This window comes from Meles meles, chromosome 18, assembly GCF_922984935.1.
Source record: "Meles meles chromosome 18, mMelMel3.1 paternal haplotype, whole genome shotgun sequence".
Lineage (NCBI taxonomy): Eukaryota > Metazoa > Chordata > Mammalia > Carnivora > Mustelidae > Meles > Meles meles.
Genome location: NC_060083.1, coordinates 35,158,889 through 35,303,067, shown reverse-complemented (window position 1 = coordinate 35,303,067; position 144,179 = coordinate 35,158,889). Strand labels below are relative to the sequence as shown.

Genomic DNA, 144,179 nt, shown 5'->3' with positions numbered 1-144,179 from the left:
TTAAGAAGTTTGATTCAGAGGCGCCCGGGTGGCTCAGCTTGTTAAGCGTCTGAGTCTTGGTTTCGACTCAGCTCATGATCTCCCAGTTGTGGCATCAAGTCCCGCGTTGGGCCCTGTACTCAGTGCGGAGTCTGCTTCAGATTCTCTCTCCCTCTCCTTCTTACCCACACTCTGGTACTCTGTCTCTCAAATAAATAAAAATCTTAAATTAAAAAAAAAGTTTGATTCAACTTCCGTCAAAGTGGCAGTTTTAAAAAAAAAAAACTGTGTAGACAAGTTTACAGAGGCATGATTTACATACGTACAATTCATCCTCTTCAGTGTAGACGTCACTGAGCTGTGGCAAACACCTACAGGGTGTAACCACCACCGAAACCAAATGTAAAACAATTTCGTCACTCCTCCTACATGTTCTATCTCCTTTACAGGAAGTCCCCCTTTTGTACCCGTAAATCACTAAACTGTTTTGTGTTCCTACTACTTCTCCTTTAAGGATGTCATATAATAGAATCCTAAGCATTAAGTGGTCTTTTTCCTCAGGTTTCCTTCATTCAGCATAATGTATTTAATATTCAACCATGGTGTTACTCAGATAAGTACTTTGCTCACATTTATTACTGAGAAGTATTCTTTGTGAGGATGTATCCGCCCTTGTTTATCTGTTCAATAGTTGGGGGACATCTGAGTTATTTCCAGTCTTTGGTAATTAAGAATTAAGATGCTATAAATATTTGTGTAAAGGTTTTGGTGTGAACATATGTTTTCATTTCTCTGTGGTAAATACTTATGAATGAGTCATATGATGAGTGCATTTTTAATTTTATAAGGAAGTGAGAAACTATTTTCCATAGTGGTTGTAGCATTTTATGTTCCCACCTTCAGTGTACGAATATCTTGTGATATTGATCCCCATTCTATGTGTTTATTCAATATCCATTTATCTTCATGGTTGAAGTGTCTGTTCAAATCTCTTGCCCATTTTCATTTTTTTTTAAGATTTTAATTTTATTTATTTCACAGAGAGAGACACAGTGAGAGAGGGAAGACAGTGGGAGAGGGAGAAGCAGCCTCTCTGCTGAGCAGGGAGCCCGATGCAGGGGCTTGATCCAGGACCCTGGGATGACAACCTGAACCAAAGGCAGATGCTTAACCACTGAGCTACCCAGGCGCCCTTCTTGCCCATTTTTAAATCAGGTTGTTTGTTTTCTTACTATTGAGTTTTGAGAGGCACTTACATATTCTGGAAATAATCCCTTTGTCAGACATGTGTTTTGCAAATATTTTCTCCTAGTTGTAGCTTGTTTCTTTATTCTCAAAGTACGGTCTTTCAAAGAGCCTATATTTCTAATTTTGATGAGGACAAATTTTTCCTTTTTAATTTTATAGATTTGTTTTTGATCTCATATCTAAGACTTTTCTACCTAACCCAAGGCCATGAAGATTTTCTCCTATGTTTTCTTCTAGCACTTTTTAAGTTTTACATTTAGGTGTAAGATCCATTTTATTTTACTTCCACATATGTCCTGAAGTCTGTTTGTAGATTCATTTTCCCCCCTCTATCTAGATGACCAGTTGTCCCAGGATCACTTGTTGAATGAAATCCTTTTGTTGAATGAGTTAGCTTTACCTTTTTGTTCACGATCAACTGACCAAGCCGTGTAGATCTATATGTAAACTCTTCAATGCCCTTCTTTTGCGAATACCACAATGTCTTAAGGCAACTTTACAGTAATTCTTGGGTCCAGGGAATGTGAGCCCTCAAACTTTTTTCATTATTATTTTTTTAAGATTTTATTTATTTATCTGACAGAGGTACAGCGAGAGAGGGAACACAAGCAGGGGGAGTGGGAGAAGGAGAAGCAGGCTTCCCGTGGAGCAGAGAGCCCAATCTGGGGCTCAATCCCAGGACCCTGGGATCATGACCTGAGCCAAAGGCAAATGCTTAACGACTGAGCCACCCAGGAACCCCCTTTTTTTCATTATTTTCAATATTACTTTGGTTATTCTAGTTCACTTTCTTTTCCATAAGTATATGAAGATCAGCCTGAAGGCAAGGACCAGTGACCATTGATTCAGGTGTGCATGTTAAGGGTTCTGAGGAACCCAAGCCCACTTTGGCATTCACCTTGCAGGGTCCCACTGTACCCTAGCAGATGGAGAGCCTCCTTGGAGGCCCCAGTACGGACTTGGATCCCATGGTGACTGGCCCTTGCCAGCTATTCCAATTTTGAATTTTAGCTATACATAGGTCTTGTCTCCAGAGTCAGTGGTGTTGTTCTTCAAAGTGGACAACAAGGAGCAGTGTGACCCATTCTGTTGGGTGGGTCTTTCTGCACTGAAGCCTGGCTGGCATTTGCAAAGAGGCATATACAGTAAAATAAGCTTCTCAGAGATTAAGAAAAATAGGATCAGTAGAAGTCCTAGGCTTAAAGGAGACTCTGAGCCACCATAATAACAAGAAGCAGAGCCTTCAGTTAGGTGGTTATGTATATTTTAAGACCCAGGTTTGTCATCTTCCTGTAGTTTCCTTTACAAATCAATGAAGAATCAATACTCCCTCTGCCTCTTTAAATAGTTATAGGTCACTTTTTTGGGGGGGTAACTTTGGAAACTGTCACCAAAGTGCTACTGTTTGCCTCAAGGCATGTGGGAGGCAGGTGGAATGACCTGTCTAGACCCTGGGGGTCTATGGTCTTGGTAGATCTGAGAGCTGCCTCACTGGCCAGACTTCTGTTCAAAGCAAAGCCAGCCTGCGGCTTGCATATTGAGCCTGAGCAAGCTTAAGAGGAAAAGACAAGACTCTGTGACTGGGATGGTGCATGCTTACACCAGCACTTTTTCTGTACATGTATCTTCAGTCCAACGAAGTTGCTAATTACACTGAGTAACAGAAGCCACAAAGTGGCTACTGCATTCTGCCCTCTCAGTCACTGGCTCTAGTCTCTTCTGTGCCATTCTCTACACTAGAACTGCTGGGGGCCACAAAGAGCACAATAAATGACATTTCAACTACCAGCAATCAGAAGGTGCAGCCAATCTCGCTGTCACAATAGGATCTTGGGTCCACTGGCACTATCAATGATAGCAAACAATTTCCTGGGAAGGAGGAAATGCCTCTCCACAAATCTGCTTGGGTTTGTGCAAATGGAATTTCAAAGGAGATCCCAGGCATTTAGGGTCCATGAGCAAGAGGGGCCATGCAAAGGTGCATAAATATTTCAGGGGGGCTTTTTCTGTTCGTATCTGATTCAGGTACTTAGGAGCAGGAAACCATGCTTATGCCTAAGGGCAAATGCCGCTGGCATCAATTTCTCTAAATTTTCCTCCTTCTAGGATGTCTTTATTTCACTTTCATTCATGAAGGATATTTTTATTGAACACAGAATTCTGGATTAATGTGTCTCCCCTACCTCTCCAAGGCACATTAATTATGTCATGGCACTTCCTTCTTGTCTCCATGGTTTCTCTTCTGGAAACTGAAGTCAACTGCATTATTGGTTCCCTAAATGTAATATCATTGCTTTCTAGATTTTCTTTTTTCTTAGTTTTTAAGCAGTTTGATTTTCTGAGCTTGAATTTCAATCTTTTCTCCCCCTGCCCCTAGTTGAGTTTCCCTAAGCTTCTTGAATTGGAGGTCTTTGGCCAAATTTGGAAAGTTCTCAGCCATGTGTCTTCAAATATTTTTCAGCACTCACAGTTTTTCTCCTCCTCTTAGGATTTTTTATATTATCCCACAATGTCTAAGGATCTGCCCATATTTTAAAATTATTTATCAGTATACACATAGTGGAATTTCTATAGATAATCTTCAAATTCAGTGATTCTATCTTCTCTCATCTCTATCCCACTCTAGAATATATCCAGTGGAATTTTTTTTTTAATCACATTTTTCAGTTCTGAAATTTGAATTTGGTTCTTTTCTTCTATTTCTTTACTGAAACTTACTTTCTTCCCATTATCTTACAGAGTTTTTGGCCTTACTTGTTGGAGCACTGCTACAATAAGTGTGTGAAGTCTCTGATAATTCTCACATTTCTATCTTCTTGGCTTTGGAGTCTATTGATTGTCATTTCCTGTGCAAATAAGATTTTCATGGTTCTTCATATATCAAGCATTTAAATCATATCCTGGACATTTTATTATGAGAACCTGGGCCTTGTATAAATCTTAGGAGAAACAATGAAATTTTTGTCTTTGAGAGTAATTGTTGTGATTAAGTTCAGGTTCAAATTCTGACTCACTTTCTATGAGTTGTGATCTCTTTAAGTTTAGTTTTCAAACTTTTCAAAGCCTTTGTACTGTTATTTGGATCTATCCCATGAATGTTCCCAGTGGTTCAGTCTGGGACCTGGAAAACAGTCTGTTATTTCAGTTCTCAATGACTTTAGTATGCTTATTAGAAATAGACCCAGGCATGGCAGCTTCAGATGAGTCTAAGAGTTCATAAGCGATTTTATAGGATCACTTTCCCAAATCTCCTCCTCTCTCTGATTTCCTGAGTACTTCCTATTCACCTATGGAACCTTTTCAGTCCTCCAGGGAATTCAGTTACCCTACCTTGCCATAAACATATGTAAATGCAACCATGCCTGTGAAAAAGCAGTGGGAGATACATGAAGGATGATAAGTGTTAGGTGTACCTGCAGTTCATGTGGTACTTTGAATTCTGGTATTCTTCCCCAATCCATCTGCTACTGTTTACTTTTCAAAGTCAACAACAGCTGCCTCATGCCTTCTATCTTAGTTTTATATCTATATTCATTGGTAGAGATAGAGTGGACAGTCCTTACTCAATCTTACTCATAGCCAATACTTGAGTTTAATTTTTAAATAAAATAAGTGTATAATTTCAGAAGGAACATATTTTTTTTAAGATTTTATTTATTTATTTGACAGACAGAGATCACAAGTATGCAGAGCGGCAGGCAGAGAGAGAGAGGAGGAAGCAGGCTCCCTGCTGAGCAGAGAGCCCTAGGCGGGGCTCGATCCCAGGACCCGGGGATCATGACCTTAGCTGAAGGCAGAGGATTTAACCACTGAGCCACCCAGGCGCCCCCAGAAGGAACATATTCATATATGCAATAGAAATGATAGTATAAATTATACTGAACACAACGGAAAACATTTCAGGTAACCAACATGCATCTTACACGGACTGCTCTGGATTCTTTCTCACTCCATCTTCTAAGTATGCCTACCAGCTATGATGACTTAGGGAGAGACGTGCTCTTCATTATTTGCATTACAAAAAGCAAGAGAATTCTTTTCCATTTTCAGAGAGAAAATTGTGTTACAATATTGAATATTCTCTTTCAAGCCACATGCACCCCTCCTTATTCCTAATACTGTCCTATGACCTTTTGACTTTACCTCCCAATCCAGATTTACTTTCCTAACATATACTGACTATAGGCTGGTTACCAGTCGCCTCAGAGTGTTTGTTGGTTGAATATTTGGTATTCTGGGCCAGGTACTAGACAAGTAAAGGCAATTTGAAAATTCGAATGTGCTTCATAGAATCTACTGCAAGTGTAATTTACACAAGAATAATTGAGATCTCCTGTAAGTAAAATCTGAAGAAATACTGAAGGCCTTGAGTAAAGAAAGTTGTCTTTATAAGGTAAGATATTACCCCAAATGGCTACTCTTTCATGTTACACATGGTAGTACTTACCAACCCACCAGTGGAAAATAAGACTGTTCATCAGAGTTTATCTATTCTAAGAATCCATTCTCCTATTCCTATCTATCTTTGCCTGGTGAAGTACTTAGTATCTTTTAAGTTGAAATTGAAGGCTATCTTTGCATTGAAGCCTTCACTGATACCCCTAATCAAAATCACTTGTTTTCTAGCACTTTGCTCCTGCAGCTAACATTTTTCATGCTGCCTTAGAGCTTACTTTATACAGCTTCTTTCCCAGATTAGGTTGTTAGCTTATTGATGGCCAGGACCTAGGACCATTTCATTATTTTATTACCAAAGCCTAACTCAGTTGCTTATAAAATCAAGGTATGTATCTTTTTCAATAAAGGTCCTCAGGTGATTCCAATGCACAACTATTTCAGAGTCTATGTGAGATTAATATTTATTTAATGAAAACTACCTTTTTATGGAAATTGAAAACTTGGACCAATAAACCATATGTAGAGTCAGTATAAGAGAGTGCTCAAGGCATGGAAGTTATCACTATCATTCATTCTTATTTTTTTCTTTCATTATATTTTTGTTATTATTTACCAAATAGTTTTAACCATCAGCAAGATATCCCACTTAGTAGCTGCAGTCTCCTCAGGCTCTCTGGTAACATAAAATGGGGAAGCACCAGTCATATTAACCCAAACATAAGGAGAATGTATTAGTCTGGTGAAGCTTGCCAGCTTCATGGGAGCAATCAATGTAATCTCTCAAGATCAGATTTCTAATCTGAAGTGATCAAGGTAAAAGCACTAAAATGTATTTACTTGGTAATCTGAAATAATTTTTTGAAATGACAAACTATTAGTAATTTCTGAGTAGAAAATAAAGAAATTAATATTTATTGTCCACTAAGGGCCAGTCAATGTGCTTTCAGAACTTGTTCTTCTGCAAAGAATGCTCTTTGTAACTGACTCTACTTTTCTCACCTTCAGGTCAGAAGCATTTCAGTATAGGAGTGCCTGGGTGGTTCAGTCAGATGAGTGTCCAACTCTTGATTTTTGGCTTACATCATGATCTCAGGGTCATGAGATCAAGCCCCACATGGGGCTCTATGCTAGGCATGGAGCCTACTTGGGTCTCTCTCTCTCCCCCTCTGTCCATACTCCCAACCACCGCTTATAAGTACTATTTCTCTATCTCTCTCTGTCTCTCCCCCTCAAAAAGTCTTTCAGTGTATCCCCTTTATGGCTTTGGTGCATCTGAAGTTTCAAAGGCACCAAAACCCCACATTTTTATTTTCTTTTAATGGATATCAGAAAAAAGGCTTTTAGTTTTGGATTTTGACAGTATAACATATCTCAGTATACATCTCTCTTTAAGTTTATCCTACTTCTTAGATCTAGATTCATGTTTTTCATCAAACTTGGGGATTTTTTTTAAGACTTACTTTTTTTTTTTAATTTTGAGAGAGAGAAGAGAGCACAAGTAGGAGGAGGGGGAGGTGGGGGGGAATCCTCAAGCAGACTCCCCACAGAGTGTGGAGTCTGATAAAGGGCTCAATCTGGGAATGGAGAAAACAAGAGTTGGTCGCTTCACTGACTAAGCCTCCCTTAGTGTCCCCAAATTTTGGGAAGGTTTTAGCAATTATTTCTTCAAATATTCCTCCTACTTATTTCTGTCTTTTTCTGAGACTCCCATTATGGGTATGTTGTTCTGTTTGATAGTGTCTGACAGGTTCCTGTAGCTCTGTTTCCTTTTTTTGTTCTTTTTGCTCCTCAGACTGAGTAATTTTAAGTGCTTTATCTTTAACTTTGATGATTCTTTCTTGAGACAGTTTGATTCTGCTACTGCAGAATCTTCATGCTACTGCATCCCTTCATGAATTTTTACTTCAGGTATTCAGGTATTCATTTTCAGCTCCAGAATTACTATTTGGTTCCTTTTTGTTATTTTTTTTTTTTTTTTTTTTCTTTTTGTTATTTTTTTATCTCTTTCTCGATATTCCTTATTTACTCACACACCAGTTTCCTGGTTTCCTTCAGTTCTTTGTTTATGGTTTCCTTCAGCTCTTTGAGCATATTTAAGACAATTAAAGTCTTTGTCTAGTAAGTACAATATCTGAGCTCCTTCAGTTCTGGTTGTGTCAGTTTGTTTTTCTGTGAATGGGTCACACTGTTTCTTTGTACAAATTTTTGCTGAGAACTGGGCATTCTGAATATTATAATCTGAAAAATCTTGAAATCAAGTTCTTCTCCCTCTTCTGAAATTGCTATTGTTGCTTAATAAAGACCCAGTCTTCAACTTGTTTATTAAATTTTTTTCCAAACTATTTGTACAAAGACTATACTCCTTGTCTTATGTGGCCACTGAAGTCTCTGTTCTACTATCTACATAGTCAGTAAGTGAGCTGACAGAGATTTCCTTAAATGCCTGGATGCATTTATAAGAAAAAACAGTATATTGAATCTTTTTACATCTTCTTAATTGATATTACCGGGAATCTGCTTCTGTGTATGAGAATGAAACAACAGTCTGCTCCATACTAGCCCCTCGGCCATCTGCCAGCTGACCAAAATCCTAATTTTTGGAGGACAAGATCTCTTTCACCCACCCTAGTACCAGCAAACAACACCATAAATATGGGTCACCATTCTCACAGCTACCTGCTATCCTTACTGAGACAGGGAACTGAATGTAGTCACTACATCAAATATCAAAATTCACCAAAATCTGTTAACCTTTTTCTTCACCAGGTACCACTGGAAACTACAAATATTCAACCAGTCTTTAGAGTTCTGAAATCATTGATTTGGTAGTTCTTGCCAACTCAATAGTTATTTTTAGTGGAGAGACTGATTCCTGGAGCTTACTTCTCCACCATCTTCATGACTTCACCATGTCTTGAATTTCTAAGCATTTTTATGCTCCACATATTCCCAAAGAAAGAAAGAAGGTAGATGGAAGGACAAAAAGAAGGAAAAGAAGGATTTTTCATTGCTCACTATTGTTTTCAGTGTAAGTGAATTCCTTGGCATAATTTAACCAAGTACTTAATTCAGCATCCAAGTCATTACAGGGTAAACACAGAGTTCTTTGAATGGAACCTCACAAAAATGAGAAGATGTTGATATCCGGCTACAAAATAAAAGACAACTGATCTGGGTTCTTGGGTTACTTTGTTGGAGTTTCTGCCACATGAACATCTGCTCCCCTGTGTTAGTGTCATGTAATTGCTGGAACACTTGTTTTGTTATAATTAAATATCTGTTCATATTTTTTCTCAGATTACTTTGCTCTCCCACTGTAGTTGGTCAGCATAATATAATTTATAGCAGTGGTTTTTCTATCAGTATCATTATGTATTCCAGTCCTTTTGCTTTAAGGACATTTTTTTCTTAGGATGTATGACCATACCAGTCCTGAAGGACTGATGTTGCAATTGCATTCTCCTTTCCGTACCTTCTGCCTTCGTAGTTGATTTTTTTTAAGTCCAAAGAAAAATATCAAACTTCCCAAGCCCTGAATGATTAATACAAAGATCTAATTACTTGATACCTTAAAATATATATTGTATTTGGAGGAAAAAAGGGAGGAAAAAAAAAAAAACTTCCAAAACTGTTCTAAGGAAAACAAATCCAAATTGCATTTTTAAGCAATACACTAAGTCCCAGCAGGAGATTTCTTCCTACAGAGCTGCAGAAACATTTGAGAGATATGGTTAGGCACACTGCAAAATGCACAGGTCTTCAAAGGAAGCTCTGACCTACTTTGTTTCTGCATAGTCCCACACTGGTTCTTGCTGCCTTGGCTTACTGAGTCAGGTAGACACAGCTATTGGAGCATTTTTGGTGGCCAGTTTGCTCACCAAGGCAAAAGGCAGATTTAGAGTACACAAGTTCTGATCGCTTGCCAACAATTAGGAGCATTATTACAAGGCTTTTGTTAGGAGTTTGAGAAGATTTGGGTTGTTTTTTTTTTTAATTATTTTTTATTCCAGTCTTTGCCTCTGCCAGATAAATGACTTTATGTAAGAATGGGGAGCAAGATTTCAAACTATCTAATAGGGACATCGGTTGAAGTACTGAAGATTTCTAAATAGACACCAGAGAGATTTCATAGGAAGGTACATATTAATAAGAACCTCAGGGAACATTTTGAGCACAAGGAGGCTGGCCCCAAATCAGGGACCACATTGTTCCCACACACAATATGCACTGTGCCCCACCCCAAGCTAATTCCACATACAGACTTTCAGCCCACCTAAATTAAGAAGCTAAAATGAAACAGAAAGTCTAAGATTCAACTGCATGATACGAGCTAATTAAAATGACTAGTTTGATTTCATGGACTGTAGAAAGTCCACAAAAACTTTAAACTGTTTTTTGCATTTTGCTTTCTCTCTGACTTAGAACAACTAAAAGCATACCTCCAAACATCTCAGTTCCTACATGGATTCATAGTATTTGCCTTTACTTTAATTTCTTGACAAAAATGAACAACTAAGCCAGAGCTGTTATGATTTTGGCTATACAAATGTCCACTCAATCAAAAAGTTCAAGCATATTATAAGAAAGGACCAAGAGAAAATGAGGCAAGAGAAACAGATGTACAATAATATAGAAATTAGAGTTTTCAAACACAGATGTTAAAATACTCGTGAGTGGTATGTTCAGAGACATAGATGACAAGATAAGAAACTTCCCAGAGAACTGGGATCTATGATAGTCAAATGAGCATGCTAGAACCAAAAAATGCATATAGTGCCAGTAGATTGGTATCCGCTTGGTCATTCTCTTTGAATTACTTCTATACTAAATCTTAATCATGGTTCAGCTTCAGTGAAGGAATACCAAGATCAACATTAAGGAAACCCCTAAACCCCTTGCACATCTTTCTAACTCTTATACTTCTTCAACAGCTTTTAACATCCTCCCTGCACTTTCCTGAGTTCCAAGCTTGAATAAACCAGAATATAAGGATCTTAATTCAAGGTAATTTTTTAAAGTATGATGTCAGAGCACAAATGAATCAGTGAAAGAGAGATAGGCCAAAAATTGAGATTAGCAAGGAAAGAAAATGACCAAAAATATCTGTCAGAAAAAAACCCACCAAAATAAAAATCTTTTGCATAACAAAGTAAACCATCAGCAAAACAAAAAGGCAACCTACTGCTGAATGGGAGGAGATATTTGCAAATGGTATATCCGATAAGGGGTTGATATCCAAAATATATAAAGAATTTATATAATTCAGGGCGCCTGGGTGGCTCAGTGGGTTAAGCCACTGCCTTCGGCTCGGGTCGTGATCTCAGGGTCCTGGGATTGAGTCCCGCATCAGGCTCTCTGCTCGGCAGGGAGCCTGCTTCCCTCTCTCTCTCTCTCTGCCTGCCTCTATTTACTTGTGATCTCTATCAAATAAATAAATAAAATCTTTTTAAACTCGAAATGGATAAAAGACCTCAACGTGAGACAGGAATCTATCAGAATCCTAGAGGAGAACATTGGCAGTAACCTCTTCGATATCAGCCACAGCAACTTTTTTCAAGATAAGTCTCCAAAGGCCAAGGAAACAAAAGCAAAAATGAACTTTTGGGACTTCATCAAGATCAAAAGCTTCTGCACAGCAAAGGAAACAGTCAACAAAACAAAGAGGCAACCCACGGAATGGGAGAAGATATTTGTAAATGACAGTACAGACAAAAGGTTGATATCCAGGATCTACAAAGAACTTCTCAAACTCAACACACACAAAACAGATAATCATATCAAAAAATGGGCAGAAGATATGAATAGACACTTCTCCAACGAAGACATACAAATGGCTATCAGACACATGAAAAAATGTTCATCATCACTAGCCATCAGGGAGATTCAAATTAAAACAACATTGAGATACCACCTAACACCAGTTAGAATGGCCAAAATTAGCAAGACAGGAAACAACATGTGCTGGAGAGGATGTGGAGAAAGGGGAACCCTCTTACACTGTTGGTGGGAATGCAAGTTAGTGCAGCCACTTTGGAGAACAGTGTGGAGATTCCTGAAGAAATTAAAAATAGAGCTTCCCTATGACCCTGCAATTGCACTGCTGGGTATTTACCCCAAAGATACAGATGTAGTGAAAAGAAGGGCCATTTGTACCCCAATGTTTATTGCAGCAATGGCTACGGTCGCCAAACTGTGGAAAGAACCAAGATGCCCTTCAACGGATGAATGGATAAGGAAGATGTGGTCCATATACACAATGGAGTATTATGCCTCCATCAGAAAGGACAAATACCCAACTTTTGTAGCAACATGGACAGGACTGGAAGAAATTATGCTGAGCGAAATAAGTCAAGCAGAGAGAGTCAAGTATCATATGGTCTCACTTATTTGTGGAGCATAACAAATAACATGGAGGACATGGGGAGATGGAGAGGAGAGGGAGTTGAGGGAAAGTGGAAGGGGAGATGAACCATGAGAGACTATGGACTCTGAAAAACAATCAGAGGGTTATGAAGGGGCAGCGGGAGGGGGTAGGGTGGGGTGGGACGTTGAGGAACCAGGTGGTGGGTAATAGGGAGGGCACGTACTGCATGGAGCACTGGGTGTGATGCCAAAACAATGAACACTGTTATACTGTAAATAAGCAAATAAAAATAAATAAATTAATTTAAAAAAATGAAAAAAAAAGAACTTATATAATTCAACACCAAAAAATATCAGATTAAAAAAGTGGGTAGAGAAATGAAATAGACATTTTTCAAAAGAATGTATGCAGGTGACCAATAGACATGTGAAAAGATGTTCAACATCACTAATCATCAAGGAAATGCAAATCAAAACTACAGTGAGATATCACCTTATACCAGTTAGAAGAGCTAAAATTAAAATGACAAGAAATAACAAGTGTTGGTGAGGATGTAGAGAAAAGGAAATTGTCATGCACTGTTCATAGGTATGTAAAATGGCACAGCTACTGTGGAAAACAGTATGCAGTTTTCTCAAAAAATTAAAAATAGAAATGCCATATGATCCAATAATTCCACTGCTGGGTTTTACCTAAACACAATGAAAATACAAATCTGAAAAGACTATATGCACCCCATATGTAATGCAGCATTATTAACAATAACCAGGTATTGCAGCAACCTAAGTGTTCATCAGTAGATGAATGGTTAAGGAAAATGTGGAATATTAATGGAGTTGACGGAATGTTATGCAGCCATAAAAAAGATGATACTGTGCCATTTAAGACAACATGGATGGACCTAGAGGACCTCAGTCAGACTAAGACAAATACCATATGATTCCACCCAAAAGTGGAAACTAAAAAATAAACAAACAAAAAACAAAATCAGACCTATAAATACAGAGAACAAACTGACATTGCCAGAGGGGTAAGGGGTGCTGGGTTGGGCAAAATGGGTGTTGTGGGAGGAAGATACAGTCTTCCAGTGATGGAATGAGTTCGTCATGGCAATAAAAGTTGCAGCATAGGAACACAGTCAATGGTATTGTGATAGTGATGTAAGGGAACAGATAGTAGCTCTACACTTGTGGTGAGTACAGCATCATGGACAAACTTATCAAATTGCTAAATTGCATACCTGCAACTAATGTACATTGTGTGTCAACTATACTCAAATAAAATAAGTAAATAAATAATCAAATAAAGAAAAAAAGAGGGGCCCCTGGGTGGCTCAGTAAAGTAAGCATCCGATGACCTCAGCTCAGGTCTCTATCTCACAGTTGCTGAGTTCAAGCCCCACATGGAGCCTATTTAAATAATTTAAAAAAAAAGAAAAGAAAAGGGTATTAACTTTTTTCACCTTTTCTGGTCATTTAGTCAAATGTTTATATTTGTTTTCTTCTTTCATCTGTTAAGGTGATTTTTAATTTTAATTTTAAGATTCTTAAAATCTGATCTAACATTGAATTCTGAGAGTCGTCATATTTTTCCATTATTTAAATATTCTGCTACGTAAACGTTCTGCATTTAGGTGCATACATGAGATAGGATTATTTTGTTTCCTTATAAATTCTTTTTCTGGTTTTGGTTATCAATATGATGCTAACTGCATAACACTGAATAAAAATCTATTCACCTTTTAAAAATCATTAGTCACTTAGACAAAAGTAAAATTTGATCTTGATGTTTTATATCAAAATAAAAAAAAATCTTAGTTGATTATTTTATAATCTTATTGTAAGGCAAATCTTTCCAAGCATGGAAACAATTTGGATGAAAATGTAAATTTTTCTGAATGATTTCTCTTGGATAGAGAAGCAGAATAAATTCAAACTAGAAAAAATTTTCACAATTTAGTCAGGACACTATCATAATATGTTACTACTGTTTACTATCTAATGAGCAATTATGAAAAAAATACCCAAATACATTAGATATATAGGTAAAACACAGGCACTGGTTATTATCAAAATAGGAAATATAAATCATGCGGTGTTTAGTTTTAACTGAAATTTTTTAAAGTGTCCATTAAATGACAACTTTAACTTTATTCCATCAGTCTGAAATAGATGTCGATATTTACTAACTCCTATTTGAATCATGCTCTCAGGAAATGGTGATGGGACTACAGTTTGGGATCATATTTCTAGAGCATATTCTAAACATGAATCAGAAAACATAATATGAATCATGCAGGAATTCACAGGATGGGTTTTGAAGCAAGACATTTGGGTTTGAATCTTCCAAGTTATATAAACAAGCAAGTCACATCACCTCTCACTATAAAATCTGCTGTGACCAGAAGTTCTCCAAGGTTTGGCTCTCCTGCCAGATAATGACTCAAGCATGTCACGGCTTCACCATCTCCATACTTTTCCTCTAGTGTCTTTGTCACATGGAAAAATGAAACTGGAGGGGTAGAAAGAAGATTTTCACTGGCCAGAATGACATGAACCATTTGCTCACAGTCCACTGGCCGTAATTCATGACATGACCCCATGTACCTGTAAGCAGTCAAGGAAGTATTATCATCTTCGGGCCCAGGAGGAAAAGGAGAAGCAGATAAGCAGAAGTCCTGGGAACCTTGCTCATACACAAAATCATGGAATAAACGTAGCTATTAATATTACTGTATTCCTTTTGACCCAAAATTATACTTCTTAAAATAATCCTAAAAAAATACTTGGGATGTGCTTGGATGGCTCGAGTCAGTTAAGTGTCTGACTCTTGATCTCCCTCAGGTCATGATCTCAAGGTTGTAAGACTGAGCCCCACATTGGGCTCTATGCTGAGCACGGAGACTGTTTGGGATTCTCTCTCTCCCTGTCCCTCTTCACATTTGCACATACTCTCTCTGTCTCTGTCCTAAATAAATAAATAAATAAATAAAATCTTTTTTAAAAAAGTACTTGGAAAAGTGTACAGAGTCGTATGTTCAAAGATTTTATTTACAGTCTTCTTTGTATTACTGAAAACTTCAAGCTTGACTGCCATTTTAAAAAGTTAATAAAGAGCTATAGCTAGAAAAGAGGTTTTTTTATGTGTATTTCTATGCATGTACATAAATATACAGAAAAAAGTGTGTAGGACAGACATCGTAATGACTGTCGCACTTAACACAGGCAAGTCAAAATTGTGGGGTTAACCCTGCAGTGGAAAAATGAAAACACCTTCTCAAAAATGCCTTATCATTTTAAAAGCAAAGGTACATTTTGGATTCCATTCTTATCATTTCATGTTTCTCAAAAGAAAAAAAAAACTACATGCATACACTCATCATAGATATAATGCTACATGTCAACTATCTCTCAATAAAAAAAAATTTTTTTGTTTTAAAAGAGGCTATCACAATAAGAAGAAAAAAAATCCCCATAATTGGATCACTATGTCACTGGCATAAAAATAGATGCAAAGAGGGGTGAAAGAGAATGAAGGAAGAAAGAAGCAGGCACTGGTATATATGAGCATTTCCTATATACTAATACCAGCACTTCACTTTAATGAAAAAATTATTCAGAAAATTAGATAGACTTTATGTAGGAAAAAGTACAGTTGTACCCTAATATTGTGCCATAATGCAAAATAAAATTACACATGAAATAAAGATTTAAATGTTAAATAAAATGTGGGAGACATGTTTAATACTTCGGTGCTGGGTGAAGAGAACCTTCTTGACCAAGACACGAAACCAGAATCTACCAAAAAAAGTTCTACCAATAAATCTGTCATTTCTGCCTATAAAATATATAAATCTTTGTATGGCAAAGGGAGCTAAATTAAAAAAAGGTATAGACAGAAAACTGATTTGGAAAGAAACTGTAATATATTCAATAGGGAAAAAAAGGCATGCTATCTATGAAGTTGAGAAAGGATTTTGCAAAAAATAAATGCCCATGGGGCACCTGGATGGCTCAGTGGGTTAAGCCTTTGCCTTCGGCTCGGGTCAGGATCTCAGGGTCCTGGGATCGAGCCCCGCATCAGCTCTAAGCTCAGCGGGGAGCCTGCTTCCCCATCTCCCTCTGCCTGCCTCTCTGCCTACTTGTCAAATAAATAAATAAAATCTTTAATAAATAAATAAATAAATAAATGCCCACAATCCATACTGAATTTATACTTAACTAGTAAGTCCCAAACAACAAACAACAAAATAGTGTGACCATAAGCTATGTTTATGAGCACAAAACCCATGACTAGTTAGGTAAGATGACATTTATAACTCTAGAACTGGTAAAACCTTAATGTTATTTATTTCCTCTCATTGGTTCACATAAACATTATTTTCCAAAATGCATGTTGCATAGATTGTGTTACCTCTATGTGTACATGTTTTAACATATATAAACTTTTGAACTTCGTATTTTTTCTTTAACAAAATGCAAAGCTCAAATATTGACAAGGAAAAAGTGAACAACCCAATAAAAGGGCAAGGGATACGAGAAAACAAGTATCTCAAAAACAAATCCCAAGGTCAAGAAATAATGTGCTCAAATTCACTGGCAATCAGGCAAATGCAAATTAAATAAAATGGAGATATCACTTCACCACCATTAAATAGCTACACTTTTAAAAAGAGTAATAATGCTTATTGTTAGAGGGGATGCTCATTAAAGATGCCCTCAGGAGGAAACAAAATTAGAATTGTTTCCAGGCTTTCTGGAAAGCGACCAGAAACATTAAAATTAAAAATCAACATACAACTTGAACTATCGATCCCCCCCCCACCTTTGTTTGTTAGGATTTTATTTATTTGACAGAGAGAGACGCAGCAAGAGAGGGAACACAAGCAGGCAGAGTGGGAGAGGAAGGAGCAGGCTTCCTACGGAGCAGGTAGACTGATGTGGGGTTTGATCCCAGGACCCTGGGATCATGACCTGAGCTGAAGGCAGAAACTCAACGACTGAGCCAACCAGGCACCCTCCCAACCCCCTTCTAATATTATAGCTATAGAAATAAAAATGCAAGTATTCAAATATAAATACACACATACTCTATAAGAGTATTGGTCTTAATAGGAATGGGTTTAGAAAAAAAAAAAAGGTATTTCCATACCATGAAATACTATGCAGCAATGGAAACTTATAAGTCAGAATTAAACCTGCTGACTTGAAGGGATTTCCACGAGGTATTCTTTCTTTCTTTTTTTCTTTTTCTTTTTTTTTTTTTTTTTTTTTTAGGATTTATTTATTTAGGGGTGCCTGGGTGTTAAAGCCTCTACCTTTGCCTCAGGTCGTCATGATCCCAGGGTCCTGGGATTGAGCCCTGCATCAGGCTCTCTGCTCAGCAGGGAGCCTGCTTCCTCCTCTCTCTGCCTGCCTCTCTGCCTACCTGTGATCTATGTCTGTCAAATAAATGAATAAAATCTTTATTAAAAGAAAAAAGAAAAGTAAAATAGAAGTAAGATTTTTTTTAAAGATTTATTTACTTTAGAGAGAGTGTGTGCACGAGTAGGGGAATGGACAGAGGGAGAGATCATCCAAGCAGACTCCCTACTGAGCATGGAGCCCACTGTGGGGTTCAATCCCATGAACCTGAGTTGAAACCAAGAGTTAGAAGCTTAACTCACTGAGACACTCAGGCACCCCTCCACAAGGTATCCTTGAGTGTTAAGTAGAATGCAGAACATTTGCATAGAACCTCATATTGTAAGAAAGAATAACCTCTATATATGTGTATATATAAAATTTACATTTGTGTGTTTTTATAGGAATATAAACAAAGATTTGGCAGGACAACTATTACGTTGTTATCATGAGTTCTCCAAGGGTGGTGGTGGGGAAGGTGGGAAGTTTTGAAGAGGGAGTAATGTGGGAGGAAGGAAATAATGGGCAGAGGAGGGGAAAGAAAGGGGGAAAGATGACCAATTTTGTTGGCAGTGATTTTCCATGTGGTTATACATGACTCGGATTAGGAAGATCCAGAAAGTATTGTTTTGGTTCATGCAAAAGAGATTTCATACACCACCACGCAGGAATCTGCATAATGGTGTGATACCAAGTATTTACTTGAGAATCAAAAATCTCAAATGTAAGGTTTGGGGCCCTAGAAAGTTACTTAGTATCTCAGCTTTTTACTTTCCCACGTGTATATTAGGATAATATATAGCAACCAGTAGAGTTGTGAAGATATTAAGGTAAAGTATATAAAATGCTTAGGGAAATATAGGCATATACCATGTACTCAAACATGTGCTCTCCTTTCCATTTCAATCAAATTATGTCTTTTGATTGTTAGAGGCAGTCCCAGAAAATCAGTTCCTGATTGGAAAAGGTCAATAATTCAGGTTAGTTTTCAGAAACTAAGATTTCAAGTAATTTTTAAAAATAAAGATTCAGAGGTTTTATTAGATACCAAAGAATACACAACACTCCTCAGGAATAATTAACTTAGGTCTGTTAATATACTCACTGACAATTTCCAGGCATGGCTTGTTTTAAAGACCCTCACAAATTCTAGTTATCCTGCCAGAGCAGATATTGTTTCATTATTCGGTTGGATGCAGATGGTTGGTTTTCATATCTTTTCACAATTTTTGCCACCAGGCTTACAGAGAGTAAATGAACAAAGTTGATTGGGGAACCAGGACAAGAGAAGAGTCAAATATGTCAGGCAGACATGAACTTAACCCAAGAAATACAGACTTTCCCCTACCCTATCCATAGTCTGCGGTGGGCTATATCTTAGCGAACACAGCAGTGTTTCTGGAACTGACATGCACCCTAATAATAGGAGTTGGAAGGCAGAGGGAAGCCAACAGTTCAGCATGGATTCATAATCATCTCCATGATTTGAGAGATTATAGAATTATCCCTTGGCCATCCCTTATTTAGGACTTAATTAGGAGTGGTTGGAAAAGCAGGAGTTTATATAGCTTTCCCATCATCTTCACTGAAAATATCAGACTGAGTGATAAAGAAATAGATTTCAAATTTCATCTTTTTACATTAATTCACAGGATAATAGGTGAAAAGACAACCCGGAAGTTACAACGAAAAAATTAAAGAAATATAAGGACAGTGATTGAACATATAGAATGATATGGGAAGACAAGAGACTAGGAATTTAAGTTGGACTGGATGACTTCTGGAAATTTAGCAGACAATCCTACAGTCTAAAAAAATTATGTGCTAGAAAATTATACTGCTGCAGATACCTAGAAATTCTGGGACCCTCCATTTAAATGGAAAGTCACAGTTATACAAAAGTAAGGGAAGTTCATATGGAACACTTGGGTCATGATCTTGGGGTCATGGGATCAAACCCCGCATCAGGCTCTGCACTCAGTGGGAAGTCTACTCAGACTTTCCCTCTCCCTCTGCTCCTCTCCCCACTCCTGTGCTTTCTTTCTTAAATAAATGTATTTTTTTTAGCAGAGAAAATTACTAGAGACAGAGAGGAATATTTTATAACAGTAAATTTGTTAATCATCAACGTGGCATAGTAATTCATGTGCACACACCAAACAACAGAGTTGCAAAATAAGTGAAGCAAAAAGTGACAGAACTGAAGAAATAGACAAACCCACAATTACATTTGGGCACTTCAACAAACATCTGTCAACCCTGAACAACCCAACAGAAAATCATCAAGACTACAGAACTCAACAACACCATCAATAAGATCTAGTCTACATTTCTGGAATATTCCACCTACCAATAGTAAAAGACACATTCTTTCCAAGCATCCAGAAAACATGCACTAACACAGACCATATCCTAGGGCATAAAACAAACTTTAGAAGGATTTAAAAGAGTCAAAATTGTATGGAACCTGTTCTCCAGTCGCAACAGAATCAAATTAGAAATTAGTATCATACCACCAACTTTGGCTTTGTTCTTCAATATTCCTTTGGCTATTCGAGGTCTTTTCTGGTTCCATATAAATTTTAGGATTATTTGTTCCATTTCTTTGAAAAAAATGGATGGTATTTTGATAGGGATTGCATTAAATGTGTAGATTGCTTTAGGTAGCATAGACATTTTCACAATATTTATTCTTCCAATCCAGGAGCATGGAACATTTTTCCATTTTTTTGTGTCTTCCTCAATTTCTTTCATGAGTACTTTATAATTTTCTGTGTATAGATTCTTAGTCTCTTTGGTTAGGTTTATTCCTAGGTATCTTATAGTTTTGGGTACAATTGTAAATGGGATTGACTCCTTAATTTCTCTTTCTTCAGTCTTGTTGTTGGTGTACAGAAATGCAACTGATTTCTGTGCATTGATTTTATATCCTGACACTTTACTGAATTCCTGAACAAGTTCTAGCAGTTTTGGAGTGGAGTCTTTTGGGTTTTCCACATATAGTATCATATCATCTGCGAAGAGTGATAGTTTGACTTCTTCTTTACCAATTTGGATGCCTTTAATTTCTTTTTGTTGTCTGATTGCTGAGGCTAGGACTTCTAGTACTATGTTGAATAGCAGTGGTGATAATGGACATCCCTGCCGTGTTCCTGACCTTAACGGAAAAGCTTTCAGTTTTTCTCCATTGAGAATGATATTTGCGGTGGGTTTTTCATAGATGGCTTTGATAATATTGAGGTATGTGCCCTCTATCCCTACACTTTGAAGAGTTTTGATCAGGAAGGGATGCTGTACTTTGTCAAATGCTTTTTCAGCATCTATTGAGAGTATCACATGGTTCTTGTTCTTTCTTTTATTAATGTGTTCTATCACATTGATTGATTTGCGGATGTTGAACCAACCCTGCAGCCCTGGAATAAATCCCACTTGATCGTGGTGAATAATCCTTTTAATGTACTGTTGAATCCTATTGGCTAGTATTTTGGCGAGAATTTTTGCGTCTGTGTTCATCAAGGATATTGGTCTGTAGTTCTCTTTTTTGGTGGGGTCCTTGTCTGGTTTTGGGATCAAGGTGATGCTGGCCTCATAAAATGAGTTTGGAAGTTTTCCTTCCATTTCTATTTTTTGGAACAGTTTCAGGAGAATAGGAATGAGTTCTTCTTTAAATGTTTGGTAGAATTCCCCTGGGAAGCCGTCTGGCCCTGGGCTTTTGTTTGTTTGGAGATTTTTGATGACTGTTTCAATCTCCTTACTGGTTATGGGCCTGTTCAGGTTTTCTATTTCTTCCTGGTTCAGTTGTGGTAGTTTATATGTCTCTAGGAATGCATCCATTTCTTCCAGATTGTCCAATTTGTTGGCGTAAAGTTGCTCATAGTATGTTCTTATAATTGTCTGTATTTCTTTGGTGTTAGTTGTGATCTCTCCTCTTTCATTCATGATTTTATTGATTTGGGTCCTTTCTCTTTTCTTTTTGATGAGTCTGGCCAGGGGTTTATCAATCTTATTGATTCTTTCAAAGAACCAGCTCCTAGTTTCATTGATTTTTTCTATTGTTTTTTTGGTTTCTATTTCATTGATTTCTGCTCTGATCTTTATGATTTCTCTTCTCCTGCTGGGTTTAGGGTTTCTTTCTTGTTCTTTCTCCAGCATTACAATTCCGGACTTCAAGCTCTATTACAAAGCTGTCATCATCAAGACAGCATGGTACTGGCACAAAAACAGACACATAGATCAGTGGAACAGAATAGAGAGCCCAGAAATCGACCCTCAACTCTATGGTCAACTAATCTTCGACAAAGCAGGAAAGAATGTCCAATGGAAAAAAGACAGCCTCTTCAATAAATGGTGCTGGGAAAATTGGACAGCCACATGCAGAAAAATGAAATTGGACCACTTCCTTACACCACACACAAAAATAGACTCCAAATGGTTGAAGGACCTCAATGTGAGAAAGGAATCCATCAAAATCCTTGAGGAGAATGCAGGCAGCAACCTCTTCGACCTCAGCCGTAGCAACATCTTCCTAGGAACAACGGCAAAGGCAAGGGAAGCAAGGGCAAAAATGAACTGTTGGGATTTCATCAAGATCAAAAGCTTTTGCACAGCAAAGGAAACAGTTAACAAAACCAAAAGACAACTGACAGAATGGGAGAAGATATTTGCAAACGACATATCAGATAAAGGGCTAGTATCCAAAATCTATAAGGAACTTAGCAAACTCAACACCCAAAGAACAAACAATCCAATCAAGAAATGGGCAGAGGACATGAACAGACATTTCTGCAAAGAAGACATCCAGATGGCCAACAGACACATGAAAAAGTGCTCCACGTCACTCGCCATCAGGGAAATACAAATCAAAACCACAATGAGATATCACCTCACACCAGTCAGAATGGCTAAAATGAACAAGTCAGGAAATGACAGATGCTGGAGAGGATGTGGAGAAAGGGGAACCCTCCTCCACTGTTGGTGGGAATGCAAGCTGGTGCAACCACTCTGGAAAACAGCATGGAGGTTCCTCAAAATGTTGAAAATAGAACTACCCTATGACCCAGCAATTGCACTACTGGGTATTTACCCTAAAGATACAAACATAGTGATCCGAAGGGGCACGTGTACCCGAATGTTTATAGCAGCAATGTCTACAATAGCCAGACTATGGAAAGAACCTAGATGTCCATCAACAGATGAATGGATCAAGAAGATGTGGTATATATACACAATGGAATACTATGCAGCCATCAAAAGAAATGAAATCTTGCCATTTGCGACGACGTGGATGGAACTAGAGCGTATCATGCTTAGTGAAATAAGTCAATCGGAGAAAGACAACTATCATATGATCTCCCTGATATGAGGACATGGAGAAGCAACATGGGGGGGTAGGAGATAGGAGAAGAATAAATGAAACAAGATGGGATTGGGAGGGAGACAAACCATAAATGACTCTTAATCTCACAAAACAAACTGGGGGTTGCTGCGGGGAGGTGGGATTGGGGGAGGGGGAGCGGGCTATGGACATTGGGGAGGGGAAGCGAACCATAAGAGACTATGGACTCTGAAAAACAACCTGAGGGTTTTGAAGGGTCAGGGGTGGGAGGTTGGGGCAACCTGAGGGTTTTGAAGGGTCAGGGGTGGGTAGTTGGGGGAACAGGTGGTGGGTAATGGAGAGGACACGTTTTGCATGGAGCACTGGGTGTTGTGCAAAAAGAATGAATACTGTTACGCTGAAAAAATAAATAAAATGAGAAAAAAAAAAAAAAAAAAAAAAAAAAAAAAGAAATTAGTATCATAAACTTAACGAAAAATATGTTAATTCTTGCAAACTAAACAATGTAATTTTTTCTTTTTTTTAAACATACTTTCATTTCATAAGTGTGTGAGGAAGTCTTAAGGAAAATTAAAAAATACTTTGAACTAAATGAAAATAAAGGATATTGAAATTTATGGGGTACAGCTAAAACTTTGCTGAGCACTAAATGCATACATTAGTAAAGAAGAAACTCTCAGATCAATAATCTGAGCTCTTCAAGGACCTAGAAAAAGAAAAACAAAATAAAACAAAAGCAAACAGAAGGAGGATATGATAAAAACAAGAGCAAAAATCAATGAAATTGAAAACAGAGAAATAATAGAGAAAAATCAGTGGAACAGCTGATTCTGTGAAAAGATCAGTAAAACTGACAAACCGTTAGAAGGACTGACAAAGAAAAAGTGAAGTCACAAATTCCAGTATGAGGAATGGAACAGGAGCGATCACTGAAGACCCTGCATACATCAAAATGATAACAAAGGAATACTACAAACAACTCTACACTTCTTCACACTTAAATTTGACAATTTGGATGAAGTAGACCAATTCCTCAAAAATCACAGCTGCCACATTTCATCCGTCATGGCATAGAACATTTGAACAGCCCTATGACTATTATGGAAACTGAACTACTTATTTTAAAAACTCACAAAAAAGGAAAACTATGAACCCAGATTGTTTCAGTGGAGAACTTTATCAAATGTTAAAGAAGAATTAACGATTCTCCACAATCTTTTTCAGAAAAAGAAGAAACATTTATTAATTCATTTTATGATGCAAGGGTTCCCCCTGATTCCAAAACTAGACAGAGATTATGCAAAGGAAAAAATTTACAATGAATGTCCTTTATGAATACAGATGCATGCCTGTAACAAAATATTAACGAAAAGAATTCAGCAAAATATAAAAGAATTATACACTATGATCAAGTAAGATTTATTCCAGGCATGCAAATCTGGTTCAACATTCAAGAAAAACAAGAAAAGTCATATGATTGTATCAATTAATGCAAAAGAGCACTTGGCAAAACTCAAAACTTATTCATAATTAAAATTCTGAAAAAAATAGAAAAGGGACATTTCCTCAACTTTATAAAGCACATACACACAAAAAATCTACAGTTAACATTATACTTAGTTGTGAATGCTCAATAGTTTTCCCCTAAGATCGTTATGGAACTGCATTATTTAGTTGCCACAGAGGTTCTTATGTATGTAGTTTAACACGGAAAAGACTTAGAGTTGGAAAGATACAACACACTAAACAATCCTAGGAATTCAATCATATAATGACTTAGTTTCTTCAACTACAAAATGGAAATAAAGTTGTGTCCCACCATGGATTACGAATACTTCAATATTCCATTAAATGTAAAGTATCATATAAACTGTAATTTCTATTACAAAGTATAATAACATGATAACCAAATTTATATAATACATATTCAGCAATTAGATACTTAGGGTATTTAGGAAAATTAAAAAATACTTTGAACTAAATGAAAATGAAAATAAAACATATTGAAATTTATGGGGCACAGCTAAAACTTTGCTGAGCACTAACTGCATACATTAGTAAAGAAGAAACTCTTAGATCAATAATCTGAGCTCTTCAAGGACCTAGAAAAAGAAAAGCGAAATAAAACTAAAGCAAAGAGAAGGGAGGATATGATAAAAACAAGAGCAAAAATCAATGAATTTGATTTAAGAGAGAAATGCGATTTCTAATTTTTCCTGTGTATATGGCCAATGAAAAGATTCCTCAAATTTAGCTTTTAAAATGAAGGGCAGAGTGTTTCATGAGAACATAATGATAAAAGTCGAACACATGAAATTTATTAATTTTAAGTATTCCCAAGTTGATCTATGATCTATCGTAAACACCTAATGACTAATCTTTAGTCCTCATTGAGTCTTCAGAAGTTACAAAATAATATGGTCAAGAAGTCTAAGATCTTTGTATGGAAGTTTTTATAACGCTCCAAACAGGGCTCATAATTAAACTTTGGTTTAGGGGGAATGAATCTACTTCAACAGTTCAACACAAATTAGGTCACAATAAGAAAACTGCAGAAAACTTGAAGAAGCTAGGGAAAACCATTTATGATACCTAATATATGGATGTGTGCTGTAAGGACTCATTTCTGATTTTAATTGGGAGAATTACTTAAAATTGTTTGTTTCTCAACACACCATATACTAGGAAAGGAAGCAAAATGATACCTTTTTCTACTATAAAGTCATGGGAGAATCTGCGTTTTAAAATAATTCTAATGAATGTAATGATGTGGGTGTGTGTGTGTGTGTGTGTGTGTGTGTGTGTGTGTGTCTTTCTCGGGTAGGTATCACTGAAAATGAATGAATAGGGCAAATGTTCTCAAACCAAAAGTATGACAAACCGCTGCCATCTTTAATGCTATTTCTTAGCAAACTGATGTGCCATACATTAACCCATTTATTTATTTTTTTAAAGATTTATTTATTTATTTGACAGACGGAGATCACAAGTAGGCAGAGAGGCAGGCAGAGAGAGAGAAAGGGAAGCAGGCTCCTCGCTGAGCAGAGAGTCTGATGTGGGGGTCTATCCCAGGACCCTGAGATCATGACCTGAGCCAAAGGCAGAGGCCTTAACCCACTGAGCCACCCAGGTGCCCCACATTAACCCATTTCAATAAGAAGAGCCCACAGCTGGTTTTCAGGAATATCACTACCTAGTCTTAGCTGTGCATGTTTTTGTGTAATGTGAAGACTGTCAAAGAGAAATTGCCTTGGGCAAGTTACTTAGGCAAAGAAGAATTTGATTTAAGACTATTGCATTGGGGGTTATGATTATTGCAGTAGGAAGAGAGACTGAACCCAACCCCACTGAAACAAAAGGCAGAATCTCTAACCACTATAGTGACCTAGTGGGAGAAAGTAATGGAAGAGGTTGGTCTCTCTGATTAGGCCATCTGTGTTACTTATGGCTCTGGGGAAAGTTAGATTTCTAAGCTCTCACAGACTGGGAGAGTAGGGACACTTCTTTCTTCATGATTACATTTCAAATGGGTGGCTCACAGGTCCTGGAGAAGGATATTCCTGGGCTGTAAAACTGGCAAGTCTCTGGGAGAAGATTTACATCTCAAAAGGCTTGAGAAAGAATTTACAATTTCAAATTTTCTAAAGTAAGGGCACTAAGAAGAGGGAGGCTGGGGTCCTATCACCTAAAGAAATTTGTCTAAAGTTTAGTCAGCCTGAAGAAAATATTAGACTGTCTTGGTCAAGATGCTATTTATTGGGGCACCTGTGTGGCTCAGTGGGTTAAAGCCTCTGCCTCAGCTCAGGTCATGATCTCCGGGTCCTGGGATCGAGCCCCATGTCTCACTCTCTGCTCAGTGGGGAGCCTGCTTCCTGCTATCTCTCTGCCTGCCTCTCTGCCTACTTGTGATCTCTGTCAAATAAATAAATAAATAAAACTCTTTAAAAAAAAAAAAGATGCTATTTATTATCTCCATGCACTGACTGTATGTATTATTTAGGAAGATGGCGGGGAGGGGTAGGTGAATTCAAATTAGAAAGTGACAAAAGTTCCTCCATTCCCCCCACCACAAAAAAAAGAAAAAAGAAAATTTAGACTCAGTTAACATTGACAAAATAGTATTCTGGGGGAGACAAATCTAACCAAGACCTATGAGATGTTTCATAAAAGATCAGGCCACCCTCAACAAATGTGGTGTTTACTCTAACTTTACTCTAACTTATATCTGTAAGTTACAGATGCTAAGGAGTTCCACAGTTTAAACAAATACAAAACAAAAGCACTGGTTAGCTTTTTCTTAAGCCAGTATTTTTCAAACTGAATACCAAACCTGCAGAACTTGTGCTCCAAGGAACAAAACTGAGTCAGGTAATCCCTCAATTCCCTTTTAGTTTTAAAATTCTACTATGATATCCATATCATGATATGGTTATTCTCTTAGAATATAAGAATTCATTATTGGGTCCTTTTTTTTTTTTGCATTTCTTTTTTCCCAAATTGACTCCTTAACACTTGTTATCCTAGATTTCTGTGTGCTTTCTTTTTGTATTTTATTTTTTTAAGATTTTATTTATTTATTTGACACAGAGAGATCACAAGTAGGTAGAGAGTAGGCAGAGAGAAAGGGGGAAGCAGGCTCCCTGCTGAGCAGAGAGCCCGATGCAGGGCTCGATCCCAGGACTGTGAGATCTTGACCTGAGCCAAAGGCAGAGGCTTAACCCATTAAGCCACCCAGGCACCCCTCTTTTTGTATTTTAGATAGATTTGTCAAAGCTTGTTTCCATTCTTACATACATACCCAGGATTACAGTACATACTGAATGCAGAATCACCAGAGATTTTTAAAATTCTCTGACAGGCTAATACTATGCAAGGTTTTCTAAGAATGGTAGCTACCTGCCAAATCCTAACTTTCATTCTAAAACATGGAAGATTCCAGAGAAGTTCCAAAATAAAAATATAATAATCCATGCTTAAACATAATCCTAAAGACCTTTATTAAGCAATAGTTTTCTGTGTGTAATCCTTTGACAGTGTTTTGAGAACTTTATAAAAGAAAGATCGAAAGAAAGGGAGAGAAGACGGGGAAAAGTGAAAGAAAGCTGTGTACCTGTGCACTTATCTCCAAAGAGTTACTGTATTCGTTATGTAAACAAAACCTATATGCTCCTGCTTATCTTACTCTTTGAAGAATTCTGAGAGTTTAAGCCTTGTAAAATCCCCAAATAGTAACTCTGCTTGGAATGTCTTTTTAACCAATGCAGGGGGAGGGGCTATATACTAGGAGAATCCCCTTTTCCTGGGAAAAATGAATAGAAGAGTCAAATGGCTGAGGTTAGTTGGAAAATTTCTCTCATTGCTAGACCAGACATGCATGAGCTAGCTCCCTGTAGCTGCATCATTGTATTCTGGCCAGTTAGTAAGACAGGCAAACCTCTTAAGAAGCAAACTGATTGGGTTTTCTTTGAAATAACAAAACTGCATTATCTTGTCATACAACAGAAGATATTAATGCACTACTCTTCAAAGAATAAGTTAAGGTGACCAACATAAATGAAACAAACTTCATATAATTATCAGCTCAGGAAATTAGACTAAACATTTTTTAAACTCTCCCAATTATTAAGGTATAATATATTATGACAGTACAGTTAAACATACCTGTTGTTAGGTTATTATGTGCATCTAAATTGGTGTTTCAAACACTAAAGCTAAGCATAACGACTAAAATCCATTCCTCCTAATGCTTACCTCTGAAAAGTTAATGAGGGTACAAGAGAACACCAAATTACATTTTTTACACGAAAATTTACTCAAATTTTAACCCTAAGTAAAAGTTGTATGCTCTAATTACAGGTGTTAGTAGGGTAGACTTAAGTTCTTAACTATGAAAAGTAAATTTTGAGTTCCAAATATGCACTTTAGAAATACGAACATATTTTAATTTTATAGTGGAGACAACTGCCGTGGAAGAGAGTATGATATTTTAGATAAACAGATATGTAAACAAAGTTACACTTAATAAAGGTGCTCATTTTCTTCTAGGTTCACGTATTTGTTCATTTGATATCTTTAGTCCTATAATGGACACAAAACAACATATACTTTTGGGAGAAATTTTGAGGAATAACACAGTGTGCTAAATATTAGAGAATGACCTTCTCTTCTGACAATAAGAATGTATTTTCTAAAACAACCAAGAAAGATAAAAGTTATTTTCTGTAAATCCTTTTGTTTATAATCCATTATTCATTCTAAATCCCTTTTTATTTAATCTATTACTCTACTCTGAGGAAAAAGCTGATTAATAATGTTATGCTACATAAGATGGGATATGCATATTCATGAGCCCTCATGAATTATTTGTGAAACTGAAACAAGGAAACCTTTATCTTATAGGAAAGCAATTAAAAGTACTTGACTCACAAGATGATAAATCAAAATGGAAAATACAGTTCCCCAAGCACACACAATTGGAAACACTGCAATAAGAAGTAACAGATCACACTAGATTAGACTTCCCAGACTAAAAGTAACATTTTAAATATTAAAGTTGCTGTCTTCGGTCATAAAATATCCTGGTGTGTAAACGTATACTACATTTTAAAAAGCTAAGCTGATAGGTGATTTAAGGTACTTTGGGACAAGATATTATCTTTTGACATACCTGCTTCCCAAAAACCTAACAGGTTTTGTATTTTTTATTACAGTGCCTATGTAGCACTGTGAACAAAGAAGATTCCTCAGGCTAGAAGGATTTAAATTTACTCAAGCTGCACAGTAGAAATTAACAAATGATACAGAACATAATATCCTTCTATTGCATGCTCTATGCTAGTATAATAACCAAGTGATATATAAACTTGTCAAAATGCAGTACATTTAAAAAGAAAAAGAAAAAGAATATATAATTGAAGTGAATTAACTGAAAAATACATTCAACAGAATATTCTATGTGGAAAAAGCTCAAAGCTGTGCCCTCAGGTTAATAATTTATATGAAGTAGTTTAGCAAATGATATTCTAATGACTCCTCAACCTGGAAATGTATTTTTTTTTCTTTTTTTTTTCCCTGTTCTCAAGTATGTACAGAGCAAAAAGTAGCTTTTATGGGAGTACTTCCACTGCTTGAAAACTCCAGATCTTCCTGTTCTAATGCCTATGATCTCCTAGTGGTACTGGTCTATAGTGTTAACTGCCACTGTTTAATATTTGGTTTGAAATATTCTCAGGTCTTTCCATGTGTTTGTATCCAAATAGCCATCTTAATTTTAAGATAATTCCAGGGTATAAATAATTTTGCCAATTTCATGCTGCCTCCTTTTCTTTTTCTGACAACCCCTTATCCCGTCAAACCTCTCACCATTTTAAAAACAAAACAAAGCAAAGCCAAGGAAAGCAAACCTGCCTTGTACAGAAGTCTTAATTTATGAAAGCTGATTTATTTTTATTGGCTTCATCAAACAAGCCTTCACTAAATTCTGTATTTCGTGTGAGCACTATAGCCCCCTTGACTTAAGATCTTTTCATTTCATAAAAGGAAAACCTGAGGAATCAACTGAAATTACCCAAACTCAAAAATAACTTGGTAGACTGGGGGGGAAAAAAGTCCTGTAACTGGAATCCGAATCATGGTATAAGTCTTCTTTGAATTTTACCAACAGGTAGGTCTGAGTCACAGATTCTTAAACCTCCGTTCCATCATCTATTAAATGATCTATTGAGGCTTAAATAAGATAATGCATACAGAAAAATTTACACTGTAGAGTGCCGTGAAATGTAGGGAAACATCATTATGAGACAGAATGCATAATTGCTAAATGACAGCTGGGAAATTGGAAGCATCTTATCTGAACGCTAGATGCTGCAGATGTCAACATTGTTTACTCCTAGGGATTCATAGCTAAATGATGGAAGAGTGTTACATTCACAACACGAAAATACCAGTGAGGAGGAATGTAACTTCCAAGGAAGCCCTTAAAGTCTACCTAACTCTGGAACGTTTTTGTGCCACAAAATATCTCTAACCACACAGGATTGGAGAGATCCCATTCTTTCCCCCATTTTGATCCTACCCTTAATGCATGGCTCTAAATCAATCACAAGGGAAATTATGGTCTTGAGCCTGACCTCCACTGACTTTCTCAGTAGCCAAGGTTCTCAATTTTGAATGTGCATGAAGAATCACCTGGAGAACTTGTTAAAGCACAGAAATTCTGGTTTGCTAGGTCTGAGGTGAGCCTCAGATTCGGCATTTTTAACAAGCTCCCAGGTGATATGAAGTTACTCCTCTGGGGACCGTATTTTGAACAGCACAGCTCAATGGCAATAATGTCTGCACATTAGAATTGCCCAGAGTATTTTTGATATCCTTATTTTCTGGGCTCTACTCCCCAGATACTCTTCATTAGTCTAGGTCAGACAATGGCTTTTTTTTCCCCCAAAAAAAACTCCCTGGGTGATTCCAATATGCAGCGATTTTTTTTTTAATGTGTTTTATGGCAAATTGTCCACATCACTAGAGCTAGCAGGCAAATTCGTGTCTGTCTTATGCTTTGTTTTTAAAGGATAATATTTTAACATATTAGCCTGTGATATTTCTCTCTGTAACTTGCCACATTTTATTCCTTCTAGTCAAGGAGACAGAATGCTCAGAGTTCATTGTCTCAGGGATGTGATGAAGAAGAAAGTAGAAACATCCACATCTCATTAGGATTCTAATTTCCCCAAGCCTAAGCTTTTAGGAGAATTTGAGAAATATTCAAGAGGAGATAACAATATTCAGGCAAATGGTGAGAGTGGTTAAATACAATGTAAATCTGCAAAGTTTAGACAAGAAATAGAAGAAGTCTATGAATCTGAGGAGTTGAAATGATATATTTCCTCTTCCTGGAAGTTCTCCAGGTGAGGGATTTTCTGAGTAAAGAGATGCAAATCTGCCTTATGTACCCAGCTGGACCAGACTATAGGCAACATAGCAAATGATTCCTGTGCTTCAAGCTTAGCTCAAAGCAGCAGAACCTCTAGGGAGCTGAAAGATGATGGATACAGTTGACAGGACATCTCAGCCATAATCCTCCTGGGCTATTAATAGCTAGTTTGCATACTTCTCTCATCCTCCCAGGACAAATATGTAAGAGTTCCGCACAATTAGAAAGACCAGAAAGAACTGACAAGCCCAGGAAGAACTTTCTAAAAGCCTAGCTGACTAGAGACTGTCAAAAATCTTGAATTATGAAAATTTAAAGTTACATGTCTTGCATACCTGAATATTTTACTAGCTGCACTATTACGCCATTCTAGTAATCAAAAAATATCTCTTCTGGATTTTGAATGCAACTTATAATCAAGCATATTACTGGCAGGGAATATGATTCTGAATTCCAAGATCATTCGAAGAGAGCAGAACCCAAGATGCTCCTGGCTTTGGATACGGGATCTCCATATATCCAGAAGACTGATGTTACTTCTCCACAGGCCTGTCTCTTTCTGGAAAAAAAATTCACTCAAAGGTTTGTAATACATTAACAGAGTATAAGTTATTTTATCTGTTAGAAGAGAAAAAAACTTGTATCCCAAGTTTGTCAAATACTCTTTCCAGGACAGAGTATTTTTTATTGATATGATGTTAATTAATGTAGTCTGCCTACTATAGCTATTTAGAGATCATTTTATTTTTTTAAGATTTTAGTTTTTTATTTGAGAGAGAGAGAGAGAGACGGCACAAGCAGGGGAAGACAGGCCAAGGAAGAGGGAGAAGGAGAGTCCCCGCTCAGCAGGGAGCCTGATGTGGGGCTGGATCCCAGGACCCTGAGATCAACACCTGAGCTGAAGGCAGATGCTTAACCAACTGAGCCACCCAGGCCCCCCAAAGATCATTTTATTCTACTTAGTTTTCTCACGGCAATTCTCTGACTATGCTTTTAGCATATATTGGTAGGAAACAGTGTGTTAAGCCACATTCTCATACAAGCATATAAAACTTTTTATCATACTTTTAACCATCATGCTTCATGTTCAATATCTAATTTTGCTAAATTTAAGATGTAACTGTAATTTTCCTCTAAGCCATTTGATATTACTTGCAAAAAATTCAAAGTGAGATTTATTGTTATAAGAACTCATGTATTGAGGGCGCCTGGGTGGCTCAGTGGGTTAAGCCTCTGCCTTCGGCCCAGGTCATGATCTCAGGGTCCTGGGATCGAGCCCCACATCGGGCTCTCTGCTCAGCAGGGAGCCTGCTCCCCCTTCTCCCTCTGCCTGCTGCTCTGCTTACTTGTGATCTCTCTCCCTCTGTCACATAAATAAATAGAATATTTAAAAAAAAATACATGAATTTAAAAAAAAAACTCATATATTGAATAATTTGAGCAAAAACCAATCATTTCAGGGCTATTTAATCATGGTGCATTTGCATATGTAAGGATGGGGGATGGGAAACCAGAAAGAAACTGACAATCTCTGCCCACAGTGAGTTGACAGTCCAATGGTTTGGACATTATTTTGATTCAGGAGGAAACTGTGGAAGCTTTTTTTAAAGGAGAAAAGAGAGCAGTTTCAGGCAGATTAGTCTGGCTATGGCTGATATTATTTGGAGAGAAGCGAAATCGAAGGCAGAGGAACATGATGATGATATAGAGAGGTTTTCACAAGGTGACTTTACATCATCTCCTCATTAGGCTCTTTTACTCTCACACATCTCCTCGTATTTTTCCTTCATGACTATGTATTCCTCAGCAAAAGGTAGCTTGGTTTTCATTAAATATTTGTGAGAGCTACCCTTGTTAGTACAGTTCTCATTGATTCATTTTTATTTCTGTACGGTATTGCACTGTAAGATTTTGAATGCATGCACATTATTAAGATGTATTAAATACAGCTAATTTGTTCTCCAAAGTAATGGAGACTTATCCTGACTGGCAACACATGAAGAGTTCTTGTTGCACCATGTCTTTACCAATAATTGGTAAAGTCAAACATTTCATTTTGTCAATAGGATGGGAATCACTGAGGAATCTTCCTCCTTAAGATTTTCTTTTTATAGGGAGAAGTTAGGAAATCACATTTTCTCTTCTTCTGCCCATTTTTCTATTGAGTTTTTCTTTTTTTTTTTTAAGATTTTATTTATTTATTTGACAGGCAGAGATCACAAGTAGGCAGAGAAGCAGGCAGAGAGAGAGAGGAGGAAGCAGGCTCCCCGCGGAGCAGAGAGCCCGATGCCGGGCTTGATCCCAGGACTCTGGGATCATGACCTGAACCGAAGGCAGAGGCTTAATCCACTGAGCCACCCAGGTGCCCCTATTGAGTTTTTCTTAATAAGCTTTAGGATTTATATAGTCTCCATACTTAGGTTTGATGATTATATGCATTACATTTTTTCCAGTTTGACTTATATTTTCACATTATGGTATTCTGTACAAAAATTTTAATTTTTTCAAAACTTGCAGTCTCTTTATATATGATTTATATTCTCTTAGCATTCAGAAATGTTTTCTTAATCTGTCTTAATAAAGTACTTCCTATTTTTTAACAGAATTTGTTTTTTATACAAATATTTTTATACAAATATTTTATATGTGATATGCAATATCAATTTAACTTTGAAATGTTTTTTTTCAGATGATAACAAACTGTCCTAGGACCAGTCTTCAACTGGTACATATTTTCCCACTTTGTAAAATACAGCTGTCTTATGTCAAGTTCCATTATTATCTGGGTCTTTTTCTGGGCTTTCTGTTTTGTTCTCTTTGTCTAATTATCCATTCCTGTGTCACTTATAACACTTTCTTAATTACTACTGATATACAATAATCTTGGTATTTAGCCAGGACAATTTCCTATACATTTTCCTTTTTCACAATTTTCATGACTGTCAAGTTCCACAAAAATCCTATTGGGATTTTGATCAGAATACCAGTAAATTATAGATGATTCTGGTGATGATTGTTATCATCATGATACTGAGGATTCCCATACATGAGCACAGTACCTTCCAATTTATTTAGTTCTTTGTCTTTTTCAGAAATATTTTGTAGTTTTCTCCACCATTCTGAGATCCATTTCTAGGTTTCTTTTTCAAGATTTTCTTATTATGGTTAATGAGAATTTTTTTTAACCATAACACTTTACTAGAATTAGGAACACTTAGTTTTTGTATGTAGATCTCCCGTCTAAAAACCTTGACATTGCTTGTTATAATTTGCCTACAAATTCTCTTGAATGTCTATATAATACAACTTCGTTATTTTCAAAGGAGAGCTGTATGACTTTTCATTATTTCTTTTTTCTTTCTTTTATATATTTCTTGTCTTATTCATTGGTTAAAACTTTTACTACCACACTGAATATTAGAAATAATGGCAGATATATTTGGCTTGTTCCTAATTAAAAGAGACACTTCGCAGTTTCACCACTGAGTTCATATTTGCTATCACTTTTCCTCCTAAGGTTAAAAACTGAAAAGGCTTCTTATTTTCTACTCCCAGTTTAAGAATTTTTATTGAATATTTTTCTGCATCTATTTAGGCAAACAAATTTTCTTGTTTACTTTCAATTGTTAATGTGATATTAATGTGAAAATAGATTTTCTAAGATTCAGTGATCATATTCCTTGGATAAATCTTGTCAGATTTTTTTTTTGTTGACACATAAATTTAATTCACTAACATTGCTTTTAGGAATTTTACATCTACACATTTCATAGATATAACTGGTTTATCTTTTTGTTGCACTCTTTTAATCAATTATGCTATCAAGTTTCTATCAGTTTCATAAAATAAGTTGGGTAATATTCTTTCTTTCTTTATTCCCCGAAATAGTTTGTATATAGGAAGGATTTTTCATTACCTAAGTGTTTGGTAAAATTTCTGGTCCTTTTGGGAACAATTTAGATTAACAATTCAATGATAATGAAATTATTTGGTCTTTCTATGTCCAAAATTGATTTTCTCAATTTTGATCTGTTATCTCTGAATTCTCATATGTATTGTACTGAAGTTGTCTGTGATATTCTCAAGACTTATTAACTATAAAAACCAATTTTCTTTATTGTGTATAGTATTTAATTCTAATTTTTGAAACACTGTTTGTCTGGATTCAAATTCCTAGAGTTTTTACTATTTAATTTATGTTTTCAAGTAAGTAGTCTGGGTTTTGTTGACCATCTGTATAACTGCTGTCGTTCACTTCCTCATTCTTTCCTTTTCCCCAATGGGGTCATAATTTTTATGTTTGTTTCTTTTTCTAAAAAAGAAATCCTTTCTTGGGGTGCCTGGGTAGCTCAGTCAGTTAAGCAGCTGCCTTTGGCTAAGGTCCAGATCTCAGGGTACTGGGATGGAGCCCCACACCATTGGCTCCCTGCTCAGAGGGGAATCTGCTTCTCCCTCTGTGTCCACCCCCTCATGTGTGAGGGTGTAAGTATTACATCTGCTCTTTCAGTTCTACAGGATGATTTTAAAACCTTATACAGTGACTGTAGAACCAAATTCTTATAAAGATTCAATATGAGGGATTGATAGAAAACATGGCAGTCTCCCTTTCTTGGGTGAAAAGCTGTGTAAAGCAAGTATTAAAGCTATCTGGAGCTACTAAACAAGGAAATAAAAACACCCATATAAATGGAAAGGGTTAAACAAGCTCCTTCGTACCATTCATATCTAAATGTCTATAAATCCTCTGGGAAAAAATATTAAAAAGATAGCTGTCAATTATCCAATTAGCCCAACTGTAATCAATGTTGTTTATTATGGGAAAGTTTTACTTATCTAGACCTTAGAAATGAATATTCTGAATATTCTGAGAGCTGCACAGATTATTGATACAGATGAGTCTTGGATGAAAATACTAAATCATGTTCTGCCTTTGTATTTTTGCTCATTCTCATGTCCTCTAGATGGCAATTCTCAAACACTAGCATGCCATCAGAATCACCTAGAGGTGGTTGTTGAACCAAATCCCCAGATATTCTGAGTCAAGAGGTCTGGTATAAAGGTAACTCTGATAACTTGTAGTAAATTCACAGATGGTATTGTTGCTGCTGGTCTGAGGACCACATTTTAGGAGAATCACTGACTTAGAGAAAGTATTCAAGTTGGTTTTTTTGTTTGTTTGTTTGTTTGTTTTTTATATCCAGGCAAGTTCAGTTTCCAATTCAATGTTAATAATACCTGTTTCTATATATGAGAAAGGGGGAGGAAAAAGGAAGAATTTGGCATATTACTGTCATGCGGTAGGTATTTTCAGAGTAAACTGAAACCTGAAATTACTCTGATTTACCTATAGCCAATAGCCTTCAGTGCCCAATCCAAAACTGTAACAAATTTTCTAGCTATCAATTGCTGAAACTCATCTCTCTTGTAGCTTGTAATTAATAGTTTAAGATGGTGTTATCAAGCAGTGAATGTTGACATGTGTGCTTTCCTCCCGGTTAAAATACAGAAAGCAAAACCACTCTTTTGACAACTTAACATTTTGGCTTAGCAAGTTTTGGCATTTCTGTTGTATTTGGATACTGTGATATAACCTCTTTCCTGTGGCATATCAGCTTTTCTGAGTTATCCTTGCTACAACACATTTCCAGGTTTTGATGAAAGATTTGCTTTTGAATCAATTCCTTTCCTTCTTGCCTATTTTCCTCAGGGTGGAAATGCTTATTAAAAAAAATATAAACCATCCAAATTCATCACAATCTGAAAAGGTCAGAGAGAAAGCTGAAGAAAGTGTGTAAGGACTCAGCACACCATTAAGATATCCCCAGTGCAGAAGCCTGTGTATTCTTTTAAGAGGAACTGTTATGGTCAAATTATGCCTGGCCCATTTTTCTTATGCTGAGGGTTGTGGAAACCTAGAAGTTTACACAAGACAGCAAAAATAGTGTTCCTCTGATAAAGTAACCACAAACCAAAAATAAATAAATAAATAAATATGTCATCTGGTTGGTATGATTGCCTGAAATCTCATTAAACATCATACAGCAAAAACATTTCAGATACATAAAAAGCTCTAGTCCCTAACATAGAAAACATTAGTCTAAAATTTTTAATGAAGAATTGCTTAAAACAAGGCCATTTTAAGCAGATTTATCTAGTACCTGTAGCTGCAATCTACCGCAAAAAGGAATTCTTTTTTCTTTGGCCTGAATTTTTTTCTGAATATGTACACATTGTGATCAATACAGAGTACGTGCTCAGTAAATATATATCAAATATATATTATGCATATATATAATGAGGCAAACAGTACCACTAAAAAGTCTCTGAACACTGGCATATATTTTTTTAATATTTTATTTATTTATTGGACAGAGATCACAAGTAGGCAGAGCAGCAGGCAGAGAGAAAGGAGGAAGGAGGCTCCCTGCGGAGCAGAGAGCCCAATGTGGGGCTTGATCCCAGGACCCTGGGATCATGACCTGAGCCGAAGGCAGAGGCTTTAATCCACTGAGCCACCCAGGTGCCCCAACACTGGCATGTATTAGTAAAAATTGAGTTGAATAGGTTATAGACATTTTATTTTTACTTAAACCAAGTTTCCCGAAATAGCTTCCTCTCAGAGGGTTTTGGACTTAGCCTACTGAAAACTTTTGGACTAAAAGTGGACTTCATTTGTATATTTGGCATTTATTCTAGTCAATGAAATATATTAAGTCACTTAAGAGAGTTTATCATTTATTTGGAAAAACAAAACAAAATCCTAGATTCTCCGCCCAAAGCTACACTTGGGACGCTCAGTGCCTTGTCATTCAGTGTAAAGTAGTTACCATGACAACCATCATATCAGCTGGACACAAAGAATCCTGAGTATTTCTTCTAGTGCACAAAAGCAACTTCCTAAAGGAAAAACCCGCATTAATATCATCCTCTCACGATATTAACCATTAAACTGTTGAGTGAAGAGTAACCGATCTCCAAAATTAAAATATATGTGGGATAGCTCAGCTTTTGGAATATTCTTTGGTTTTACTGCAACAACTCAGTGTCTCCTTCTGCTGGGTCTGATCCCTTTGGATCAGCCTCTGGTGGGGAAAGAAAAGTCACTTAGCAGTTTGGGTCCCACGAGAGGACTTTATAAGCAGTCTTCCTGTTTTTAGCCCTAGCCCTATCCACATCCAAGTCTTTAGAAGTATCTGGTACTCCAATTCCTAATTTTTAACTGGGGTACTACAATGTGAATTTCTTATTACTACAAGCATGATTTTTAACCATTTTTTTCTCTTAAGTCATTTATAGTCCTCCAGATAGTTTCAATTTTCAAATATCGTCTTTCAGATTTACAGATGTCTCCTAGTTTCATTAAAGATGGACAGTTTCTGTTTATTACTCTCCTTCTTGCATTTGGATGATTTTTGGGAGAAGCCTGAGGAAATGTCTTTCTTTATTGTCTTGAAATCACAGGTCCTAGAAATTTAAATGAAATAAATGTGGGATTTTTGCCCTATATCCTAGGAAGTTATTCAATTTAATAATATGTTCTCAGGTCGCCTTTAAAATATTATTTTGTTTGCAGAAATTTCCGATTAAAATCAAATAGTGACTCTATAATTCTTCTGCTTCCTTTAAGAAGGTTCTTATTTGGATGTACCTACTATTCCATGCCATCTTCATCTTAACTTTCAAACCTAGCATCAGATCAAACTAGATTTATTGGCCCATTAAGAACAAAAGCAACAACAACAACAAACTCAAGATTCAATCTGCTGTATGTGAAAAATGAGGAAATCGTGGTGGAAATTACAAAAATGAAAGAGATAATGGCACCCCCCCATTATCAAAATTGTATACTTTCAGGCAATATGAAATTACAATTTCTAAAGTTGCAACAACAATGTAAGACGCAGGGAAAAAAAAAGAAAACTGAGTTTTGTACTCAGAATAAAATACAGTCATACAGAATTTCTATGAGAAACAGATTTTGTTCCATTGTGATCTGTTAAAGAGCTCTGGACATTCGTGGGCAAAGCCATCTTGTGAGAAGCAAAGATAAAATAAAAGGAATCCTCCCTTCCTGATATCAGTGTTCTGAATGTGTTTATGGCCAACTTTAATTACAATGGTTTGAGGACTGGAACTGATAAACAGGACAAGAGCAGGATAAGAAACACATCCCAAAGACCCTTATGTGCTGTTGTTTTATTTAATTAACAGCATACAAAAATGTATCTGACTAATCTCTAGGGACTAGCTGTAGCTCCCCCTGCAGGATGACAAATAATCTGTACCCTTAAGAAGACCTCATTTTCACCATACAGGACTTGAGACAAAAAGCACAGAATGCAAACCTGAAAAAAACTAAATAAGTGAGAAAAACAGACAAGCTAATCTGCTCATCAAGCTGAAAAGGCATAATTCTATAGGACTGGGTTGCTTCATACCCAAGGAAAGGAAAGGATCTGAAAGAAATTGTTGACATTCTGACTGCTTAAAGCTTGGCGCCTTGCTAATTGATTTCTGCCGAGAACAGGAATTCCTCTATGTCTAACAGTTCTAAACCAGGATGCAAAGAAGCTCTCTGTGACTCTTCTTGCCTTTTATATCCAAAGACCAATTTAGTAGAAAATAAGGGGCTTCCAGTCATATGACACACCTCTGGAATTTTTATGTCATATGACCCTTTTAAGAGGGATTTTTGGTTTTTTTTAGAAGAGAGGAAATAGAAAAATTCATTGTAATATTTCAAAGTTTACACACAGAATTCAGAAAAGGGCAAATACTTTGGATATTTTTATATGGCATGAAGAGAATGATTATTTCTTTTTTTCCTTTTTTGTAACTTAAATTCAATAAATTAACAAATAATGCATTATTAGTTCTAGAGGTAGAGTACAGTGATTCATCAGTCTTATATAATACCCAGGGTTCATTACATGATGCACTTTCCTTAATGTCCATCACCCAGTTACCCCATTCTACCACCTCTCCCTTTCCAGCAACCCTCAGTTTATTTCCTATGATTAAAAGTCTTACATGGTTTTTCTCCCTCTCTGATTTCATCTTATTTTTCCCTCTGTTCCCTTATGATCCCCTGTTTTGTTTCTTAAATTCCACATATGAGTGAGATCATATGATGATTGTTTTTCTCTGACTGACTTATTTCACTTAGCATAATACCCGCTAGTTCCATCTGTGTCCTTGCAAATGGTAAGATTTCATTTTCTTGGATGGCTGAGAAGTATTCCACTGTATACATATATATACTGCATCTTCTCTATCCATTCATCTGTCAGTGGACATCTGGGCTCTTTCCATAATTAGGCTATTGTGGACATTGCTGCTATAAACACTGGGGTGCAGGTGCCCCTTCAGATTACTACATTTGTTATCTTTGGGGTAAATAACTACTAGTGCAATTGCTTGGCTGTAAGGTAGCTCTATTTTCAACTTTTTGAGGAACCTCCATGCTGTTTTCCAGAGTGGCTGCACCAGCTTGCATTCCCACCAAGAATGTAGGAGGGTTCCCCTTTGTCTGCATTTTCTCCAACATCTGTCACTTCCTGACTGGTTAATTTTAGCCATTCTGATTGGTGTGAGGTGGTATCTCATTGTGGATTTGATCGTACTTCCCTGATGCCGAGTGATGTTGAACATTTTTTATGTGACTGCTGGCCATTTGTAGGTCTTCTTTGGAGAAATATTTCTTCATGTCACCCATTTCTTGACTGGAGTATTTGTTCTTTGGGTGTTGAGTTTGAAAGTTCTTTATAGATTTTGGATACGAGTCCATTTATCTGATAAGACATTTGCAAATATCTTCTCCCATTCTGTTGGTTGTGTTTGGTTTTGTTGATTTTTTCCTTTGCTGTGCAAAAGCTTTTTATCTTGACTAAGTCCCAATAGTTTATTTTTGCCTTTGTTTCCCATGCCTTTGGAGATGTGTGCTGCCGCCAAGGTCACAGAGGTTGCTGCCTCTGTTCTTCTCTAGGATTTTGATGTAGCCCTGTCTTTCACCCATTTGGAGTCTATTTTTGTGTCTATGGTATAAGGAAATGGTCCACATTCATTCCACTGCATGTGGCTGTCCAATACTCCCAACACCATTTGTTGAAGAGACTTTTTTTCCATTGGGCATTCTTTCCTGCTTGGTCAAATATTAGTTGCCCAGAGAGCTGAGGGTCCATTTCTGGGTTCTCCTGATCTGTGTGTCTGCTTTTGTGCCATACTGTCTTGATGATTATAGCTCTGTAACAGAGCTGGAAGTCAGGAATTGTAATGCCACCAGCTTGGTTTTCTTTTTCAAAGTTCCTTTGGCTATTTGGGGTCTTTTCTGGTTCTATACAAATTTTAGGATTATTTGTTCCATTTCTTTGAAAAAAGTTGACGATATTTTGACAGTGATTGCATTAGAATGCATAAGTTGCTTTAGGCAGCACAGACTTCATATATATATGTTATACACACACACATATGCATACACACAAATATATACACACATACATATATGTGTGTGTGCATATATATATGTATATATATATATATATATATATATATAATTTTCCACTAGCGCTGGAGTTTTGCAGTTCTGTGTGAGAGGTAAACTTGGTCTTAGGGGCATGTTCTTGCTGATCTTCTGGGGGACGAGCCTGCTGCACTGATTCTCAGGTGTCTGTGCCCTGGGGGAGTTGCACTGCCCTTGCCAGGCATCCAAATTCAGGGTTACGTAGCCCTGGATTGCTCTATGTGGGTTTTGTTCCCTAAGGGCTTTCCAAGCTACGTTAGAGGATGAGAATGAAAATAGCATCCTCTAAAAGGGATTTTTTAAAAAAGACAGTTTGGACAGTTTGGAGCCATTGCCATTATTTTGTGTTGTAAGACGCACTTATAACACTTGCTTTCAGCTCTGAGTTCCCTTCTCTCCCGTGAAATGTGGAAGTTAGTAAACATTTTAATTGAACTAAGATCTGATTTGCAGTCAGAAGTGAAAAAAAAAGTGACCTAGCTCATAAAAAGCTTATAAAGTTGGGAAAAGCAAAATTTTAATGTTTTAGATGTATTTATTAAAAAAATAATTTTATTTAAGTTACTATCCATTTTCACATGGTATCTATTTATTTTGGTTTTTTTTTTCCTTCACTTTTCTATTGTACCTGCATCCAAATGAGTCCTCATTAACTGGTGGTATTAGGGAGCATGGCATAGATTAAAATACCTATCCTGAGGTCCTCAAGCATTACCTCAGTTGTAACATAATAACACTTGCAGGTATTGGGAGAAAGAACTAATACATTTTGATAATTTTATGTTATGAATATTACATACTTCAAGCAATAGTACTTGACTCACTCTGTGTACAAAGGTCTATAATGAACCACAATCCATTATCACGTATCTCCTATCTGTACCTCACTTAGAGCACCCACCCACCAATGTTTCTTAGTTTCATATACATAGCTCAACCTCAACATTCACCCCCAGAAAGAATCCTTGCCTGTTTTTTCTTGGTGGTTATTAATATCCTACCATTGTGGCCAGCACCTCGTATTCATTCAGGAGTGTTTATGTAATGCATGAATGACTTTCATCTAAGTTCTTTTATTTGCAAAGTACTTTTCTAAAAATAGACAAAATAACAAACATTCACGTTATCAGAGAAATTGCCTGTCCAAGTAAGCACATGACTATAGGAAACTCTCATTTCATTGCATCTCTCATTCCTTGTTTTTGGTACCTTCTTGACAGAAAACATAGGCTTGCTTTCTCAAATTGCTTTCTACTTGCTGAACTAAAATCCTTTAAAAATAATTTTCTGCCTGGAGCATTGTCATTGCCTCCAACAGGTTTGTGTGTATTTACGCATCGTTAATGAGGGAAGGAATATTGTGCTGCCATGCTACCTGATTCTGAGTTGTCACAGATAAATTTATTCCTGAATCACCTAGGATTTCTGGAATAGAAGATTTTGGCAGGCCATATCCCACATCTTCCCAGGAAGAGTACATGCAAAAGCACCAAGTGACGTCTCCCCCTACCTTCTTTCTCCAGGGCCCCCCCAGCTTTTCAGTTCAATCTCTTCCCTGCCAGAGTTAATGGAAACTTCTGGAATTTTCCCTGCAATTTCTATTCCTATCCCATCCCTTACAGTGATTCAACACAACAACGTAGGTGATCCATTTATATACAAATACAAAAACATCTACCACTTATCCAAAATTCTTCAAGAGCTCCCTATACATTTCTCACCACCTCAATCCCACCCTTTCCAATGTATATTTTGGAAATAGACTGACTTTACCATTTTTGGTATCATGAAAAAAAATTCAGAAATGAATGAAAATGTAACATACCCCTAGGCTAAATTCTATCATTTTTATATTCTTTAATATGACTTATAATATCTACCAAGGTATATCAATTATTTTATTATTACAGACCAGTAAAATTGAGCATCGATACTCTGGAGGACTTGCCAATCTAGATGACGATAAAAGACTGTGAGTTCCTTTCTCTACACCATCACCTCTTTTCCTGAGCAAACAGATCCTGTGTGTTCTTACTCCTCAAGGATAACATTCTTAAACTCCCCTGGGTGGTCTCTATCACTAAACTCCACTTCTACGTTCTTATATTCCAGAGCCAATCATTTCTACAGAGGAAGGGCCCCCAAGACCATAGGAAATCCACTCACTATCCCACAGGAGATGAAAAATAAGTCCCATAAGCTCTTTTGTTTTGTTTTGTTTTGTTTTTTACCTTCAAATTTGACATATTTTTAAAGATACAGGCCAATCCACTGTGTGAAACTAGTCCCTGCCTGGCTCTCCACTGAAATAAAATATAATGTCATGTGTTTGAAGAAATCTCTCTTGGATTGTTTCTTGGGACTGCTCACTAAGTAATAAATGTTAGTCTCTCAAACTGAAGTTAGTAGCCAAATGTTTATTATAAATGTTACTTATTATTAATTATATTATAATTATATATAATATAATTATATATATTATATTATAATTATATTAATTTAAAATGCTACTTATTTTCATTATAGCAATCTTTTGAAATAGCATGTACAGTATTGTAAGCAGGTTTGAGCATAGTTAAGTTCATTAAGAACAGGTAAGAACTGATTTATTAAATATTTATTAAACTCAAATTCTATAGTAATTCACATGATATTAAACACGAAGTAACCATCCATGGAGAATGCAGGATAACTGCCACGAGAAAAGCATACATAGTTTTTAGCAGCGTACAGCCATTCCAGAGGGTTTTATGCAAAACAGAACAAGTATTCACATACTACCTAATAGGAAAACAAAGTCTCTGCTAGGAATCAATCTTTGGGAGACAACTCTTTTTGAGTCTCTGAATTTGTATATGTCTAATGAGGAGGGGCACTAACTGCCCTTTGGATCTGAACTATCTTGCCAAGGAAATTTGCCATAGAAAGCAGACTTGTAAGTTAGAGATAGTGTCTCTCTCTGGAAACAGGGGCTGGTTTGCCTACTGTTCAATAAAATAGTTTCTTCTTCCAGAACAAACATCAGGCAGGTTTGCTTACTGTCCACTATAAAAGATGCAAGTTCCCTAAGTTCAGGGTTTTTCAGCTGTGAAATAAAACTTCCTACATATTGCACCACCCCCTGGGACTTGGGGAAGAATCTCATACTGTCTTCTATGTTGTAATAAAGTCCTTTGTCTGTCACCAAGGAATCTCAGGTCTTCTGTTAGCATTGGCAAGTTTATCAGCTTGCAAATAGGGTAAAAATCATAGATCCTTAGCAAGTGTTGACATTAATTGGTAAATATCCAATATTTACAGTTTTAACAACCACCCCTAGAAAAAAAGGAGGATGAGGATGCTGTCCTGTTTTATGAAGAAAACAGTCCCTTTGTTCCCTAACTCTTGAGAGGGGACTCAGGAATCACAGTCCTTGGAAGCTATAAGGAAACTTGCTGTGTACTGACAGAAGAGGAAAATCAGTGTGCCATGCCCCACTGTGGAGTCTGAATTTATACTACTTACATTTATATAGTTATACTTTTTCATGTGAAGTGAATTTCTAACTGACTACCTAAAAAGACTGGCTGGATTACCTAAAGGAGATAATGGAGAGAATGGGCAAGATGCAATAAATAGTTAATAGCTGAGCATTTTCTGTAATTCTAGAAAAATAAGAAACTGGAAATGAGGGAAGCATGTTATACCTTAGCTTCATTTGAGGTTCCTTATCCACTTTACTCACACCGGTCACTTTTCAGTTCCTTAAATACGCTGAGCCCTTTTGCACTCCCAGGAACACCACACAAGCTGTACTCTGCCTAGAATGTTAATATCCTTTCTCTCTGCTGTGGTAGGCTTTTTCCTCATCCTTCAACCTAAGTGGCACCTCCTCTGAAAATTCTTCTCTAGCCAGTTTTGTTTTGTTTTGTTTTGTTTCCTAAAAGAGTTCCATTTCCCTTATTCTTCAGAAAGCATTTTGTTTAGTTCCATGGACTATGATTAGTTTATTGAGTTATGCCTCTGCTTGTTTCTTACAGTCTCTCATGGTGAGGGCTGAGATCATATCTTCATGGTCTCCATTGTATCCTGTCTTGGGTAGTTGGGACGTCTGTAACAATTACCACAGGCAGGGTAGCTTATAAACAGTAGAAATTTATCATAGTTCTGGAGGCTGGAATTCCAAGATGAGAATGCTAGCATGGTCGGGTTCCAGTAAGGGCCTCCTTCTGGAATGCAGAATTTGTGTGTGTTTTTACATTACAGAAGGGGTGAGAGAGCTCTCTTGGGTTCTTTTTATGAGGACATTAATACCATTCTTGCGAAGCTCCCTATCATAATCTAACTACTTCCCCAAAGCCCTACCTCCTGATACTATGGGGTTAAGACTTTAATATATGAATTTGGAAGGGGAGGATATAGTCCATTGCATTTACCCACTGCTCAGCACAATGCCTAGAACATGGAAAGCTCTCCAAAAGTATCAGTTGATTGAATAAATATATTACTAAATAAAGCACTTAATCCATTTGAACATAAGATTAAATAAACATGTAGTTACAAAACTGTTATGTATTTTTATATAAAACTATAGAGTGACTGAAAAGAAAGTACCCTTGTAATGGACTTGGACCAAATAAAGAATAATAATAACAACAACAACAATAACAACAACAACTCCAACAAAGCCCATGAGTAACAGGAAGCTATTGAAAGAAAGAGTTTCAGGGGGAAATTTTCAACAGAAAGTTTTCTTTCTGAGTTATAAACTGGAAAATGTAACTGTGAGCATATTAGTGAAAATTTAAAAGTTATAACCCACACAGAATGCAAAACAGACTATGTCCTCTCCAAATTACTAAAATGAGCCTAAGGAATTGATAAAATTGACCATGCCCTAAAAACTAAGAAAGCTGCTTCTTTAAAGAATACCAAACCAAGACAAATTCAAAGATGAATTCTTTAAAATCTTTGCTGAATAACTCATTTCTATGGTGTTTAAACTTTTCCAAAGCACTAAGAGAAATCACTCATAAATGTTGATAAGATCCTATATAATTTAGAATCAAGCAATGTGCACAAATAATAATACACCATAAAGGAGGTTCATTCTGATTTAACTAAGAAGGTCATATAATTTGCCAAAATTAGAATCTTTCTGAAAGTAAAAGAGGATGCTATTAATAATTACTCTCTATTACCCAACATTCAGTCTATATGATATTGCTGTTGGCTCCATACCCAAAATAAAGAATTCAACCACTCTTTCCGATATATTCTCATTTCAACTCCGTCTGAACCATATTAATCTCTCTCCTTGTTTTCTGCAAGAGTCCTAATCTGGTTTTCCCACTTTTGCTGGTGTCCCTTATGGTTTTTGTTACTATCTTTTCAATAGACCAACTGGAAGAATCCTTTCAAGATGTACATCCTTTCTGCTCAGAACTTTCTGATGTCACCCCATATCACTCAGAGTAAAAGCCATAGTCCATATGGTCAATAAGGTTTAATATGATTTAACCCTCTCCTCCCTATTCCCTATCCATCGCTCTCCATCTGGCTAACTCCACTAATAATTCTGCTGTTCTTTGAACTTACCAATTAATTTCCTGTTTTAGGACCTTATCACTGGCTCTTCTCTCTGCCGTGGACTGCTCTCCCCAGAACAATCAGCCTGGCTTATCTCTTTCAAGGTGTTGTTAAAATGTTACCTTTTAAATGAGGCTTAGCAACTCTATTTAAATAGTATCCACTTACCCCAGCCACACCATCACCACCTGAAATGTCTTATCTATTTATTTTCTCCTATACTTATAATATTCTGTTCATTTATTATATGTATTGCTTATTTTCTCTCTACCTTCTAGAATATAACTGCCATAAGGGAAAAATTTCTTTACATTTTGTTGAATTAATGAATGGGTTAATTATTTTCTCTTAAATTTCACTAGAACTTCAATTTGACATACATATGTGTGTGTGTGTGTGTGTGTGTGTGTGTATCTCCATCCCCTCCCAGTTCTCCTGAACATATTCAGTTTTCTCAAGACCATGTCTGATAACTCTAGTATCTGAATCTCCTGTGGGTCTGTTTCTACTGTCTGTTATTTCAGATATTCCTCTCCTTTCTTCATATGACTTGTTATTTCTTATCTACTATATCACTTTTTTAATGAAGAAAAATTGCAGAGGTAATTTGAAGCACTGGGTGATGTTATCTTCTTCCAGAAAGCATCGACTTTTGCCTTTGGCAGGCAGTAAGAGGTACGTCATAGTAATTCATTTAGGGATTGAACTGATTTGAAGATGAGTTTCAGTTTTTGAGGGCTGGTCTAATCTGGATAGTCAACAGGTAATGACAGGCAAGAGGCAGGTCACAGTAATTCATTTAGGGATTGAACTGATTCAATGCTGGGTTTCAGTCTTTGAAACTAATCTGGATTGTCATTACTCATAGGTATAGTTCTTTAAGATCCTAACTTTCCGTGGCATCTCTTGGTGTCCATCCTCCTTGGCAGGTCCTTAAATCCAATTTAAAACCATGAGATTGCCAAAAGTTCTACTCAGTTATTCAGTCTCTCAACCTTGCTGGAAAGAAGGTTGGATGATATAAACTAGTTACTACACAGGAAGTAGATGTCCCAATATTTACAGGCTGTCTCCTACAGATCTTTGCATATAAACATCTTTATACATTTTAAATAATGCATGATTAAATGCAGATGCAGCTTTCATCAACAAATTCTTTATAAATCTACAAATTTAAGTAAGTCTCTAAACACTAAATCAAGATATGTTTCATACAAAGGATAACTTACTTAACTATAATGCTAAAATTATTTTTCCTAATTTGGAAAAATAAACAGTCATTATCTGTCGTGAAAGAATTTTGTTACAAACCAATAAAGGAATTTTTTTTTACGATTTTATTTATTTATTGATAGACAGAGATCACAAGTAGGCAGAGAGGCAGGCGGGGGGTGGGGGTGGGAAGCAGGCTCCCTGCTGAGCAGAGAACCCAATGCAGGGCTCAGTCCCAGGACCCTGAGATCATGACCTGAGTGGAAGGCAGAGGCTTTAACCCACTGAGCCACCCAGGTGCCCTCAAACCAATAAAGAAATCTTTATGTCTGGATGTGACATATGCCATGTTCATAATACTAGACCACTAGAATTGCATTTTTTAATGGATGTTTTCTCTTAGGAGGTATCTTATCCCTCCATCGCATAGAATATACTTTATGTTCAAATATGCCTACAGATTCCTACATACATGTCTCCAGCATGAGGATATAGAATATGTTAGCATTTGAAATGTTCTTAAGTGTTATTCAGTAAGGACTTTTCTTTTTTTAATCCAAGGTCTTCCTACTTTAAGATCATAACTTTTTTTTTTTTTCATTTTATACCTATTTGTATCCCAAGACAATGGTTTTTCCATGTGCCATACATTAATTAATTCTATTCTGCAGGAAACTGAAAAATACAAAGTTTCTACCTTCCAGGGATTTTTAATCAGTTAGAAATAAAAATATGTTCACATTAAGTTAAACTGGAATATACAATTAATCTCACTTTATAAGAAACCTCCACAAAAGAAGTCATAAGAAATCATGATTAAGGATAAAACTGATTACCCAGTCCTTTGTGATCAAATGATCCATGGTACCAGAAGACCAAAACCTATGCCAGGGTTTAATGTAATTAGCATTATGAATTTGCAACAACGAATGTAAAGTGTCTGAGGTCTAAACTACAGAAGAACGAGCTTTGAAAATTCCAGTGCTGAAACAATGTTATTTGCCAACCCAGTAAAGGTCACACTATTTTTTTATTTATTAACTTAGAAAGTTTAGGGTGCTCCCTGCAATCCTGGTGCAATAAAACTGAAAGCCATTAAAATAACCTCTGCTTCCCAGGGTAACAAGCCCTGGACATTATGGGGTATTCCAGAATAACACACAAGAGGTTTTTTGTTTTTTTTTTTTTTTTTTCTTGTATATATTTCTCATTAACTTTTTAAAGCCTCCTGACTTTGTGGAATCACTGCAGTAAGTTCTAAATGATGTATGAAATGGAAAAGAAAATACAGGCTGTCCTTCCTTCCGCCTAGGCAAAAGGCAATAGCATGCCTGGGTATTTTTGGTTTTTGTTGTATGTGGGTTGTTTTGTTTTGGGCTTTGGCCAAATTACTGTCAGGATTGTCATCCCCTTCTATATAAAGCTTTTAAAGAAACTCGGCACAGCCACACAAACATGCACTGGAGGGACACATAAAATCAAGACTTCAGAATCCATTCATATCATAGAATATTTCACCTGTGCTGACCTGCTACTCTTAGCTCTTATTATCTGTGGTGTTGTAGTGGTCCTTCTCGGTCTTCCTCCTCCCTCCCCCTCCCCAGTCTCTCCCCCTTTTTCTCTGACCTCTTTTCTAACTGAACCTTCTGCTAAGGAGCAGGACTGGAAAAGAGCAGGCATAGAAACCGTATGGTTAATTTTCCTCATGCTAATAATGAGGAGTCTACAGATAGGCAAATCAGGGTTGGTTGAGAGGCTTGGCAATACTGGTCATCAGGAATCCATGTCATTTCTTCTACCTTGAACTCACAGTCGCAAATGGCTCCAGTAGAACAGTAACATCTTCAAAGGACAACATTCAAAAGTGGGGATGAGGGGCACCGGTTTCTTTTCCACAAACTCACTCTATTCCAGGAGAAATAAGTCTTTCCTGAGTGTCTGCAATAAACTGCTTTTCTGCCTCACTGGTCAGCACTGTATCACTTGCCTGTACCCCAGCTACAAAGAAGATTAGGAAAACAAGTATCCAATATTTTAACCTCCATAATGCTGGATGGACTCTGCCAGCAAGGAAGAACAGCATCAACGTCAAGCATCTAACAGTATCTACCATGGAAAGAGGCGAAGGAACTGGGGTTTTGTTGTTGCTGTTTTTCTTTGTATGGATCATTTAGGTCTATTTGGGCAACTATGCACTGTCCAATTTAATTTTTATTTGACATTAGACCTATTTTTGTCTTGGTTCCATTACATCAAGAAAAATCTTCTTGTTGAAAATAGAGGTACCCTACAACCCAGCAATCGCACTACGGGGTATTTACCCTAAAGATATAAATGTAGAGATCTGAAGGGACACATGCACCCTGATGTTTATAGCAGCAATGTCCACAATAGCCCAACTATAGAAAGAACCTAGATGTCCATCAACAGATGAATAGATAAAGAAGATGTGAGATATATATATATATATATGAAATATATATATATATAATGGAATACTATGCAGCCATCAAAAGAAATGAAATCTTGCCCTTTGCAATGATGTGGATGGAAGTAGAAGGTATCATGCTAAGTGAAATAAGTTTCAATCAGAGAAAGACAATTACCATATGATCTCTCTGATATGAGGAATTTGAGAGGCAACATGGGGGGTTTGGTGAGTAGGGAAGGAAAAAATGAAACAAGATGGGATCAGGAGAGAGACAAACCACAAGAGATTCTTAATCTCAGGAAACAAACTGAGGGTCGCTGGGGCAGGGCGGGTATGGAGAGGGTGGTTGGGTTATGGACATTGGGGAGGGTATGTGCTATGGTGAGTGCTGTGAAATGTACAAGCCTGATGATTCACAGACCTGTACCCCTGGGACAAATAATACATTATATGTTAATTTTAAAAAAAGAAAAATCTTCTGGATTAAAAAAACGTGTTTTGCTTTCCCACTTTATATAAATATGAACCTTTCATATTATTTTTCTTGAATGAGTTTTTGGTTGGCTTTCAAGCCCATGTAGCATAAATCAAAGAAAGTGAAAATCCAAATTACCCCTAAGGTCTAAACAACAAATTGCTGGAAATTTAAGGAAAGCCAATATCTGATTGTGATCAGATTCTCAAAGTGTCATAACCCCCTAAAAGTTTAGAAACACTAATAACAATGACTGATTATAATAATTCTGGGCATTCATAAGAGTTGTTTAAAAAAAATGTTCATCTGCATTTTGGAAATAGCACTAATGGAATAAGTCTTGTTATATTTAGAGACATAATTTCATAAAAGTATTTTCATACTTAATCACCATAATATTTATTGTATATCCACTTTATTGAACAACAGAGAGATTAACAACATTCTTTATGCCTGAATCTAGAAAAAGTCAATTGACAGTGAAAACCAAGAGGGTGTTTCCAAAGCAAAATGTCGGTGGGATCCTCTTATTTTTGCCTTTGTACTTCCTCTTTCAGCTATTTCAGTAAAAAGTTACTGAGTTCTTGCAGTGTGTGACTGGTTTATTTCAATTGTTTCATGCAACTTAGCAGATAAACATAAAGCTCTGGTAAGTTTGGTTCAAAGTCACATAGCTAATATCTGCTAGAGATTCAAAGCCAGGATACAAAATACTGAGTTCAACATTCTTTTTACTCTGTAACAACTGGCTTTCTTTCCTAGAGCTATTTAGAGTATAATTTATGTACCTAACCTGGGAGAAAATTTAAAAAAAAATCTATTCTGATTATTCTATATGGTTAGTTGATGTATAGAAGCAATTCACAGCATTTAAGAAAAAAATGCTCAAAATGTGCATTTTCAATGACAACATATGTTTACTCATATATTCCTTGAAGACTATGGTTCTAAGTCTAGAAGGTGAGGTAAACCCTCTTTGATTTGTGATTCTAGTTATGTGAGTACATGTCATATAATATATATTCAGAAAAACAATTAAAATATTAAAATTCCCTTTTGATCTGTAAGAATGAAATTAGTAGCCAATCCTTTTTAAGTTTCTATTTTAATCATTGTGAGTAATACATTCAATTAAATGTAATTGTTTTCCTCAATTTCGTGCTATGGATAATTTAAATCTTCATTTAAATGTTAATTGCTAATAACATCAGGGAAAATCTTTTATAATTCAATTTTATTCTGCCTTAATTTTATAAAATCCAGGATATTTGTTTTGTTATGAAGTATGATGGAACATAGTGATTATGAGAAGGTGAAAATGTATATAAATTTCTGTAGGAGTCTCCAAACAATTTTGCATTGTGATTCCAAGAGTCAAATACACTGTTTTCATGTAGTTTCAGCAAATGGAGCTTGAAATTCACAGACAGTTGCAGTCAAGCTGCAAAATTCTTCTTCATTCAAAAGAGGAAATGATTACCTTCTGGTCTTTTCATTAGTTATCAGCAAGTTGCTACAATTAGATTAGGAATGGCTGAAAACCTTATTTTCCATTTCATTCTGTGTTACATTATCTATGCATTGCATATTGTGTATTTAATAGAAGTTTAGGGGAAAAAAGGTTAAATAGATTTATAATTTTGATGGTCTCAGTAAGAAACAACGCCACAGTTGCCTGGTCAGACTGAAAATCAATTTAGGAGTATTAAAATGCAAACTGTGTTCATTTTCAAGCTGAACTATTGTAAGACCCTTCCCTGGGGAGGCACTGGCCTACCCTTTTCACAGATGCCTCCAGGATGCCTTAAAAAATATTCCTAGAATATGAACAGTTCTAAGAATCTCCTGGAGAACCAACCAGTTCTTTCAGCATTAGTAAAAAGGTCTGACTGATTTAATATTGTGCCAAAGAGACATGGGTTCAAGTATTTAGTTAAGGGCTAGTCATCAGTAGTAACCATCATATGAATTAGGTGTGGCATATTGATTACATTGGTAATGCTTTCAATCTTTCCTGTACCCACACCCTTTGTCATGTGACTTGGCACTTTCTCCCTGTCTATTGATTTTAGTTGGCTATGTGACTGGTACTGATAAAGAGATGTTAACAGATGACACATAAACAGAGATTTTTTTTAAAAGTCCTCACATATTTCCACTTGTACTGTCATACCTTTATCACAGTCACGAGAACATGCCCAAGAAATCCTGCTGGAACATGAGAAATGCACGGCCTAGTGATTCCTATCATCCCAGCCAACAGTCAGTGAATGCCAGACAGACGCCCGATCCAACTGAGACCAAAAGAATTGCCCAGGCAATTTCAGCCTTAATCACCAGCCTGCCAACCTGTGAACTAAGTAAATCTTATTGTTTTAAGCCATTATATTTGGGATGCTTGATTATGCAATACTGTTGTGGCAGTAGGTAACTTCCATGCTATAAAAAGTACCATTCACACTAGGTGATAATAATACAGTTCAACATTATTGAACCATAATGTTAGTGCCTTTCTTGGCTGGTGGAGGAGTAACAGAAAGAAGGAGAAGAAAATAGGGAAATTTATTTGTTGTACCTATAAAAATGAGTATTTATTCTCCTTTACTGGGTACAGAATAAGAATAGCTCTGTTGGGTCGTACTTCTGCAGTACAGGAAAACATAGCCACTACAAGCCCTCAGTGCTAAGACTGGATGAGCTGAGGGATGCCTGGATGGCTCAGTCGGTTAACTGTCTGCCTTGGGCTCAGGTCATGATCCAAGGGTCCTAAGACTGAGCCCCACACCAGGCTTCCTGCTTAGCAGGGAGTCTGCTTCTCCCTCTGCCTGCTACTCCCCCTGCTTGTGTGCTCTCTCTCGCTTGCTCTCACTCTGATTAAAAAAAAAAAAAAAAAAAAAAGACTGGATGAGCTGAGGCTGAATCAGGGCTGAGGTAAAGGTCAAGAGTTGAGAAGATAAGTAAAAGAGGGATACGCTACCTCTCACCTAACAATCCTATAGGCAGATCTGGTTATTTTCTATTAAATGAGAGAGTTAGGGAGGAGTCAAGATGGCGGAGAAGTAGCAGGCTGAGACTACATCAGGTAGCAGGAGATCAGCTCCATAGCTTATCTAAACATTGCAAACACCTACAAATCCAAAGGGAGATCGAAGAGAAGAAAAACAGCAATTCTAGAAACAGAAAATCAACCAGTTTCTGAAAGGTAGGACTGGTGGAGAAGTGAATCCAAAGCGACGGGAAGATAGACCGCGGGGGGAGGGGCCGGTTCCCGGCAAGCGGCGGAGCAACGGAGCACAAAATCAGGACTTTTAAAAGTCTGTTCCACTGAGGACATTGCTCCAGAGGCTAAACCGGGGTGAAGCCCACTTGGGGTCAGCGTGGCCCCAGGTCCCGCAGGGTCACAGAAGGATCGGGGGTGTCGGAGTGTCGCAGAGCTCGCAGGTGTTAGAACGGAGCCAGCTACAGAGACAGAGCCGCGGACTGAACTCTCAGCTCGGGGTTACCTTGAACGGGTCGCAGGCTGGGTGAGCTCGGAGCGTGGCTGGAGGCTGGGGATACAGGAGTGATTGGGTGCTGTCCTCTGGGGGTGCACTGAGGAGTGGGGCCCCGGGCTCTCGGCTCCTCCGGGCCGGAGACTAGGAGGCCGCCATTTTCATTCCCGTCCTCCGGAACTCTACGGAAAGCGTTCAGGGAACAGAAGCTCCCAAAAGCTAACCCGAGCCGATTACTTAGTCCGGCCCCGGTAAGGGCGGTGCAATTCCGCCTCGGGCAAAGACACTTGAGAGTCACTACAACAGGCCCCTCCTCCAGAAGATCAACAAAATATCCAGCCAGGACGAAGTTCATCTATCAAGGAAAGCAGGTTCAATACCTAAGACAGCAGCGGATTCCAGAGGAGGAGAAAGCAAAGCACGGAACTCATGGCTTTCTTCCCATGATTCTTTAGTCTTGCGGCTAATTCAATTTTTTTTCAATTTTTTTTCTTCATTTTTTTCTTCTTCTGCTAAATTTTTAAAAACTTTTACCCTTTTCTTTTTCAACGTTTTTTTTGACTAGTTTATCTAAAATATATATTTGTTCTTTCTTTTTTTATATTTTTTCTTGATTTGTTTTATTCTTTAAATTTTTTTCTTTTTTTTTCTGAACCTCTTTTTATCCCCTTTCTCCCTCCCATAATTTGGGGTCTCTTCTGATTTGGTTCCAGCGCATTTTTCTGGGGTCTTTGCCACCCTTTTAGTATTTTATTTGATCCTTCATGTCCTCTTATCTGGACAAAATGACAAGGCAGAAAAAATCACCACAAACAAAAGAACAAGAGACAGTACCGAAGGCTAGGGACCTAATCAACACAGACATTGGTAATATGTCAGATCAAGAGTTCAGAATGACGATTCTGAATGTTCTAGCTGGGCTCGAAAAAGGCATGGAAGATAATAGAGAAACCCTCTCTGGAGATAGAAAAGCCCTTTCTGGAGAAATTAAAGAACTAAAATCTAACCAAGTTGAAATCAAAAAAGCTATTAATGAGGTGCAATCAAAAATGGAGGCTCTCACTGCTAGGATCAATGAGGCAAAAGAAAGAATTAGTGATATAGAAGACCAAATGACAGAGAATAAAGAAGCCGAGCAAAAGAGGGACAAACAGCTACTGGACCACGAGGGGAGAATTCGAGAGATAAGTGACACCATAAGATGAAACAACATTAGAATAATTGGGATTCCAGAAGAAGAAGAGGGGAGCAGAAGGTCTACTGGAGAGAATTATGGGAGAGAATTTCCCTAATATGGCAAAGGGAACAAGCATCAAAATCCAGGAGATGCAGAGAACCCCCCTCAAAGTCAACAAGAATAGGTCCACACCCCGTCACCTAATAGTAAAATTTACAAGTCTTAGTGACAAAGAGAAAATCCTGAAAGCAGCCCAGGAAAAGAAGTCTGTAACATACAATGGTAAAAATATTAGATTGGCAGCAGACTTATCCACAGAGATCTGGCAGGCCAGAAAGAGCTGGCATGATATATTCAGAGCACTAAACGAGAAAAATATGCAGCCAAGAATACTCTATCCGGCTAGGCTATCACTGAAAATAGCAGGAGAAATAAAAAGCTTCCAGGACAAACAAAAACTGAAACAATTTGCAAACACCAAACAAGCTCTCCAGGAAATATTGAAAGGGGTCCTCTAAGCAAAGAGAGAGCCTAAAAGTAGTAGATCAGAAAGGTACAGAGACAATATACAGTAACAGTCACCTTACAGGCTAATAATGGCACTAAATTCATATCTCTCAATAGTTACCCTGAATGTTAATGGGCTAAATGCCCCAATCAAAAGACACAGGGTATCGGAATGGATAAAAAAACAAAACACATCAGTATGTTGCCTACAAGAAACTCATTTTAGACACGAAGACACCTCCAGATTTAAAGTGAGAGGGTGGAAAACAATTTACCATGCTAATGGGCATCAGAAGAAAGCTGGGGTGTCAATCCTTATATCAGATCAATTAGATTTTAAGCCAAAGACTATAATAAGAGATGAGGAAGGACACTATATCCTACTCAAAGGGTCTGTCCAACAAGAAGATCTAACAATTTTAAATATCTATGCCCCTAACGTGGGAGCAGCCAACTATATCAACCAATTAATAACAAAATCAAAGAAACACATCAATAATAATACAATAATAGTAGGGGACTTGAACACTCCCCTCACTGAAATGGACAGATCATCCAAGCAAAAGATCAACAAGGCCTTAAATGACACACTGGACCAGATGGACATCACAGATATATTCAGAACATTTCATCCCAAAGCAACAGAATACACATTCTTCTCTAGTGCACATGGAACATTCTCCAGAATAGATCACATCCTGGATCACAAATCAGGTCTCAACCAGTATCAAAAGATTAGGATCATTCCCTGCATATTTTCAGACCACAATGCTCTGAAGCTAGAACTCAATCACAAGAGGAAAGCTGGAAAGAACCCAAATACATGGAGACTAAACAGCATCCTTCTAAAGAATGAATGGGTCAACCAGGAAATTAAAGAAGAATTGAAAAAATTCATGGAAAGAAATGATAATGAAAACACAACGGTTCAAAATCTGTGGGACACAGCAAAGGCAGTCCTGAGAGGAAAATATATAGCAGTACAAGCCTTTCTCAAGAAACAAGAAAGGTCTCAAGTACACAACCTAACCCTATACGTAAAGGAGCTGGAGAAAGAACAAGAAAGAAACCCTAAACCCAGCAGGAGAAGAGAAATCATAAAGATCAGAGCAGAAATCAATGAAATAGAAACCAAAAAAACAGTAGAAAAAATCAATGAAACTAGGAGCTAGTTCTTTGAAAGAATCAATAAGATTGATAAACCTCTGGCCAGACTTATCAAAAAGAAAAGAGAAAGGACCCAAATAAATAAAATCATGAATGAAAGAGGAGAGATCACAACTAACACCAAAGAAATACAGACAATTATAAGAACATACTATGAGCAACTCTACGTCAACAAATTTGACAATCTGGAAGAAATGGATGCATTTCTAGAGACATATAAACGACCACAACTAAACCCGGAAGAAATAGAAAACCTGAACAGGCCCATAACCAGTAAGGAGATTGAAACAGTCATCAAAACTCTCCAAACAAACAAAAGCCCAGGGCCAGACGGCTTCCCAGGGGAATTCTACTAAACATTTAAAGAAGAACTAATTCCTATTCTCCTGAAACTGTTCCAAAAAATAGAAATGGAAGGAAAACTTCCAAACTCATTTTATGAGGCCAGCATCACCTTGATCCCAAAACCAGACAAGGATCCCACCAAAAAAGAGAACTACAGACCAATATCCTTGATGAACACAGATGTAAAAAATTCTCACCAAAATACTAGCCAGTAGGATTCAACAGTACATTAAAAGGATTATTCACCACGATCAAGTGGGATTTATTCCAGGGCTGCAGGGTTGGTTCAACATCCGCAAATCAATCAATGTGATAGAACACATTAATAAAAGAAAGAACAAGAACCATATGATACTCTCAATAGATGCTGAAAAAGCATTTGACAAAGTACAGCATCCCTTCCTGATCAAAACTCTTCAAAGTGTAGGGATAGAGGGCACATACCTCAATATTATCAAAGCCATCTATGAAAAACCCACTGAAAATATCATTCTCAATGGAGAAAAACTGAAAGCTTTTCCATTAAGGTCAGGAACACGGCAGGGATGCCCATTATCACCACTGCTATTCAACATAGTACTAGAAGTCCTAGTCTCAGCAATCAGACAACAAAAAGAAATAAAAGGCATCCAAATCGGCAAAGAAGAAGTCAAACTATCACTCTTCGCAGATGATATGATACTATATGTGGAAAACCCAAAAGACTCCACTCCAAAACGGCTAGAACTTGTACAGGAATTCAGTAAAGTGTCAGGATATAAAATCAATGCACAGAAATCAGTTGCATTTCTGTACACCAACAACAAGACTGAAGAAAGAGAAATTAAGAAGTCAATCCCATTTACAATTGCAACCAAAACTATAAGATACCTAGGAATAAACCTAACCAAAGAGGCTAAGAATCTATATGCAGAAAACTATAAAGTACTCATGAAAGAAATTGAGGAAGACACAAAGAAATGGAAAAATGTTTCATGCTCCTGGATTGGAAGAATAAATATTGTGAAAATGTCTATGCTACCTAAAGCAATCTACACATTTAATGCAATCCCTATCAAAATACCATCCATTTTTTTCAAAGAAATGGAACAAATAATCCTAAAATTTATATGGAACCAGAAAAGACCTCGAATAGCCAAAGGAATATTGAAAAAGAAGCCAAAGTTGGCAGCATCACAATTCCGGACTTCAAGCTCTATTACAAAGCTGTCATCATCAAGACAGCATGGTACTGGCACAAAAACAGACACATAGATCAGTGGAACAGAATAGAGAGCCCAGAAATAGACCCTCAACTCTATGGTTAACTAATCTTCGACAAAGCAGGAAAGAATGTCCAATGGAAAGAAGACAGCCTCTTCAATAAATGGTGCTGGGAAAATTGGACAGCCACATGCAGAAAAATGAAATTGGACCACTTCCTTACACCACACATGAAAATAGACTCCAAATGGATGAAGGACCTCAATGTGAGAAAGGAATCCATCAAAATCCTTGAGGAGAACGCAGGCAGCAACCTCTTCGACCCCAGCTGCAGCAACTTCTTCCTAGGAACATTGCCAAAGGCAAGGGAAGCAAGGGCAAAATGAACTATTGGGATTTCATCAAGATCAAAAGCTTTTGCACAGCAAAGGAAACAGTTAACAAAACCAAAAGACAACTGACAGAATGGGAGAAGATATTTGCAAATGACATATCAGATAAAGAGCTAGTATCCAAATTCTATAAGGAACTTAGCAAACTCAACACCCAAAGAACAAACAATCCAATCAAGAAATGGGCAGAGGACATGAACAGACATTTCTGCAAAGAAGACATCCAGATGGCCAGCAGACACATGAAAAAGTGCTCCACATCACTCGGCATCAGGGAAATACAGATCAAAACCACAATGAGATATCACCTCACACCAGTCAGAATGGCTAAAATGAACAAGTCAGGAAATGACAGATGCTGGCGAGGACGTGGAGAAAGGGGAAACCTCCTCCACTGTTGGTGGGAATGCAAGCTGGTGCAACCACTCTGGAAAACAGCATGGAGGTTCCTCAAAATGTTAAAAATAGAACTACCCTATGACCCAGCAATTGCACTACTGGGTATTTACCCTAAAGATACAAACATAGTGATCTGAAGGGGCAAGTGTACCCGAATGTTTATAGCAGCAATGCCTACAATAGCCAAACTATGGAAAGAACCTAGATGTCCATCAACAGATGAATGGATAAAGAAGATGTGGTATATATACACAATGGAATACTATGCAGCCATCAAAAGAAATGAAATCTTGCCATTTGCAACGACATGGATGGAACTAGAGGGTATCATGCTTAGTGAAATAAGTCAATCGGATAAAGACAACTATCATATGATCTCCCTGATATGAGGACGTGGAGATGCAACATGGGGGGTTAGGGGGATAGGAGAATAAATGAAACAAGATGGGATTGGGAGGGAGACAAACCATAAATGACTCTTAATCTCACAAAACAAACTGTGGGTTGCTGGGGGGACGTGGGGTTGGGAGAGGGGGAGGGGGTTATGGACATTGGGGAGGGTATGTGTTATCGTGAGTGCTATGAAGTGTGTAAACCTGGTGATTCACAGACCTGTATCCCTGGGGATAAAAATACATTATATGTTTATTAAAAAAAAAAAAGAAAGGATGAATACCCAACTTTTGTAGCAACATGGATGGGACTGGAAGTGATTATGCTGAGTGAAGTAAGTCAAGCAGAGAGAGTCAAGTATCATATGGTTTCACTTATTTGTGGAGCATAACAAATGACATGGAGGACATTGGGAGATGGAGAGGAGAAGGAAGTTGAGGGAATTGGAAGGGAAGGCAAACCATAAGAGAATATGGACTCTGAAAAACAACCTGAGGGTTTTGAAGGGGCAGGGGTGGGAGGTTGGAGGAACCAGGTAGTGGGTAATAGGGAGGGCACGTATTGCATGGAGCACTGGGTGTTGTGCAGAAACAATGAATACTGTTACGCTGAAAAAATAAATTAATTAATTAAAAAAAAAAGCATCTATATGTACTCCCCTTCCTGGGTATAACACAGGTCAGTAGGGAAAGGAACCCACCGAATATATCAACTCCTACAGAGTTATTAGTGGAACCTGAAAACATCAGGAAAAGGATGAATGGACTCAGTTTAGAGGTGCATCATTAAGGGGAGGGAACTTCTATTAAGAAGTTCCATGCACTCCATGGTGCCTTCTCAAATGTGGGGGCAACAAAAAAAGAATACGTGCAAGAGTTACATCTGAAGATCTTCTGTTTCCTCATGGTCTTCAGGAGGCATCTAAAAGCCCAGAAATTCCCCTTTGTCTCAGCGAGGAGGAACAGATGTAGGACAATGGCTTGAGTAGGTGATAAAGAAGCCACACTGTACCTTATAGCAGAGGCAAAAAGACTGGACTCAGTCAGAAGTGGGGGCTGAAAAACAGTTCAGAAGGCAAAGCAGGACCTGTCACACCTCAGCAGCACTAGTCCCACAAGATAAGTCATCCATGGCAAAAGCCACTGGTGATCTGAGGAGGCTGTCTCCAAGGGTTCTACCAATATTCCACAAAACTCTTCCCGTCATACACCAGTCGAGGAGGCTGGACAACAGAAGAGATTAAATCATGCAAAACTGAGGGTTTAAATGGAAAATAGAGTTGGCAGCTTGCAGGACACGCACACAAGAAGAATATTAAAAATTCATTAGGTTATAGGAATTAAGATTTTATTTATATAATTCAGTCTAATTTTGTATAAATGTGGGATCCAATAACAAATACATTCAAGTGTTGTATTGAATTAGAGTCTATTTCCATGGAAGAGTGGACCATTTATGAACGTTCAAAATAAGTATTCACAAAACGAATATCCTTCAGGTATTCTTTTGAAACTGTACTCTATAGCAACTTTATAGATAAAATGATTCTAGAAATTTCTCAGTGGAAGAACATTTGTCTTTAAACAACAAGTGTAGGGGACGATGTGGAGGGGAAAGAGCACTTATTCACATTTGATGAGAATGTAAACTGGTGTAGCCACGAGAAAAACAGTATGGGGTTTCCTCAAAACATTAAAAATAGAATTACCACACGATCCAGTAATTCTCCTACTGGGTATTTACCCAAAGAATAGGAAAACACTAATTTGAAACACACACACTCCTACATTTATGGGGCAGCATTATTTACAAGTCAAATTGCAGAAGAAGCCCAAGGGTCCACCAGTAGATAAAGGGATTAAGATGATGTGTATATATACATAATGGAATATTACTCAGTCATAAAAAGAATGGAATCTTGCCATTTCCAACAACATGGATGGATCTAAAGAGTATAATGCTAAGTAGGTCAAAGGCAAATGTGTTATGATTTCACTCTTATGTAGAATTTAAGAAACAAAACAAATGAAGGGGGAAAAAGCAAACCAAAAAAGAGACTCTTTTTTATTTAATTATTTTTTAAGATTTTTTAAAAATTTATTTATTTGACAGAGAGAGAGATCGCAAGCAGACAGAGAGACAGGCAGAGAGGGAGGGAGAAGCAGGCTTCCCGCTGAGCAGAGAGCCCAATGCAGGGCTCGATTCCAGGACCCCGAGATCATGACCGAAGCCGAAGGCAGAGGCTTAACCCACTGAGCCACCCAGGTGCCCCCAAAAAAGAGACTCTTAACAACAAGAAACAAACTGATAGTTACCAGGGGAAAGGGAGGTGGGGGGATGGATGAAACAGGGGATGGGGATTAAGAGTACACTTACTGTGATGAGCACTGAGTAATGTACAAAATTGACCAATCACTATGTTGTACACCTGAAACTAACACTGTGTTAATATACTAGAATTAAGAATTTTTTAAAGAAATTCAAAAAGGGAATAATCATTTGTTTTTATTTCTCTAAAAGTGGAGAGAATTCTTTAATGGCATCCTGTATGCTTATCATCCATATTCAATAATTATCAGTATTTTACAAAAAAAAAAAAAAAATGAGAGCGTTAGGCCAAACATATGCCAGATTTAGCAAATAAAAATATAGGGTGCTCAGTTAAATTTGAATTTCAGATAAACAACAAATAACCTTCTATTGTAAGTTATGTCCCATACATCAGGCATGCTTTGTATTCTCCATGTAGTGAGACTTCCATGGAAAGGATCTGAAGAATCAAGAACTCATTTAGTTTTTTGGTTTGTTTTTGTGGTTGTTTTTTCCACTTAGTTGGGTTTTTTTTTTTTTTTTTGAAGATTTATTTATCTGAGAGAGACAGAGAGAAGAGAGATAGTGTGTGTGGCAGGGGAGGGCAGAGAGAAACAGACTCTTGCTGAGCACAGAGCCCAAAACTGGGCTTGATCCCACAACCCTGAGATCTGAAACCAAGAGTTGGACACACTTAACTGACTCACCCACCTCGGAACCCCTCCATTTAGTTTTAAAAAGAGCTTTACCTGTCTCTTTCTGGTATTTATTTTCTGGTTAGTGGTCTAAGGAATAACTTTCTTTGCCATGTTCTACAAAACAAGTGATCTGCTGTTACTAAGTGTAAAGATAGAATTCAATACAGAAATGCGGATCTGATAGAGAAAACTTTTTACTTTTTACTTTCTACTAAGAGCCAAGTTAATTTTACACATGGCCCATTCATAAATAAATTACATACTTAACTGTTTCTTTTGCAAAATTATATTGTCTTTGTTTTTATAATCATAAAATATGATCACTGTAAGATAATCAGAACACAATGAAAATGGAAAGTTGAAAACTGAAAATAACACAAATTTCTACCCCCTGAGGTAATAGCTTCTAATATTCAAGCAAGAATCCCTTAACTTTTCTATGTATACAGATAAAGATAGAGATAGATATATAGATAGATATGGTGTTTTTCCTCTCACAAAAATAGAACTATATTATACAAGCTGCTTGATAATCTGTTAGTCTTACTGAATATATTATGGATTTGTTTCATTGTCAATAAATAGACATCAACATCCTTATTTTAATGGCTACAGTCAGAAGTCAACAATATTATTGAGTTCCTACTAAATACAAGACATACCGTATTTCATTGCACATATATCCCATGATAGATTTAACCAATTCCCTATAGTAAGGCATTTCATGTTATTTGTAATTATTCACTACTATAATAAAATCTACAATGAATATCCTTATAAGCCTACAACTCAACTGATAGAAGCAGAAGTGTCCAGACACACTAAAGAAGAGACAACATCTTTGGAAATATTCTGATTGTACTGGGGCAAAGTGCACACACATTCCCAATGCTTACGCATACCCTTAGATATCTGACCAATAGTCTATAATCAGTTGGTGAGTCACTCAGCTCTCTCCTTTTCATTACTCCTGTCACTTTTTTGCCTTTGGTGTATTATAGGTATAATTACACTGCCATGAGAAAGCAAGCAAGAGGGAGGGAGAAAAAGTCATTAAAACCAGTCTCAGATAGGGCACCTGGGTAGCTCAATTGGTTGTCCATGTGGGCTCAGGTCAAGATCCCAGGAAAGGAAACAGTCAACAAAACAAAGAGGCAACCCATGGAATGGGAGAAGATATTTGCAAATGACAGTACATACAAAAGGTTGATATCCAGGATCTATAAAGAACTCCTCAAACTCAACACATAAAAACAGATAATCATGTCAAAAAATGGGCAGAAGATATGCACAGACACTTCTCCAATGAAGACATACAAATGGCTATCAGACACATGAAAAAAGGCTCATCATCACTAGCTATCAGGGAGATTCAAATTAAAACCACACTGAGATACCACCTTACACCAGTCAGAATGGCCAAAATTAGCAAGACAGGAAACAACATGTGTTGGAGAGGATGTGGAGAAAGGGGAGCCCTCTTACACTGTTGGTGGGAATGCAAGTTGGTGCAGCCACTTTGGAGAACAGTGTGGAGATGCCTCAAGAAATTAAGAACAGAGCTTCCCTATGACCCTGCAATTGTACTACTGGGCATTTACCTTAAAGACACAGATGTAGTGAAAAGAAGAGCCATCTGTACTCCAATGTTTATAGCAGCAATGGCCACGGTCGCCAAACTGTGGAAAGAACCAAGATGCCCTTCAACGGATGAATGGATAAGGAAGATGTGGTCCATATACATGATGGAGTATTATGCCTCCATCAGAAAGGATGAATACCCAACTTTTGTAGCAACATGGACGGGACTGGAAGAGATTATGCTGAGTGAAATAAGTCAAGCAGAGAGAGTTAATTATCATATGGTTTCACTTATTTGTGGAGCATAACAAATAACATGGAGGACATGGGGAGATGGAGAGGAGAAGGGAGTTGAGGGAAAGTGGAAGGGGAGATGAACCATGAGAGACTATGGACTCTGAAAAACAACCTGAGGGTTTTGAAGGGGCGGGGGGGTGAGAGGTTGGGGGAACCAGGTGGTGGGTAATAGGGAGGGCACATATTGCATGGAGCACTGGGTGTTGTGCAAAAACAATGAATACTGTTATGCTGAAAAGAAATTTAAAAAATAAAAAATAAATAAAAATAAATAAATACCACCCCCCCCAGAAAAATCCCAGGATTCTGGGACTGAGTCCTGCATCAGGCTCTCTGCTCTGCAGAGAGCCTGCTTCTCCCTCTGCCTGCAGCTCCCCCTGCTTGTGCATACTCTCTGTGAAATGGATAAATAAAATCTTAAAACAAACAGACAAAAAAAAAAAAAAAACAGTGTTAGAGGGCTGTATCCACACCAGCACTTAGGCATGCATATACATTGTTTCATTTGTTAAATATTTACTGAAAGCCAAATATGTGCCAAGCCATATTCTAGGTATAGCGTATAATCAGGACAGAATGCTCCTTCCACATAACTGACGGTATGACCAGAGGGCACTTTGCTTACCACTTCCAAAAAGTGCATACTTCAACTATTAGAGTAGATGAAGGCTGCCCCTTTCCTCACACTTTAATGCCAGGTGTGCATTTTTTTTTTAAAGATTTTATTTATTTATTTGACAGAGAGAGAGATCACAGGTAGGCAGAGAGAGAGGAGGAAGCAGGCTCCCTGCTGAGCAGAGAGCCCGATGCGGGGCTCGATCCCAGGACCCTGAGATCATGACCTGAGCTGAAGGCAGCGGCCCAATCCACTGAGCCACCCAGGCGCCCTGCCAGGTGTGCATTTTTAACACAGTAATATCCTCATATAATGCTACAGTGACTAGCAGTTGTTGGTTAACTTAAAAAGTTGATATAAAACAAGGAATCATAAACATAATACGTGAGTCTCTTAAACCTTTATGTTTATTTAAAATATACTAAGGTGCACTGATTCCCAGTATTTCGATGTAGAGTCAAAGCTTTTTCTGTCTGGGGCATATGTCTGTTCAAGCACACTTCTCAGTGAATTGCAAACACATTTCAAAGTACTGCTTTGTTCTTGCTGCAAAATAAGTAGTGCCAAATAATATCAGCTCAAATATTTATTTAGGGGTAAATAGTGGGAGTAAAGGGATGCTAGAAAAACATTCTAGACAAAGCATTAAAAAGTTGGGGCGCCTAAGTGGCTCAGTGGGTTAAGAATCTGCCTTCGGCTCAGGTCATAATCTCAGGGTCCTGGGATCAAGACCCACATTGGGCTCTCTGCTCAGCAAGCAGCCTGCTTTCCCCTCTCCCTCTGCATGCCTCTCTGCCTACTTGTGATCTCTTTCTCCTGTCAAATAAATAAATAAATAATCCTTAAAAAAATAAATAAAAAGTAATGTCATGGCTCCTCTGTGACTCAGTTGGTTAAGCATCTGACTCTTGATTTCAACTCAGGTCATGATCTCAGGGTTGTGAGACTGAGCTCTGCACAGGGACCTGCACTCAGCACAGAGTCTGCTTGTCCTTCTCTCTCCCCCTACTTGTGCATACTCTCTCTCTCTCAAATCAATAAATAAAATCTCTTTAAAAAGTAATGTCTATCTGAAAGTTACGACCAGTCTTAAAATTGGTTAAAAGCTGGAGGAGTCTGCATTTTGTTGCAATAATAATGTGAAACAACACACACTCAGTGGCTTCAACAATATACTGTCAACTCCCTCTCATCACAGCTTCTGTGAGTTAGCTGCAATTCAGCCTCCACTTAGCCCACCTTAGCTAGACACATCACCCGAGTCCAGGCTGCTGGTCAGACTCAAGTTTTCCTCCTGTCTCTCATTTTAAGATTCAGGCTGAAGGAGCACTTTAATCCTGGGGTGTGATCTTCTTGTGGTGGATGTCAGAGGCTCAGGAGGGCTCCCAGAAATTAGCCGAGCCTCAAAAAGCCTTAGCTAAGAACTGTTGCATAGTCACTTCTATCGACTTTCTACTGGCTAAAAGAAGTCACATGGACAAGCCCAGTGTCAGTGGGGAGGAGAAATACACTCTTCTACAGAAGGGAAGAGGTATGGCAAGCAGTTGCTGAACACAACACAATCAGTCACACTCATTATCAACTATGCAAATTAAAAACCAACATCAAAGATGGACCAGTTAATAAGACATACTGCAAATTAGTACAGACATCAAACGACAAAGTGCTGCTTCAAACCGGCTAGACATAAACTGCTGAAGTATGTTATCAGGAGTACTAGATGGCATGATTTTGACTTCTATGAAAATTAGAAACTTTTTTTTTTCCTTTTTCGGTTATATGATTGGATTTTCTCACACAAACCACCCCTATAAACCATTTTCTACTCCATTAAGTACAGAGAAAATCTAAAGTACTCTGAATGCACAGTCTTCCAGATGCTCACTGCTTCCTTTTCTCTTACAGCTATCTAGCCTATAACAATAACATTTTTTTCTCATTTTTAGTGAGAATTTTTTAAAAGATTTTATTTATTTGACAGACAGATCACAAGTAGGCAGAGAGGCAGGCAGAGAGAGAGAGGAGGAAGAAGGCTCCCTGCTGAGCAGAGAGCCTGATGCAGGGCCTGATCCCAGGACCCCGGGATCATGACCTGAGCCAAAGGCAGAGGCTTTAACCCACTGAGCCACCCAGGCGCCCCTGAGAATTTTTTTTAAGTGAGACTTTCTAAAGCACTCAACTTGGCTTTCACAGAAGTCACATGTTCTTCCTTAGTTGTACATAATTGATGGACATAATTAAGTCATGGCTATAATGACGACTATTGCTATGGTTTGAGAACAAAACTGAGTCATAGTAAGCATGGGCCTCAACTGGTAATAGCAGAAGTACATTGCCATTTTCTGTAATGTTCAGTTGTCCTTCCTACTAATTAATCACTGTGTCTTAAAACAGAAATGGAGGGAGTTAATCAGCTGAGTCAATTCCGTGGAGAATGTCTACTGTTGATGTAATTTTCACGTCTGATCAAATATTTTTTCCAAATATGTATTACCCACATATATTTTCCCAGGGAATTCGTTCTTTTACTTATAAGAACATACCTTTTATAATTAAGGAATTCATAGCAATATTACATACCAAGCTAAGGGAATGAATTTAATGAGCTTCAAAGGCAAGAAGTATATTAGAAAGATAATATTTATAATTCAATCATCATCAATATACCAGTTACAAAGGATAGTGTTTTGTACCTAAACATATATTCAGATGGAGTGGCAGACTTCCTGATTTGCATATGTTATTTTTGGATTTAATAAAGCTTTTACATAAACTTCTGCTCACTTCAATTAACATCAATATCTAATTAAGCATTTGGTGAAGAAAAAAATAATACTTATCAACAGGAATGTTTTTTTTAAGAAATCCCCAACTCCTTTAGTTGCTTGGTTCTTTCCCTCTCTCTGAATAAGTTATTCTTCCCTTTTTCTCTAAAGAACAACTGTTGGAGTGAAGACTTCTCTCATTTTGTTGGAGCTATGTTAAAAATAAAGATCAAGGGCACCTGGGTGGCTCAGCTGGTTGAGTGACTGCCTTCAGCTCAGGTCATGATCCTGGAATCCTAGGATCGAGTCCTGCATCAGGCTCCCAGCTCCATGGGGAGTCTGCTTCTTCCTCTGACCTGCTCTCTCACTCTGTCTCTCTCTATTTCTCTCTCTGAAATAAATAAAATATTTAAAAAAAAAAAGATCAAGAAGAAGCATGGAGATAGGCTTGAATCAAGAATCCATACACAAGACTACCCTGAAAGGCAGTATCTACTTCCCTCCAAAAGGGAAACAAATGGCAGATGTGGAAATCTTGCCAAGTTAGGTTATTTCTTCTGAGCTCCATCTAACTTTTCTTAGTGGTATGGAGCAAAATTAAGCTTCCAATTCAACATAAATTTCTCTGGGATAAGAACCAGAAAAGATGAGCTATAGTGTCAAGCTATTTATGATGATCAGATTTGATAGGTTCAGGTCAGCCTAAATACATTTCTATCTCACCTCTCATAGATTATGTTGCCCACGACATTACTGAAAGCTGAGACACTAACAGCCCTTGTATTTAAATGGGCCCAACAAGGTTCAGGATCCATAAAAAAAGAGGTCTGCAGTTTTGAGAGAGGTTCTCTATCTTTACATAGAGTGGAAAAGGTAGTTAATAACAGATCGAATTGAGAAATAAAATTTTTGTTGCTGAAGAAATATGTATGACAAACTGACTGTTTTTCGTCTTTGTATTTACCACAGACAATTGAGCCTGGTGAATGAAAGGAAATTAAGGAGAAAAAACTGGCTCCAAGTAAAGCTTAGGAAGCAATTTCTACCCATGAAGTAATTAAGGAGTGAAATGAGTTTCTACATTAGCTCTTGACACAGAGTCATTTTAATAAGAAGTCCTCTTGGGAAAAGTATTCAAAGTAATCTGACTCAATGGTCAAGCAGTAACTGATTTTTAAGTTATAGAAATATAGTCCTTTGTGGGCAAGGTGTCTTCTTGTTCCACAAGGTATAAAACAAGGTCGTTTCTTTCATTTCAATGACCACAACCATTCCAGAAGAATATAGAAGGAGGATATTAAGGGATTTTCAAATTGCTTTGGTGATCTTTTATGTTTTTGCTTTAACTACAAAGTACTGCATGGGTGCTATATTAAAAAATAATTAAACAAACAGAAGTGTAAAAAAGAAAAGAGTGAGAGCGATTCAGCAAACATGTCCATGCTTGGGTGCACCCCACACATCTCTCTCAGGGATAATCACTGTTCTCTCAGAAGGAAGTTCTTCAATTTATTGAAACTCAAAGTGTTCTATTGTTAGGGAAGTCACACTCCTTCTCCTATCCTCCTCCAGGTTTATTTCCTGAAGAGACCACCCTGGATGCTTTAGGAAAGCCAGCCATCAAGCTAAAGAATCTCTTGACCCAGGCTAAATGTTTAAATAACAGCATCTAAAAGAGAGAGGTTTTCCTTTCAGTGTCCTCTGTGGAAGTTAATGATATGTGACTTTGTTATCACTGCACTGCAATAAAAATCAAATCAGTGTCCAATGTTGCCTAGCAGTAAAGAAATTTCGAGCAATAATCCTTTACTAAAAAATTTACTTTTCTTTCTCTTTGTCTTCTTCAGTTTGTGTTAATTACATCTGTCTTGATGGTCTGGTTGGCATCTACTTGCATTCTAGAATAAATCTCTTTCAGTATATTTTGAGTTTTTTTCCCTGCAAATAATCTGCCAACTATCATCTCTTCATACTGTCAGTTCAGAATTTTGTGAAAATATTATGCTGTAGGTGACTTATTTAGGTCTCCGCTTTCATTACTTGTACTCTCTGTTACACCCAATCTCTGGTATATTTTTTTTTCCTGGATTGGGGTCTTTAGACCCTTAGGTGACCAAAGACCTATGCTATGAGTTAGGAAAATCTCTAGAAGAATTAAGGATGTGTTGTTCACTTTGATGGTGATATTTTTAAATTTTAAATATAAGCAGAGTCTAGGTTGTCTATATGACAACTTTAGAATCAAGTAAAGATCCACAATTTAGGTGTCCATGTTTCCCTTTATATTTATGATTAGCCCAAAGGAGCAGGTTCTAGCTTGCCCTCCACTGAGTTAGTAAACATTTGGTTCATGTTAAGAAGACATGAACTAGTGTCAAAATAGCAATAATCAACCTACATCCATCTTTGTCTTCACATTGACTTTTTAAGCAGGAACAGTCATCAAGCATTCTTTGCAAAAATAATTCATAATTAGAAGACATTTTTAGAGTTATTTAATAAATTAAGACTAATTTGCCATCATAAAAATGACATCAGGAAACAATAACAGCTTATGATTTGGGCTATAATGGATCGAGGAGGGGCATCTTACCTAACTGAAAAGGAAGGAATGGTCACAGAAGACCACTGGAGTTTAGGCATGAGGAGCCATTAGGAGTTGGCACATGTAGCTATGTTGGGGTGAAGCCTATGCAAAGGAAACACCCATACAAAGATACAGATGCAGGAGAGCATCTCATTGTATAATAGGTTGTGCATGTTATTTTATTAACAGCTTATACATTTAAAAAAGAACTTAAATGATTCATCGGCATACTATCCAACAAACATGTGATGCAGGTAGTAAGTTTGCTACTATCCTTTCTTATGTGGAGAAATTGCTATGCAGAGAAATTAAATGACTTAACTTGGGTCACATATCTAAGAAGTAGCAGAAAGCATGAGACCTGAAAGCATGAGACTGCCATTTTACTGAAGAATTTTAGTAAACCACGATTTTCTACTCCAGTACTTAAGATGGCTTGAAGAACAGTCTGTTTCCCTAGTTCATCTCTGTCCTGGTTACTATCCAACTATGAAATGGGCACTATTAGGTAAGAAATTACACAAACCCAGATGTTTTGTGAGTTAAAAACCTGTTGAAAAGTTAATGATGAGTTAAATACAAAAGACCAATATATATCTAGTGTCTGTTCTGTTCAAGCAACTTTAGGAAGGATGAGCTGGCCAATGCAGATGCACTGAGTCCTGTTTCCAGGATAAACTTAGATCAGCTCCATGTCATCTGTTCCAATGTGCTTGGTGACTTAACAACTCTTTGTCTGTGTTTGTTCATTGTTCTCTCTTCCAGTCCCTCCAATTTAGATCTGTTTTGTACTCACTTTCCATCTTGAACCTGATGTTCTTTCTTTCTTACATTCTGGTATGTATTAGTTTCTAAGGCCTTTTGTACAATGGCTCCAGGAAGCTAAATGGCTTAGTTTACTCCCTGCTAGGAGTGAATCATCAAAGATGTTATTTATATAATCAAATAAAAAATAAGAGGGACCTACACATGCTTAACCTACACAACTCTTTTGGGAAGCACAAATAACTGCTTGGCTAGTTGGTTTTGAGTCTTGCCCAAAAGACTGTTCTTCTCATTTTTTATCACTCTTGGTGTCACTCATCTGAGTGGATTTCTAACAAATCAGCCTGAGTTCTCACCCTGTATCAACATTAAAAACATACCCAGCACTTTGTAAACCATACTCTCCAATAAAAAAAAAAAAAAAAAGTCAATACCAGCTTCATTTCCACACAACTTTAGTGTTACAGTTATTCTGTAAAATTTATGGAGAGAAATGGAAGATTCAAAGATAAGCTTATAAAGAGAGAAAGAGAGAGAAATTTCTGTTAAATACACTTACTGCTTCCCAGAGTTCCAATCTGGTGGCCAGCCATCTATTCAGGTCCTCTTCTTTCTCTTTTTCCCTTTTCCCTATGGCCTTTCAAATCCCTTCTATTGCCCAGAGACTTATTAGACAGTAGCAATCATGAATCTGGAGACTTTGTGTTCCTGTATGTTTCCCTCCAAACTGATTTTCAGAACAAATCTATTGTAGTATATCGTCTCATAGGCATGGCAACAGTGGCGGTGGGGTTCACTTTCTAAGAGACAGCATAATGTTCCTCATTCTCACATTGATAAGGGGGCAAAAGAACTGCATTTTCAGGTTTTATGCCTGCCTTTGGGTCATATAGAAAAAAATCTTTTCAATATTTTAATTAACTCATACTAGGATATTATATAAAAGCACTCAGATTTAATAATAGCAAATTATCGGGGCGCCTGGGTGGCTCAGTTGGTTAAAGCCTCTGCCTTCAGCTCAGGTCATGATCTCAGGGTCCTGGGATCGAGCCCCGCATCAGGCTCTCTGCTCAGCGGGGAGGCTGCTTCCCTTCCTCACTCTCTGGATGCCTCTCTGCCTACCTGCGATCTCTGTCTGTCAAATAAATAAAAATCTTTAAAAAAAAAAAAAAAGAAAAAAAAACAGCAAATTATCCATTGCCTAGTCAACACAACAGAACACAGATGGAAATAAGATCACATATCAGGAACTAAAGACTTTGCTAGTAAGAATCCTTCACACATTCAGAGTGTTTTTACATACATTGGGGAATTTGGTTTTCAAAATAAGCCTTGAGGTAGGGAGAGCGAGAGCTATTTTATTGTGGAGAAAGTCAAAGTTCACTAAGGTTCCAAAACTAGTGTGTGGTAAAGCAGGAAGGCTCAAAGCCATAAGATCTATGGGTGTGACAATCTGGGAGAGTCATTAATATTGATGACCAAATATTACTGGACTTCCTACTTCTGGACACAATAGGTCTGTACTTCCCCATCCCATCTGAGGATAGCTGTGTGACATGTTTCGGCCTGTGCCACTCTAAGGAAAACACTTTGAGAGCCCCTTTGTGGACTCTCTTCATCCCTGTCATTCCATGGTTATGGAGAAAGTATGTGTTTAAATGGAGCCCTTCTTCATCTCATCCCCCAGTATCTACAACGAGACAGGCACCATCATCAACTCACACTGGACATGCAATTTAGAAGTCTCATGACATATTTTTTGAGGTTAAGCTACTGTGATCTGGGAGTTGCATGTTGCCTCTGAATAAACAGACTATCCTGAACTACATACTTTTGACTTCCATTCTCCCTCTTCTCCTGCAAACTCGTCACATAGTATGATTAAACAGTTGAAAATGGAAATTGGAAAATGGATCTGGATCAGAGTCTACTGTCTTGATGTTGTTGTACTGATTATTACTGGTAGCTCAGGCTAATAAAGAGAATGATAGTCTTTATAGTAATTAATTCTCTCCTACAAAAAAAAAAAAAAAAGAACTCTTACTGTCTACACCTATTGAGGAGGAATACAATGTAACACAAAGTAACTGAAGATCATCCATGAATCACCACTATAGAGAGTTACATCCCAAGTTTGCACCAAAGCATTCCCAGATTACTTCCTGGGTGGTGAGGGTAACAAGGAGCAAGAAAAGGGTGGAAAAGGTGGTGTTACTGTAAAAAAAAAAAAAAAAAAAGAGAGAGAGAGGGAAAGATGAATCATGGTGGTTGAATAGAAAAGCATTTTCTCTAGTGGTCCACACAAAAAATGAAATAGCAACAGTTGAAAGATTAATAGGACACCTCTAGGAAGAAGTAGGCAGATGATGATGATGACAGAAGTGTGGATGTGACTCAGGTGACCAGCAATTTCTTGTCTCTTCTCCTAAGTAAAAATAGAGACAGTGAGAAAGCCAATAAAAATTGGCAGTTTGTGAAATGTCTAAGCTTGTTCTATTTGCGAACAGATTCCATGCTGGTTATAAACTGTTTTTCCTATGAGTTCTACCAAGAATAGTGAGTATTCCAAGACAAAGTGGGTAGTGGCAATTCTAAGTAAAGTAAGAAGCCTAAAAAAATGTGATTTGGGGCTTCATGATGTAATTTTGTCTTCGCCATATTTTTCCAATGCTAACTTGGGGTACAGACACATTGAGCGGTCACTTGGTTTTTGGATATGTGCTACCAAAGTGAGCACAAGCGCTTGGTTTCTGTAATTTGATAGGGTAACTAAAGGCCTGTCTGCTTTCTGAAATATAAAATGGTTTGTCCTTTTCTCCCATTATTTCTACTTTTTACAAATAAGCTTCTTAAAAACCCATTCTACACTGAATATTGCAACTAATAAGATCTCTTCTGTCAGCATTGTTCAGCAACAGACATTTTTACCCATGGGTAAAGTTAAAAGAAAAAAAAGAAAAGCACAGATTTTCCTAGATTATTGTTTCTTAATCCTAATATTTATATGATCACCAGGGGATCTTGTTAAAAATCCTACAGGTACTAATTCTGTAGGTGTGGGATGGGGCTTGAGATTCCACATTTTGTTAGAAATGTCTCCCAGGTAATGTTGATGCTCTTGGTCAAGGTTAACTTATTAAGTGACAAGGTTCAGATGAGGATATCAAGTCTCAGATGGGTTAAATAACTTGTACAGAACCATACTTAGTAAGTGGTAAAACCCTGACTGGAAGGCAAGTCTAACTTAATAACCTGTGTTCTTGGTCAATAATTTAATCCTTCCCTACACAGAGAGTCACAGACAGACCATTCTCTGAGAAGAAAGATGTTAGCAGGAGGACAATGGGTTGCTAAGCCAGGGGGAAGAAAGACAAGCCAGCTATGACTTATCTTGAGAAGTATGTATTTTTAAGTTCAGGAACCTTAACATCAGATCATTTCAGCCTTACAGAATACTGGCCTTTTTCATGGCTTCAATCATAAAGTTCCACCATTGCACCATTGCCCCACTGATGAGAGAAAATAAGAGACATTAAACACCTGGCATCACCATTGGATGCCAACACAGCACTGTCTCTATGACAAAGTCCCAGGGCAGGGAAAGCCTAAGACAAATTTAATGCACCTTTTGACCTGGGAATTAAGGTCAAAATTCCCTGTCAGGTGCTACCCTGGGAGTCTCTTACAGGAAATAGCTTCTATGGTACACCAACATATTGAAGCTTGGGTGAAAGACCATTTGGAAATCTCCATGACTCATTTTGTGTTTGAGTACAAGTACATTAGGTAGAAAACAGGAGCAATTGTTAAAATGACTACAATAGTGACAGAAAAAAATCTCAACAAACACCAAGCCTACCCAAGATAATAGCACCCCAGGGTGGGAAACAGAGACTACAAAGGAGGAATCAAAGATTACCATTTCTGCTTAATAAGTGGCCTACGGCGGGGGCACCTGGGTGGCTCAGCTGGTTAAGCAACGGCCTTCAGCTCGGGTCATGATCCTGGAGTCCTGGGATCCAGTCCCACATCGGGCTCCCTGCTCAGCAGGAAGTCTGCTTCTCCCGCTGACCTCTCTTCTCTCATGCTCTCTCTCTTTATTGTCTCTCTCTGCCTCTCAAATAAATAAATAAAATATTAAAAAAAAATAATTGGCCTAAGGCAGAACCTTAACTTGTGTCTTAATTAAGAGGTTTATCTGCTTAGCAGCTCTAGTATGTTATTCCTTGGACCTGTCCATACTTGTGTCACCCAAAATCCCACCACTTCTTCCCATACCAACCCATATCACTTCTCATTCCTTTGCCAGGTCTTGTTCTCATTCTTCCACTGAAAGTAAAAATCTTACTTTTTTCTTCAAGGCCCAGCAGAAAGCCATGAAACCCTTTCTGATTTCATTTCTCTCCACTGCTTCCACCTGGTCTAAGCTGTCAACATCTCTCCCACTGGATAATGGCACTAACCTTTTAATATTTTCCCTGCTTTAACACTTGCCCTTTGTGTGATCACTCCTGCACATAGCAATGATATTTTTTAAATGTAAATTAGATCATGCCAATCCCCCTTCTTAAAACTCTGCTGCAGTCTTCATCACACTTCTCCCATCCCATGTTGTAGCATCTCAGACCCGTGTGCACTTAAGAATGTTCTGTAGATGGGGCGCCTGGGTGGCTCAGTGGGTTAAGCCTCTGTCTTCGGTTCAGGTCATGATCTCAGGGTCCTGGGATCAAGCCCTGTGTCGGGCTCTCTGCCTGCCTCTCTGCTTACTTGTGATCTCTGTCTGTCAAGTAAATAAATAAAAATCTTAATTAAAAAAAAAAAAGAATGTTCTGTAGAGCTTTTGCAGAGCAAATCCCGGGCCCCATACCAACACCAATTATGTAGGATGTGCCACTGGCCTGGTGATTCTCAGTCCAGTTGGGTTTGCAAGTCTTCATTCTATGCGCTCTGCCCCGTGCCCCTCTGGGTTCTACAGTACTCAATCCTTCTGAGTTTTCATTGCTCTCTCCATGTCATCATTTAGCCTCAACCAAAATGCAACCCGCTCAGAAGGCTGTCTCTGATGATCCTTCCCAGGCCCTCTCTATTATAGCATCCCCAAACTCTGTTCTCTCTGCTTAAATTTACCTGGTTTACTGACGCTGTGACCTGCACTATCCTACCTGAAAATAAGTTCTCATTCACTGTGCCTGGCCCAAGGTAGACAACTCATTCAACCAACATTCGTGAATAAGTACTGAATGAATTCCCTAGGCAGAACTAATCACTTCCTCTTCTATATCCTCTGAGCACTTCAGAGATTTCTTCATTAAAATACATGCCCCATATTTTATCTGGCTGCATCTGCGCCTGCTTCCTCTCTAGACTAAGAGCTCCTTGAGTGTGGGAGCTATGTCTTATTCATCTTTCTATTTCTGTTCCTAGCATTGCATTAAATATATGATAGGTGCTTGATAAAGCTAAGATATTACCTTTCATTATTAAAATCAGCTATATCTGAGTAGTGGCATACCAAGGATGGTACAGTCCATTCTGGCTCACCAGGAACCTCAGCGATTATTTAGAAATTAAACTTTTTTTTTGGAGAGAACTGTAACAAAGGCATTATTGAGAACTGCAGGCACAAGGTGATGACAAAAAGCAGGTGGACTCTTCATGATGTTTATTATTGATTTTTAATTGTCTAGAATGTATCTCCTCCCACCCCAACCCCCTCCCCCCCCCACCTGGCACCGGCCCCGCAGGCTGACCACGATCCCAATCTCACTTTAAGTGTGCCACTATTTATGAGAAGTACAAAAACTCCAATACGTGACCAATGTCCTCTCCTTTCAAGCTTCAAATAATTAAGAGCTAAGCTCTGCAAACAATCACACATTTCATGTGAACCTGAGACTCTGGTAAACCACAATGAAGCTAATTACCTATCTGCTATAAGCTTGCAGATACTGGTATCAGAAGATGCAAAGAAGCCCAACTGTGCAAGAGTAAAATAATATAATTAGCTATATTACATTTAAAGAAATAGCCGAGAGTCATTTATATGCATGTGATTGCATTTATTTTACTAGGTATTCTTTTGGTTGTTCTCAGAGAAGCAATGCAATGCTTGTTGTCACAAGGCAATAAGATGAAGATATTAAAAAAAATTAACAATCTCTTCCTTACCCCTCCAGTGTAACTCCAATACCCCAAAGCAACTTATGTTAATTTGCAATATGGCACATATCCTCTGTATCTTGTTCTGTGCTTTTAGAAATACAGATAGAAACATAGATAGGAAGGACACATGCATACATATTTATATATAAATATACATATTTCATGCCTTTAAAAAAATTGGGTCATCTCATACACTTTTCTGCAAAACTTGCTTTCTGTCAATGGTATAACCTATTCTTCCTTCTGGCTTAGTACAGACAGATATAACATTCTTTAAAATTGTATATTCACTCATTCATCATATATTTATTGTAGCTGCACATACTTGCTTTAGACACTCAGGTGAACAAAACAAAGGATATTCTTGGTTTTGTGGAATTTGCATTCTAATGGGGGAGACATAATAAGCACATAAAGAAGTGACATAAAGCATGTCCCAAAGTACTGAGTGCTGTGGAGAACAAAAACAGGGGACTCTAGAGAAATGGTGAAGTGGGTGGGGGAGGGGTGGGCTTGCTGGTTTTCACAAGAGGTCATGGGAAGGTGTAGAATCCAAGAACGGCAGTTAGTGAGTGAGATATGCATCTGTCTCAGGCAAGACTTTTCCGGGCAGGGAGGACACCAAGTACACACAACACTGCCCAAAATATTTGAATATAAATGTTCTTATGTATTAAGGCTTCTTGAATCACTGGTCAAAAGAAATACACATAAAACGTAACACACGGGGCGCCTGGGTGGCTCAGTGGGTTAAGCCTCTGCCTTCGGCTCAGGTCATAATCTCAGGGTCCTGGGATCGAGCCCCACATCGGGCTCTCAGCTGAGAGAGCCTGCTTCCCCCTCTCTCTCTGCCTGCCTCTCTGCCTACTTGTGATCTCTCTGTCAATTAAAAAAAAAAAAATTTTTTTAAAAAAGTAACACAGTTCCGATCACTTTTGCGGCAATTTCCTGTCAGCAACACATAAGGATAAAGGATGTCTCTTTCACCACACACTGATCAGCACGAGATAGGACCAGTCTTTTTTTAAATTTTGCTAAATTACTGTTTGGAATTTCATTTCTCTGATTACTGGTGATTTTAGGAAGCTTCTCATATGTTTCTGGATAATGACGGATTCTGATTATGAGGTCTTTAAAATATTTGTGTTAAGCCTGGGTCCCTGGCATAGAGCAAAGCAGGAAAGCACCACCCATGTGATAAAGTTGTGTGTAAGAGAGGACTTTCCCAGAGCAGTGGAAGTCCAGCTTTCTAAGATATCCATGCAGATTCGGACCAAACAGGAAGACAAGCTATTCAGTCTAGAGATAGTGCTGCCTAACTTTCTGGGTGGAACTGGTTTTGAAGATGGATAAGGCAACTTAAGGGCAGATGGATGCTTTATATGAAATTTTATTTAGAGGGAATAAAGAGGACAGGGGACAATATCCTTCAGGTCTGATGAGTCTATAGTCTGGTACTAACCCCCTACAAATAAGGATGCTCTTAGACTAATCACATCAGCACACAGGTACAATCATTAGCCCATCTATTACACACCCACCCATAAAATACCAAAGAATTGTCCTTTCCAATATTCAGTTTCTGAATTGAATTACATAATGCAGAAATCTTAATGTACTCAAATTCATGTTTTGGCAAATAACCTAGAATAAAAGATTTAAGTCCATAGATTAGCCCAGGCTAAGTGGGGTGAGATCTGGAAATAGGCATGCCAACTAAAACTTACCGGAATCAAGCTACACTCCTAAACTGGCTTCCATGGTGACTTTGAAAACACAAGAGTCTGGTCAAAAACACATGTGTACTGCTGCATATCCAACACCCCCATCTTTGGTATTCCCAATGCCTATTTGCATTTTAGAGACAGGTGTAGTTCCCACAAAGATACTTGTTCAACTTCATTAAATGATTTTTCAAGATTATTTATGCGGTGAACATGCTTTTGTCTTAATGTTCTGCTTTTAAATTAGGAAGTACCACAACACAGAGTATGAATTCCAGAACATGCCGATAATTTTGTATTCTGTATTGTCACAGAGGTCCTGATAAGCTGAATACAAGAACAATTTTGTTTCTGTATTAAGAGAGAGCATACTGATTTTTAAATGTGTGTGTAAACTTTTAACTCATTTGGCTCCAAGGACTTCAGTATGACTTATATTAAAATAATGCCAGTGCTTTCGGTGAAGAGTGCTTCCTATGATCCTGTGTTATGCTAAATTAATTACACATTATACCATTTAATCCTTGGGCTGAGCTTAGGAAGTAAGTACTAGCATTCCCTTTTGACAGATGTTAAAGTTGAGGTTTAGAGAAGTTAAGTGCATTGCCTAAATTTCCAGAGCTAATGTGTTTAGGGTCACACGTTTTTACCCCAGTGGTCCAACTACAGAGTTTTAAATGCTATAAATACCGTCTTCTAGGTACTAGGATTCAGCAGCCTATTTTAACGATCACTTAGAAAACAGCAGTGACTATAGCTGTCATCGGCATTAAAGTGCTTCGGTGGAAAGGAAAACTATTTCTTAATTTAAAAAGCATGTGGACCATGCCTATTGGGAACCCAAAAGCGTGTAATATTCAGGAAGTGGACTGGTAGAAAAGTTAGAATTTAGCATCAGGGAAACAGAAAAGAACATAATCTCAAAATGAACGTCCACTTTTCAAATTTAATAAAATTAGTCTTGGCAAAACTTTTCTAAATACGGTTCTTTTTCCAACAATCAGTAACAAGGTCCTTATGGTTTAAGATAGTAAATATGACTCACAAGGATAAGACAAGCAATTAATGGCTAGAAGTAAGACATCAGTAGCACTTGGTACAAAGAATAATAAGGTACCAATCACCAAAAGCAAACCTGCAGATCCAATGAGGCCTGACCAGGGCCAAATCTTGTCTAATGCTAATAAACATTCGCTTGGCCTCTTTTTTAAGTTTTACTCTACCCCCACCCCACTCAATGACAACAGTAGCAATAGTAACACCTGCATGTCAGAGGAATTGATCCCAGTGTAGAGATCAAGTGATCAATTCAAATGACAATCAATTGCTGGGGAAAAAAAAAAAGGCTAATTCTCCTATGCTTTCTTATTTATCTGAACCCCTTTCAGAATATCTCTGAGCCTCTGGGAAATGTTCCATGCTTCCTGATTTCCAATACCAGCACATTTCTTCTTGTTTAGGCTTATCTAGTAAGTGTAGTCACCACACTCCTTTTCTGCATGACTAATGTCTGATTCCAAGGTGACTTAGCTAGCCCTGGGTCAGAGAATCTGAGTCGTCATCCCAAAAGGTTAGAATGAACTTTTCCACGGTGAACTGGCAGAGGTTGCTTGTCATCTCAAGCCGACTCCAACACTTTATAGCTCTATGGCCTTGGACATGTTATTTAACTTCACCGTGCCTCAATTTTTTATTTATAAAGTGGGCAAACACAGCAACTGTCCATTAGGTTTCTTATTGGGATTTCCATGAAAAAATCCATGTAACGTAGGTAGCACAGAATCTGACACAGAGTAAATAATAAAAACAATTGTTAAGTTAGCTGTTGCTGTTTGTGTTACATATTGTAACAGTGGTAAAGATGAGCTCCTAAGGGGCGCCTGGGTGGCTCAGTGGGTTAAGCCGCTGCCTTCAGCTCAGGTCATGATCTCGGGGGTCCTGGGATCGAGTCCCACATTGGGCTCTCTGCTCCGCGGAGAGCCTGCTTCCCTTCCTCTCTCTCTGCCTGCCTCTCTTGTGATTTCTCTCTGTCAAATAAATAAATCTTTAAAAAAAAAAAAAAAAAAAAAAAAAAGATGAGCTCCTAAGCCTGGAATTTCAGTCCAGCCCATGCACTGAGTTGCACAGAGAGGCCTTAATTTTGCTCATCAGGTTGGTGATTGATGCTTGTTTGCTAACACTGAAAATGTTGGCAAAGGCGGGAAGGAGGGCTGGCGTAGTAGCTGTACTAATTACCGAAGGTGCAAATTCAACATGTAGCACACTTACAAGACATAATGAGCCTTTGCTGAGGTGAAACAGGAGGTTTGTTACATACATTAGAATTAGATGCTGTAATTGCTTAGCATTCCAAATGTGAAAGATTTCTTAAGAAACAGAAGAAAACAATCCACCCACCTCTGCATGACAGCAAAAGCCTCCCCTTCCGCGGGCAGATAAACAAGGAACCAGGACCTGAGGGTAATTTGGTCAAACAACAGTTGATTAGAATGCTGCTAACCATTCTCAACCACCACAGGGAGAAACAGAAGAATGTGATGAAGGAACAGTGTCCTTCATCAAGCAGAACCTGTAGCATTTCTTCACTATTTAATGAGGGGGGTCGCCCACGGGTCACCTCTTAAAAGCGTGGGGGCTGAACCAGCTAAACAGGCGGCAGCCATGAGAGGAATTAAAACATATTTTAGTGCTTACCTTTAAAGAATATTACACATTCTCCAGAGCAGCCTCAAATAAATTACAGTCAGGGTTTTAAAAATCTAAGACAAATTTAATGATGCTGAGAGAATATACGTATTTATTTAACTTAGCAATTAAGTCACTTAACAAATTGTTCAACAGTGCCACCTGTAGGCAAACATATGCCTCTCTAACGGAGCGATGGGAAGGGTGTCAGGAGAGAATCTCTACCACTCACAAATTTCGTAAGGGCTTTCAGATTAAAGTTTTCATCCTAACTCTAGCTTTATTAACTACATGGACTTGGGTAAGTTTCTCAACCTTTCTGAGTTACTCAATACTTGTTTTTGCACCTCCAGTGACAGAAAACACATATTAAACAGAAGCAGGCTATCCCATTTTTAGACACTGACACAGTAGGATGTTCTTTATGGAGCCATCTCGGTATAATTTTATTCATTAGTTCAATTTCCTTCTCTTGGGGGTCTCCAAAATAAGCTTCATCTTTCATCCACATAGTTCATAGAATATAGGGAAGACAGATATCAGGTTCCTTTCTAATTTCTCTTCTCCAGGGTAGTTATTATTAGTTGCCTTGAGGACTATCCTTAGACAAAACAAAAACAAATACTTATCTGTAGTAATGCATAATACTACATGCATTACAAGCATTTTCTCAGAACCCTGTGAGGTATTTCTATTATTCCTTTTGTGTAGTTGTTAGAACAGCGTGTCAAGTAAGTGGATTGCTGATGATCATACAGCTACTGCTATCTCCTTAAACAATTATCAGACTTAAACCATATACTTCGAGGTGGTATCCCTTTGAAATTCAGTGAATTTCAATGTCTTCCCAAATTCATGTAAGTTCAAAACCCCACACATGATGTTAAACACCCCTCAAATTCTATCCTTGGTCTCATGTCCTCAGCAAACTTACCTGGACCTTGTTTAAAACTCCTATTTTAAAGGCATTAAAGAGAAAGCACCCAAATCTTATCCTCTTTTCCATAATTCCATGTCCCATTCTTTCTTAGCAAATATCCTAACACCACGAACTCCAATAAAGGAAATAAACCCCTTGGTTTTGTTGACTTAGTGAACAGGCTGCTATTGTGTTTTCACACCAGCAAATAAAACTCAACGCTAAAAAGTCAGAAAGCTACTCTGCAATTTTCAGGTTGCACCATTCTTTGGTCAGGGATACTGTGGAGATTTCAAATCTAGCCACAGGTGTGCAGTAAGCAGCCTCCCCCCCCCCCCCCCCCGGGCCTCGCTTCCAGGAAGAGTCAGCACTATCCACAAAAGAAAGAAAACATCCTTGTCTGGCAAGAAGATAGAAAGCTCAGGGTCAAGAAGGCAGCAGATGTGTGAATCTAAAGTTTTCAGAGTAGAGAAGGAAAGACTGCCTTTGGAGCTGTAATTTTTAGCTCCGTGAAAGCACCACAACCACACATCATCACTATGCAGCCATTGTATTTCAGGCATTGATTTTTGCAATGAAGTCCAGGGAATAGGCAAACACTGAATTTTCATTAGCTCCTTGGGGAAAGTGAGCATCCTCCCCAAACCAAACTGTCCAGGACATATTAAGGGTTAATTTATAAAAGCTGGCTCAGGGAAACTTAAACAAGCAGCAGCAATAGCAATAAAGCATTTCTAGGTGAGTTGCTAATTCAAACTAGATCACGTCCATGTTAAAGAGCTACCCATTCAAAGCACTCCTCTTTCCTTTACTCAAACCTTTAATGGGAAAACTGATGTTTTCTTTTTTTTTTTTAAGATTTTATTTATTTATTTATTTGACACAGAAAGAGCACAAGGAGGGGAGTGGCAGGCAGAGGGAGAGGGAGAAGCAGACTCCCTGATGAGCAGGGAGCCCCATGCGGGGCTCGATCCCAGGACCCTGGCATCATGACCTGAGCTGAAGGCAGATGCTCAACTGACTGAGCCACCCAGGTGCCCCCTTTTTCTTCATTTGTATGTATTTTAGACAAGAGGGGACCATGACAAACCTGAGGGTTAAGAGATAATGTGGGGTTGCCAATATCTGTGGGAAGGGGAGAGGATGATATTAAAAATCAAAGTCTGGGGCACCTGGGTGGCTCAGTGGGTTAAGTCTCTGCCTTCAGCTCAGGTCGTGATCTCGGGGTCCTGGGATCAAGCCCCGCATAGGGCTCTCTGCTCAGCGGGGAGCCTGCTTTCCCCCCTCTCTCTCTCTGCCTACTTGTGATCTCTCTCTCTGTCAAATAAATAAATAAAATCTTAAAAAAAAAAAAGCCCTCCTTTCTTCTTAAAAAAAAAAAAAGTCCTAGTTACTGGTACCACATTATGTGCTCAGACATCTGAGGAAGCCTGGGGACACAGACTGAGTGGTTCATAGCCAGCTCTGTGCCATTTATCAAGCCCTACTTGGCACTACACTACTTCCTTTATTTTCTTCAAAAATCTATCCTTTTCCTGAGGTCAGAGATGCTCTCTTACTCACTATAGCATCTCTATGCTATATGGGTTTTACCTTTTCCCCTTTTTTTGGCCCCAATACATCAAGGTTTCTGTACAGTGTAAGTTTACATGAACCCTAATAATTATGATATTTTTTCCAAAATTAAAATTTTGTTAATAGCACAAAATAAGAAAATGCTTTGTAGAAAAGTATTACATTCTGTGACTTGTTAAAATTCAATGAAATAAGTGGTCCTGAAAAATCCTGACACATTCTAATTCAAAGCTAGAGAATATAAAGACACAGTGAGCAGATAAACTATCACAAAGACCCTACCTTCCCTATTTCTTATGACTGAAGCAATAAAAATGATATCGAATTCTAAGTGTTTGTAGTTCCTAAAATAGTAATTTTGTAAGATACTGAAAATAAAAACTACAAATATTATTCTGGACATTTTGGCAAATAAAATCTCAGAATTTCATATTTCTAGTAGGATTTTGGCAAAGGAACTCTAAGTTGGGAAAACTTAGAGTTCAATACTGCATGATTTCAGGAGGTTTTAGTTGATACAAATAATGAACAAATTTGAATCTTTAAAAAATTTCTAAGTATCTGAACAAGCTGGTAGAAACTAAATCAGAAACTTTGCTGCTCTGCTAAACTTGCGCCTCTGAAATTGTTTCTGTGCACATAGTGACTTAATTATTTTCTAAATCTACATTACCTAATAGGTGTATTTTCTTCTTCTACCTGACAAGGCAATAGCATTGGCTGAGATCATTAGGGTCACTGATATGCAGCTACATTTAGGAGGATCATTTCCAAACACTGCTTTCACTTATTTAAATTGACTTTATTGATCTATAACATAAAAAATAAAATGCACCCTGTTAGTGTACATATTCAGTGAATTTCGATAAATAGATGCAATCACATAAACATGACTACCATCAAGATACATCTGCCCAACACCTCAAAAAGACTCCCCAGGTCCCTCTGACATCATCTTCACCCTCAGGAACTACAGATCTGCTTCCTGTCACTACAGACGAATTTTATTCCCTCTTGAATTTCACATGTAGAATCACACAGCATGTACTCTTGTTCAGCATTGTGTTTTGTCCCCCAGTATATAATGTATATAATGTTTTTGTTGTTTTTTTTTCCCCCTGGCGGCGTTAGAGCTGCTAGCTTGGGTTGTCAGAAGTTTAATTATAATGTGCCTAGACACAGTTTTGTTTCTATCTATCCTGTTTGGAGTCTTTTAGCTTTCTGAATCTATAAATCTATGTCCTTGTCCAATCTGGGAATTAGGGGAACGTTATGCCTTCATGTATTTTTCTGCCCATTTTTTTCTTCCTTCTTGAAATCAAATTTCACATATGGTAAAACAAATTTTATGTCTTTAAATCTCTCTGTTTTTCCATTTTTTTCCTCCACCTTCAGACAGAATATCCTTTCCTATTCTATCATAAAGTTTACCAGCCATTTTCTTTGTCATCTATATTTTACTTTTAAGCCCATCCCTTAAGATTTTTTTTAAACTTCTGATATTGTATTTCCCACTTCAAAAAAATAGCATGTTGAATATTTTTTTTTTATTTCTCAAATGAAACATTCTATTTTTTTCATTCATTGCAACTGTATTTTCCTTTATATCACTGAGCATAACTATATCAACTGCTTTCAAATTTTTGTCTGATAATCTCAACATCTAGATCATTTCAGGATCAGTTTTTTCCAACTGCTCCTTTCTCCTAAAATGATGATTTGCATCTTGTTTATTCCTATGTTGGGTAATTCTGGATTGTTTCCTAGGCATACAGATTTAAGGCTGAAGAGATTCTGGATTCTCTTACATTGCCACATGTAGTGTTGATTTGCTTGTCTTAGCAGGCTGCTTTGGTTAAATTCACACTGCATACTCTCTCAGTTCAGTTCTGGTCTGAATTCTTTCCTTTTAGCTTTGTTGTGCTATTTGAAGTCTACCACACCCAGCTGTGGTTCAAGGGTCAGGCAGATATTGGGGAAGAGTTCATATACTAATTATTGGACTTTCCCTCTATGGCTGGCTCCCCAGGATCCCCATCTTGTTTTCCCATAACTGTGGTTGCCCTCATTTCCACTGAGGTTTCTTCAGGCCAAACTGACAGCAGATTTTCTTTCAAAGTTTTAATATCCCACATGTGCTGACTGGGGCCTCTCCTCAGCGGGGAGAAAAAAAATATATATATATATACACACACACACACACACATACATATATATTTTATAAATATTAAAATATTTTATGAGCTATTATGTATAAGTATATAATTACATATATTTTTTCCAGATTTCATATTTGTTATCTGAGAGAGGGTCCATATGATAGGATCTTCCGAGCTTCCACCAGAAGTGGAACCCACATTCATTTTTTAATAATCAAATTATGGTAGCTTGAGATGCCCCTGGTATACCTCATGGAAATAAATTCACCACATGATATCTTTTGGCTATTTTAGAAGTCCTAAAAGTGGTGCATACGCATGTGTACAAACTAGTGTGTCAGTCACCTTCGCCATGCAGTTTCTACCCTTTCCCAGGGTATATGCTCATCGACTGCAAAGTTATTGTGAAGCCTCGCCGTTGCTGCAGCCTGCCGGGGCACTCCTAAACAAATTCTGAACAGAGGCAGAGAGATGGTCTTTTCTAGCTTCCTACCTAGAATCTAGTGTTCCACTTGGGTCTAGAGCCTCAGAAAAGATCTCATTCAGTCAGTTAGGCCAATTTCCAGCATTATGTCTCTGCCCAGATCTCAACTTTATTTCCTTTTTTTTTTTTTTTTAAGATTGTATTTATTTATTTGACAGAGAGAGTGAGAGAGCACAAGCTGGGAGAGCAGCAGAAGGAGAGGGGGAAGCAGGCTCTCCACTGAGCAGAAAGCCCAGCCCCAAGCAGGGCTCAATCCCAGGACGCTGGAATCATGACCTGAGCCGAAGGCAGACGGTTAACCATCTGAGTCACCCTGGTGCCCCTCATCTTTATTTCTAAAATACGGTAAGCTCAGTATCTGAGCAATGCAAAATGTAATATTCACTATAATAACAACAACTATAAATTATTTAATGATTTACTGTGTGCTAGGACTTGATATAGTTAGGGAGTAATACTTCAAAACTTCATCTCTGAAGCCAGGTTGCTTGGGTTAATTCTACTACTTTGAGTAAACTGCTGAATCTCTTTGTGCTTCAGTTTCTCATCTGGAAAAAAACGGAGGCAATCAAACCAACTTTGTAGCAAATTAGGAGGATGAGGTAAGAAGATACACTCCATGTGCTTAGAACTGTGCCAGGTACACAGTGATCACTCAATACATATTAGCTATTACTGTAACTGTTACTATCAGAACAACACTATGAGATCAATTTTTTTAATTTTATAAATGAGAAAACTGAAGCAATAAGTTTGAGTTACTTGCTCCAGTTTACTTAGCTCTGATGAAGCAAAAGTAAAATTGTACGTCAGGCATTCTGACTCCAGAGCCAACATATTTAGCTATGCTCCTGCTTTAAATGCAGTCCAGGTAGCTGGTGGGAAGTTAGACATCATGCAGTTCTCCTGGATCTTCCTACAGCCCCAAAGTTTGCATGTTATTAACTGATATGAACAGATACAGGGGAACGGGGTAAAGGAGATTTTTATCAGGCTTTTGCTCAGCCAACCAAAATAATCTCCTATGATTAATTGTACTAAAATATCTACTGTACTTTTTAAAGACTTGAGGTTTGTTCTAAATCTTCAACATTTGGGATTTTTCTTGGGATCTCAGAAAAGGCACAGGTTTTGAATCCCACAAATAAATAGATAAATACCACCTGGTGAGACTGATCTTGCAATATAATATCGTTTTCATAACAGCACTACTCAGGTACTAAACTCCACTAATACTTGATTACTGTATTTTAGAAATATATGTCTCTACAAATACATGTCACAAATAAGAACAAGTAAATATATTACATATGACTTCCAGGAAGGGTAAAAATGAAAATACATTTTATTCACTTTGCTCCCACAAAATTTACCCTTTTATTAAATGACTCAAGTTGCTCTTATATTATAGAATAGAAAGAGTATACAACAGAAAAGCACTTAAAGGTTTCTAGTTCTATCATCCATTAAATTTTGCACAGGAATCCTTTCTGTAATATCATAGTCATATAATCATCAAGCCATCATTTTAGATCACTCTACTGTTAGAAAGCTTTGATTTTTAGAACATTCTTTCTATATTGAGCTAAACACTCCCTTTCTATAACTGTCACTTTTTAGCCTTAAGTCTAGTTGTAAGAAAACATGAAAATGAAGTCTTCCTTTTGTGGTATAGTTTTTTAAATATTTAAAAATACTTATCCTTTCTACCCAAAATTTCTTGGACTAAACATTCTATATCTAAAGTTATTTTCAAATCTTTCTTAACACATAATAACTCTAAAACTCATGCTCATTTATCCTTTTAAAAATGTTGCGATTAGAACTTAATGCAATATGATATGTGTGATCACACTGTGGAATTCGCTATGTTTATCTCCTCTCTTCATCTGGAAACTAATTGAATTAATGAAGTTTCTGATAGATTTTTTTTAACTTATGCCTCTAATCTGGCTGACTCACAGAATATTATTAAAGTTGTTTTATTGCTTTAGATATTATTGAAATATTACATCAATCTATAAAAATATACTACCACTTTCTGCAAACAAATCGACTTAAAGCAACACATATATTACAGGTGTTTTACACATATACTTACGTACACATATGTCATGAGAACTTATACTATCAGTAAAGAGTGAATAACAGATATCTAATCTGAGTTTATTTTTATCATAATTGTTGGCCATACCACAATCTTTGTGATACTTTTATGTTTGGCTCTGCTAATATAAATGTCAGTGTCTCAGGTCCTATTTTTCCCCATGCCTACCTTCCAAGAGAATGTTCTAATATAGTGGAAACCAGTTACAGTGTGTTCTTATCAATGTTCTGCCATGGAACTTGATTAAAGATTAACTTTCCTCCAAGAGAGGATAATACCAGGCAAAGTAACTGAACTATACCAAATCATATCCTAGTTGGATTATTTTCCTAATGTGTTGGCAGTCATGTGATGAGTTCCATCTCAGGATGTTAGATGAAGCATCACCATAAAGTCTAATCATTTTTGCCAGACATTTGAGAATAGCTGCCCCTCTCCATTCTACATATTTTTTTGTTTTTTTACCTTCTGCAGTTCCTTAATGTCAACTTGGTATCTAGGCTGAGATCCTTGAATTGTGATTATCCCTCACCACACACACACATATGCATCACACAATCCCAACAAACAATCACCCAGGCCCCCTCCAAGATCCTTCTCATGTTATATGCCTTATCTGGAATGTCTCCCCATCTTATCTCTTCCATGCAAATTCTGTCTATCCTCTGCCCCTCCTTCACGTGTTTCACTCCTTTTGGAAAGACTCGCCTGACAACGCCAACATGAGTTTCCCAAAAGCTGGGGGAGCTAGTTCTCCTGGAATAAAGGTCAAGTAAAAGAGCAGTTATTAGAAGAAATAGTGCAAATAGTGCTCTGTATCCCTGCTACTATTCCCTCTAACTTACAAGAAATGGAAAGGTGAGCAGTTAAAAAGGCCATTCCACAGGAGAATGAGGGTGTGAGACATCCTAACTATCCTATCACGGCAACCGATACCACATTAGCAGAACCAAACACATGATAACCAGACAGGAGTATCTAATTAACACTTTGGAAATAGATCTTTAGGAAAATGGGTGACATGGAAGTTGGCAGTGTGGATTTCCTAACTGCATTACCCACCTGAACAATAGGGAAGGTTTCAACAAAGGTGGTTAAGGGCAATTCAACTAGAATGAGCATAGCAATTGAAGAACTAATCCATCTACAAAATTACATAACACCCCAAAGGGATAGGCAGGCCTATATTACCCAGAGGAAACACCCGCTCAACTGTTTTCCATGCCTTGAAATTTTCTATCATGTTACCAATTCTGAATGCTTTATAACTAGGAATTTTTTGAACAGGGAATGGAAGCATCAAAGGGGTCTAGAGAGACGATCTTTTAATGTACCAAACAGGAACTGAACTTTTTTACATGTCATCCTGAAAGCTGAAGGATAGGGACCAGAAGTCGTTGGGAGAAAGATTTTGATTCACTATGAAGGGGGACTTTGCAAAACAAAGTAATTTCCAGTGGGAATATTCTGGACAGTTCTTAAAGAGAGATAATAGTATGGATTAGTGAGATGATCTATAAGGTACATTTTATTTTTGAGATTGTGTGATTTGTGACACAACGAAACTTCCTGCTGGTGAGAAGGAAATAGAGGCCCTCCCTCCCCTCTTAGCTAGAGTGTGATTTGGACCACAACTGTCACAGTCAACTTAAGTGGTTATTTAAAATGCAGATTTCTGAGCTCAAGTCAAGGAATGCTACTGAGACTCTCTTGAGAAGAAACCTTAGAATCAGAATTTAAACAAATCCCAAGCAATTCTAATGACATTACGACATTAATGTTTCAGAACGTTCCATTGAGCGTTCACCAGTTTAAGTAAGCCTCAGGAATCATTGCCTGGTTCTAGCAGGGCTTTATCCATCCTTAGTTTCAGACATCACTCCTTGGCGCTTTAGGTTCCCTAGCCTTTTTTGTACTTCAAAGGCCTCTGTTTAACAGAAAGAGAAAAAAGTGCAAACATCTCAGGGCTTCAGAGGTAAGAGAGTTTCTACTGGATGTCATTCATTTTCTTCTGTTTCCCATGAATATAAAAAATAAGTGGCAAACAATAGTGCCACACAGAAAACACTTTTTGCTAAAATGACATATTATGTAAGCATCCCAATGCTATTAATATCCGTGGCTATCTTATGAAATATTCACAGTGTCTATAACTCTGAATAGCAAGTGCATAAAAACATCAAAAAGAGCCTTCACCATAATACCCAAGCAAAAATATAGTTGACAGTCTAACTCTCGATATTTTAACAAGGAATCCAGAGATCCCTATAAAAAATCACTGGATGTGGGCTCAAGTCAAATTTAAAACTCCTTCAAGCTTCTACTGAGACCTGCTACTGCTACTTTTCTTCCTAACACCCTATTTGAATCAAGAATCCCATTATTAAGTCTTAGCTACCTAGAAATGATGCCATCCTGTATATTCAGACCTCCATCCCTATGCTTACGAATAGAGCAGTTCATGCAAGACACAATCAACCTTTGTTTTAAGCCACTTCCTAGTGGCCCTGTTTCCTTATCCCTTAGAGCCATCATGAGATGGGCTTTCATGTAGAAGTGAATCCATGCTATGAAATGCCTCAAGGACATCAACCCTTCCCTCTTATACTTACAGGAAAGGTATCAAATGCTATGAACCAGTGGAACCTCAAAGTGCACCAAGTCAACAACCACAAACCCAGTATACAGATAAAGCCCAACCTCCCAGGAGAAATATCTTCTTGGCCATGAGATTCTGCCATGGTGAATTCCAGAGAGAGGCAGTGCGACTCATAGAAAAAGCAGTGAATTGAGTGACAGGAAATGGATGTTAGACTGACTCTGCCACAGATTCACGGAGAAACCTAGGACAGGTCTCTTCCTTTCTCTTGGGTTCACTGCCTCTATCATTAAAATGAGACAGAGTTCAACGATCTCTATAATCCCTCCCAGCCCTAAGCTTTTATAGAGTTTGCCTCACCCTTCCATGATAACTTCTCTAGGATTAACGTATTTTCTTTTGAAGCAAAAAGGCCCAGGTGCACATCACATAAGTGAAAACCCTCTTGGTTCCTAATTAGGATGTCTAAAAAGAGTCAAATGGCGATGTCGACTTCATGATTATATTTTTATAAATTTACACTTTTTCATACTTTTCATAAATTTAAACTTTTTATACTTTTTTATACTTTTATATAAATTTATAATAGTTTGTATTTTTAATAAAGTAGGTATTCAGCCACCCATCCACAATGCTTTAGCACTGAATAATGGTAGAATTACGGTCCACGATGGAGCGGCTTGTACGAGCGTTCTCTAGAGAAACAGAACCAATAGGATATACAGAGATATACAGAAAGCAATTCATTATGAGGGACTGACTCACACAATTATGGGGGCTGAGAAGTCCCACAGTCTGCAGTCTGTCAACTGGAAGCCCAGGAAGCCAGTGGTGTAGTTCTAGTCCAGACCCTACGGCCTGAGAACCAGGGGAACCAATGGTGTAAGCCATGTTCCAAGTCTAAAGCAAGACCCCTGGTGTCTTCAGGCAGGAGAGGATGGATGTCCCAGCTCAAGCAAAGAACTAGTCTACCCTTCTTCCAATAGACTCTTAACAAAATGGACGATGCCTAACCCCATTAGGTTAGGGTGATCTTATTTAGTAAGTCAATGGATTCAAATACTAATCTCTTCCTAAAACATCTCACAGACACAACCCAGAAATAATTTTTAGCAGCTATATGAGGATTCAGCCCTAGTCCAGTTGACATATAAAATTAACAATCATATTACTCTCATTATCTCACTTTCTAGATATGGTATCCCAGAAGGGACCCTAAAACTTCCTAAGTTCCTAGCTCATCTGTAAAACAAAGCTAAGAGTGATGCTGAAATTTGGTTCTTGTGGGGATTAATAAGACAATGCTTTATAACGTTGAACTGAAATCTGTAAAATGTTCAGACCAGCATCAGCTGGGTACTCAATTTATTACATATGAATTGCCAATACTAGCTTCATTAGGCAGAAAAAAAAACCAATGACTTTGTGATCAGAAATCTTATGTTATTTTGAAATATAGAGAAAGTTGTTCCATTTTCTCCAAACCAATTATAAATTGAATGACATATTGATTTTTAGGAGGATAGATTTTTAACTAGTCAAAATAATTCCAACTTTTATGTGGAAAAATAAATATTCCAAGAATAAAAGAAAAATTTTAAACTGAAGTATAAAAGGGGGGAATAATCAGATGTTAAACAATGTACAAATACTAGTGTAAATAGCTTGGTACTGACACATGTACAAACAACTCCATGGAGAATACTCAAAGTGAGCATATGATGAAGGTAAAATTTCAGATTCGTAAATAAGCATATCAATGACTTCAATGAGTTACACTGGAACAGGTTGCTAACCATTTGGGGGAAAAATGTCAGATACTTCTTTCCCTAACACCAAATAAATCCCAGATTGGTCAAAGATTTGAATATAAGGAAAAAAAAAATTAAGTCATAAAAACATTAGTAAAAGCCACAAAAAAAAGTACTCCAAATCCAAGTGTTTGGAAGGCCTTTCCAAAGAAAATACAAAACCCAGAATTATAAAATAAATTATTCATTAGATAAAGAAAAGATTGACCACATAAATGCTAAAAAAGTTTGTAAAAAAAGAAACTGAAAAGAAAATGTCATATGGGGAAAATCACGACAATGATTTTGAACTAATGACAATGAACTAATGTCCTAAATTATAAAGAAATACTGTAAATCAAATAAATGATAAATTAAAAAGGCATACATAGGTAGCATAAAGAAAAGGAAATAAAAATGGCTTTTAGACATCTAAAGATGTTCAAATTTACTTTAAAGAAGCATGTATTAAATTATTAATACAGGATCATTTTAATCTATTGAATTGTCAAAAGTAAAAATTTCAAAATACATTTTGCTGGCCAAGGTATGAGTAGTCATTCTCTTTCATTTTTTGGGAAACTATAATTTAGTATACTCTCTTCACAGAGTAATGTGATAATATGTATCAACATCTAAAATTCACAAAGCCTTTGATGAAGCAGTTCCTCTTCTAGGAATTTATCCTGCACATACACTTGACATGGATAAGCAATGCCTATAACAGCAAGGTACTAGAAACAGCCTAAAAGTGTATTCCTAAGGGTTCATTATAAATTATGCTACACCCACATAATGGAATACCATATAACCCCTAAAAATGACAGATACAAAAATACATATTGGATAGATATAGGTATAAAACGAATGCTGTTTTAATCTATGAATAATCAGGAAAACATCAACTATCTCTAGATAGTTCAGCCAGAGAAGATGTGGATAGGGCTAAAGGGGGTAGAAGGATGAAGAAGGTATATCCCAAATATTTGGAAATAGTTAGGTTTTAGAAGGACTAGAGTAACAAAGGGAACAAAGGAGCATTGCCCAATGATCAGAAATCTGTTACCACCTTTGGGCAGGAGCCCATGGACCTTCACTGGGCACTGAAATGCTGAGGGTACTTTGAGCATAACTGAGCAGAAGGAGCCTGTTACCACTGCTCCCAGCCTCACCAGAGTCATTGTCATGGAGGCGGCTGGAACTCCTGCCATTGAAAACCCACTTTGGAATCACCAACATTTCTTGAGCCCACAGAAATCCGCAGTTACTTGCTGCAGCCTGCCATTGCCACCTTCCAATGCCACTAACAGAATCATATGAAGAAAAAAAAAACCTTCCTTCTTCCATTAGCCTCCTAATCTCTTTCCTCCTCTTTGAGGACTATAAAAAAAAAAAAAAAACCTTCCCTCTTCCAATAGCCTCCTAATCTCCTTCCTCCTCTTTGAGGACTATAACTAGAAACCAGCTAAGAAGGGTACACATGGAGTGTAGTTGTGGGGCTTCAAGTCCTGTGTGATCAAGAGGACAACAGGCAGCATTTGGTACAATTTCCAAAAGACAATGTAAAATAAAAAGATCAAAGTAGAAACTCCATACTGTTTTCCATAGTGGTGTACCACTTTATGTTTCTACCAGCAATGCTTAAGAGTTCTCCTTTCTCCTAATTCCTCTCAACATGCATCTCTTGTTGTTTTAGTAATGGCCACTCCAACAGGAGCAGTGTAACATTTCTTTGTGGTTTTGATTTGCATTTTCCTGATGATTACTGATGATTTCATTTACTTGTTGGCCATTTGTAGGTTTTCTTTGGAAAAATGTCTATTCAGGTAATTTGTCCATTTTATAATGAAATTTAATTTATTTTTGCTATTAATGTGCATGAATTACTTATATATTAGAATATCATTCCATTATCAAATATGTTTGCAAATGTTTCCCAATCATAAGATGTCTTCTCAGTTAGTTGACGATTTCTCTTCTCTACAGAACAAAGATTCTTCAAAAAATTAAAAATGAATTATCATATGATCCATCCAATCCTACATCTGAGTATATATCCACAAGAAATGAAATTGCTATCTCAAAGAGATATATGTAACCCCCCCATACTCACTGCAGCATTATTTATAATAGCCAAAACATGGAAAGAAACCAGGTATCCATTGGTGGACAAATGGGTAAAGAAAATGTGGTATATATGAATAACAGAATATTTACCCCCCCCAAAAAAGAAAAAACAACCTGCTGCTCCTTGTAACAACATAGATGGACCTTGAGGGCATTATGCTAAGTGGAATAAGTCAGTGACAGGCAAATACTATATGATCTCACTTAAATGTGGTATCTAAAAAAGTCAAACTCAGAGAAGCAGGGAGTAAGTAGAACTCTGGTTCCTAATCACTGGGGAGTTGGGGAAATGAGGAGATGTTGGTCAAAGAGTACAAACTTCCAGTTATAAGAGGAACATGCTCTGGGCATGTCCTGTGCAGTGTGATGGCTACAGTTAATAACACTATATTGTGAAAGGAGGTAAGATGGCAGAGGATAACAGACTCAAATGACATCAAGTTGCAGGAGTTCAGCTAGTTATCAAGCCATCCTGAATGCCCACAAACTCAACAGGAGACCAAGAAGAAGAAGATCAGCAATTCTAGAAACAGAAAACTGACCATTCTCTGAAAGGTAGGACATACAGAGAAGTGAATCTGAAGCGACAGGAAGATAGAACATGGTAGGACGGGCTGGCCCCCAGCAAGCCATGGAGCAGTAGAGCACAAAATCAGAACTATTAGAAGTCTGCTCCACTGAGGGACATCACTCCAGAGGCTAAGTGGGGGTGGAGCCCTTGCAGGGACAGTGCGGTCTTGGGACCCGCGGGGTCACTGGAACAGCGGGGGTGTCTGAATGTGGCAGAGCTCCTAGGTATTGGAGCGGGGAAGCCAACTACAGAGACAGAACGGAGGAGTGAGCTTTCAGCTCAGAGTTAGCTTAAACCATGATCCATAGCACAGTCAGACCACTGCTCTTTGAGCAAAAACCCCACAGGTGGCAGATCCAGGGAGACTCACCTTCCTCCTATGGAGGCAGGAAACTGCTGACTTTGGAGACTACAAACAAGGCTGTGTGCCAGAGAAGAAATGCTTGGTCACAGGCCAGGTGAGCCCAGAGCAAGGCCAGAGACCTGGGAGACGGGAGTGACTGAGCGCTTTTCTCCAAGGCTGCACTGAGGAGTGAGGCCCCGAGCTCTTGGCTCCTCCAGGCTGGAGATTGGGAGGTGGCCATTTTCATTCCCCGTCCTCCAGAGCTCTACAGAAAGCATTCAGGGAAAAAAAAAACTGCTGAGAGTGAACTCCAGCAGATTTCTTAGCCCAGCCCCTGGCAAGGCCTGTGCAATTCTTCCTCGGGCAAAAACATTTCAGAATCACTACAACAGGCCCTTTCCCCAGAAGATCAGCAAGAACATCCAGACAAGGCCTAGTTCACAAATCAAGAAGAGCAGAATTCCAGAGATAGGGGAAAGCAATGCATGGAATTCATGGATTTCTCCCCTTTAGTCTTGCAAAATTAAATTAAATTGTTTTAATTTTATTTTTTTCTTATTCTGTTTTTTTGACTTTTCATCTTTCCTCTTTTAACATTTTTTAACTAGTTTATCTTAACAATACCTTTCTTAAAAAAATCTCTTTAAACCTTCATTATTATAGTCATATTTTTATCCCTCATTGTATTTAACCTTATTTTTTGTATACATATAGGGTTTTTGTGTTTTTTTTTTTGTAAAAAATTTTGGGATACAATTTCTTCTAATAGATCAAAATAAACCCTACATCTACACAGGGCTTTGTTTTAGTCTCGAGCCTGAGCACATTCTCTCCCTTTTCTTTTTTTCCTTCATTCTTTTTCCAACCAACTTATCAGTTCCTTTTTAGAAAATTTTTAAAATTTTCATCATTACAATCATAATCCATCCCTTCATCTTATTTACCCTTATTTTTGTAAATACATGTAAATTTTTCTTTCTTTAAAATTTTGGGAGGTAGTCTCCTCTAAGACACCAAAATACACTCAAAATCAAGTGGGTGGCTCTGTTCTATTCACCAGTCTAACATATATACGAAGAAAGGGGATAAAGGAAATTAAAATATATATATATATATATTCTTTTTATTATTATATATAATATATATTTTTAATTTCTTTTTATTATTATATATAAGAATTGGCAAACACCCAAGCAGTGATATAGGAAATATTGAAAGGGATCCTCTAAGCAAAGAGAGAGCCTAAACATTGTTGACCAGGAAGGAACAGAGACAATATTCAGTTATAGTCATCTTACAGGCAATACAATGGCACTAAATTAATATTTTTCAATAGTTACCCTGAATGTAAATGGGCTAAATGCCCCAATCAAAAGACAAGGGTATCAGAATGGATAAAAAAACAAAACCCATAGATATGCTGTCTACAAGAAACTCATTTTAGACCCAAAGCAACCTCCAGATTTAAAGTGAGGAGGTGGAGAACAATTTACCATGCTAATGGACATCAAAAGAAAGCTGGAGTGGCAATCCTTATATCAGATAAATTAGATTTTAAGCCAAAGACTATAACAAGAGATGAGGAAGGACACTATATCATACTCAAAGGCTCCGTCCAAAAAGAAGATCTAACAATATCAAATACCTATGCCCCTAACATGGGAGCAGCCAACTATATAAACCAATTAATCACAAAATCAAAGAAACACATCGATAATAATACAATAATAGTAGGGGACTTTAACACTCCCCTCACTGAAATGGACAGATCATATAAGCAAAAGATCAATGAGAAAATAAAGGTCTTAAATGACACACTGGACCAGATGGACATCACAGATATATTTAGAACATTCCATCCCAAAGCAACAGAATACACATTCTTCTCTAGTGCACATGGAACGTTCTCCAGAATAGATCACATCCTGGGTCCTAAATTAGGTCTCCAACAGTACCAAAAGATTGGGATCATTCCCTGCATATTTTCAGACCACAGTGCTCTGAAGCTAGAACTCAATCACAAGAGGAAAGTTGGAAAGAACCCAAATACATGGAGACTAAACAGCATCTTACTAAAGAATGAATGGGTCAACCAGGAAAGTAAAGAATTGAAAAAATTCATGGGAACAAATGAAAATGAAAAAACAACAATTCAAAAACTGTGGGACACAGCAAAGGTGGTCCTGAGAGGAAAATATATAGCGATACAAGCCTTTCTCAAGAAACAAGGAAGTTCTCAGTACACAACCTAACCCTACACCTAAAAGAGCTGGAGAAAGAACAACAAAGAAAGCCTAAACCCACCAGAATAAGAGAAATCATAAAGATCAGAGCAGAAATCAATGAAATAGAAACCAGAAAACCAGTAGAACAAATCAACAAAACTAGGAGCTAGTTCTTTGAAAGAATTAAAAAGATTGATAAACCCCTGGCCAGACTTATCAAAAAGAAAAGAGAAAGGACCCAAATAAATAAAATCATAAATGAAAGAGGAGAGATCACAACCAACACCAAAGAAATACAAACAATTGTAAGGACATGTTATGAGCAGCTATACGCCAGCAAACGGGACAATCTGGAAGAAATGGATGCATTCCTACAGACATACACACCACCAAAACTGAACCAGGAAGATGTAGAAAACCTGAACAGACACATAGACAGTAAGGAGATTGAAGCAGTCATCAAAAATCTCCCAAAAAACAAGACCCCAGTACCAGACGGCTTCCCAGGGGAATTTTACCAAACATTTAAAGAAGACTAAACTATTATAAATTGTTTTCTCCTCAAACTGTTCCAAAAAATAGAAATGGAAGGAAAACTTCCAAACTCATTTTATGAGGCCAGCACTACCTTGATCCCAAAACCAGACAAAGACCCCATCAAAAAAGAGAATTACAGACCAATAACCTTTATGAACACAGAAGCAAAAATTCTCACCAAAATACTAGCCAGTAGGATCCAACAGTACATTAAAAGGATTATTCACCACAACCAAGTAAGATATACTCCTGGGCTACACGGTTGGTTCAACATCTGCAAATCAACCCATGTGATACAATACATTAATAAAAGAAAGAACAAGAACCATAGGATCTTCTCAATAGATGCTGAAAAAGCATTTGACACAGTACAGCATCCTTTCTTGATCAAGACTCTTCAAAGTGTAGGGATAGAGGGCTCACTCCTCAATATCATCAAAGCCATCTATGAAAAACCCACAGCAAATATCATCCTCAAAGGAGAAAAACTTGAGAGCTTCTCCACTAAGGTCAGGAACATGGCAGGGAGGTCCACTATCACCACTGCTATTCAACATAGTACTGGAAAACCTAGCCTCAGCAATCATACAACAAAAAGAAATTAAAGGCATCCAAATCGGCAAAGAAGAAGTCAAACTCTCACTCTTTGCAGACGATATGATACTTTATGTGGAAAACCCAAAAGACTCCATTCCAAATCTGCTAGAACCTGTACAGTAATTCAGTAAAGTGTCAGGATATAAAATCAACAGAGAGAAATCAGTTGCATTTCTATACACCAAGAACAAGAGAGAAGAAAGAGAAATTAAGGAGTCAATCCCATTTATAATTGCATTGAAAACCATAAGATACTTAAGGGAAAACCTAACCAAAGAGGCAAAGAATCTGTATTCAGAAAACTATAAAGTACTCATGAAAGAAATGAGGAAGACACAAAGAAATGGAAAAGCATCCCATGCTCATGGATTGAAGAACAAATACTGTAAAAATGTTCAGGCAACTTAAAGCAATCTACACATTTAATGCAATCCCTATCAAAATACCATCAACTTTTTCAAAGAAATGGAACACATAATCATAAAATTTATATGGAACCAGAAAAGACCCCAAATACCCAGAGGAATGTTGAAAAAGAAAACCAAAGTTGGTGGCATCCCAATTCCAGACTTTAAGCTCTATTACAAAGCTGTCATCATCAAGACAGTATGGTACTGGCACAAAACAGACACGTAGATCAATGGAACAGAATAGAGAGCCCAGAAATAGACCCTCAACTCTATGGTCAACTAATCTTTGACAAAGCAGAAAAGAATGTCCAATGGAAAAAAGACAGTCTCATCAACAAATGGTGTTGGAAAAATTGGACAGCCACGGGCAGAAGAATGAAACTGGACCATTTCCTTACACCACACACAAAAATAGACTCAAAATGGAGGAAAGACCTATATGTGAGAAAGGAATCCATCAAAATACTTGAGGAGAACACAGGCAGCAACCTCTTCATCCTCAGCCACAGCAACTTCTTCCTAGAAACATCCACCAAAGGCAAGGGAAGCAAGGGCAAAAATGAACTACTGGGACTTCATCAAGATCAAAAGCTTTTGCACAGCAAAGGAAACAGTCAATACAACCAAAAGAAAACTGACAGAATGGGAGAACATATTTGCAAAATAGCCTATCAGATAAAGGGCTAGTACCCAAAATCTAAAAAGAGTTTAGCAAACTCAACACCCAAAGAACAAACAATCCAATCAAGAAATGGGCAGAGGACATGAACAGACATTTCTGCAAAGAAGACATCCAGGTGGCCAACAGACACATGAGAAAATGCTCCACATCACTCGGCATCAGGGAAATACAAATCAAAACCACAATGAGATACCACCTCACACCACTCAGAATGGCTAAAATTAACAAGTCAGGAAATGACAGATGCTGGCGGGAATGCAGAGAAAGGGGAACCCTCCTACACTGTTGGTGGGAATGCAAGCTGGTGCAACCACTCTGGAAAACAGCATGGAGGTTCCTCAAAAAGTTGAAAATAGAGCTACCCGATGACCCTGCAATCACACTACTGGGTATTTACCCTAAAGATACAAATGTAGTGACCTGAAGAGGCACATGCACCCAAATGTTTATTGCAGCAATGTCCACAATAGCCAAACTATGGAAAGAACCTAGATGTCCATCCACAAATGAATGCATAAAGAGGATGTGGTGCATAAATATAATGGAATAACATGCAGCCATCAAAAGAAATGAAATCTTGCCATTTGCAACAAAGTGGATGGAACCAAAGGGTATTATACTGAGCAAATTAAGTCAATCAGAGAAAGATGATTATCATATGGTGTCCCTGATATGAGGAATTTGAGAGGCAGAGTGAGGGGTTTGTGGGGGGAGGGAAGGAATAAATGAAACAAGATGGGATCGGGAGGGAGACAAACCATAAGAGACTCTTAATCTCACAAAACAAACTGAGGGTTGCTGTGGGGAGGGGAGTATGGAGAGGGTGGTTGGGTTATGGACATTGGGGAGGGTATGTGCTATGGTGAGTGCTGTGAAATGTGCACACCTGATTATTCACAGACCTGTACCCCTAGGGCAAATAATACATTACATGTTAATAAAAATAATCAATAAAAAGTGGAAAATTTAGTATGTTGTACACTTGAAAGTTGCTATGAGTAGATATTAAATGTTCTCACAAAAACAACAACAAAGTGGTAACTGTGGGAGGTGAAAGATGCATTAACTAATCTTAACTATGTTCAACATTTCAAAATAATTACACTGTATACATTAAACTTATGTTGTATGACAATTACATAGCTGGATCCCCCCGCCCTTTTTTTTAAAGTCTGTATGTGTGAAGTGAGTGAGTGTATGTTTCTATATAAAGAGAACAAAACAGGGGTGCCTAGGTCGTTCAGTTGGTTGAGCAACTAACTGCCTTCAGCTCAGGTCATGATCCTGGGGTCCCAAATGGAGTCCCGCACCGGGCTCCCCACTCCGTGGGGCAGTCTGCTTCTCCCTCTGACCTTCTACCCTCTCATGCTCTCTCTCGCCCTCTTTCTCAAATAAATAAATAAGATCTTTAAAAAATATATTTAAGGGCTCCTGGGTGGCTCAGTGGATTAAGCCTCTGCCTTCGGCTCAGGTCATGATCTCAGGGTCCTGGGATCAAGTCCCGCGTCGGGCTCTCTGCTTGGCAGGCAGCCTGCTTCTTCCTCTCTCTCTCTCTGCCTGCCTCTCTGCCTACTTGTGATCTCTCTCTGTCAAATAAATAAATAAAATCTTAAAAAAATAAAATAAAAAATATATTTAAAAGGAGAGAGAGAGAGAACGAAACATGAGAATCTCAAAACAGGAGTTTTTTCCTAATTGGAATCGAAATTGAGGAACCAAAGTTAGAAGTGAGACAAAGACTTTTCTTTCGATTCACTACTTATTCTTTTGTACCCTGTACATGAATTCCTTAAAAGAGAGAACTATGTCTCCCAAAAACCAACGACTGCCATGACAAATCATAAAATACACTCTCTCCCTACAGATTTTTTTCACTTAAAAATATTGCCTTTTCATTTAGGATTTCTAAAAACAAACAAACAAACAAACAAACAAAAGAAACATAACAAAACAAAACTTAAACCAAAGAACTTCTTCACCCTTCTCAAAAAAAAAAAAAAAAAAAAAGTCATGGGATAAAATGCAACAAAACATGTGTTGTTGCCCTTCCAAATTACGGAATGTGTTATCTTCCTTGTGTAGGGAAGAAAATTTTCCCTTCTTTCCTTCTAGGTTCTTTGGCTGCCTAATAAAATAAAATGACACAAAACAGATTAACAGGAGAAAAACAAATTTAATTTTGTACATTTGGAAGCCTCCAAAATATGAGGCTCAAAGAATTGAGCCAAGCAGCTTTTATACCTTTTAGGCAAAGAAACAATAAATTTGTGAAGAACTGACAAGACCAAGAGTTCGGGCTTGGGGTAGTACATTAGTGAGAAAGTAACAAGGTTTGTTTATACAGCCTTCTCAGCCTTGAATTCCCTATCTCTGGTGTTAAGGATGCCTTCCAATCTCCTGGTATAGGGAGAATACCTTCACAGCTGTGGGATTTACTTCCTGCTTTCACGGGAATAAGGGAGGATCAGAGTGTCCTTCCTGCATTAGTTTTTTCTCAAGTAACTTTAATTCAAAATCATCATTATGCCAAAGTGGCACATTCTGGGGTGGCATCTGCTGCTCCCCTTCAGGAAGGAAGGACTAGATTTGAAAAAGGGAGCTTTTAAAGCAGTTTGCATTTATTATTTTTATTTTGTCTTTTTTTTTTTTACCTTTTTTTTTTTTTTTTTTTGAGAGCCAGTGAACATGGGGAAAGGGAGGGGATAGGCAGAGGGAAAGGAAGAGAGAGAATCTTAAGCAGGCTCCACACTCAACTCAGAGCCCAATTCAGGGCTCGATTTCACAACCCTGAGATCACCACCTGAGCCAAAATCAAGAGTCAGATGCGTAACCTGACAGAGACACCCTGATGCCCCAGCAGTTTGTATCTTAACAAACCATGAGAGACTGTGGACTCTGAGAAACACACTGAGGGTTTTGGAGGAGGGTGGGGTAGGGGGTTGGGTGAGCCTGGTGGGGTATTGTGGAGGGCACATATTGCATGGAGCACTGGATGTGGTACATAAACAGTGAATTCTAGAACACTGAAAAACAATTAAATTTTTTTTAAAGCCTCTTTCCCCCTTTTTTTCTTTCAGTCTCAGGCAAGTATGGGCAGAGTTTTAGTTACACTGCAGACTGTTTACATTTCAAAGACATGGTAAAATCGGCATCTTCAAGAAACAGAGAAAGATGCAAGTTTTCCTTGGAGTTTTGAGGTGTTTTTCTTTTTCTATTATCAATAGTCTGGACAAATTAGCATTTAAATGTTTCCCTCTTTTTCTTAAGTGCAGGACAATTGTACTTCCAACATCCAGATTTTTACAATAGTTATAAATGTATGGAGGCAAATAGGAAAGGGTTTGCGTGGACTTTGTGTTGCTCTCAGAGTTATGCTTTTGTTTCTCCAAAGATTCAAGTTGCAAATCAAGAATTGTTGATTTTAACTTTTTTCCTCTTGCATTCCTGGTAAGCTCTCATTAAAAAAAAGAAAAAGAAAAAGAAAATTGTTTGCAGCTTTCATTAGAATGCTGAGAGGTTGACTAGCTCGCCCACCTACACTATTTTGAATTTGCCTTTTTCTATCAGGGAAAATTTTTTCTGCTAAGGAGGAAATTTAAAGATTTCTATGTTCCGGAGCTTCAGGGTTTACTGCAGTTTGCCTTTATAAAATCTGTATAAAGCATTCAAAAAAGGTCCTAGGATGCTCTCCTTTCCTAGTGCACAATTCAACCTTAAACCAATCTGTTTATTTTATTTATTTATTTGTCTATCTATTTATTTTTAGAGAGAGTGCACGTGTGCAGATATGCAAGGAGGTGGGGAGCACAGGGAGAGTGGGCCTCCTAAGCAGGCTCTATACCCAGCACAGAGTCCGACATGGGACTCTATCTCACAACCCCAACATCATGACCTGAGTCAAAATCAGGAGTTGGGTGCTCAACCAACCAAGCCACCCAGGTGCCCTGACGAATTCACTTTATAGGGAAAGACACGACTATTGCTTCTATCAACCCCTGAACACTGTCCTATAGCTGATCTGTACCCCAAATAATTTGTAGGAGGGCCATTTGTTTCCTGTGTGTAGGGAAGAAGGTTATGAATGGCCCCTAATATTTTAAATTCCTTCCTCAATTTGGTAGCATCTTCTGAAAGTAGAGGTAAAGGGCTTTAAATTTTTAAAAATCTGTTGCTGTCTTGGGCACAGGAATTCTTTTCAGGGGTGGGGGTTGCGGGGCAGTGAGGATACATCTGAAAAGGACATTGCCTGGGAAGGTCTGAAGCTGGCAGAGCCTGATTACAGAGCCCTGGAAAGCAGAAACAGTGAAGTGGACCACACTGTCCAGCCCTTGTGATTCTGTTAATTCACTTCCTGGCTGTCAGTATGTACACGAATAACCTGTAGACCCTATGCCCAGAGATAAGGACGGACTAAAGATAAGGATGGAGTGCTCTCTGTAAGTTGTATAGGGAAAGGAAAGTTAAAACAGGTAGGGTGCTTGAAAAAAGCAGGGTGTTTAAGGGATTTTCTGAGAAAGGTAGAAGAGTTTGGGAGCTACAAGACTCTGGTGAGGAGATGGATCTGGATTTTAAGAAAGAGACATTATATCAGATGTGGACTTTAGGTTTTGTTCTATGTCTAATTTCAGATCTTCCGTCTTATTAAATAGGTTCTTTAAGGCTAGCCATTATATCCCTTTGTGTCTTCTTTTCAATTTGATCTTCCATAGGTACCAATAAGGCAATTCTTTAAGATGAAGAGTCTCTAAAAAAATTTCATTCAAATATACCAATCAAAGCATCCCCCATTTGACTATTAATAAGTAGGATCTTAACATTAATCTCAGCAGTGACTCAAACCAAAAACTTTTTATGACTTAATCATAGACACAAGGGGTGTCCCAAAGGAGCATGCAAAAGATGTAGCCCTCAGAAGATCCAGAAAGTTCACTCCCAGAGTTAGCCTAAGAGAGTGAAGATCTTTGTTGTCACAGGCTATAACAATGGTATAATGTAAAGCATGTCTCTGGTCTCCCATGGGAATGTGAGATGCCTCCACTCACATACTTGCTAATCTGAGACACTGAGTAGGCAAATGGGACTTCTCCAGGACCAACAAGACAACGGAGGTTGAGATGACAAAGAACTGCTATAGACCGGGACCCCTTACAACAAATTCCCCTGAAAGCTGGCAAGATTGGGCAAAAGCTGGCTGCTTGTGATTTCATGTCTCAGAACTTAGTCTATTCAACTGGCTACCATATGCATCTTCTGGCTGGCGGAGACCAGAGACAACATTCTCACTGGTCACGAAGCCCAGCTCTAAGCACATAGCAAAATGAAGACACAAAGAAAAACTATGACCTCTCAGGAGGAAAGGAATCAATAGAAAACAATAGTACCCATAACAAATCTTTACCAGAGTCACTATACCCAAGGGACTAATGCACACTAATATTTTCTCCTGGTAATCTAAATTTAGAGCAGGAAAAGGACTCTCCCTGCTCTCACTTCCACCAGATCCAGTAGGCAGAGATCCCAAGGCTGATGTGGTAAGAATTCTCTCCTTGCAGCAGCTCTTGTCAGAGGTCCCAACATCACTCAGCTGTGGCTGCCCCAGAGCAAGCAATGTGCAGAGCCCCACTTTGGGTGCCAGAACTGCAGAAAAGGAAATCTTTTCCCTTCTTCCCTTCTAGGTTCCTTGGCTGGTCTAATAATTAAATTGACATAAGAAAGATTAACAGGAAAAATATTTAATTTCTACACATCAGTCCCAAAGATAGGAGGCTCAGAGAAATGACCAGAGCAGGCAGCTTTTAGACCCTTTCGACAAAATCTGTGAAGAATTGACAAGACTAAGAGTTTGAGCTTAGAGTAAATAAATGAGGAAGTCAGTAGATTTGTTTAGACAACCTTCTCAGCCTTGAATTCCCCATCTCTGGTATTAAGGATACCTTCCAACCTCCTGGTATAAGGAGGAAACCTTCACATATGGGAGATTTATTTCCCACCATCAGGAACAGAAAGGAGGGTCAGAGTATCCTTGTCTGGGCTATTTCTCAAGTAACTTTATTTGAAATAATCAGTATGCCAAAGTGGCATGATATGGTGGGATATTCTGTTTACTTTACTTGAACTCCGCAGTAGAAATATAAACTATTTTTTTTTCACATGTATAAAATGAAAGGCAGGGAAATTAACAGACTTGCCTCAAGTGACTCAGCCAATACTTTGTAGATTTGGAGTCTGAACACGGGTTGTCCATTCCAAAGCCTCTACAATGTTCAGTTTATTAAACTGCCTTTTTTTCATTCTGTCCAAATCCTTTCACTGGCTTGGATTTTGCAATACCAAATACTGTCTGAAATAGGAGTGCCACTGTTTAGAGCTTAACAACATCATAGTTGGAAGAAGACTTTTACCTTAGACTTGTATTTGTATGGCCTTGCTTGACTACATACTAGTAAAAATAATCACGATCATATCAGAAGTGAAAGGACTTCTCACCACCACCTCTCACTCATGACTGAGTCCTAATTATGTGCTGGGAATCATGCTAGACACTCTAGACATATCATCTTCTTTAAGTAGAGCATTATAGTAGTCCCATTGGCCTTGGTGTTATAGACTGATCAGTGCCCCCCCGCCAACTCAGATAATGAAGTCTAAACCCCTAATACTATAGAATGTGACTATATTTGGAGATAAAGCCTTTATAGGAATAATTAAGACTAAATGGGATCCTATGAGTGTCAAGTGACTTGGTGACAACAATTTCCTTTTCTCTTTTTTTGTTAACTGTTTATTTTCCAACAACTTTATTTCCGTTTTGTTTGCATTTGGGGAAGAGCAGCTTAAGACCACTCAGTGGGGGGCACCTGGGTGGCTCAGTTGGTTAAGCATCTGACTTGATGTCAGCTCAGGTTAAGATCTCAGTGTTGTGGGATCAAGCCCCATGTCGCGCTCTGTGCTCATCAGAGAGTCTGCTTCTCTCCCTCTCTCCCTCTGTCCCTACCGCTGTTCCAGCTCTGTCTCTAAAATAAAGAAATAAATCTTTAAAAAAATAAAAAAATGAAAAAATAAAAAAAGACCACTCAGTGGTTGCTGCGACCCACTGAGTGGCGTGAGCGGTGGGAGCTGCTGACCAGACTTCGGTGGCTAGCTGAGTGTTCCAGTCTTCAGCAGGAAACTGCTGAACAGGCACCAAGGGCACCTGCACGCCTTCAGACCAGTCTGCAACTTTAGCCATGAACTCAGGAGCGGATGCCGTCCATACACCCTGAAATTCCTCCTTCTTGGTCACAGCCTTTCCAGCAGTGGCCTGCTCTTCTTTTCAATCTCTTCGGGATCTCTGTAGAAGCAGAGATCAGGCGTGACCTCCTATGGGCGCTCACAGGAAATGGTGCCATGCATGCGCAGAACTTCCCTGACCCGCATCTACAACAGACCCACTGAGTGAGCTCCCTTGTTGTTGCAATGGATGGCAATGTCCACAGAGCACAGAGGAGAGTCTGTGTTACACAGAGCTATGGTAGGCAGGTTAACATGACATGCCTCTGTGAGAGGCTGGTGGTCAGCCCTGGGATCAGTAACCACCAGTAGTCTGGGCTCCCAGAAGGCTGCCTGGATGCGGTTAGTGAACATTCCAGGAGTGAAGCAGCCAGCAACATCAGTGGTTCCAGTAGCCGCAGCAAATTTCAGCACAGCTTGCTGGCCAGGATTCCTAGATGATATGACACCTACATCAGCTGGGTTATCAATGGCAACAATGGCATGAGCTGCCAACAGAAGCTTCTCCCAGGTTCTCTTCAAATTTATGTTATAGATACCATGACTGTTCCATTTAGAAGTCAAGGTTGGTGCCACCTAAATGGGTTCGCGCTGCAAGGAATTTGAGGACATCCTCCTCCTTCATTTGCAGGATATCAAGGGCTCTGGACACTGTGAAAGTTTCCCCTCAAGTTACAAGGGGAATGCAAAACAATGCCAGATGGACCCTTCCCTGGGTAGCGTGGATAAAGTATTTTTTCTTCTTTTTTTCATTGCAGATATTTATTTTAGTTTTGTTAATTTCAAATATTCATTGACCTCTTGGTGTCACTTGGTGTCAATATAACTGATGTCCTTATAAGAAGTGACAGAAAGGGGCGCCTGGGTGGCTCAGTGGTTTAAGCCTCTGCCTTCAACTCAGGTCATGATCTCAGGGTCCTGGGATCGAGCCCCGCATCGGGCTCTCTGCTCAGCAGGGAGCCTGCTTCCCCCTCTCTCTCTGCCTGCCTCTCTGCCTACTTGTGATCTCTCTCTCTGTCAAATAAATAAGTTCTTTAAAAAAAAAAAAAAAAGAAGAAGTGACAGACAGGGGCACCTGGGTGGCTCAGTGGGTTAAAGCCTCTGCCTTCAGCTCAGGTCATGATCCCAGCGTCCTGGGATCGAGCCCCGCATCAGGCTCTCTGCTCAGCAGGGAGCCTGCTTCCTCCTCTCTCTCTGTCTGCCTCTCTGCCTGCTTGTGATCTCTGTCTGTCAAATAAATAAATAAAATCTTAAAAAAAAAAAAAGAAGAAGAAGTTACAGACAGCAGGGATGCAGGCACACAGAGAAAAGGCCATGTGGGGGCTCAGTGAGAAGGGGACAATCTGCAAGCCAAGGAAAGAGGCCTTAGCAAAAACCGAACCTGCTGACACTTTGATCTCCGATTTCTAGCTCTCCCAAGTATGAGAAAATAAATTTCTGTTGTTTAAACCACCCTATCTTTGGCATTTTGTTAAGGCCACTGTAGCAAACTAAAACACATGTAAGACATGATAAATTTCAGTAAGATTTCTGTACTCCTGAAACAGATTTAAAGCAAGAAAAACTAACACAACTGAAAAATCAGTCATGCAATTCTAGTGCTACCAATCCTCCTGCTTTTTGGCAATGGCTATGGGATCGAGGGGTGTTCTTTTTCCACCTGGGACATACAGAGCTAATAACTGTGCTTCAGTCCAAGACAATGACATTGACTAGGAGCCCGTTGTCAATCAAGATCAGTATATTATTAGAAAGGCCTAACAAGTAAAATGGAAAACAGGAACCTTCAGAGAAGGCATGCATGTTGTATGAATGTGAGAATAGGTCAGAGTGGTACAGGTGTTCTCTAACATTCTCACAGAAAAGTCCATTCTCCACATGTGAATGATGAAATAAATCCTCAAAGGGGTCAAACAGAAGATAGTTCTTTCAGTAAAGATACTCAATAAAAAACCTCATGCAAAACAATAATTATTAAAGGCCAAGCAGAAACCACGACATTTGGCAAAGAGGCTGGCCTTACCTAAAAGATCACAACTGGGGACGGCACAGACAGAGTGTTAAAAAGAGAGCCTATCAGGGACCTTTTGTGGGGATGTCATGAAAACCAAGCCCAAAGATTATTTTCCACAGATAAACTGCTGAGGCCAACAGAGGAGGGGTTGTGGATAAAGGAAGTATATTTTAGGTGAACTCGATCTGAAATAGCCAGTTCTCTAGAGACATTTTACATATAAACAATGTTTTTATTCAGACGTCTTAGAAACAGAAGCTGAGGACCCTACTCATCAAGTCCGGTAACATGAAACAGAAACAATGTAACGTTATTTTCTGAACTATTAAGTTAAAAGTCTGTCTACATTTCTGAGCATGCCTGGGTCTCTGCAGTTCATCGTACACTGGGTTAGTCAGGATAGATATTTGAGGTTGGCAAAATAACCATCATTTCTGTCCAAACAACCCTCAACAAACAGAGCCGAGGGCTTTGGTTCTAAATCAGAGAAAGTCTCTCTCCCATGCTAAAACAATTAGAGAACAAAATAAATAGATAAAAAACAAAAAATAAATAAAACAGAGAACAGCAAATATTAACTGAGAGCCACTTAGATCTGTGTCAGATTTTACACCAAAGAAAACAAGCATGAATAAAAAACAGTTCTGGGTCACTTGGGTGGCTCAGTCAGTTAAGCATCTGGCTTCTGTCATGATCTCGCTGTCCTGGGATGGAGCCCTTGAGTTGGGCTCTGCACTCAGTGGGGACTCTGCTTGTCCCTCTGCCCCTCCCCCTGCTCCTGCTCATGTGCCCTCTCTTTCTCAAGTAGTTCTTTTAAAAAAAAGCAGGTCTGTGCTTAAGGCAATATATATCCAAAATAAGGGAAAGACGAACACTGAATTAATCTTAATTCGAGGTAGAATATGAGATGTCACAGGAAAGGTACAAATAATGTGCAGTGGGAATCAGAAAAGGGATAGGTGCCTCTAACTGCATGATGGAAGCAAATTGGGAAAGGTTTATAGAGGAGATAAGCTTTGAAATATATCTTAAGGAATCAGCAGGTTTCCATAGATGAAGATGAGAGGAAGTCCATTCTCAGGGTGAGCAAAGAGCAGAAGAAATTTGGTGATGCAAATGTGCAGTCTCAGTTTTAGAAGATATAAATAATCTAGATTGACAGAGTTAAATACAATTATATAATTTTGTGGGGTTTCACTAAGACATACAACACAGAAGCCAGAAAAGATAGACAGATTTAACTACAAAAAGAGTAAATTCTTTATATTATGAAACATACCATACACAAAGGTAAAAGACAAGTGCCTGAAAATGAAAACCTTTGCAATAACATGTGACCAGATAGCATGCCACAAGGCAAATATCCAAATATCCCCTGGTGTAGAAATTTTCTAGGAAGTATCAGCTGATCACACTCTAATTAAAAAGAGAAACTGATCACAGATGAGGATGGAATTATGAACATTATTACAAACAAGATTTCTTACAAAATATTTACAAAACAATAATGATAATTACATGTCACATTGCAAGGGATGATCCAAACCTATTTCCAAATAATTCATGTCATATGCTTTTATTACTAAAAAAATATTTATAGATTCAGACATATATTCAACAATGTAAGTTAGAGAAAACAATGACCTGGCTGGCTCAGTCGGTAGAGCAAGGGGTTTGTGATCTCAGGTGGAGCCCTACCTTAGGCGTGGAGCCTACTAAAACACAAACAAACAAATCCAAAACTAAACAAAAACAGAAAGAACATAACAAAAGAATAAAAAGAAAGCAGAATGAAACTATGAATGTAAGAATGAAGAGTTGTTTGTTTGTTTTAAAGAAAAGAAGTAGATCCAGTTTCACTGTTCTGCATGTGGCTGTCCAATTTTCCCACCACCATTTATTGAGGAGGCTGTCTTTTTCCCATTGGATATTTTCTCCTGCTTTGTCAAAGATCAGTTGATCCTAAAGTTGAGGATCCATTTCTGGGCTCTCTATTCTGTTCCATTGATCTATGTGTCTGTTTTTGTGCCAGTACCATGTTGTCCTGATGATCACAGCTTTGTAATAGAGCTTGAAGTCAGGCTTTGGGGTGCCCCCAGCTCTTTTCTTTTTCAACATTCCCCTGGCTATTAAGGGTCTTTTTTGTTTTCATACAAATTTTAGGATTATTTGTTCCAGCTCTGTGAAAAATGTCAATGGTATTTTAATAAGGATTACACTGAATGTGTAGATTGCTCTGGGCAGCACAGACATTTTAACAATGTTTAAATCTTCCAATCCATGAGCATGGAACCAGTTAGAATGGCTAAAATGAACAAGACACAAAGTAACAAATGTTGGCAAGGATGTGAAGAAAGGGAAAACCTCTTACACTGTTGGTGGGAATGCAAGCTGGTGCAGCCACTCTGGAAAACAGTATGGAGGTTCCTCAAGAAGTTAAAAAGAGAGCTACCCTAAAACCCAACAATTGCACTACTGGGTATTTATCCCAAAGATACAGATGTAGTGAAAAGGAGGGGCACACATACCCCAATGTTCATAGCAGCAATGTCCACAATAGCCAAACTGCGGAAGGAGCTGAGATGTCCTTCGACAGATGAATGGATGAAGAAGATATGGTTTATATGCACAGAGGAGTATTATTCAGCCATCAGAAAGGATGGATACCTACCATTTGAATCAACATGGATGGAACTAGAGGGTATTATGCTAAGTGAAATAAATCAATCAGAGAAAGACAATTATTATATGTTTTCACTCATATTTGGAATATAAGAAACAGTGCAGAGGATCATAGGTGAACGGAGAATGGGAAGAAATCAGAGAGGGAGACAAACCATGAGAGACTCTTGACTCTGGGAAACAAACTGAGGATCATTGCAGAAGGGGAGATGGGTGAGGGAATGGGGTAACCAGGTGATGGGAATTAAGGAGGGCACATGATGTGATGAGCACTGGGTGTTATACACAACTAATCAATCATTGGGCACTACATCTGAAGATGATGTACTATATGCTGGTTCACTGAATTAAAAAAAAAAAGCAGAAAAAGAAAAAAAGTTGTGAAACCAAAATGTGACTCTTTAAAAATTTAATGTAAACATTAAGACAAAAAGTGAATAAAAGCAATACTGAAGAGACTTAAAATTATTATCTGTAGTCTTCCCAATGTCCTTAACCAATATTGCAGTTCTAATCCGATTTGAAAGAAAAGTTTAGGCAGTTCAAATAAAGATCCTTACACCCTTGGATAATAGCAAGCCTGGCAGAAGCTGGAAAAATGAAAATCATGAAGGAGATCCTGTATTTTCAGATATGAATATAAACTACAGTGTAAGAGGAATTGAAACAGACTGGAATTAGCAACAGAATATATACTCAGTTTAGTGCACCTGAACTGAAAGTTTGGAAGTAGAATAAAAATATTCATATATTTAGAGAAAAATACTGCTGGTATTTCAAATGAGAGAGAAAATATAGGGAAAAAAACTACATAAAAATGGTCTTTTGGGGGCACCTTGGTGGCTCAGTGGGTTAAGCCTCTGCCTTCGATTCAGGTCATGATCTCAGGATCCTGGGATGAAGCCCCGCATCAGGCTCTCTGCTCAGCAGGGAGCCACTTCCCCCTCTCACTCTCTACCTGCTGCTCTGCCTCCTTGGGATCTCTGTCAAATAAATAAAATATTTTTTTTAATTTTTTTTCTTTTTTTTTTTTACAGAGAGAGAGAGAGAGAGAGAGAGATTACAAGTAGGCAGAGCAGCAGCCAGAGAGGGGAGGAAGCAGGCTCCCTGCCAAGCAGAGAGCCCGATACGGGGCTCGATCCCAGGACCCTGAGATCATGACCCGAGCTGAAGGCAGAGGCTTAACCCACTGAGCCACCCAGGCGCCCCAAATAAAATATTTTTTAAAAAATAGTCTTTTTTTAAACCACAAAAAATGCCTATGAATGCCATAAAAATATACATACTCTGAATAAAAAAACATGCCATAAGCTAAATGACAAGATTTTTTAAAAAATATACCATTGTTGACTTATCAAATCAGTAAAGATAAAAAGAGTGAGAATCCTCGGTAAAGTTATAAGCATTTCCCTTAAACTGCTGATTCTAACAGAATTGGTGCAGTCTTTCTGGGAGATAATTAGATGACAGAACTAAGGGCAGAAGCAAAAGATCAGACCAGGGAATAGAGTCATGATTGTAGCTGAAGACTTTTGAATTGTGTGTTTTTTTATATAGGCGTGTGGATATTCATACTTGTAAATTTGGAGTATTATTCAGAGTTTGGTATGGTAAGCAAAAGTGGACAGGAAAGGATTTCATAAAGAGGGTTGGGACTTATCAAACCACTGAAAGAGTTAAAGGGTTACAGGTCAGGAAAAACAGGCATGGGCTTTCAAGAAGTGAGGAGGCTACTATCTAGATTCTAGAAGAGATGAGTCATAGGAGAATGCCCAGGAAGGCGCACACACCTCATGTCTGCTCTGTCCCTACCAGTTGGCCCAGTACAGCTGAGGAAGGAGAATAAAGGTTTCTATTTTGTCCCCCAGATCTTGCTTGACTGTTTTTTATTTGTAGATTCTAACCTAGACTTTACTGTGAAAGGGATACAGAAAGAATTTAGAAGGGAGTGCAAATGATGCTGAAGACACACATTTATTCTGAATTTTCTATTTCTGTGTGTGTGCATGTGTGTTAGAGACAGTAATTCATTCAATATTCAATAGATATTTACAGAGCATCTAACATATGTCAGGTCTTATATTAAGCAACAGAGATACAGCAGTCAGGGAGTGTAGGGTCTAGAGGAGAGAGATGTAATAAATGGGACAAAAGTAACATATAGTAATCTACACAGCAATTAATGTTAGGGAGAAAAATAAGGGAATGGGGGTATAAGAGGGTCACAATTTAGATACTGTGGTATGGAAACCTTCACTGAGAAAGGCACATCTAAGTAGATACCTAAAGCTTGGGAAGAAGAAAACCATCAGGATATCTTGAGAAGGTATTCTAGGTAGAGGGATGAGCAAGTGACCAGGTCCTGGCGTGCTCCTGAAATAGCAAGGAGGCCAGTGTGGCTGAAGAAGGGCAGAGGGGAGAGTGAGCTATAGGAAAAAATCTCAGAGAAATAAGTGGGGTGATGTAAGTAGGGCATTAGGTATCACTGTAAGAATTTTGAATTATGTCCCCAATGAGATGGAAGCCACTGGAAGGTTTTAAAAAAGGAGTTAACATAATCAGGCTTATGCTCACAAAGGCTTCTAAATGAAAGGGACGGGGACAAAATCAGAAGCAGGGAGGCCACTTGACCTATTTTAATAATCAATATGTGGGGCAGCAGAGATGGTGAGAAATTGTGGGTTTCTGGATGCTTTTTAAAAGGAGACCACAGGGGGCGCCCGGGTGGCTCTGTGGGTTAAAGCCTCTGCTTTTGGCTCAGGTCGTGATCCCAGAGTCCCATGTCAGGCTCTCTACTTCAGCAGGGAACCTGCTTCCTTCCCCCACTCTCTCTCTCTCTGCCTGCCTCTCTGCCTACTTGTGATCTGTGATCTCTGTCTGTTAAATAAATAAATGAAATCTTAAAAAAAAAAAAAAAAAAAAAAAGGAGACCATGGGGCACCTGAGTGGCTCAGTGGGTTAAAGCCTCTGCCTTCGGTTAGGGTCGTGATCCCACGGTCCTGGGATCGAGCCCCACATCAAGCTCTCTGCTCATTGGGGAGCCTGCTTCCTCTTCTCTCTCTGCCTGCCTCTCTGCCTACTTGTGATCTCTGTCAAATAAATAAAATTTAAAAAAAAAAAGTATTTAAAAGGAGACCAGGATGACACTAAGATTTTAATGAGATTTATCATTACTAAGGCTGGGAGTCTACAGAAGGAATGGTTTTGCAGAGGACAACTTGGAGGAGATCAGTTTGGACGTGTTGTTTTAGATGTCAGTGAGGCATTCAACAGTAATGCTGAGACACAGTCACAGTTACAGGGTAGCCAACCCAGTCCTAAAGTTTCCCTCAGCTTGACTCAGTTTAAGACCAGTTTCTTCCTGATTAGAGGCTCCTTTTCTCAGCTGCATTTACTTCAGAAAACCTGGAACTGCCAATTCTTTCCCTGCCCCTTTGAGCCGTCAATCTCCTCCCACCTCTTGTGATATTTACAACCCATAAATGTCTTTCTCCAGGACCTGGTCACCATCCTTTTGAAATGTAATCATCAAGAAAGACAGTGACCCCTTCTCCCAGTCTCTGTGGGAGGGCAGGAGCCTAAACTTGACAAGTGTAAGTTAGCAAACACAGCTGGCCTGTAGCAAGAGTCTTGAATAGTCTTCCCTGCCCTGGTTTAACAGTCCAGTGCAATTTTTCTTTGAGAGGACAGGGCAGATGCTAAAGATCAATTTGGAAGGCATCACTGTATCTATTTAAAGATTATTCTTTCAACATAAATTTCCTACAAGTAACATAAGCATATTGACCTATTTTGCTTCTACTACAAATACAAATGTATTGATTTATTTAGCCGCTATAACACTGTAATTACTAAAGATAACCAACATAAATTGCCTCAAATTCTAAATAATTCTTCTTTGTCCCTGGAACCCAAACACTGGGTATTTCCAACTTTACTGTAAGTACTGGAGCAACGCAAAACCCTTCTCAGGGGTCTAGAGTTGTAAAGGTGATTGATTTGTTTATGGGAAATATAAAAGCTTTGCATCTTTAGGCTCTCTTAGAATTCTTCCCTATTTCTTCTCTTCCCACCTTGCCTTACTTTCTGTCTTCACTCTCAAGGTGTCTTATCTTTTCAGATTCATGGCCTTCATAGGTTGTCCCCACAGAGGGAGGGAGGGAGGAAGAGAGAGAGAGAGAGGAAGACACCCACCCTAAGAGCTAGAGTGAAACCCAACAGGAGATAAAGATAAAGATAGCTCAGGACTGATGCTGTAGGCTTTTTTTTTCCCCTGATTTTTGCTCCTCAGATGGTTTTCCTTTGGTTTTCTATATAAGACTTGAGAATAGAGAATATGCACCTTGAGTAAACATTCCCAAGAAGCCAATATGCCAACTTTTTGCTTCAGGCAACTTGAGTTTCTATTCTAGGAAAAGATGAATTTAAAAAAAATCTAGCACATGGTTTAGCCTAAGCCATGACGATGAGCAGAGGTTGCAAACACGGGTTTTGGGTCTAAATGAGAGCTGATAATAAATTAAAGAAAATGTATAAATAAAAGAATACCATCCCAAGTTGCAAAAGCAGAAAAAATGGCATAAATGTTCGAAAGAAGGCCAGAAGCAGTGACAAAATGTGTTTTCATAAGCACTCACTTGGTAAGGCACAGTTACTATTAGGGTCAGCCAAATTACATATTTCGGCCTCAGGCCTGTGAGCTTATGTTAATTTGAACAGCTGTTCCGAAGATGTTCAGTGCTATTTGTTTGACAGATGGAGAAGATGGTACTCACTAATGGCCTCAGTTGCTTTGACACAAACCGATTTCCCCATCGTTAAAACTTTCTTGCAATATCAGTTGCAAATAGCTTTGACAATCTGAACCCATTCTTCAGTGCTGACATCCTAAAGAAGAACTTTTCAAAATCTGAGATCCTCACTTGAAAGAAGATGATTGTTATTATAACCAACTTCCCTTTATTTTCTTCCAAAGAAGAATTGAGGAATGGGGAACTGTGGGTCATACATATATCCCCATTGTTTGAAGTAGATTGTCAGTCACCTCTGTTTCTGATTGTCATTATTTGGAGCTGATCTCCCCTACCTTCGGAAATAAAGAGGATGATTACATTTTATTCACAAGAAGGGATTTATAAGACACGTAGTGTTAGAAGAAACAGCTGCTTCTCTTTACTATGGCATTTTCTTTCTTTTCATTGCATAGGAAGTCAGCTGGGAGATGCTACTAAATGTTGAATTGAATGAAACGCCAAGTTAGTGTTTGTTACGATTTAGAAATAATATTTTCCTAATTGTTTTTATAGAAGAGAGGAAAACACCCTGAAAATAATGTCTCATCAGGACAAATAAGACAGAAGACACAATCAAAGCAAAGACCATTCAGTTGGAAAATGTAGATAAGATGTATGAGAATTAATAACACAATTGAAAGAGCTGTGTTTCTGTAGTAGGCTTTAGGGAAGCTCACAAATGGGTCTGGGGAGTAAATCTCTTTCACTTCCTTTCAAAATTACAGTTCAAGGTATTTAGGAGCCTCAATCTGCTTAGATAGCCTGTTCTAATAATCAGTTTTATTCAAATTAATGGGATCTAGGGACAGAGATTTGGTTTTGCAACCTTCTAGTGTATGGAGTTCAGGGGTAGAGTATTTTCTCATTATTGCCAGATTAGAAAAACAAAACAAAACAAAACAAACAAACAAACAACAAAAACTGTGATTTACCTCTCACTTTCTTTAGTCAAGAAATGTTTTGTCTGTATCAAACCCTGTGTCTTCCCTTTTCATTGTCATTAGTCCATTGGTATTAGCCTGGGAGGCCACATTCTTCTCTAATTCTTTGTCCATCATCCTTCATTTTCCCTATTTATAATACCTAAGTGCTAAAAAACACTGTAACTAAGGTACAGTTACACAAACTTAGTTATGTAACTAAGAGAAACAATGTTAACTTTTCCTGCATTTCTAATATTTTAATGGCCCTCCATACTCACAATTAGCATACCTAAAGGAAAAGAAAACTAAAATTATGAAAAATACACTTTCACAAATGCATTAAATGACAAACTCCTCGGTGGCAGGAGTTGTGTCATACGTATAGGCACACCCTGGTGCTTAGCTTGCAGCCTCTATTAGTCAACGGTCTCCAGAGAAACAGAATGATGGGATGGATATTCTATATAATCTCATAAGGAGAGACGGAGAAGTGGGGGCACCTGGGTGGCTCATGGGTTAAGCCTCTGCCTTCGGCTCAGGTCATGATCTAAGGGTCCTGGGATCGAGCACTGCATCAGACTCTAGTCAGCAGGGAGCCTGCTTCCCCCTCTCTCTGCCTGCCTCTCTGCCTACTTGTGATCTCTCTCTGTGTGTCAAATAAATAAATAAAATCTTAAAAAAAAAAAAAGGGAGACATAGAAGGATTACGTGATTATGCAAACAGATAATTCCCAAGATTTGCAGAGTGAGTCAGCAAACTGGAGACCCAGAACATCCAATGGTTTAGGGCCAGTCTGAGTCCAAAGGCCTGAGGACCAGGAGGGCCAATGGTATAGGTCCTGTCCAAAAGCTGGCAGGTTCAAGATCCAAGAGGAGTGAATGTTTTAGTTAAATTAACCATCACATGGCTTAATGTGTGGTCACTGCCTAATAAATATGTGTGAATTAGTCAGCTTTTCCATTTATTCTTTAGAACAGTTCTGAAAAATATTTTTTTCTTCATTTTAAGGAAGAAATGTGTGCTCAAATACTTGGTGCTATTTTTCCAGGCTAGGTGGATCAAGGCTTGAATCCCATGTCAATTTAGGTCAACAGGAGTTGACTTAAAACAATAGTGTCCTAATTCTCTCATCTTCTTAGAATGGGTTCAACTAAAAAAAAAAAAAAAAAAAAAAAAAAAAAAAAAAAAATTCTGAGAAACATGAGTAGGGCCACAGAATGGATAATGAGCTACATGGATTTAGACAATGTAGTAAATGTTATGATGAGACTATTTCTTAGTCTAATTACTAACCTAGGGTTTTTTTTTTTTCTTTTTATCAGGGTTTACCAAATGGAGGTTTTGCCACACATTTCAAAAAGCTCTTTATTAGGGTATTAGGGCTGATGAGACATTTGATCCTAATCACTTGGAAAAAAGAATTTTAAATACTGAATAAATTATGTTTTTAAAATATTCTTAAAAGCATACAGTAACTAGTAATAAATAAGTAATTTATCACACCAAAATTCACATCATAGTAAAAACTGAGAGAACCTATAAAAGAGAGCGACTTTTACCCTAAAGACATTTGTGAAAATCTGAGGAACATGATCATAACTTTCAAGGTTAATAGGGGGCAGGCAGCAGAAGACAAAGCCCAAGTCTAAAGGAGAACTTTCCTCTATAAAAATAAGATTCCAACGGGCTATTCTCTTTGTGAAACCAGAGAAAATGCCTTGATACCTAGCAGAGGGCATTATCCTTGGGCAAGTTATATGCACAGGTCAGCACTCCTGGAGATTTCCAGCCAAATTCACTTTACTCGTGTGGCTCAAAACACTTCAAACCATACACATGGTAAAGAACTGTCTACAAGGGTAATGTTCCAAGCACGTAGCTAAGGCAAAAGCAAATCCTTTCTGAGAGATTTACCTTAAACTGAGATTTCAAAATATTCCCAGGAAACAGCTTATTTCCTAAAGAAAATGAGCCACTGAGATTAAAAAACAATCACTGAGCATACAAGGAAACAAAATACCATGTGTAAGAATCAGAATTTAAAAGTCCCGAAACGGGTACACTGAGAATTTAGATACCAGAATTCACAGATAAGACTACTAAGTAATCTTGTTTCGTATGTTCAAGGCAAATTAAAACCAAGCTTGAAAACCTGCAGAAAACAGCAAATTACGAATGGTTACCAAGCAGATTTGGAAAAGGACCAAACATAATTTCTAGGACTTAAAAATATAATTATTTGATAGGCTTCCAGCGAGGATGAAATAGCAGGTGACGGAACAATGCTCCAATTACGAATGAATGGATATATCCAGATAAAACACGAACATCTGTATAAAGGCACTGGGGAGTTGCTGATGTTGCCAGGATGCGAGAAGACAAGCTTTCAGAGAGGAGAGAACTACAAAGAAAAGATCTGGCAGCTGTTTTTCTCCTGGAGCCATTTGTTGATGTGGATGGGAAGGAGGAAGCTAAGAACTAGAGGAAGGGAGGGGTGTTGCTGGCAGAAAACCAGGCATTTTGGCAATCTCGTTGGGTTGACGAGACAAAATATAATGCTTGAGGAGCCAAATTCCCTCAAACGAGGAGAGTCAGAACTGAACCTAACATACAGTGTTTTCTTCAGGAAGCCTGTAGAATCCTGATGCTCCACAAAATGGCAGACAGAGTTAATTTTGTTTGGGTTTTCCCCAAAGGCAGACAGACACCGATAGAAAGTTTTGAGTGTGAAAATAGTTTATTTAGGAAACATTAGCAAAGTAGAGGGAGGAAAAAAAGGACGGAGGTGGGCAATAAAGGATGATGCATTTTTCAAGTAATTCTGCACTATGGATAACTGGAGTCTAACACAACCAGTGAATTTTGGGATATGGTATAAAACATGCACCTTAGAGTTACCCTACCCAAGGGATGAGGGAACTGGAATGTTTATGTATCAACTCCTGCCAGTCATTAGCTAACAAATTCTCCCAAAGGATATTAGTTTCATGTCACGCTGGCCTATTGTATGCATCAATAAAGCAGAACTTGGTAGCCAGAGAAGACCTTTAGGAGAAGACACGCAGGCACTGGCATCCCGAGGTCGGATGAGGGTAGGCTGAAACGGTCAGGGCTGGCACAACACAAACAGAGCACTACAACTTCTGCTACAGACAATGTCTGCACTGCTTAGATCCACAGATGCCCTATGTAAGGTTCACTCATTCCTGTGACCAAGACTTTAAGACAGTGGCCCATTATAATTTCTAAAAAGGAAGGTTTGTATTAAGAGAATGGATGAGCTACAGTCCCTACTGCTACAGTTAGTCTTTAGGCAGCACTGGTAACTACTGCTTCTCTCAATCTCCTGCCCTTTAGAGACTTCCTACACCCCTGGCCAGCTCATGTGCTGGTTTAGGTTACCTGTCCGGGAGGAGGGGGTGCCATAGATTTTTTTTATTCTTGATAGGTCTTGGTATGCTTACTGTGCACTTGTTAAACTATGTTTACTTACTGGTCATGGGTATCAATGGGCATTGAACTATCAAGAGTCAGGTAAGTAAATCTCCTGTGTTCTAGTCATATTCCTCTCTGTGGTTACTATGAGGCATCAACCTTACCTTATAATCAGGTCACTTACTCCTATTGATAAAGTAATTCCAATATTTTACTGATAAGCTGCTGGACTAAAAAACCCCAGGTGACCAGATAGCAAGTGGATTGTTAGGTCTAATGACATCTTTACTGTGGCCGTAGTAGAATGTCATCCAGGAACCATGACCTCTAGGACCTATAATAGTGAGGAGAGGATGCACAATTTGTTCAAGAGAGTTCCTGAAAGTAATACTGAGAGGGGCCACTCCTACTTCCAACCCTGAGGTCTCTACCTCTTAGGACCCTGCAGCATATAACAGCTGTTGATTCAAAGTAAATATTGCATCTTGAAGGAAAGCACTCCAGCCCCAGGCAGGTGTGCCTTTAAGAGTTCTTTCCAAGTTTCTCAGGCTGAAAGCTTCAGGTTGCTGAAGTCTGTGTCAGGACTAGCAGATCCCATGGTCATATTCCCACTGCAATGCCTTCGTTGCTATAAAATGGGTTAAAATTGCTATATAATGGAGACATTACATGAGATCCCATGTCAGTAAAACAGACATTCTCTGAATCCTCCAATAGTAGGCTGAAGCACTGCTAATGGGAACTGAAAACTTGTCCCCAGAATATCTATCAATTTCAGTAAGGATGAATTGGTGTCACTTCCAGTTTGGAAGTATTTCCCTGTAATCAAGTTAAAAACAAATACATGTTTGGTCTCTCTTCAACGGATGGTATAATATTATGAGCTCAGAGTCAATCAGCTCAATTCATGTCTGTGTGAGGGAGAAGCTGCTGGGCCTAGAAAACATGGTTACTACATTCAAAGACTCATAATTCAATCACTGGGATAACCAGCTGGTTTACCCACCCAGTTGTTAAATGTTATACTCTCAAGGTACATCTTCTCTGGTAGGTGTTTGCGGAAGACACATGGATTCAGTTGGGGTTCTTTTTGTATAGGTTCACATACATGCTTCTTCCCCAGACTCCTCTATTTCTGGCATCCAAACATGTTCCTTCTAAGGCAGCCCCCAAACACCCAAGCCACTTGCCAGTGCCAGGAAGTCCACACATATACTCACTTCTGTCCACTATTCTCTACATGAAGCTGATGCCCAGGTCTATTTCTTGAAGTTCTGCCCACTGGGAGGATTTCTCTCACCCCTTGGTCAGTCTGCAGTAAAGCAACAGTCCATTCCCAATCCACACCAACAAATGTGCTGCTAAATCCAAAGAGAAAGAAAAAGAAGGAGGAGGAAGAGAAGAAGGAGAAAAAGCAGCAGCAGCATGATCCAATAAACAAGAAAAGGAAACAAATAAATGAACAAAAAATTATAAGCCTGATTCCAAAGAGAAAGGAAAAAAACAAAAGGTGGGGGGAGGGAAGCCTGGTCCTGTTTCTACCAGAACTGAAGCTGATGCTTTGGAACACTCTATGATCAGCAGACTTGGTACATGCGGGGGCCTGTGTTGGTCCTCTGGGTGAGAGGCCCAGAGGGCTGGCTCACAGTCAGATCTGCCTTAGTAAATATGTCCCTCCCGGACACAGTGGGATGAGGTTCTGTGTTAACTCACTGAAGTCTGACTCTGCTAGGGAGTGAGGAGAGTGTTAGATGGCCTCGCCCTACCTTCTCATCGCGAGGAGGGGAGCTCCCACTTACCGCTGCTGATGAAGCCCTTCTAGAAAAGAGAACAGTCTCCCTTCCTGTGGCCCAGGCTTCTGTGAGATCCCTGCCCTCAATCTGTCTGTGCCTGGCTATGGGCATGCCAAGCACCAGTTCTCCTGCGTTTTATCTCTGGTGCCAGGTTGGGATTCCAAATTCCAACTCTTAAAGGACCCATTCCCCTCCCCTTTTCTGAGACCCTTCTGTCTCAGAAAAGCAGTGGCACAGCTGCACAGGTGCTTAGAATCTATGATGAAGGGCGCCTGGGTGGCTCAGTGGGTTAAAGCCTCTGCCTTCGGCTCAGGTCGTGATCCTGGGGTCCTGGGATCGAGTCCCGCATCGGGCTCTCTGCTTCGACAGGGAGTCTGCATCCCTCTCTCTCTCTGCCTGCCTCTCTGCCTACTGGTGCTCTCTGTCTGTCAAATTAAAAAAAAAAAATTTTTTTTAATCTTTAAAAAAATTTAAAAAAAAGAATCTATGGTGAAGCTTAGCACCAGAGCTGCAAACATGTTAGCTGCCCTCTGCACATGCCTCTGTTCCCTGTTGAAAGGCCATTCAGTGGTGCTTGCTGGGTCCCTTGTCCCTGGGGAGGCAATAAACCCTCTTCCAAATGTACTCCAGGAAGGGGAACGTTCTCTCCCAGTGCGGCCCAGGAGATCTCCACACCACTCTGTTCACCATCTGCTCTTAGCCCCCCGCCTCTGTCCTCCCTCCTTCCCCAGGAGCAATGCTACCTGCCCTAGCATGAACTTCTAAAACCTCAGAATTTGAACTCCACTGTTTGCAAAAAAAAACTTGCCATAGTCCATTCCTCTTGATTCCCCAGTCACTGGTCTTGGAGGAGTGTTTATCTGACAGGGACCCAACGCACTTCCCTCTCTTCCCCTCTTTCCCTCTCTCCATGAAAAGGGCTTGTGCTGCTAAATCCATAAACAAGGCCTGAGGTTCTCCTTCTCCATAAAGATCAGGTGGTCTGTGAAGACTGGAGAAATAAAGGGGGGAGATTATATCAATAATGATTGAAAAATCCCCCAAGCTGGTGAAAAACAGCAACCTACAAATCCAAGCTCAGTGAAACCCAAGCAGATAACTATAAAGAGAACCGCATCTAGGCAATTATTGGATTGCTGAAAATGAAAGATTAAGTCTTAAACTAGAACAGAGCGGGGGAAGCAGACAAAAATTACATACAGTGAATAATAATAATCATGATGTCTGACTTCTCATCAGAAACAACGGTGGCCAGGAAACAGTGAAAAGATATGTTAAGAGCAGTGCGAAGAATGTTGTGATATTCTTTGTCATCCTCTTCGAGGAGAGATGGAATTTATTTATATTCCCCTTGGAGGTGTGCTGGCTCTGCCCCTGCTCAGCCAATGGAAAAAAGCTAAAGTGACACCGTGCCAGTTCTAAGTCTAACCCTTAAGAGAGCTGGAAGCTTGTGTTTCCTCTTTCTTGGAATATTCACTCCCCCTCTGAACCCAGCTGCCATGCAGTGAGAGGTCCAAGCCAATGGGGAGGTCATGTGGAAGCACACCAGTCAACAGCCTAGCTGAGCTACCAGCCAAGGGCATCAACCTCAAGCCATGCAAGTGAGTTATCTTGGACTTCTTAACTCATTTGAGCACCCAGATTGGTGCCTCTCTGGCTGACTTTACATGGAGAAAAACCATGCAGATGATCTCAGTGAACCCATGGTATCATGAGAGATAACTAAATGCTTTTTCAAAAAGGCCCTAAATATTGTGGTTGTTACACAATGTCAAGTAAGAAAACAAAATAACAAAACAAATCCGAACTTAATAAGGAGAGACTATGTTCAAAACGAGAAGAGGAAGGGACAACTGAAATGTAAACAGCATTTTGACGGTAAGATCTGCAAGCATCTTGAGGATCAGGTAAAGAGGATTTTTCTTCTGTAGAAAGGAACAAACAAGGCTATTTTGGGATAGCCTTGTGTTGGAAGACTGGCATGATCAGACTGTGGGTCAGAAAATGTTGTACCCTGAAGCCAACCTACTTTCTGACACTCTTAAGAAGGACTATACATGGCGGGGGGGGGGGGGGGGCACTTGGTGGCTCAGTCAGTTAAGCGGCTGATTTTTTTTTTTTTTAATATTTTATTTATTTGACAGAGAGAAGTCACAGTAGGCAGAGAGGCAGGCGGAGAGAGAGGGAGAAACAGGCTCCCCACTGAGCAGAGAGCCCGATATGGGGCTTGATCCCATGACCCTGAGATCATGACCTGAGCCGAAGGCAGAGGCTTAAACCACTGAGCCACCCAGGCGCCCCAAGCGGCTGATTCTTGATTTCAGCTAGGATCATGATCTCAGGGTCCTGGGATCGAGCATAAGTCAAGCTGTGCGCTCCGCAGAAAGTCTGCTTCATGAATCTCTCTCCCTCTGCCTCTCCCCTCTTTCTCTACAATAAATACATAAAAAAGAAAAAAAAGAGCAGATTGTACATGGGCACAGGTGGCATCATTCAAGAGACCAGGGGCGGGGTGACTATACAAGTCTGGTGAACAAGCGTTTTGTTATGACTGATCAGTTGATCAGTGGACACAAGCAGTTCAGTTAATAACTAGCAAAGCAGAGAATGGGAATTTCGAGGGTCTATGTCTGGCTCTGCCACAGATGAAAAAGGAGGACATCCAGGAGTCTTATCCAGGTTATATGGGAAAGGGTGGTTCTTGCAGTAAGCTGTCTTCCTGAACACAAAAGCGTGGAAGATTTCTTGAGCCACTATTTCCCAGGAGCAGAGGACTAGGCAAAATTCAACCCTGTCAGTGTTTATAATGAAAACAACTGCCAACCCGGAAGTTTATTATCAGTAAAAATGTCCTTCAAGAATGAGGGTGAAATATAGACATTTTAAAGAAAAAAGACAGTGAGGATTTATTGCAGTAGGCCTACAGTATTAAAAAAAAAAAAAAATGTTAGGGAAGCCTGAGTGGCTCAGTGAGTTAAACAACTGACTCCTGATCTCGGCTCAGGTCATGATCTCAGGGTTGTGAGAGTGAGCCCTGCTTCCAGATCCATGCCGGGCATAGTCTGCTTAAGATTTTCTCTCCCCCTGCCCTCTGCTTCTTCCCCTGCTTGTGTGCTCTCTCTCTCAAAATAAATAAATATAAAAACCAAATTTTAAAAAGTCATGAGACTGAAGAAAAAAAAAAACTAGATGAAAACTGTGATCTATAAGAAGGAATGAAGAGCTCAGGAAATAGCAAGTAAAAATATTATATTAAATAAAAGAAGCCTATGGGGATGGTGGTTGTCTAAAGGGGACAAGAAGAAAATTTCTAGATGGTGGAAATGTTATAAATTCTTGTTTGGTGTGTTGCTTACATGGGCATATGGCATTTCTAAAAATGTATTGAATTGTACAAGTAATCACATTTGTGCATTTCACTGAGAGTAGACTTTAACTTAATGTCAAGAAGTAAAATAAAATCCAACTTTACTTCATATATAAAAATTAATAAATAGAAGACAAAATTACAGAGTTTTAGAAGATATTTTCATGGCCTTAGGGTAGGAAAGGATTTATTAATCAAGACAAAAAGCAGTAACCATAAAGAGAGAAATAATAAATTTGTTTGTTTTTTTTTTAATTAAAATTTTCTAGTCAAGAGACCATAAAGAGAAGACAAGCCATAGGGTTTCCAATATCTGTGAAGTACGAATACATCAACATTAAAAACAAACAAACAAAAAAAACCATCTCAGGGTGCCTGGGTGACTCAGTCAGTTAAGCGTCCAACTCATGATTTCGGATCAGGTCATGATGTCAAGGTCAGGAGATTGAGCCCCACATGAAGCTCTACACTCAGCATGGAGTCTGCTGGAGAGTCTCTCCCTCTGCTTCTCCCCCAACACATGAGTTATCTCCCCCACTCCCTCTAAAATAAATAAATCTTTAAAAAAAAAAAAAAAAGATCTCACTATGCTAACAACCAGGACAGGGAATTTCATAAATAAATTCAGAAAAACTTATACATATATAAAACTGTGCTCCTCTGCATTAATAATCAGGCAAGTAATTATAATATAAATCACATTACATCAGTACAAATTCACCAGATGGGTAAAAAGAGAAAAAAAAAATCTGACAAAAGTAGGTATTGGCAAAGAGAAAGTAAGAAAGAGATCACAGACCAGTACAACCACTTTGGAATTATCCAATAAAGTTACAGGCATAATTGTGCATTTCTATTCTTTAGGTATATATTCCAATGAAACTCTTATATGAGGACATATGTAAGAGAACAACATAACATACTATTAATATTGTCCAATAATGTCCATCAAAAGAATACGTAAATAATGGCCTATTCGTACAACGGGCTATTTCACAACAAAGACAATGTATGAAAACAGCTCACCTAGCAATATAAAGGAGCCTCACAAACAATGTGGAGTGAAAGAAGAATCAAACGAAGAAGTATTCCACTTATATAGTTTGAAAAATAACAAACTAAAAAATATTTTTAGGTACATATACGTAGATGATAAAAACTGAAGAAAAACAGGGAAATGACTGTAGCGAATGCTAGGACACTCTCACCTCTGGGAGTGGGAGGGGTGTTATATTCTTGATACATGGAGATGTACCATTTTACACTATAGATAGGTCTTTTATGAATACATCTGTATACATGATATATTTCAAAATTTTAAAAAAGTGAACATGCGTGGTGTATTATATTAGCCAGGATCATGACTTTGGCTATTGTTTCAGAGCAAATAGTTTTATTTTACTGCAGACTTACTGGGAATTGGTTAACGTCTTTATGTTAGTAATATAGGAGAACAGTCTTTCAAACAGAAATAACATTTGGAGACCATCTTTGTAATCACAGCTCAAAAAAACAAAACAAAGCAAACAAACCAACCAAAAACACACGAATCCAGGTTTGTTAAATGACTTCCCCAAATAAATTAGACTGCAATTGATTGGGACAATGAGATGAGTCATTCATTGATATTAATCATGAGAAAAATCTCTAACATCAACTATCATATCTTGTGTCTACTATGATGGCCTCTCAGCACTTGGAAACAGAATATTGTATGTCCTTTAACCCTGGTTGCTTGTCCATGACATAGATCCTCAGATGCAGTATGTCAACCCACCCAAATAAATGCTATACATTTATAGTTTTCTAGGTAACCAAATAATTTTTACCCAAAGAGAATATAATTAGAAAAATAAACATATTGCTCAGCATTTCATTTACTCAGATGAGCAAATCTTTATTTTTATTACCTTCCCCCATCAGAGGGACATGATTTTTTTCTCCTAATCCTTAGTTTGATTTTTTTCTTAACTCATTGGTTCTCAATTGTTGTTTTTGGCCTCACTGGCATTAGAATTATTTGGACCTTGAGACACATTAAAAATGTAGTTCCCTAACCTTAAGCCCAGGTACATAGCATAGTCTAACATAATCTTTGAGGATGAAGCCCCCAAAATTTCATAACCAGGCTCTCTAGATGATTTTTATGCCCAATGAGTAGAAGAATTTTACTCAAGCTTATTTTCGAGGACTTCATGATTTATCTTAATCGTATATATTTTATTATTTAATGCCTTTTGTGATGAAGCAGCATTGACTTGAGAGGTAACTTGAAAGATTATATTTAATGCATATGGTACTTAAAAAAAGAAAGAAAATTGGATCTTATGCAATCTTACAACTGAGTTGCCTTTTTTAAAAATTTCTAGTGTCCTAGCTGCAAAGAGGCATAATTTGTCACAGTTGCAGGAAACATTAAGAATCCGTTAACCCAGCCTCCTCATTGAGTGAGAAAACCTAAGCCCAGAGACAGGCACATACCTGCTAATGTCACACAAAGAGTTAGTATGCAAGCCTATACCAGGACTTGACTATCTTGGCCTAAGGCCAATTTTTTTTTTTTTAAGTGTGAATGTATACAAAATCTAGAAGGTACTATGCAATGGTGAAAATAAGATTTTTGTTGAGCTTTTATAAGAAGACTATGATTTATTTATAAGTTATTTATAAAAAGTTATTTAACTTTTATTCATTAATTCCGTTACATGACTTTCTCAGTAGAAAGTTGTACAATATTTCCCTTGGCCAATGTACTATAATAAAATGTATTTTCTCTATGTTTTAATTCTATCTCAACTGATTCTAAAAAGAAGTTGAGTAATTACAGAAAAAATACATATATATATATATGTATACACACACACACACACACACACACACACACACCAAGATTAAAAGTCGGTGAGATAATTGTACCTTATTTTCCTTTGCCATGTCATCAGGAGAAGAGATGTGGAGGGTACAAAAACAATGTTCAGGCTTCCGACTTTAGTATAGTCTTCAGTCAAACATTCTGGAGAAGGGGACAAAAAGAGGGTAACAAGCTTACATCAGAAAGCTGGCTTTATCTTTCATTATTTCTTAAAGATTGAGGGAAAAAAAAAAAAAGTAAAGTATCCGGGTATATCATTCCTTCATACCATACTCCAGTCAGGCTTTTGTACTTAGTACTCAGACACTGTTCTTATCTAGGACAATAACAACCTATCAGATATCAAATCTAACAGGCAAGCTTTCTTACCATACTTAAATTCTTAGCAGTAGTCAATATTTTGGCTACACTCTTTTCAAATATCTTCTTTTCTGGGTTTCCAAGGTAATACGCCATGATGGTTAATTTTGTATGTCAACTTGGCCAAGTGACAGTATCCTGATATTTATTTGGTCAGACAAGTCTAGATGTTTCTGTGAAGACATTTTTTAAATGACATTCATATTCAAATCAATAGATTTTGAGTAAAGCAGTTTACTTTCCATAATGTAGGTGGGTCTCATCCAATCATTGAAGGCCTCAGGAGAAAAAAGACTTAGGAAACCCTAAGAGGGAATTATGCTGCCAGAACTAACTTTGGACTAGAATTGCAACATCAGTTCTTCCCTGGGTCTCCAACTTGCTGGTCTACCTCACATATTTTAACTTGCTCTCATGTCTTTTTCACTCTCTTTCTCTCAGCGTTGTGTATATTGTGGTCCTCTTCTGTAGAGCCTTGAGTAATGCACACCCTTTCCTACACTGTTGCCACAACCATTCAGTTTCTTTGTGGGCTCCTCCTTCTCTGCCTGGCTTCCACATATTACTGTGCCTAGGACTTTGTCCTGCTACCCACTTCTCTGTCCAAACATGCTCTCCAAGAGATCGTTTCCTGTTCAGGGTTTTAAACACTTCATAAACACTAAAGAATCTTGTATCTTCAACCTTGACCTCTTTCTAGAACTTCATGGGACAAGTCCATCCACTCACCCAAATCTTCATTTCTTCCTCTACACCTGCTTCTTGCCCAGTACTTTTTTCTCCCAGTAAATGGAACCACCACTCACTCATTGCCTTCCATCATTCCTAACATCCAGGCCATGAGCAAGTTCTGTCAACTCTACATAAAAAATATTTCATATGCTTTCACTTTTTTGCAAACCACTGTCATCTCTTGCCTGGAGTGTTCCATACCCTTCTAACTTACTGTCCCACCTTCCAATTATCCATTCTACATACAGAGCAAGCTGAATAACCATGTTCGATGATAAATCAAATCATGTTCCTCCCTTACTTAAAAGACTCCAATAGCTTCCAACTTCATGTGAAATAAAAACCAAGTTCTTCATCATAGAGTAATGAACCTCTTCCCAACTCTTGACATTTTTCCTACCAGTGTGTACATTATCTGGTACCTCCCAGCCTTCCAGAACCTCCTTTCTCTATTTTGAACATGACAGGCTTGCTCCCCTCCTAGTCCTTTGTTAGAGCTGTTTCCTTTGCTCAGAATGCTTTTGTGCCATATCTTCACATCCCTGAGTTTCCATGTAGTTGAGAGCTTAAATGTTAGATCAAAAGAGAGGCTTTGCTGGATGACCCAACTTTAATCACTCTGTCTCTGCCATGTTGCTCTGTTATTTTTTTAATTTTTTATTTTTTTTAAAGATTTTATTTATTTGAGAGAGATCATGAGAGGGGAGAAGGTCAGAGGAGAAGCAGGCTCCCCGTGGAGCTGGGAGCCCAATGTGGGACTTGATCCTAGTACTCCGGGATCATGACCCGAGCTGAAGGTAGTTGCCCAACCAAGTGAGCCACCCAGGCGCCCCTGTTATTTTATTTTTTTTTTAATGTGCATCTTACATTTCCATGGCTCCCACCTAAATGGAAGTGTACAAGCAAAGACCCTGTTCATCTTTTTATTGTAATATCCAGGTATCCAGGATATCACCAAGCATGGCTCACATACTCAGTAAAGAAGAAAGGAGTACAAAGACTACAAGCACATGCGGTACAATGTTATCAGTTGTTAATTCAGCGTGATGAAAATACAGGCATTTGTTACATTAGCTTTTTCACTTCTCTATATTTTTAGAGTATTTCAACACTGTACATAGACAGACAGATAGAAGTATAATTTGAGGATTCATTTGGAAGAAGCAGCTTATCGTATTGCCAGAACTTGTCAACCTGAACTGGAATATCAACTCACTGAAAAAAAGCACTGCTTTTGGATGTTCATGATGCTGCATGAAATCTGTGACTGAAAACTACGAGCCGGGGCTTGCAGTTTCTATCTAAGATAGGTGGTACACTTCCTCAGTCCTTCCCAGATTGAGAGGGGTCAGCCACCCTGCTTTCTGCACCAAGTTAATAAATACCCAGGGTACTTGGTAGAGTGATCTAATTCAGTGTGTAGATGTTTTATTAGAGAAACAGCCTGACCCCGTGGAGATAGCAATGTCCTTAGGCCAGGAGATCTATCCTCTTCCACTAGCTTGTTGGGAGTGAGACATGGTGAGGGATTTGAAAAAGCATTCTAACTGTGTGTGTGTGTGTGTGTGTGTGTGTGTGTGTGTGTGTGTGTGTGTTTAGTTTCCTTGTACATAAAAATGAAGGAGTTAAATAAAACAATCTTTTTTCTAGATAATTTGTTTCAGTGTCTACTGCCCCAATGTTTTTAGAAATTGTTTAAGAATATTTGGTACTGGGGCACCTGGGTGGCTCAGTGGGGTAAGTCTCTGCCTTCAGCTCAGGTCCTGGGATGAAGTCCCACACTGGGCTTTCTGCTCAGTGGGAGCCTGCTTTCCCCTCTCTCTCTGCCTGCCTCTCTGTCTACTTATGATCTCTCTCTCTCTCTCTCAAATAAATAAATTAAAATCTTTATAAAAAAATAATATTTGGTACTTCACCTTAGCCCCAGGAATCAGACAACAGAAAGAAATAAAAGGCATCCGAATCAGCAAGGAAGAAGTCAGACTTTCACTATCTGCGGATGACATGATACTCTATGGAAAACCCCAAAGACTCCACCCAAAAATTGCTAGAATACATGCGTTCAGCAAAATCACAGGATATAAAATCAACATATAGAAATCTGTTGCATTTCTATACACCAATAGTGAAGCAGCAGAAAAAGAGATCAAGGAACCAATCCCATTTATAATTATACCAAAAAAACATAAGATAACCTAGGAATAAACCTAACCAAAGAGATAAAAGACTTATATTCTGAGAACTACAGAACATTTATGAAGGAAATTAGAGAGGATACAAGAAATGGAGAAGCATTCCATTCTCATGGATTAAACACTGTTAAAATGTCTACACTACCCAAAGCAATCTACACATTTAATGCAATCCCTATCAAAATACCACCAGCATTTTTCACAGACTTACAACAATCCTAAAATTTATATGGAACCATCAAAGACCTTGAATAGCCAAGCAATCCTGAAAAAGAAAAGCAAAACTGGAGGCATCATGATTCTGGATTTCAAGCTCTAGTACAAAGCTGTAAACATCAAGACAGCATGGTTCTGGCACAAAAACAGACACACAGATCAGTGGAACAGAGTATTAGGCCCACAACTCTTTGGTCAACTAAACTTCGACAAAGCAGAAAAGAATATCCACTGGAAAAAAGACATTCTCTTTAAAAAACGGAGTTGGGAAAACTGGATAGTAACATGAAAAAGAATGAAACAGGACCAATTTTGGGGCACCTGGATGCCTCAGTCAGTTAAATGTCTGACTCTTGGTTTCAGCTCAGGTCAGATCTCAGTTTCATGGGATCAAGCCCCACATGGAGCTCTGAACTCAGTGGGGAGTCTGCTTGAGATTCTTTCCCTGTCTCTCTCTCTCTAAAATAAAAGATTCTCTTCCCTGCTCTCTCTAAAATAAATAATCTTTTAAAAAAAACTGGACCATTTTCTTATACCATATATAAAAATAAATTCAAAATGAGCGAAATAACTAAATGTGAGACAGGAAACCATCAAAATCCTAGAGGAGAATACAGGTGGCAACCTTTATGAACCTGGCTGGAGCAACTTCTAACTTGACATGTTGCCAGAGGCAAAGGAAACAATGGCAAAAATGAACTACTGTGACTTCATCAAGATAAAAAGCTTCTGCACAGTGAAGGGAACAAGCAACAAAACTAAAAGCCTACAGAATAGAAGATATTTGCAAATGACACATCTGATAATGGGTTAGTGCTCAAAATCTATAAAGAACTTATCAAACTCAACATCCAAAAAAACAATTCAGTTAAGAAGTGGGAAAGAGACATGAATGGACATTTTTCTAAAGAAGACATTCAGATGACTAACAGACACTTGGAAAGATGCTCAGTATCACTCATCATCAGGGAAATGCAAACCAAAACCATGATAAGATAACACCTTGTTCCTGTTAGAATGGCTAAAATTAATGACATAAGAAACAACAGGTGTTGGCAAGGGTGCAGAGAAAGGAGAACTCTCTTGCATTGTTGGTGGGAATGCAAACTGGTGCAGTCACTCTGGAAAACAGTATGGAGGTTCCTCAAAAAGGAACTACCCTACAACCCAGCAATTGCACTACTAGGTATTTATATAAAGGATACAAAAATACAGATTCAAAGGGATACATGGACCCTGATGTTTACAGCAGCAGTATCAACAACAGCCAAACTATGGAAAGAGCCCAAATGTCCATTGACCGATGAATGGATAAAGATGTGGTATATGTAAGAAACAAAACAGATGAACATATGCGTTGGTGGGAAGAGGGGAAAGAGAGAGAGAGAGAGAGAGAGAGAGAAACAAACAAACCATAAGAGAATCATCTTAAAGAACAAACTCAGGGTTAATGGAGGAAAGTGGGTGGGGATGGGCTAGATGGGTGATGGGTATGAAGGAGGGCACTTGTCATGATGAGCACTGGGTGTGATATGCACGTGATGAATCACTGAATTCTCCTGAAACCAATATTATTGCACTGTTAGCTAAATAGAATGTAAATAAAATTCTGAAAAGAAAAAAAAAATAATCTTTTATTTCAGCCCAAATTTTCAAACCCCAGAAATTGGTATTTTCTGTAATTGTAAGGCACTCACCATTCAAAATGTGGTCTGTGGACCAAGAACGCTGTCACAAGATGGGAACTTTTCAGCGATACCCCGGAACTACTGAATCTGAGTCTGCAGTTTAACAAGACCCCAGGTGATTCCTATGCACATTAAGAGATTAAAAGTACCTTACTATAGTATGGTTCATTATTTTCTTCACTGTGCAGTTTTATTTTTTTTTTGTTTATTTTCATCATAACAGTATTCATTGTTTTTGCACCACACCCAGTGCTCCATGCAATACGTGCCCTCCCTATTACCCACCACCTACTTCCCCAACCTCCCACCCCCCACCCCTTCAAAACCCTCAGGTTGTTTTTCAGAGTCCATAGTCTCTCATGGTTCATCTCCCCTTCCACTTTCCCTCAACTCCCTCAACTCCTCTCCATCTCCCCATGTCCTCCATGTTCTTTGTTATGCTCCACAAATAAGTGAAACCATATGATACTTGACTCTCTCTGCTTGACTTAATTCACTCAGCATAATCTCTTCCAGTCCCGTCCATGTTGCTACAAAAGTTGGGTATTCATCCTTTCTGATGGAGGCATAATGCTCCATTGTGTATATGGACCACATCTTCCTTATCCATTCATCCGTTGAAGGGCATCTTGGTTCTTTCCACAGTTTGGCGACCGTAGCCATTGCTGCAATAAACATTGGGGTACAGATGGCCCTTCTTTTCACTACATCTGTATCTTTGGGGTAAATACCCAGCAGTGCAATTGCAGGGTCATAGGGAAGCTCTAGTTTTAATTTCTTGAGGAATCTCCACACTGTTCTCCAAAGTGGCTGCACCAACTTGCATTCCCACAAACAGTGTAAGAGGGTTCCCCTTTCTCCACAAACTCTCCAACACATGTTGTTTCCTGTCTTGCTAATTTTGGCCATTCTAACTGGTGAAAGGTGATATCTCAATGTGGTTTTAATTTGAATCTCCCTGATGGCTAGTGCAGTTTTTATTTTGATGTAACCCACAGTTTATGTATGCTTTTTATTTCCCTTGCCCCAGGAGACATATCTGAGAAAATGCTGCCGCATGATTTCATTCATATGTGGAATTTAAGAAACAAAATAAACAAGTCAAAGAAAAAAGAGAGAGAGACAGAGACAAGACAAGAAACAAGACTTTTAATCTTAGAGAACTGATGGTGACCAGAGGTGAGGGAGGTAGGGGGACAGGTGAAATCGGTGATGGGGATTAAGGAGCACACTTGCCGTGATGAGCACTGGGTGCTGCATGGAAGTGCTGAGTCACTCTATTGTACACCTGAAAATAATACAACACTGTATGTTAACTATACTGGAATTAGAGTAAAAAATTAAAAAGAAGAAGAAGAGGAAGAAGGAGAAGGAGAAGAAAAGAGGGATGCCTGGGTGGCTCAGTCTGTTAAGCATCTGTCTTCAGCTCCGTTCATGGCATCCAGCCCCACATGAGGCACCCTGCTCAGCAGGGAGTGTGCTTCTCCCTCTCCCTCTGCTGCTCCCCCTGCTTGTGTGCTCTCTCTCTAGAATAAGCGAAGAGTTTGGGGAAAAAATAAAAAAGAAAGAAAACGAAATGTACTATACTATAGCATCTAGTCTGCAATAGCAGACTATGCTAGTCACACCCACTTAGCAAACACCTGGTGACTTTAGGATAATGAAATTCACATTTGTACCACATTTTAGAAGGGTTTTTTTTTTTTTTTTTTTATCATTTTACTTATTTGACAGAGAGAAATCACAACTAGGCAGAGAGGTGGGCAGAGAGAGAGGAGGAAGCAGGCTCCCCGTGGAGCAGAGAGCCCGATGTGGGGCTCGATCCCAGGACCCTGAGATCATGACCTGAGCCAAAGGCAGAGGCTTTAACCCACTGAGCCCTAGTACCAGGCGCCCTAGTACCACATTTTAAAAATTTCTTTTATATACACTGTTTTGCTAAATCTTCACAACAATCCTACTGAGTGGTCAAATAGCTCTTATTGTCCCCAATTTATAGATGAGAAAACTGATACAAAGGTGGAAGGATGTGTCCCAACCATACAGCTAACGGTGACAGAACCTATGCATTTCCGAGTGCACGTTGTCACCAATGCCCCTGTTAGGATGGGAGACTTCTTAGCAACATTTCCTCCCTTCCCAACCCATGCAAGTTTATATCATGTCAGTGAGGCCCCGCTGGGGTTGCTGCTCAATATAGAATTTTAACACTCCCGTAGGTCCTGAAAAATAAATCACATTCTCCAAGTCATTCCGCGTTGAGCTAAAAATCCAATTATCACCTCACTAGCTGACATCGTAAATCTTGACCAATTCTCAGCAACTAAAGAGATAACCTCAAAAGCACTGACTCCACTGAGCTCATGACCTTCTCCTTCTGAAGCTTCTCAGTACATCCCCTCAGAGTTGGGACAAGGGTTAGGATGTGAAGCCACAGACCTGGATTCAAATTCTGACCCTGACTCTCTTTTATTAGATGTGACACAAGGCAAACTATTGAGCCCATTTCAGCCTTTGAGTCTACTTCTATGAGCTGAAGATTGTTTATCTATTTACAACGGTGTTCAAACGAAAAGAGATAATGAACGCACAGTGCTAAACAAAATCTTAAGCTCCCAGGAAGTAGACCACAATGGTGGTTATCATCACTCACCTAAGGAAGTTTTCTCATCCATCAAACTGAAGGAAGTGAACAGAACAATCTCTAAAGTCCCTCTGTTTGAGAAGTTTAATTCATGTTAATACTTCTTGCTCTAACTCTTTATCCAGGATACAGAATTTGCCTTCATTACAAAAAAAAAAAAAAAAAAAAAAAAAAAAAAGGTAGATTTGCATGATTGAAATATGAGACTGTTTTCTGATTGAATGAGATTTCCAAGAACACATGAGGGACACAGATGGGAGAAGTTGTTATATTTTTATTTGAATTTTATAAATTTAATGAGATGGGTCATGCCAAAAAATATATTTATGGCCTTTAAGTCATGAGAGTTTTAAAATTGCTTTTTCTAAATTGACAGAGTAAGTACTGATAGACATTAGCCTTACCCCAAAAGTTCACAAAAATGAAAAGACCTACAGTAGCAAGGTATGTATTATATTCTGCAACATGTATTATATTCTTTGTTCTCCCAAAGAACAGGGCAACCAACTGAAGGGAGGTGATTCCCAACTGGACTGGTCATGTGCTAATTCCACAAGAAAAAGGGAGTCTCTTTTTACCTTCTTACTTAGATATTGCCTGCTCCTGAAGGCATATAAATATTCTGCTCTTAAAGAAATAGAAAAAATGAAAAACCTACATGCATGCTTAATCACCCAATGCCCCTTTACTGCAAGAGCAGTACTACTCTCTACTGAGCATAACTTTCTGCAAAAACACTTTTTTTTTTTTTAAAGATTTTTAAAGATTTTATTTATTTGACAGAGAGAAATCACAAGAGAGGCAGGCAGAGAGAGAGGAAGGGAAGCAGGCTCTCCGCTGAGCAGAGAGCCCGATGCGGGACTCAATCCCAGGACCCTGAGATCATGACCTGAGCCGAAGGCAGCGGCTTAACCCACTGAGCCACCCAGGCGCCCCTCTGCAAAAACACTTCTATACAGGTCCTTAAAAAATCTGTATTTTCTCTTTTTGGATCACTGTTGTTATTACTGTGACCCAACTGACATTACAAGATTCATTTATTTATTAGAGAGAAAAAGAGAGAGCGAGCATACACACGGCAGTGGCGGGGTGGGGGAGCAGTGCTACCAGGGGAGGGGCGGGGGAGAGAAATCCTCAAACAGACTCCCCACTGAGCACAGAGCCCAACAATACAGGGCTCAATCTCACAACCCTGAGATCATGACCAGAGCAGAAATGAAGAGTCAACACTTAACTGACTGAGCCACCCAGGCACTCCAGAACACTTCTGATTCTTCTGATCTTAGAGTAGAATTACAGACTCTTCCTTTTAAAAGTCTAAGATGTTGTTTGAAAAACAATAAAATACTTTATTCTGATGAAAAATAAGAATCATAAGAAATGATTTCATTTCCTCACTAGATATCTGACTATCTTTTCTCTAGGAAGATGCTGTGTCTCTATCCTCTATTCTCTATTTTTTTTTTGGCAAAAAATAAAAAATGTAATTAAAAAAACAACAACATTCTTTCAGATACTTAGGTATATATCATGGGTGTTCTGCATACAGAACAGATGATATTGTAACTCCATCACCACGTTAAAATTTGTCTTTAAGAAAAAAAGAAATCTACCATCTCTTCTCCCTGATCTAACACTAACTAGAATGTATATAAAATGAATCCAAAAGGAATTTCAAAGTCAACTCTGATTTTGTCAATCAATCATTCATCCAACAACCATTTACTGAATGCCCGTTTTGGGTCAGAGTTTCAGTGGGTCTTGAAATAGAAAAAGTAAAATGAGCAAAACAGAACACAAAGCAAACAAACACCTTTCCTAGTTTCAAGAAGCTTAAACTTCCTTAGGGGAAAGAAATACTAGGAATCAAAATAAGATAAAACAAACAAACAAAAAAACCATTTAAATAGAAACATATAAAAAATACTTTGGAAACAAAGAAAAATAATTACACCTTGAGGCTGAAGGAAGGGCTCAAGAAGAGCTTCATGTAAGGAAGTATATTTTCCCTAGTCCTCAAGAAAGCTGGGTTCCAGGGGTACCTGGCTGGTTCAGTCAGTGAAGAGTGCAATGCCTGATCTAAGGGTTGTGAGTTCAAGGCTCATGTTCCACATAAAGCTTACTTTAGGGAAAAAAAAAAAAAAAGAACACTGGGCTCTGTTGATCTATGATGGACTATACAGACATAAATCTTTAAGCATTCATCCATACAATCAGTTCAGTGAAAATTTGTTTACCAGCATTCAAGGGGGTCAGAGTTATTGTATCTTACAGAGTAGAAGTGGCCAGATGGTATTCCTATGTCCAAAGTAAGTGGTCCAGTTCCTCACTTTAACACGCCCCCATCCCAACCATGATACTGTATATTACTTCTAGTAAAGCACAGAATAGGTACCTTATCAAAATCTTTCTCAAATTCTGGTCTGCAGACACTTGGGGTTCCCTAGAATCAATTTTAGGGGTCCCATAAAGTCAGAGCTCTTTTCATAACAGTGCTATGGTGTATATTGTCATTTTCATTTTGTTGCAATTAATACTGATGGTGCAGAAGTAGTGGTGGGTAACCTACTAATCAAGGTAGGGAAACAAAACTGTACTTGAACTTGTATCTACTGCCACACATTCACAGTTTTGTCTCGTTTTTTTTTTTGTTTGTTTTGTTTTGTTTTTTGTTTTTTTGTAAAAGCCTGTCTTACTTAGAATGTCTTTGGTAAAGCAGGAGGTCATTAGTGTTACTAAATCTTGACCTATGAGTACATCTTTTTAATATTCTTTGAGACAAAAGAGGACTTCTCCTAAAGCATTTCTATTGCATAGTAAAGTATAATGATACTCTTGAGCACCTGCTTGAGACTGTTCGAGCTGTGGGCTGAACCAGACCCCTTTTTACTTGAAAAAGCAACCACCAGACCAACGCTTGATTATTCAGACTTGGGATATTTGGTAGGTATTTTCTCAAAATTAAATGAAGTGACACAATTGGGAAATAATTGTCATTATTTATTGCCAATGACAAAATCTGAGCTTTCAAAGGAAAATTAAACTTCTAGAAAACTTGTATCTGCTACAATGAGCCTGAGAGCTTCCCAATAGTGGAGATTGTTTTCTGGTGGTATCTTTGGGGAGACTGACTAATGTAATCTTTTTCGACATTGTCTTATGAAGTATCGTATCATGTGGAAGATCTGTATACCTCAGCAAATCAATATTTTCCAAACAACTAATGCACTATGTTACAAAACCATGTTTGAGTCTAAGATCCATTCCAAGTGAGAGCAAGGCTAAAGGATTTTAAATATTAGGAATTCATCGATGTGGTTTCAGATTCTTTTTTTTTTTTTTTAAGATTTATTTATCGGACAGATAGAGATTACAAGTAGGCAGAGAGGCAGGCAGAGAGAGAGAAGGAAGCAGGCTCCCCGCTAAGCAGAGAGCCCGATGTGGGGCTCGATCCCAGGACCCTGGGATCATGACCTGAGCTGAAGGCAGAGGCTTTAACCCACTGAGCCACCCAGGCGCCCCGTGGTTTCAGATTCTTAAAGGTTATTACAAATAACCTTTAAGAAACCAGTTTGTCAAATCTTGCCATTTGCAATGACGTGGATGGAACTAGAGGGTATTATGCTTAGCGAAATAAGTCAATCGGAGAAAGACAACTATCATATGATCTCCCTGATATGAGAAAGTGGAGATGCAATGTGGGGGGGGGGGTTGGGGGTAGGAAGGGAGGGAGACAAATCATAAGAGACTCTTAATCTCACAAAACAAACTGAGGGTTGCTGGGGGGAGGGGGGAGGGAAAGGGGGGGTTTATGGACATTGGGGAGGGTATGTGCTATGGTGAGTGCTGTAAAGTGTGTAAACCTGGCGATTCACAGACCTATACCCCTGGGGCTAATAATACATTATATGTTTATTTAAAAATTTAAAAATTTAATAAAAAAAAAGAAAAGAAACCAGTTTGTCAAAGTGAGAAATAGGGTCAAAGAAGAATATCCACAATTATCTGGAAAGGGTATTAAAATATTCCTTCCTTTTCCAATGACATGTATGTACATTTGCTTCATATATTTGAAGCAAAACAACATATTGCAACCAATTCAATATAAATGCAGTTGTAATAATACAAGTGGATAGAAAATATTAAGCCAAGTCTGTTTTAATAAATACTTGAAACAATTTAAAACAATGAAACGCTTAATAAAATTCTTAGAAAATAGTTTTTTCATAAAATATGTTACATATTAATGCTACTTTTATGTAAATTGCAAATTATTTTTAAAGGTCTCCAGTTTAATTCTAAGATGGGAAATTTTGATAGATTTGTACCTCATCAACAAAAGCTCTTTGGATTCATCAGTGATTTTTAAGAGCGGAAGATGTCCTGAGGCCAGAAGTTTCAGAACTACTGCCCTATAAGATATAAAACTATACTATAATGCTAGATTAATTAAAACAATATGCTATTAGCACAAGAACAGTTAAGAACATCAATGAAGACAGTAGAGTCTAGAAACAGACTCATATATGATAATTAAATACTATGATAAAGTTTACATTTTAAATTAGAAGTTATATCATGTGGGATCGTGAAAGGAAACAGATGGCACTACGAAATGAGGAATAGAAGAAATTTTGATAAAGGGACTATTTTCAGGAGTATGAGCTGGATTAAAGGGAATTAATAGGGATAGAAAAGCGCCATTTTGCTAGAAACAGTGAGATCCTTTACCATCCTAAATCTGAAAATCAAAGGGAAGGAAGTATGAAAGCTGGAGATTGAACTGTTCCCTTAGTGGGGACAGGAGTGGACTTCCAAGCAGGAAGTTGGGCTTCCATAATTTTAAATTTTTTTTTCAAGTAATCTCTACACCCAACGTGGGGCTCGAATTTAACAACCCCTGAGATGAAGAATCACATGCTGTACTGACTGAGCCAGCCAGGCTCCCC

At 38.3% G+C, this 144,179-nt stretch overlaps 1 pseudogene; it reads right to left on the bottom strand.

Annotated features, from left to right (window-relative positions):
- Window positions 1-62,023: 62,023 nt before the first annotated feature.
- Window positions 62,024-132,756, bottom strand: LOC123930041 (annotated as a pseudogene).
- Window positions 132,757-144,179: the final 11,423 nt, after the last annotated feature.